A 144179-nucleotide genomic window follows, 5' to 3' on the forward strand; every position below is an offset into this window, starting at 1 on the left:
GAGGTTGCAGTGAGCTGAGATCGCACCATTGCACTCCAGCCTGGGTGACATAGTGAAACTCCATCTCAAAAAAAAAAAAAAAAAAAAGAAATAAAACACTTACACTTACCATTTTATTCAATCTTCACAAAACTCTTAACTGCAGTAAGAACTCAGGTCAACACTTAGGTCTTGCATCTCTCCAGAGGGTGTACTCTGTGTTGGGGAGTGGTAAGGAGGATGGATGCTCTGTGGCTGTGGGAACTCTGCAGCAATCATCCACCTGCACACAGCCAACCACTCCACAGTACAGAATAGTCCCTTGGTCACAAAACGCACTTCAACTCCTGCAAGAACTCTTGAGTCCCAAGAGGCAACTTAGGTCACAGGGAGCATCCTAAGGCAGGGTCAGCAAACTTTCCTATCAAGGACCAGAAGTAAATACTTTGGCTTTGTGCACCATATGGAATCTATCACAACTGCTAGATTCTGTGGTGCAAAAGCTGCCACAGCTATCTGTAAACAAATGGGCATAGCTGTGTTCCAACAAAACTTTTATCTAAAACAGGTCAGGGCTAGGTTTTCCATGAAACTGTGTCCTGACAGCCCCAGACCTGCTAGCCAGCAGGGAGGGGCCTCTCAGCATCCGGGCTTTCTCCTTGCTCAGGGAACAGGAGTACAGCTCTGAGAACTAAGGATGGGGGTGAGTGAGCTGGGCCCTCAAGGCAGGGCACTTACTAGGTGGAAAAAACAGCCTGGAAGCTCATGGGCATGAATTTGAGGTGCATGGAGACAGCTTCCTCTGTGGCCCAGAAACTACAAGCTGGAACAGCCATGTGGAACTGTGCAGCAGCCCAGAACAGGATATGGGGGCCTAAGTCACAGCAGACAAGTGAGAGGAGAAAGCTGACCTCAGATTGCAGATCTGTATAAAGAAAAGTAGGGTGGCGGGGGAGCCTTGGGTTCAAGTTTTGGAACAGGAGGGACAAAGAAGGGCAGGGAATTGGTGGTGATGAGTAGGTGCCACTTCTGAGGAAGATGACAGAGCAACTGGACCTGAAAAACTCTCAACTTACCCAAAATATCAATTACAGCCAGTGACAAAGAATTCACCCCACACAACTCATTACCAATCAAAAAAACTACTATGGTTATCTCAAACCAAATGTCACTTTACTTTTTTGGTAACTTTTGATTACAATAAAAAACTATTTATGAATATGCAGCCTCCATAATCTTCTCCCTTGTAACAAACATGCAGTCCGTTCGCAAGCTGTAAAAACAAGCCCAAACCCAAGACATCACAAGAGGCAAGAGTAGTGGCAGTGAGAAGGGAGCCTGTAAAGGATGTTTCAAAGGAGGGTCCCAGGCTATGTGGCCACTGGATGTAGGCAGTGAGCTGAGTCCAGGCTTTCGGTCTGGGAAGTGGCAGAGGCTGAGACAACAGCCAAAGAGGAGTTGGAGAGGAAACTATGCTCAGTTTCACTCCTGCCAGCCCAACAGGCTATTCCCTGGTGTGAATCAACTGGTGTTTGATCAACTTTGATCGCTGGCTGAAGGCTTTCCCACAAGCAGCACAGTCGTAGGGCTTCACCCCAGTGTGAATCCTCTGGTGCTGGATGAGGACGGAACGCTGACTGAAGGCTTTCCCACACTCACTGCATTTGTAGGGGCGCTCACCAGTGTGGATTATCTGATGCTGAATGAGGTGTGAGCTCTGGCTGAAGCCCTTACCACATTCAATACAGGTGTAGGGTTTTTCCCCAGTATGAACTTTCTGGTGGTGAATGAGATTTGAGCTTCGGTTGAAGGCTTTACCACACTGGTTACATTCATGGGGCTTCAGCCCATTATGAATCCTCTGATGCTGAATGAGGGTTGAGCTCTGGCTGAAGGTTTTTCCACATTCAGTACATTCATAGGGCTTCTCTCCAGTGTGGACTCGCTGGTGAAGGATGAGGTTGGAGCTGCGACCAAAGGTCTTCCCACACTCATGGCACGCATAGGGCTTGTCGCCTGTGTGCACGCCCTGGTGCTGAATGAGGGCTGAGCTGTGGCTGAAGGCCTTCCCACAGACACTGCATCTGTATGGCTTCTCTCCCGTGTGGATGATCTGGTGCTTTCGGAGCACTGAGCTATAACTAAATGCTTTTCCACATACATTACACACGTGAGGCTTTTCTCCAGTGTGAATTCTCCGATGCTGAATAAGGCTGGAGCTCTGACTAAATGCTTTCTCACAGTCGCTGCACTTATAGGGTTTCTCTCCAGTGTGAACCCTGTGGTGCTTAATGAGGTTGGAGACCCGACTGAAGGGCTTGCCACAATCATTACACTCATAAGGCTTCTCTCCAGTGTGGACCCTCTGGTGCTTCCTCAGGTGTGCACTCTGGCTGAAGGCTTTCCCACACTCACCACACTCAAAAGGCTTCTCTCCTGTGTGAGTCCTGTGGTGTTTGATGAGGTTTGAGCTTCGCCTGAAGGCCTTCCCACACTCACTGCACACATACGGCTTCTCCCCAGAATGGATTCTTTGATGTTGGATGAGGTTTGAGCTCCGCCTAAAAGCCTTCCCACATTCATTGCATTCATAGGGCTTCTCACTCATGTGAGACTTTTGGTGCTTTTTAAGGCTCGAGTTCTGGCTGAAGGCTTTTCCACATTCATTACACATATAAGGCCTCTCACTGCTGTGGTGACTCTGATGCCTAGAAAAGTCTGAGTGCCCTCGGAAGGCTTTCCCACATTCGCTGCACTGGTAGGCTTTCTCACTCATGTGAGATCGATGACGGTTTTTAAGAACTGAGTTCTGGCTGAAGGTTTTCCCACAATCATCACACATAAAGGAAGCCTCCCCAGTGCGGACTATTTGACGCTGAATAAGGTCAGGATTTCCTTGGAAGGTTTTCCCACACTCATTACATATGAGTGGACTATCAGCTGTGGGAACCCCCTCAAGACCAGTTAGGTCCATGCTGTGCTGGAAACTCTGGCCCCCCATATCATACAGATGTGGTCTCTCTTCTGTAGGGATTTCCTGACATGCCATCAGGTTTGGGCTCAGACTGAAGTGACTGTCGAAACCATTACAGTCCAGATCTTTCTCCTCTAAGGGGCCCATAAGGAGCCCCATGGCAGCTGGTGTGAAGTCCCCCTCTTGGGAGAGGGATTGTGGCAGCCTCCTGCCTTCAGGAACTCCCCAGTCTCTTTCTGATACATCATCACACAGATCTCCAAGCTCGGGTACCTGGGAAACATCACCAGCATAGTTTTCTGATATTTCTGCCTGTGATTCCAAATCTTCATGAATGTCTTCCTTGTGAAGAAACTCCTTGTCTTCAGTCCTGGTGTCACAATCTGAAACAATAAATAGAATATCACTTGGAAGGCAGTGCTGCAGCAGGAGCAGGAACACAGACAGTCACAGTTGCACCCACTAACTGTGGAGGAGGCAAGAGGAGCAGGGGACCCTCTGGGGTGGCAGTCCAGATCAGAGGGCATCAGGGAGGGGTGGGAGGAGTGCTGGGCAACTAGGCTGCATGGGGCTGCAGATGAGTGAGAGCTCTTGATGACCACTGACCCACCCTCCCTGGGACTCCACATCTCAGCAAATATTACTGCAGTCTGCCTTCTGGCTCAGGCCAAAATCCTGGGTGTCCCTTGACTCCCCTCTTCCTTGACACCCACACCAAATCACTGGCAAGTCCTGTCAGCTCTACCTCAGAGTGCAGCCCAAATCCAGGTGCTTCTCACCTCTCCCACCTGTACCAGAAAAACATCTCACACCACTCCTTACACTGTTACATATTTCACCCTTTTTCTCTCCACACTGCCAGGTGTGAGCCTTACCAGCCTATCTCCAGTTCTCTTAGTGCATGCTAATGGCACTGAGCTTGGTCTTAGGAGTCACCAGTGTGGAGAGAGACCCCGTTGTACACAGAGAAGAAACCCAGCTGGCTCTCAGGGCCTGGCAAGTTGAGTTGCATGGAGGCATCATTCAACCACTCCTGTGCAGCAGGGACCTGTGTGGAACATCAGATTCCATCCTGTTCAACAGAGGACCCTTTAGAGACTGCTGTGTCCTGTCAAAGCCACCTGTACCTCCAAAAAACTGCAATTCTGACTGGTGTTTGCTGATGACTTCTGGCCTAGTAACAATGTGCATCATCTTTCTGCAGACAGAAATGCACACAAAGCTCCGTGTCTGCCAGAAAAGGCTTCAGCATCTCCCTCTCCCCTTTCATACCTGCAGAACAAAGAAACCCTCATGTCTCTGTGTCCCTTACTCAAATGAAGATGTCGAGAGTCTTTCATTCAAACTGACATCCCAGGCCACACTGCCACCTGGATGCTGAGCAGCCTTCCTGGCCCCCAACCTCCCCTCCTGCCCACAGCCTGGTGACATCAGACCTAGCACCATCACACACTCAAAACCTCCTCTCAGTGCCTCCTGGGCCTGTGTAGCCCAGGCCCTCCTAGACCCCACCTCTACCTCTGCTCCTGCTATACTCTGAGCAGGACAGATGTGTCCACCTTTGGGTCTGCCTTGCCCAGAGCACTCTCCACATGGCCCTTATGCTACCCGCTTCCCTTGCACAGGCCTCGCTGGGAGCCTTTCCCTGATCATAAATGCCAGCACCCCACCTACTTTCGTTGCCCCCACCCTGGCTGTCACCCACAGCCTGGATCACTCCCTGACACAGGACTGCATCCCCCAAAGTGGAAGACCTCTGGTCTAGCTGTAGTTGGTAGTGCTGAGTGGGTGTGAAGGATGCCCCTCCAATGCCCCTCCCACCTTGCGGCGTCCACCCTGCTCCCTCCCTGCCTCTCCCTGTCTGGGACTTTCAGGATCTGCCATAACAGCATTCCATTTCCACCTCCAGTTTGGAATTGTCTGTTCTCAAGGAGCTGTGGTGTGAATGCAGATCCAAACTGGCCCAGCCCTCACCATGACCCTCCTGGGACTTGCCACTCTACCCACTGCACCCACGTGTCTCTTGGTGACACTTCATGTCAGGTCACTTGACACCTGTGGTGCAGACACATCGTGCTGTGCCACTTTCAGCCAGAACACCCTCTTGCAGCTCCCTGTTTCCTGGAGTCTGGGATCAGGCCTCTCCTCTCCCACAGAGCTGCCATACGTGCCAGCACACAGATGTGGGTGCCTTTCTTTACCACCCTGCTGCCCTTTGGCAGGCCTGCTGTTATACACTCCACATGGGCTGCAGGGGCTTCCCCAATGTCCCCCATGAGCTTCAGCTCTCCATGTCCGAAGCCCCAGCCCTGGCTCCAGGGGGTGTCTGGGAAATGTGGCATCTACATGCTGCTGGGCTCCCAGGAGCAATGAGGAATGGGGGCTGCTGGGACAGGTGAGGTCTGGACAGAAGTCTTCAGCCCTGACAGGGATGTCCTGGGACTTGCCGCCCCCCATCCTCCACCCCTGCCAAGACCCTGACTTGGGAGACCCTTGCTGTCTTCTGGCTGTGTGGAGAAGTGACCCAAGGAAGGATGTAGAAGGCTGTGGCAACAACACAGACAGGAATCAGGAAGGTACTTCTGTGAAGGGTCAGAGAGGAGCTGTGTTAGGTGTTACAGCTGTATGATCTCTGTCATATGGTCTTTGTTGTTTTTAAAACCCTTAAAAACACCTCAAAACCATTCTTAGCTTGCAGGACATAAAAACCAGCCCACTAGCTGGATTTGGTGGCCTCTGGCTGAGATGAGATGTCACTGGTGTGGACGAGGAGATGGCGACCATGAGGAACGGGTTGTCTAGCCCGAGCCACTGTTTAGATAGATCGAAGTCTTTTATTGAGACAGGAACTAAAGGTGAATTCTGTAGGTGAGAATGGTGAGAGATCACTTTTTGGACTGACTAAATTCAATGTAATTCTTCTCTGTAATATAAGAACTGTGGGGAAAAAATGAGTTCCTCTATAGAAAGGAAATATAAAATGAAAAATTTTATTTTCCTTTAAGAAATTTTTTTTTTTGGGAGACAGAGTTTGGCTCTTATAGCCCAGGCTCGAGTGCAATGGTGCCATCTCAGCTCAACACAACCTCTGCCTCCTGGGTTCAAGTGATTCTCCTGCCTCAGCCTCCCGAGTAGCTGGGATTACAGGGACGTGCCACCATTCCCTGCTAAAATTTCTTGTATTTTTGGTAGAGACAGGGTTTCTCCATGTTGGTCAGGCTGCTCTCGAATTCCTGACCTCAGGTGATCCACCTGCCTCAGCCTCCCAGACTGCTGGGATTACAGGTGTGAGCCACCACACTCGGCCAAAGAAAATCTTTTTAAAAAGTCAGTAAAATTTGGGCTTAAAGGTGAAGAAAAAGATTTGAAAGCAAATACAGTTGCTTGCACTGTACTCTGACACCCAATTGGAAAAAAGGACAAGGGCTCTGAACCTTTCCAGAACAAAACACACCTTTTGTGAAGAGGAAACATCTTTATGATTAAAGACTTTTATGATGAGTGACCTACAGGTTTGTGGAACAGCTTGGATAATTACCCAAGTCATAAACCATGCCTGTGTGAATGCTGCGTGTGGCTGTGATGCATCAGTGGTTGCGCCACGACCTCCCTCAGTGCCCCAGCTGGGCTGTGTGTTGAACAAACCCCAGAGGCACCTCACACTCAGATGGGGCACTCCTTACTTCTTCATCTCCTGCAGCAAGTTGTTTTCATTTGATTTAAAAATTTACTGAGGTGAAATTAACATAACATAAAATCATTCTAAAATGAGCAGTGGCATTTAGTACATCTATAATGTTATGCGACCACCACCTCTATTTTCAAAACATTCCCATCATTCCAAAGTAAAACCTCTTACCCATTAAGCAGTTTATCCCCATCTTCCTCTCCCTCCAGGCCCTGGCAACCACTAATCTGTATTCTGTGTCTATGAATTTACCTATTCTGGATATTTCATACAAAAGGAATTATATAGTATGTGACCTTTTGTGTCTGGCTTCTTTTCCTTGGCATGTCTCAGAGGTTCATCTGCGTGTAGCAGGTACCGTGCTTCCTTTTCATGGCTAAATTATATTCATTTGTATGTAGACACCACAATTAATCATTCATCCATTGACAGACATCTGGGCTGTTTGTACCTTCTGGCTACCATGAATACTACTGCTGTGAACATGATATGTATGTACTTGTTTGAGTATGTGTCTTCAATTCTTTTGAGTATATATCTAGGAGTAGTACTATGTTCAAACTTCTGAGGACTCACCAAATTATTTTTCAGAGTAGTTGTGCCATTTTACATTCTGGCCAGCGATGTATGAGGATACCAGTTTCTCCACATCCTCTTTTATCTTTTGGTTTTTTGATTATAGACATCCTAAAGAATGTGAAATAGTAATCTCATTATGGTTTTGATCTGCATTTCTCTAATGACTAATGATGTTAAGCATCTTTTCTTTTGCTTGTTAGCCATTCATATGTTTTCTTTGGAGAAATGTTTATTCAAGTTCTTTGCCCTTTATTTATTTATTTATGAGACAGAGTCTTGCTCTGTCACCCAGGCTGGAGTGCAGTGGCATGATCTCAGCTCACTGCAACCTCTGCCTCCCGAGTAGCTGGGATTACAGGTGCATGCCACCACTCCGGGCTAAGTTTTGTATTTTTAATAGAGACAGGGTTTCACCACATTGGCCAGGATGGTCTTGAACTCCTGACCTCAAGTGATCCACCTGCCTCGACCTCCCAAAGTGCTGGGATTGCAGGTGTGAGCCACCGTGCCCAGCCTTTGCCCATTTTTAAATTGGGTTGCTTGTGTTTTGTTGATGAGAAGTAAGACTTCTTTATATATTCTACATAATACACCCTTATCAAAAATATGATTTGCAGATTTCTCCCCATTCTGCAGGATGCTTTTTTCACTTTTTGTCTTTTTTTTTTTTTTTTTGAGACAGAATCTTGCTCTGTCACCCAGGCTGGAGTACACTGGTGTGATCTTGGCTCACTGCAACCTCTGCCTCCTGGGTTCAAGCAAAAGCCTCCAGAGTAGCTGGAACTATGGGCACATGCCACCATGCCCAGGTAATTTTTGTATTTTTAGTAGAGAAGGGGTTTTGCCATATTGGCCAGGCTGGTCTCAAACTCCTGACATCAGGTGATCTGCCTGCCTTGGCCTCCCAAAATGCTGGGATAACAGGCTGAGCCACCACATCTGGCTTCTTTTCACTTTCTTGATAATATATTTTGATAGTCAAGTTTTAAATTTTGATGAAGTCCAATTTATTTATTTTTTTCTTTTGTTGCTCATGCTTTGGTGCCATATCTAGGAATCCATTGCCAAATCCAAGATTGGGAAGATTTACCCCTACACTTTCTTCTAAGAATTTTAGAGTTGTTAGCTCTTATATTTAGGTTGTTGATCTATTTGGAGTTAATTTTTGCATATGGCATAAGGTAGGGGTTCAACTTCGCTCATTTTTTGGGACAGGGTCTTGCTTTGCTGTTCAAGCTGGAGTGCAGTGGTGATCACAGCTGACTGTAGCCTTGAGCTGTTGGACTCAAGTGATCCTCCTGCCTCAGCACCCCTGGAGTAGGCACCAACACTCCTGGCTATTTTTTTTTTTTGTATTTTTTTGTAGAGACAGAGTCTTGCTATGTTGCCCACGCTGGTCTCAAACTCCTGGCCTCAAGCGATCCTGTCACCTTGGACTCCCAAAGTGCTGGGATTACAGGCATGAGCCACCACATCTGGCCCCAACTTCATTCTTTTACGTTTAGATATCTACTTGTCCCAGCATCATTTGCAGAAGGGCTATCTTTTCTCATTGATTGAAAGGACTTGGTACCCTTGTTGAAAATCCCCCTGCCACATATGTATGGGTTTATTTCTGGACTCTCAATTTGATTCCACTAGTCTGTACATCTTTGTGCCAGTACCACATTGTTTTGATTACTGCAGCTTTGTAGCAAGTTTTGAAAGTGGAAAGTCTAAGTCCTCTGACTTTGTTATTTTTCATGATTGTTTTGGCTACCCAGGGCTCTTTGTAACTTCATATGAATTTGAGGATCGTCTTTTGTTTCTGCAAAAAAAGGCCATTGTAATTTTGATAGGAATTGCATTGAATCTGTAGAACACTCTAGGTAGTTTTGACAATTAATATTGTCTTCCAATTCATGAACACATGATGCCTTCTATTTATTTGTGATTTCTTTAATTCCTTTCCACAATATTTTGCAGTTTTCAGTGAATAAGTCTTAAATCTCCTTGGTCAAATTTAGTCCTAGGTTTTAATTTTTCCTATTGATGCTATTGTATATGGAATTCCTTCCTTAATTTCCTTTTCACACTGTTCATGGCTGGTATACAGAAACAACTGATTTTGTGTGTTGATCAGTTGCTGCAACTTTGCTGAATTTGTTTATTAGCTCTAGTAGCTTTTTTGTGGATTCTCTGGGATTTCATATATACGGAGTCATATCTTATGGAAAAAGAATTTTACTTCATTTCCCAACTGGTTGTCTTTTATTTCTTTTTCTTGACTAACTGCTCTGATTAGAACTTGCAATACAAGGCTGCAGAGTGGCATGTTTGTCTTGTTCCCGACCTTAGGGGAAAAGTTTTGTTCTTCACTACTGCGTATGATGTCAGCTTGAGGGTTTTCACAAATGTCCTTTATCATGTTCAGGACGTCCCCTTCTATTACAAGTTTTATGAATTTTTTTTTTAACTGTGAAAGTGTTAGATTTTGTCAAATGTTTTATTTGCATAAATTGAGATGATCATAGTTTTTCTCCTTCGTTCTATTAATATGATGAATTACAACACTAGGTTTTCTTATGTTGAACCACCCTTCTATTAATGTGATGAATTACAGCACTAGGTTTTCTTACATTGAACCACCCTTATATCCTGGGTTAAATCCCACTTGGTCATATGCTATTGGATTCAGTTTTCTATTTCTTTGTTGGGAGTTTATATCTCTAGCCATAAAGGATATTGGTTTGTAATTTTCTTTTCTTGTCTTCAAGCCATATCTTCATCTGGCTTTGGAATCAGTGTAATGTTGACCTTATAGAATTAGGAAGTGTTCTCTCCTCCTTTGGAAGAGTTTGAGAAGGTTTGGTATCAATTCATTAAATTCACCTTTAAATCCATCGTGGGCCAGGCGTGGTTGCTCAGTCTGTAATCCTAGCACTCTGGGAGGCCGAAGCGGGTGTATTGCCTGAGCTTAGGAGTTTGAGACCAGCCTGGGGAACATGGTCTCTACTAAAAATACAAAAAATTAGCTGGGCATAGTGGCACATGCCGTAGTCCCAGCTACTCAGGAGGCTGAGACAGGAGAATTGCTTGAACCCAGGAGGCAGAGGTCACAGTGAACTGAGATCGTGCCACTGCACTCCAGCCTGAGGAACAGAGTGAGACTCCATCCCCCCCCCCCCAAAAAAAAAAAAAGCCACTGTGGTCCTGGACTTTATTTTATTGAGAGTTTTTATTACTAACTCAATCTCTGTTAGAGGTCTATTCTGATTTTCTACCTATGCTTGAGTCAGTTTTAGGAATTTGTGTGTTTCTATTGATTCGTCCCTTTCATCTGGGTTATCTAATTTGTTAGTGTATAATTAGTCACAATATTCTCTTTTTATTTTGGTAAGGTCACTAGTAATGTCCCCACTTCCACTTCTGATTTTAGTTATTTGTGTCTTTTTATTTAATCAATCTAAGTAAAGGTTTATCAACTTTATCTTTTCACAAAAGCAACATTTGATTTTGTTGATTCCATTTTCTACTCTGTTTCATTTAACACTGTTCTAATCCTTCTTTTTTCTTCCTGCTGCTAGATTTGGATTTTATTTGCTCTTCTTTTATAGTCCTTTAAAAGATTTATACTTTTAAATCTGACTTATATCTTTCTTTCCTTTTTTTTTTTTTTTGAGACAGGGTCTCACTCCCATTGCTCAGGCTGGAATGCAGTGGCATGATCTCAGCTCACTGCAGCCTCAACTTCCTAAGCTTAGGTGATCCTCCTACCTCAGCCTCCCAAGTAACTAGGACTACAGGCACAAGCAAACACGCCCAGCTAATTTTCTGTATTCTTAGTAGAGATGGGGTCTCAACCATGTTGCCCAGGCTGGTCTTGAACTCCTGGGCTTAAGTGATCCACCCACCTCAGCCTCCCAATCACACCTGGCCTCTCTCTTCCTTGTTAACAAAGGTGTTTACTGCTGTAAATTTCCGTTTTGACATTGCCTTCACTGCATCCCATAAGTTTTGGTATGTTGTATTGTCATTCATTTGTCTGCAGGTATTGTCTAACTGTCTGATTTCATCTTTGATCCATTGGTTGTTTTATTTCTATACATTTGTAAACTTTCCAGTTTCCCCACCATTGCTGGTCAGAGAAGGTACTTTGTGTAATTTCAATCTTTTTAAATTTATTGAGACTTGTTTTGTGGTCTAACATATGGTTTGTGTTACATGTACACTTGAGAAGAATGTATATCTTCTTTTCTGAATGCAGTATTTTATATACTTCTGTCTTAGCCCATTTGGGCCACTGTAACAAGGTACATTAGACTGGGTAATTTATAAACAACAGAAATTTATTGCTCACAGTTCTGGAGGCTGGGAAGTTCAAGATCAAGGTGCCAGTGGATTCACTGCCTGATGAGAGCTGGTTCCTCCTAGGTATTGCCTTCTATGTGTATTCACATGGTAGAAGGGCAAGAAAAGAAGCTAACAAGCTCCCTCAGGCCTCTTATAAGGGGATAATCCCATTCACAGGGCTCTGCTCTCATGACCCAGTCACCTCCCAAAGTCCCCACCTCTTAATAACGTCACACTGCAGATTAGATTTCAAGATATGAATGCAGAGGGGAGGGGTTGGGGGAGGGGCACATTTAGACCACAGCGAAGTCCATTAGGTCTAGTTGGTTTATAGCACTATTCAAATCCCCTATTTCCTTAATGATCTTCTGTCTAGATGTTCTATCCATTTTTCAAAGTGGAGTACTGAAGTTTCTATTACTATAGAGCTATTTCTCCCTTCCAATCTCTCTATGTCTGTTTCAGATAGTTTGGAGATTTTTTTCTGATGTGCATCTGCTTATAATTGCCGTATCTTCTTGATGACTCTGCCCTTTTATAAATATATACTGTCCTTATTTGTCATCTATTTTGTCTAATATTGGTATAGTCACCCCAACTTTCTTTCGGTTATTCTCTGCATGGAATATTTTTCCACCTTTCACTTTAAACTTATTGTGTCTTTGAATCTAAAGCCTCTTGTGGCATATAGTTGGACCATGGTTTCTTACACATTCTGTCAATATTTGCCTTTTGACTGGAGACTTCACATGTAATTACTGAAAAGGAAGGACTTCTGCCATTTTATTTATTTTTGATATATCTTTTACCTTTTTGTTCCTCAGTTCCTCTACTGCTGTATTCTTATGTATTGCCTTTTTTGTAGTGTACCATTTTAATTCTTGCCTTACTTCTTGTGTCCATTTTTTTTTTTTTTTTTGAGAGAGTCTAATTTTTTGTATTTTTAGTAGAGATGGGGTTTCACTGTGTTAGCCAGGATGGTCTCAATCTCCTGACCTTGTGATCTGCCCACCTCAGCCCCCCAAAGTGCTGGGATTACAGGTGTGAGCCACCGTGCCTGGCCTCTTGTGTCCATTTTTAAGATTTTTTTTTTTTTTTTGAGACAGAGTCTCACTCTGTCACCCAGGCTGGAGTGCAGTGGCGCAATCTCAGCTTACTGCAAGCTCCACCTCCCAGGTTCACGCCATTCTGCTGCCTCAGCCTCCCGAGTAGCTGGGACTACCAGTGCCTACCACCATGCCTGGCTAATTTTTTTGTATTTTTAGTAGAGACGGGGTTTCACTGTGTTAGCCAGGATGGTCTTGATCTCCTGATCTCGTGATCTGCCCGCCTTGGCCTCTCAAAGTGCTGGGATTACAGGCATGAGCCACCATGCCCGGCCCATTTTTAAGATTTTTTTTTGAGGTGGAGTTTTGCTCTGTCACTCAGGCTGGAGTGAGTGGCACAATCTCATGCCTCTGCCTGAGTTCAACTTCTGCCTCCTGGGTTCAAGCAATTCTCCTGCTTCAGCCTCCTGAGTAGCTGGGATTACAGGTGCCCACCACCATGCCCAGATAATTTTTGTATTTTTAGTAGAGAGGGTTCCGGCATGTTGGCCAGGCTGGTCTCGAACTCCTGACCTCAGGTGATCTGCCTGCCTTGGCCTCCCAAAGTGCTGCTATTACAAGTATGAGCCACTGCATCAAGCCCTTTTTTAAGATATTTTCTTAGTGATTACCATGATGATTGCAATGAACGTTCTAACATCCTAAAACAACTTATACCAGTTTAGTCTCAGTAACATACAAAATCTCTGCTTCTCTACAGATGTTACTCCCCTTATGTTGTTGTCATCACAGATTACATCTTTATACATAGTGGGGTAAAAAACATAGACTTATAATGCAGACCTTTTATGCATTTGTCCTTTAGATCATTTAGGAAATATGTAATGGCAAAAACCACAATTAATTTTGCACCAACCTAATACAAAGTGTACTTAGAAACCAAAATACAGGGATACTAACTTTTATACTTACCTATGTAGTTACTTTTACTGGAGGTCTTTATTTTTGTATGGCTTTGAGTCCCTGTCTAGTGTTCTTTCATTTCAACCTTTAGGACTCCCTTTAAAAGCATTTCTTGTGGGGCAGTCTATTTGTAACAAGCTTCCTCAGCATTTATCTATCTGGATATGTTTTAATTTCTCCTTCATTTTGAAGAATAATTTTGCCAGATAACAGAATTCTTAGTTAACAGGTTTCTTTCCTCCTCTTAGCAGTTTAACTAAGCTGTCCCACTGCCTTCTGACCTCCATGGGTTCTGATGAAAAACTGGTTAGAAATCTTACCCAGAACCCCTTGTTCAGGGATAGGTCTCCTCTCTTGCTGCTTTCAAGATTCCTTGTATTTCAACAATTTGATTAGAAAGAGGCCTGGTGTGGATCTCTTTAAATAGAACTCTACTCAGTTTGTTGAACTGCTTGCATGTGTACACGTCTTTCATCACATTTGGGATACTCTCACCCATTATTTCTTCAAATATTTTTTCCATCCCCTTCTCTAGTCTTTTCCTTCTTGAACATCCCTACTATGCATGTTGGTCTACTTGATGGTGTCTCATGGTCCATTAAGTTCACTTTTCTTTTTTCTTTTTTTTGAGACAGAGTCTCACTCCATCACCCAGGCTGGAGTACAGGGGCATGACTTCGGCTTAATGCAACCTCCGCCTCCCAGGTTCAAGCGATTCTCCTGCCTCAGCCTCCAGAGTAGCTGGGACTACAGGCATGCACCACCACGCCTAGCTGATTTTTGCATTTTTATTAGAGACAGGGTTTCACCATGTTGGCCAAGATGCTCTCGATCTCCTGACCTCAAGTAATCTGCTTGCCTCGGCCTCCCACAGTGCTGGGATGACAGGCATGAGCCACCATGCCCAGCCATTAAGTTCACTTTTCTTAGATCTTTTTTCTCCTCAGACTGAATGATTTCAATTGTCTTATCTTCAAGTTTGCCGATTTTTCTGCCTGCTCAAATCTACTGCTGAAACCCTCTAGCAAAATTTCCACTTCATTTTTTAGTTCCAGACTTTCTATGTTTCTTTTACAATTTATATTTCTTATTGATATTTTTATTTTGTTCACACATCATTTTCCTGGTTCTTTTAGTTCTCTATGGTTTTTTTTTCTTTTTTTCTTTTTTTTTTTTCTTGAGACAGAGTCCCACTCTGTCACCTACGCTGGAGTGCAGTGGTGTGATCTCGGCTCACTGCAAGCTCCGCCTTCCGGGTTCATGCCATTCTCCTGCCTCAGTCTTCAGAGTAGCTGGGACTACAGGTGCCTGCCACCATGCCCAGCTAATTTTTTGTATTTTTAGTAGAGATGGGGTTTCACCGTGTTAGCCAGGATGGTCTCGATCTCCTGACCTCGTGATCCACCCGCCTCGGCCTCCCAACGTGCTGGGATGACAGGCATGAGCCACTGTGGTGCCGGGTTACAGGCATGAGCCACCACACCCAGCCTAGTTCTCTATGGTTTCTTTCACCTCTCTGAGCATATTTGAGGCAGATGATTTAAAGTTTTTGTCTACTTAAGTCCAATGTCTGTGCTTTCTCCAGGACACTTTCTGTCAGTTTACTTTTTTCCTCTGAGTGGGACATATTTTTTTGCTTTGTTATATGCTTCATGATTTTTGCTTTGTTAAAAACTGCACAACTGAATATTAAAATGTGGTATCCCCCTCCCAGGCTTTGCTGTTTTTGATTGTTGAAGACTAGAGTCGCATGTTCATTTAGTGACTTTTCCAAACTATTTTTGGAAAGATGATTCTTTGTCGAGTACAGTCACTGAAGTCTTTTTCTTTAGTTTGTGTTCAACTAGTGTTTTGATGAGATTTTATCAAGAGAAAAACAAAAACAAAACACTTCTCCCAGTCTTTGTGGATTGACTTTGTGTTGGGGGTACTTTTTAAACACTGTTTACAACTCTTTCTGAGTTGACTGCCTTCAATGAGCCTAGAGATGAGACAGAGTTCTTGAGAAAGCTTATGGTCTTAACAGGTCTTTTCTGAGCACACATCCAGTCCTGGGCATGCATGTGACTTCCTGGATTCCCCAAAATATATAGGTGCTTTTTTTTCCCCAAATTTATTTATTTTTTTCTGAGACAGAGCCTCACTCCAATTGCCCAGGCTAGAGTGCAGTGGCATGATCTTAGCTCACTGCAACCCCTGCCTATGAGGTTCAAGCAATTCCTGTGCTTCAGCCTCCCAAGTAGCTGGGATTACAGGTATGTGCCATCACACCTGGCTAGTTTTTGTACTTTTAGTAGAGACAGGGTTTTACCATGTTGGCCATGCTTGTCTTGAACTCCTGGCCTCAAGCAATCCACCCACCTTGGCCTCCCAAAGTGCTGGGATTACAGGCAAGAGTCATCACACCCAACCTTTCTTAATTTTTTAGTAGAGATAGGGTCCTGCCATGTTATACTGGCTGGTCCTGAACTCCTGGCCTCATACAATCCTTCTGCCTTGGCCTCTCAAAGTGCTCAGATTATAGGTATAAGCCACCACACCCAGTCCAAGGGTGCTTTTGAATGCCTTTATTTCCCCACAAGAAACTCCTCAGCTTTTCTTCCTAGGCTTTAGATGGCCAACTGTATGGGTAACCACAGTACAAAGGCCTGGACCAGAGTAGAGTCCTGAGGGGAGAGGGCTGCCACCAGCTTGGTTGTTGAATTGGGAAGGGGTCAAGAGTATAGGGCAAGTCAAAGGACGCTGGTGGCCTTCATGTCATACCTCTTTGTGTCAAGTGGGGAAATCACAGTTCTGCTCAAGGTGCCAGGGGCCAGGCCAGGTCAACTTCCTTGCTGACATCCAGCCTTGGCTCCTTGAGTCAGAGTACCCTCCTCACCCTCCCCACCTGTGATGACACAGAACACAGATGCCTCCTAGGGGTAAGCACAGGGTTCCATGGACATCACTTCCCCAGAATAAGGGCACCAGCGGAGAACTGTTCTTAAAGTACCTGGCTGCTGATAGTGAGGGCAGACGGCTTCCAGCTCAGTATCACTACAGCAGGGGGTACCACAGGCTGCAGATCCAGGGTGGGTCACAGCAGGAGCATCATTCACACGGGCCTGGGCTGCAGGGGTCCAAGGGGATGGTCCTGGAGCTGAGAGTTCCATCTCTGCCTCCTCACGGCGAGTTCTGAGGCTGGGCATGACTAGGACCTGAAGACCGGCAAGAACACAGGTGAGTATACAGACAGGCTAGCTTTAGGGATTCATCCTCCCATCAGGCCAGGGTCTCTTCCTCCACCCCTGCAGCCCAAGACCTGAAGAGGGCCTGGTGCTGCCAGGTCTCAGGGGCTGTTCCCTGATCTTGGATCCAAAAAGAGGGAGTCAGCCATGGAGACACAGACTCAAAAGCCAGGGCCACAGGTACAAAGGGGCAAGATCCTGACCCTAAGGCAAAGTGGGGTCACGGTGCCCAGACCTGCCATGATAGGAGGGCAGCCCCCACAGGGTCTGTATCCTGCTGTGGGGCCTGTGTACTGCTGTGGGGCCTGTGTCCTGCTGTTGGGCCTGTGTCCTGCTGTGGGCCTGTGTCCTGCTGTTGGGCCTGTGTCCTGCTGTTGGGCCTGTGTCCTGCTATTGGGCCTGTATCCTGCTTTGGGCCTGTGTCCTGCTATTGGGCCTGTATCCTGCTGTTGGGCCTGTGTCCTGCTTTGGGCCTGTGTCCTGCTTTGGGCCTGTACCCTGCTGTGGGCTGTATCCTGCTGTGGGCCTGTATTCTGCTGTGGGCTATACCCTGCTGTGGGCCTGTGTCCTGCTGTGGGGCCTGTGTCCTACTGTGGGGCCTGTACCCTGCTGTGGGCCTGTATCCTTCTGTGGGCCTTTGTCCTGCTGTGGGGCCTGTGTCCTGCTGTGGGCCTGTACCCTGCTGTGGGCCTGTATCCTGCTGTGGGCCTTTGTCCTGCTGTGGGGCCTGTGTCCTGCTGTGGGCCTGTACCCTGCTGTGGGCCGTAGCCTGCTGTGGGCCTGTATCCTGCTGTGACCACTCTTCTCACTCCTTGTTGCTGACATTCACAATGCTCTGAAGCTGGGCATGCCAGACCCACCTAGAGTGGGAGAACAGCAGCTCCAAAGGGTGAGCAGCCAGGGGCAGCCTGTGCTGCAGCCCCACATGTCATTGTTATGTGTCAATGCCTACCAATCCTAGTGGTCAGTTCTGTCTGAGTTGCACCATCCTGGCAGCATTCACAGCAGGTGTTCCTGTCTTTACTTGCACCAGCTACTCCCTCCTAGCCTCTCATCCCCCATTTCATGTTGGCACTCCAGTGTGCACTTCTGCACTGCCACCAACTTCCTTGGTGATTATGTCCAGGCTTAAGGCACCAACACCCTTGTTAAGACTCACAAACTTGGGCTCATCTCCAGTCCTAACTACTCCCTGTGAGCAGGAGAGAGGACACTCCCATGTGGAGGCATGATGGGCTCCTCACATGGACCATGTTACTGATTCCCCCTACCTCCTCACTGTGTAAATGCACCACACCCTGCCCGGGTGCCCACTGGGGGCACTGACATACCTCAGCCCTTCACTCACATTGTACTGACATTGACTCTTCTGTCCTTCACGAGCACCAGCTGAGAATGAGGGTGTGGTCAAGGGGATCTGCAAAGGGGATGTGAAAAAAGGTGGCAGAAGGATGGTGCAGGGAGTCAATTTGATGGTAGTTGTCACCCATAGGCTATGTGGGGAAGAAAGAAGGGCTGGGTGGTACTCCTGGACTCAGATCACCATCAAGGAGGAATGCACAACTAGTGGTCTGGGTGAAAAGGTCAGAGGAGAAGTGTAGGGAAAAGCTAGAGGGAGAAGGCAAGGAGATATGAACAGAGCTTACAAGGATGGTCACTATGGGCCAATGATAAGGGGCCTTGGCTGCCAGATGAAGGTGAAGCACTGGCCACATTTCTGTGTCAGGAGAGACAAAACTAATATCTCAAGATTAACTTGGCAGGGTGCTCAGAGGAATGGTGGGAGATGAGATTCAAAGCAGGTACAGCAGTAAGGTGCCTACCATGTGGCAGCAGAAATGGAGGAGACATGGGCGATGGGGGTGACAAGGCCCTCAGTGACTGCATCTGCCTGCCCTTACAGTGCAGATGCCCAGTTTCCTCGAGGGAAACCTCTCCCCATCCAAGGGGTGATGTAATAATCTGCAATATTTATTTAGTTCATTTTATTTAAAAATACTTTAAATTCTCATTGTTTCTGAATAGGGGCATAGTCACCTCAAAATTTAAAAGGTAAAAAGGATTTATGGTGAAAAATTCCCCAAACATCCACTCAGTTTCCCTTGTTTCTAGTGTACCATTCCAGATTAATCTAGGTTTACACAGCAAATATATAAACATACATTTGCCTTTTAATGATAAATTACACCCAACTATGCTATGGCTTCACACCTTATTTTTCTCACTTCATTATGTGTGGGATCTTGCTTACCAGGACACAGAATAAATGCCCCCTCCCCCCCAGGTCCATATCCTAATCCCTGGAACTTGTGCTTATGTTACACTACATACCAAAAGGGACTTTGCAGAGGGAATTAAAGTTATGGACATGAATTACCCTGGTGGACCCAATCTAATCAAATGAGCCCTTAAAAGCCTCAAAAGGATCTGAGGGCCACGTGGAAGGACCTCGGAGAGCTAAGGGCCACTCAGGCTGGCAGCCAGCACTTCTGAGGACCAACCCCAAGAAAAACAGATTTGGCCAACAGCCTGAACAAGCTTGGAAGTGGAGTCTCCTGACTAAAGGCTAAGCCCACTCTTTAGGAGTCACACAACTGGAAGAGCCAGCCACCACCCTCCCATAGCAAGCAGCCACAGGATGGGCCCTGGCCGATCCCTCAGCACCTTCCCCCTTGGGGGAGAACTGGACCAAACTCTCTTCCCTTCCTAGAGTACCTCCTCCACATGCAGAGTGACTCCACTACTGACTGGGCCTCCCAGGCAGGACATCTGAGGCTGAGTGAAACCTCCTTTCTCCCCCAGCTCTGCTCTGTGCATCTCTGACTTCTCATGGAACACCAGGAATCGCAAACCCACCCTGTCTCCCACGCGCCGGGAACCACCCCATCACACTGCTGCCCCACATAGGGAAAAGAAAGAAAGATCAGACTGTCACTGTGTCTATGTAGAAAGGGAAGACATAAGAAATTCCATTTTGACCTGTACCTTGAACAATTGCTTTGCTGAGATGCTGTTAATTTGTAACTTTGCCCCAGCCACTTTGCCCCAAATTTGAGCTCACAAAAACGTGTTGTATGGAATCAAGGTTTAAGGAATTTAGGACTGTGCAGGCTGTGCCTTGTTAACAAAATGTTTACAAGCAGATGCTTGGTAAAAGTCATCGCCGTTCTCTAGTCTCAATAAACCAGGGGCACAATGCTCTGCGATAAGCTGCAGACCTCTGCCTTGGAAAGCCGGGTATTGTCCAAGGATTCTCCCCATGTGATAGTCTGAAATATGGCCTCGTGGGATGAGAAAGACCTGACTGTCCCCCAGCCCGACACCCATAAAGGTTCTGTGTTGAGGTGGATTAGTAAAAGAGGAAGGCCTCTTGCAGTTGAGATAGAGGAATGCCACTGTCTCCTGCCTGCCCCTGGGAGCTGAATGTCTCAGTATAAAACCCGATTGTACATTTGTTCAATTCTGAGATAGGAGAAAAACCGCCCTATGGCAGGAGGTGAGACATGTTGGCAGCAATGCTGCCTTGTTATTCTTTACTCCACTGAGATGTTTGGGTGGAGAGAAATGTAAATCTGGCCTACGTGCACATCCAGGTATAGTACCTCCCCTTAAACTTAATTATGACAGATTCTTTTGCTCCCATGTTTTTTTGCTGACCTTCTCCCTATTATCACTCTGCTCTCCTACTGCACTCCTCTTGCTGAGATAATGAAAATAATAATCAATGAAAACTGAGGGAACTCAGAGACCCGTGCCAGTGCAGGTCCTTGGTGTGCTGAATACCAGTCTCTTGGGCCCACTGTTGTTTCTCTATATTTTGTCTCTGTGTCTTATTTCTCTTCTCAGTCTCTCATCCCACCTGATGAGATATCCCACAGGTGTGGAGGGGTAGGCCACCCCTTCACCCCGTCGCTCCGCCCAAGCTCCAATGGTGGCACTGACAGGCATGAATGCCACCAACCTGTGGGCAGAGTCCTGGCTCAGCCCCTTGCGGTGACCTTACCCCAGGCTCCCCCCGGAGACCCCCTCCCAGAGGCAGCCCCCAGAGGATCTGACCTCCAGCCCAGGCCAAGCTGCCCCCGCCCCGCCCCCCGCCCCCGGCGCTCCCACAACCCCCCGCGCGACTCCGCCCCCGCCCGGGGTCCCCCTCTGGCTGCCCGCCCTGTCTGAGCCCTGAGAGGCCCCTGGGATCCCCAACCACGGGGGGCATCGGGGACAACCGGACGCGGGGTCCGAGGCGTGGAGCTTCGCGGAACTAACCTCAACGGGTCGCGCTTGGAAGGGAAGCAGCACCACCGCACCAAGGCGTCTCAGCCAATGCCGGCTGACCCCCGGAAGTCCCGCCCCAAATTCCGGCCTGCCGCTGGTTCTGTCTGGGCCAGCGTAGCCTCTCTAGATGGTGGGAGGCCGGGGCGACTCTGTGGTTCAGCCCCAGATCTGGTCCCGCTAACCCTGAGGCCAGAGACCCTTCTGTTCCCCTTTTTTTCAGAATTGACCCCTGCACTGAACAAGGCGGCAACTGAAGAAAAGGGGACATTATTAGAAATGCAGAGTTAATGAGATATACTGTTGTAGTGGGAGATTTTAATACACAGGCCCCCAGAATCGGAACAGACTGTAGTTTGATAAAAACCTAAGGATACGTTTTTTGGAAGAACTGAATCATTCAATCAGTAAGTGATTAGATAGATACATGGAAGAATTCAAATTCCTTCAGTAGATAATATGTTTTCGTGAGATTGTGCATGGATCATTTCTAATACGGAAATGAGTTGTACACTTGGACATAAAGAATACAAATAAGGCTGGGTGCGGTGGCCCATGCCACTTGGGAGGCCGAGGCGGGCAGATGGCTTGAGGCCAGGAGTTTGAGACCAGCCTGGGCAATATAGGGAGACTCCATCTCTACAAAAAATACAAAAGTTAGCCAGGTGTGATGGTATGCGCCTGTAGTCCCAGCTACTCAGGAGGCTGAGGTGTGCGGATTGCTTGAGCCGGGGAATGTGTGCCTGCAGTGAGCCAGGATCACACGTTGCACTGATGAGAGAGTGAGACCCTGTCTCAAAAAAAAGAAACAAACAAAAACAACCAAAAAAACCCCATAAATATTTTAACGTTCATTTTGCAGGCAGATTAAACTATCAAAATCAGGAATTCATAATAAAAAATACATGACAAACTCTATTGGAATTTAAGAAACACTGTCTAGATAACCTCCCCCCCCCCCCATTTTTTTGAAGTTCAGGCTGAGGTGCTCTCAGTTGGAGTTGAGGAACTTATTGGAAGCTGGAGTAAAGGTCACTCTTGCTATGCTTTAGCAAAGAGATTGGTGGCATTTTGGCCCTGCCCTAGAGATCTGTGGAACTTTGAGCTTGAGAGAGATGATTTAGAGCATCTGGCAGAAGAAATTTCTAAGCAGCAAAGCATTCAGGATGTGACATACCTTTTTCTGAAAGCGTACAGTCATATGCATTCACAAAGAGATGGCCTGAAATTGGAACTTATGTTTATTTTTTATTTATTTTTAATTTTTTTATTTCCATAGGTTTTTACATTTTTTATTTCCATAGGTGGTGGTGTTTGGTTACATGAATAAGTTCTTTAGTGGTGATTTGTGAGATTTTGGTGCACCCATCACCTGGGCAGTATGCCTTGAACCCAATTTGTAGTCTTTTATCCCTCACGCCCTTCCCGCCCTTTCCCCCTGAGTCCCAGTCCCCAAAGTCCATTGTATCCTTCTTAGGCCTTTGCATCCTCCTAGCTTAGATACCTCTCATGAGTGAGGACATACGATGTTTGGTTTTCCACTCCTGAGTTACTTCTCTTGGAATAATAGTCTCCAATCCCATCCAGGTTGCTGTGAATGCTGTTAATTCACTCCTTTTTATGGCTGAGTAGTATTCCATCATATATATGATATATGTATGATGGAATACTACCCTATATATATGTATAGATATATACATATATAAACACACATACACACACACACACACACACACACACACACATATATATATATGCTACAGTTTGTTTATCCACTCGTTGATTGATGGGCATTTGGGCTGCTTCCACATTTTTGCAGTTGCGAATTGTGTTGCCATAAACATGCATATACAAGTATCTTTTTCTTATAATGACTTCTTTTCCTCTGGGTAGATACCCTGCAGTGGGATTGCTGGACGAAATGGTATTTCTTGGTAGTTCTACTTTTAGTTCTTTAAGGATTTTCCACATTGTTTTCCATAGTGGTTGTACTAGTTTACATTCCCACAAGCAGCATGGAAGTATTCCCTTTTCACCACATTCATGCCAACATCTATTATTTTTTGATTTTTGATTATGGCCATTCTTGTGGGAGTAAGGTGGTATTGTTCTGTGGTTTTGATTTGCATTTCCCTGATCATTAGTGATGTTGAGCATTTTTTCATGTTTGTTGGCCATTTGTATATCTTGTTTTGAGAATTGTCTGTTCATGTCCTTAGCGCACCCCCCACTTTTTTTTTTTGAGACGGAGTTTTGCTCTTGTTGCCCAGGTTGGAGTGTAATGGTGTGATCTTGGCTCACTGCAACCTCTGCCTCCTCGGTTCAAGTGATTCTCCTGCCTCAGCCTCCTGAGTAGTTGGGATTACAGGCATGAGCCACCATGCCAGGCTAATTTTGTATTTTTAGTAGAGATGGGGTTTCTCCATGTTGATCAGGCTGGTTTCAAACTCCCAACTTCAGGTGATCCACCTGCCTCAGCCTCCCAAAGTGCTGGGATTACAGGAGTGAGCCACCGTGCCCGGCCGTTAGCCTCCTAATAATGGGATTATTTTTTCGTGCTAATTTGTTTGAGTTCCTTGTAGATTCTGCATATTAGTCCTTTGTTGGATGTATAGATTGCGAAGATTTTCTCCCACTCTGTGGGTTGTCTATTTACTCTGCTTACTCTTCCTTTTGCTGTGCAAAAGGTCTTTAGTTTAGTTAAGTCCCACCTATTTATCTTTGTTTTTGTTGCATTTGCTTTTGGGTTCTTGGTCATGAAATCTTTGCCTAGGCCAATGTCTAGAAGGGTTTTTCTGATGTTATCTTGTAGAATTTTTATATTTTCAGGTCTTAGATTTAAGTCCTTGATCCATCTTGAGTTGATTTTTATAATGTGAAAGATGAGGATCCAGGTTTATTCTCCTACATGTGGCTTGCCAACTATCCCAGCAGTATTTGTTGAATAGGGTGTTCTTTCCCCAATTTATGTTTTTGTGTGATTTGTTGAAGGTCAGTTGGCTGTAAGTATTTGAGTTTATTTCTGGGTTCTCTATTCTGTTCTGTTGGTCTATGTGCCTATTTTTATAGCAGTACCATGCTGTTCTGGTGACTATGGCCTTATAGTATAGTTTGTTTCATGTGTGTCTGTGTGAAGAGACCACCAAACAGGATTTGTGTGAGCAACACGGCTGTTTATTTCACCTGGGTGCAGGTGGGCTGAGTCCGAAAAGAGAGTCAGTGAAGGGAGATGGGGTGGGGCCATTTTATAAGATTTGGGTAGGTAAAGGAAAATTACAGTCAAAGGGGGTTGTTCTCTGGCGGGCAGGAGTGGGGGGTCACAAGGTACTCAGTGGGGGAGCTTTTGAGCCAGGATGAGCCAGAAGAAGGAATTTCACAAGACAATGTCATCAGTTAAGGCAGGAACAGGCCATTTTCACTTCTTTTGTGGTGGAATGTCATCAGTTAAGGCAGGAACTGGCCATCTGGATGTGTACGTGCAGGTCACAGGGGATAGGATGGCTTAGCTTGGGCTCAGAGGCCTGACAGTTTGAAATCAGGTACTGTGATGCCTCCAGGTTTGTTCTTTTTGCTTAGTCTTGTTTTGGCAATGTAGGCTCATTTTTGGTTCCATATGAATTTTAGGATTGTTTTTTCTAGTTCTGTGAAGAATGATGGTGGTATTTTGATGGGAATTGCATTGAATTTGTAGATCGCTTTTGGAAGTATGGTCATTTTCTCAATATTGATTCTACCCATCCATGAGCATGGGATGTGTTTCCATTTGTTTGTGTCATCTATGATTTCTTTCAGCAGAGTTTTGTAGTTTTCCTTGTAGAGGTCTTTCACCTCCTTGGTTAGGAATATTCTGAAGTATTTCATTTTTTGCAGCTATTGTAAAAGGGGTTGAGTTCTTGATTTGATTCTCAGCTTCGTTGCTGTTGGTGTATAGCAGAGCTACTGATTTGTGTACATTAACTTTTTATCCTGAAATTTGCTAATTCACTTATCATTTATCATTTGTAGGAGCTTTTTGGAGGTGTCTTTAGGGTTTTCTAGGTATATGATCCTATCATCAACAAACAGCGACAGTTTGACTTGCTCTTTACCGGTTTGAATGTCCTTTGTTTTTTCTCTTTTCTAATTATTCTGGCTAGGACTTCCAGTACTATGTTGAATAGAAGTGGTGAGAGTGGGCATCTTTGTCTTGTTCCAGTTCTCAGAAGGAATGCTTTCAACTTTGATGCATTCAGTATTATGTTGGCTGTGGGTTTATCATAGATAGCTTTTATTACATTGAGGTATGTCCCTTGTATGCCAATTTTGCTGAAGGTTTTAATCATAAAGGGATACTGGATTTTGTAGGGTATAGCCCTACAGGGCTTAGTGGGTGTTCTCTCCGTATGTGGAGATGAGAGGTTGTAATAAATAAAGACACAAGACAAAGAGATAAAGAGAAACAGTTCAGCCTGGGGACCACTGCCATCAAGATGTGGAGACCGGTAGTGGCCCCGAATGGCTGGGTACACTGATATTTATTGCATACAATACAAAGGGGGCAGGATAAGAAGGGTGAAACTTCTAAGTGATTGACAAGGTGAAGCAAGTCACATGATCATAGGACAGGGGGCCCTTCCCTTTTAGGTAGCCAAGCAGAGAGAGAAAGCAGCATACGTCAGCATTTTCTTCTATGCACTTATAAGAAAGATCAAAGACTTTAAGACTTTCACTATTTCTTCTACCGCTATCTACTACAAACTTCAAAGAGGAATCAGGAGTACAGGAGGAACACGAAAGTGGACAAGGAGCATGAACATTGAAGCACAGCACCACAGGGAGGGGTTTAGGCCTCCAGATGACTGTGGGCAGGCCTGGATAATATCCAGCCTTCCACAAGAAGCTGGCGGAGCAGACTGTTCCCTGACTTCTCCAAGGAAAGGAGACTCCCTTTCACGATCTGCTAAGTAATGAGGATCTTCCCAGACACGCGTTACCACTTGACCAAGGAGCCCTCAAGCAGCCCTTATGTGGGCATGACAGAGGGCTCACCTCTTGCCTTCTAGGTCACTTCTCACAATGTCCCTTCAGCACCTGACCCTATACCCACTGGTTATTCCTAGGTTATATTAGTAGTGCAACAAAGAGTAATATTAAAAGCTAATGATTAATGTTTATAATGATAGATAATTGTCCATGATCATCTCTATATCTAATTTGTATTATGACTATTCTTATTCTAACTATTTTCTTTATTATACTGAAACAGTTTGTGCCTTCTGTCTCTTGCCTTGGCACCTAGGTAATCTTTCACCCACAGGATTTTGCCAAATGCTTTTTCTGTGTCTGTTGAGATGATCATGTGATTTTTGTTTTTAATTCTTGTTTATGTGGTGTGTCACATTTATTGACTTGCATATGTTGAACCATCCCTGCATCCCTGGTATGAAACCCACTTGATCATGGTGGATTATCTTTTTGATATGTGTTGGATTCAGTTAGTTAGCATTTTCTTAAGGATTTTTGCATCTATGTTCATCAGGGATATTGGCCTGTAGTTTTCTTTTTTTTTTGTTATGTTCTTTCCTGGTTTTGGTATTAGGGTGATACTGGCTTCATACAGTGATTTAGGGAGGATTCCTAAATTTGTATCATCCATCTCCTCTAGGTTTTCTAGTTTATGCACATAAAGGTTTTCATAATAGCCTTGAATGATCTTTTGTGTTTCTGTGGTGTTGGTTGTAATATCTCCTGTTTCTTTTCTAATTCAGCTTATTTGGAGCTTCTTTCTTTCTTTTCTTTTGAAACGGAGTTTTGCTCTTTTTGCTCAGGCTGGGGTGTGATGGTGTGATCTTGGCTTACTGCAACCTCTGCCTCCTGGGTTCAAGCAATTCTCCTGCCTCAGCCTCCCAAGTAGCTGGGATTACAGGCGCCTGCCACCACACCCAGCTAATTTTTTGTATTTTTAGTAGAGATGGGGTTTCACCATGTTGGCCAGGATGGTCTCAATCTCTTGACATTGTGATCCGCCCACTCAGCTTCCCAAAGTGCTGGGATTACTGGACCTTCTTTCTTGTTTTCTTGGTTAATCTTCCTAACGGTCTATCAATTTTATTTATCTTTTCAAAGAGCCAGCTTTTTATTTCATTCATCTTTTGTATTTTGTTGTTGTTGTTTCAATTTCATTTAGTTCTGCTCTGATCTTGGTTATTTCCTTTCTTCTGCTGGATTTGGGTTTGGTTTGTCTTGTTTCTCTAGTTCCTTGAGTGTGACCTTAGATTGTCTATTTGTGTTCTTTCAGACTTTTTGATGAAGATATTTAAGGCTATGAGCTTTCCTCTTACCACCATTTTTGCTGTATCCCAGAGGTTTTCATAGGTTGTGTCACTATTGTTGTTCAGTTCAAATAATTTTTTTAACTTCTATCTTGATTTCATTGTTGACCCAATGATAATTCAGGAGCAGGTTATTTAATTTCCATGTATTTGCATGGTTTTGAAGGTTTCCTTTGGAGTTGATTTGCAGCTTATTCCACTGTGGTCTAAGAGAGTACTTGATATAATTTCAATTTTCTTAAATTTATTGAGACTTGTTTTGTGGCCTATTATATATGTTCTATCTTGGAGAAAATTCCATGCATTGATGAATAGAATGTATATTCTGCAGTTATTGGATAGAATGTTCTGTAAATATCTATTAAGTCTATTTGTTCCAGAATATAGTGTAAATCCATTGTTTCTTTATTAACTTTCTGTCTTGATGACCTATCTAGTGCTGTTGGTGGAGTACTGAAGTCCCCCACTGTTATTGTGTTACTGTCTATCTCATTACTTATGTCTAGTGGTAATTGTTTTATAAATTTGAAAGCTCAAATGTTAGGTGCATATATATTTAGGATTGTGATATTTTCCTGTTGGACAAGGCCCTTTATCATTATATGTTTCTCTTTGTCTTTTTTAACTGCTGTTGCTTTAAAGTCTGTTTTGTCTGATATAAGAATAGCTACTCCTGCTTGCTTTTGGTGTCCATTTGCATGGAATGTGTTTTTCCTTAAGACATTCCGTGCAAATGGACATTAAGTTTATGTGAGTCCTTATGTGTTTACCTTAAGTTTATGTGAGTCCTTATGGGTTAGGTGAGGAGTCTCTTGAAGGCAGCAGATACTTGGTTGGTGAATTCTTACCAATTCTGCAATTCTGTATCTTTTAAGTGGAACATTTAGGCTATTTACATCCAATATTAGTATTGAGATATGAGGTACTATTCCGTTCGTCATGGTATTTGTTGCAGGTATACCTTGGTTTTTTTTTTTTTTTTTTGAGACGGAGTCTCACTTTGTCGCCCAGGCTGGAGTCCAGTGGCATGATCTTGGCTCACTGCAAGCTCTGCCTCCTGGGTTAATGCCATTCTCCTGCCTCAGCCTCCTGAGTAGCTGGGACTACAGGTGCCCGCCACCATGCCTGGCTAATTTTTTTGTATTTTTAGTAGAGATGGGGTTTCACTGTGTTAGCCAGGATGGTCTTGATCTCCTGACCTCGTGATCTGCCCACCTCGGCCTCCCAAAGTGCTGGGATTACAGGCATGAGCCACTGCACCCTGCCACCTTGGTTTTTTTAAATTGTATTTTTGTTTTATAGGTCCTGTGAGATTTATGCTTTAAGGAGGTTCTGTTTTGATGTGTATCCAGGATTTGTTTCAAGATTTAGAGCGCTTTTAGCAGTTTTGTAGTGCTGGCTTGGTAGTGGTGAATTATCTCAACATTAGTCTGAAAAAGACTGTGTCTTTCCTTCATTTATGAAGCTTAGTTTCACTGGGTACAAAATTCTTGGCTGATAATCTTTTTGTTTAAGGAGGCTGAAGATAGGGCCCTAATCCCTTCTATTTTGCAGAGTTTCTGCTGAGAAATCTGTTGTTAATCTGATAGGCTTATCTTTATAGATTACCTGGTGCTTTTGCCTCACAGCTCTTAAGATTCTTTCCTTCGTCTTGACTTTAGATAACCTGATGACAATGTGCCTAGGTGATGATCTTTTTGTGATGAATTTCCCAGGTGTTTTTTCAGCTTCTTGTATTTGGATGTCTAGGTCTCTAGCAAGGCTGGGGAAGTTTTCCTTGATTATTCCCCCAGATATGTTCCCCAAACTTTTAGATTTCTCTTCTTCTTCAGGAATGCCAATTATTCTTAGGTTTGGTTGTTTAACATAATTCCAAACTTCTTGGAGGCTATGTTCATTTTGTTAATTTTTTTTCTGTATTGGTTTGGGTTAATTCAAAAACCTTGTCTTCAAGCTCTGAAGTTCTTTCTTCTGTTTGTTTGTTCAATTCTATTGCTGACACTTTCCAGAAAATTTTGCATTTCTCTAAGTGTGTCCTTTATTTCCTGAAGTTGTGATTGTTTTTTATTTATGCTATCTATTTCACTAAAGATTCCCCTCATTTCTTGTATCATTTTTTTGGATTTCCTTAAATTGGACTTCACTTTTTTTTAGTGCCTCTTTAATTAGCTTAATAACTGACCTTCTGAATTCTTTATCAGGTAAGTCAGTGATTTCTTCTTGGTTTGGATCTGTTGCTGGTGAGCTAGCGTGATTTTTGGGGGGTGCTAAATAACCTCATTTTGTCATGTTACCAGAATTGTTTTTCTGGTTCCTTCTCATTTGGGTAGGCTATATCAGGGGAAGATCTGCTGCTCAAGGCTACTGTTCAGATTCTTTTGTCCCATGTGATATTCTTTTGATGTAGTACTTCCTGGGAGCTGAGCTGTAGTGATTGCTATTTTTCTCCTAGACCTAACCACCCAGCAGGGCTACCAGGCTCTGGGCTGGTATCGGGGGTTGTCTGCACAGACTCATGTGATGTGGATCATCTTCAGGTCTCACAGGCATGGATACCAGCACCTGCTCCAGTGGAGGTGGCAGGGGAGTGAAATGGACTTTGTGAAGGTCCATAGTTGTGGTTGTTTAATGCACTATTTTTGTGCTGGTTGGCCTCTTGCCAGAAGGTGGTGCTTCCAAGAGAGCATCACCTGTGGTAGTATAGGAAGCATCAGGCAGTGGGCAGGGCCCTAGAACTCCCAAGAGAATATGACTTTTGTCCTCAGCTACCAGGGTGGGTAGGGAAGGCCCAACATGTGTGAGGAGGGTTAGGCATGTCTGAGCTCAGACTCTCCTTGGGTAGCACTTGCTGCTGCTGCTGTGGGGTTGGGAGTATGGTTCCTAGGTCAATGGAGTTGTTCCCAGGAGGATTATGGCTGCCTCTGCTGTGTCATGCAGGTTGTCAGGGAAGTGGAGGAAAGCTGGCAGTTACATTACAGGCCTCACCCAGCTCCCATGCAATCCTAAAGGCCAGTCTCACTTTCACTGTGCACCCCCCCCCCACCCAGTGGCACTGAGTTTGTTTCTAAGCAGTGGGTGAGCAGGCCTGGAACTTTCAACAGGTTACCAGCCACCCAGCTAAGAAAGCAAGGAGGGCATTCGTGCCTCCCCACCTGCCAAGTCTGCACACTGAATTCACACACTCCTGTGAGTTCTGGCCAGGAGACTTCATGTTTGGTTGGAATTGCTACAAAGTTCAGCTGGAGGTTTCCTTCTCCCTTTGGTCTTTTCCCAGTTCCTCTGGCAGCCCTCCCCAAAGACCCCTGTGAGACAAGGTAGAAATGGCTTCCCAGGGCTTTTCCCACTGCTTCCTCTAACCCTGTATTTTGCTTGGCTCTCTAATTTGGTGCAGCTCCAGGTAAGGTCAGATCCTTCTCCTGTGATCTAGACCTTCAGGTTCCTCAGTGAGGATGTGTGTTTGGGGTCGAATGATCCCCATTTCCCACTTTCACAGCTTGGGCACTCACAGTATTTTGGGTGTCTCCTGGGCCCTGCAGGAGCAATCCACTCCCTTTGCTTTTTGTATGAGAAAAAAGTCTGTATGGTGAATTTTGTCTTAAAGTAATAGTCCCAGCTACTCAGGAGACTGAGGCAAGAGAATGGCGTGAATCCGGGAGGTGGAGCTTGCAGTGAGCCAAGATCGTGCCACTGCACTCCAGCCTGGGCGACAGAGTGAGACTCCATCTCAAAAAAAAAAAAAAGTAACATAACCAGTTGGGCTGGGCATGGGGGCTCATGCCTGTTATCCCAGCACTTTGGGAGGCTTAGGTGGCAGATCACAAGGTCAGGAGATCGAGACCATCCTGGCTAACATGGTGAAACCCTGTCTCTAGTAAAAATACAAAAAATTAGCTGGGTGTAGTGGCAGGTGCCTGTAGTCCCAGCTACTGCAGAGGCTGAGGAAGGAGAATGGTGTGAACCCAGGAGGCAGAGCTTGCAGTGAGCCGGGATTGTGCCACTGCACTCCAGCCTGGATGACAGAGCTAAGGGAGACCACCCCTCATATTGTCTTATGCCCAATTTCTGCCTCCAAAGAAAGAAGTAAAAACTGAAAGGCAGAAATGAAATTCACAGGCAGACAGCCCGGCGCCATGCCCTGGGCCTGGTTAAAGAACAAACCCTGACCTAACTGGTTATCTATAGATTTCAGACATTGTATGGAAAAGCATTGTGAAAATCCCTGTCCTGTTCTGTTCCATTATGATTATTGGTGCATGCAGCCCCCAGTCACATACCCACTGCTTGCTCAATCAATCACAACCCTCTCGTATGGACCCCCTTAGAGTTGTAAGCCCTTAAAAGGGAAAGGAATTGTTCACTCGGGGAGGTCAGTTTTTGGAGATGTGAGTCTTGCCAAAGCTCCTGGCCAAGTAAAGCCCTTCCTTAACTCGGTGTCTGAGGGGTTTTGTCTATGGCTTGTCCTGCTACAGAGCAAGACTCCGTCTCAAAAAACAAAAAAAACATGGGGACTTGAGAGAAAAAAATTTCAGAAAAAAAACTATAGTATACCTGTTATGGGATTCTATACCTGACCACTGTTTTTGAGCTCTTATTATTTTCCTACAACTTGGACTAAATCCTAAATGATGTCCTTGCTACAAGTCTCTAAAAATAGACTGGGTTTTAATTTTCATGTTTTTAGTTGACCTCCCAATGGAATAGGGTTTTAAAAAAATTCTGGCATATAAATTTTTAAAAATTCTTATGTACATTATATTTCTACTACATATCTCTCATTGTTATGCTTGTTCTGAGAAAACTAATTCCGTGGTACTCCAAAGGCTAGAGATGATTCCACAAGTAATAACAGCTACAGATCAATGTCTTTGACAGGACTATTGGAAATGTACATTCCCAGTGACAAGGGACACCTTGACACTCATATTTTGATCATCAAAGCTTTCTAGAAGAAAGACTTTTTATCAAGAGAGGGAGATGAGAGAAAACTTTTATGTGAGGAATGTGAGTGTTTTTAATTATTAGGCCCAGAGCAGCATTAAAAGAAAACAGTAATGACATCCTACTCCCCCACTTTTTAGCTATGTATTCATCTCCTGAAACTGCTTGCTATCGCCACAAGTAGCTACAAATTAACCTAAACATGCCATGCTGAGCACTAAAACCCACACCCCATAGTTTAACAATGTAAAGCCAATCAATAGCTTATTTTAATGTAAATTCTTGGTAAATAACTCAGGAACAGCCTCTTTTTTCCCTTTAAAAATCAATTTATAGGCTGGAAGTGGTGGCTTATGCCTGTAATCCCAGTACTTTGGGAGGCTGAGGTGTGAGGATCACTTGAGGCTGGGAGTTTGAGACCAGCCTAAGCAACAGAGCAAGACTCTGTCTCTACAAAAGACTTTCAAAAAATGAGCTGCGCATGGTAGTGTATGTCTGTAGTCCTAGCTACTGATGGGGCCAAGGTGGGAGGATTGCTTGAGCCCAGGAATTCAAGGTTATACAGAGCTATGATTGTGCCACTGCACTCCAGCCTGCACAACAGAGCAAGACCCTGTCTCTGTTAAAAAATGAAAAAAAAAATCCACTATAACTGCTGCTAACTGGAGTGTATTTTCAGGGCAAATTAAATCTTTGATCCTGGGTTACAATTCTCAAGTTTGGCCTAAATAAACTGTCTACTTACATAAATTTTGCCTCAGCTTCTTCCTTTTAGGTCATGTGGAATAAGGACAGTGAGAAATGTGTCTTGATATATGTCTTTCCTTGACTGTCTTTCTCTTTCAGCTGAATGCCAAGGCAGGAAGAAATGAAGAGTGGGAGCTTTTGAGGGTAGCACTTTGCTATTCAAGCCTGGGCTGTCACAGTTGTAAATGTCACCTCTCCTACCCATAGGCCTTGGGTGCACAACCATTGAGGTCCTTGGTTCCTAGAGCCAGGTCTTCTCAGACATGGGGTTCTGAGAAAGAACTTGTGGAAGGGAATGAAAATGTGGACCCTTCTTCTCACTCTGCTCTGCTCTCCTGGGGATGACCCATGGATGGAGCTAGTTAGGGGTTATAAGTCAAAATTAAAATTCTAAGCCCACCACAACCAATGAACCCCTCCTCTCAGACAAGGGCATTCCAAAGTTAACCTGAAAAACTAGTTCAGGCCATAACAAGAAGAAGGGGCCAGGCATGCTTCATTGTACTCTCCTCCCTTTGGAACTCAGGTACAACTGACCAGCATTAACATTAAAACAGAGATCTGAAGATTTTTTATAACAATAAGACACCAAATTCCAGCCTGACTTGAATATAGCATCATATGTCAGAGTGCAGGCCTTGAATGAAATGAAAGCATTTTACCCTAAAATGTATTTCTTTGACATATTTTGAAATGTCCTGCAAAGCTGTTGTGGAGAAAATCTGCATTCTATAGAGAATCCCTTTTCTTTTTCAGGTCTTTTCCCTGATCCAGGAGAGAATAAACTAAGAGTCTGGCACCTTTTAAAGTCAGATAAGAAACATTTACAATCTGTTTTCTCTGAAGCCTGCTACCTGGAGGCTTCATCTACATAATAAGAACCTTTGTCTCAACAACCCTTTATTTTAACCCATACACTCCCTTCTACAGATTCTAGGTCTTTAGATAAACTCTTTACACCAAATGCCAATCAGAAAATCTTTGAATCTGCCTATAAATTGGAAGCCCCTGCTTCCAGTTGTCCCGCCCTTCTGGATCAAACCAATGTACATCTTATATGTATTGATTGATGTCTTATGTCTCCCTAAAATGTATAAAACCAAGCTGTAGCCTGACCACCTTGGGCACATGTTCTCAAGATCTTCTGGGGCTGTGTCAAGGGCCATTGGTCACTTGTATTTGGCCCAGAATAAATCTCTTCAAATATTTTACAGTTTCACTCTTTGTTGACAGGGTCCTACTCACTTAGGATAGAGACATGGTGGGAGAATCACTGGACCTTGGAGGCAAAATATTGAGGTCCTGACTTTGGACACATTGTTGTAATCTCTAAATATCAGGCCCCTTCTGTGAGAGAGTATGTGGCCTCCCAGCAGGACCTGGTACTATGACAGTCACCTGGTGACTTGCAACACCTCTGTGTAAAGGACACAGCACTGCACATGTTCAGCTTTGCTGTTATGGTCACTGACCTCACAGCTTGAATATGAATTCCTGGAGCTCCAAGGATCTAATTTTGAAGTAGTCAGTGCCTAAAGAAAGATTCCACTCAGCCTCCAACCAGGACCCTTTGCTCCTACCTTCAACTACTATATGCCACACTCTTATCTCCAGCTCACAAAATCACCTGAGAGGCCTCACAGTGATAACGGGCCAACTCTCACCTGAGAAAAGTGGTTCATCTCTTCTCTTGTTCCAGATACCCCATCCTCATTTCCCACGGAATTTCAGGGCCCCAGGGAGCATGGAATTGAGCTGGGAAGGAGAAACTTAGGGAATGAATTGACAGGACATGTTAGTAAGAGGGATGAAAGCAGCATCAGAACCAGGGATGTGGGGTCCCTGTCAGGATACCTGGCTGTCTGTCCTTTCTTTTCCTGGATGCACAGTTTGCTTCTTGCTCTTACAGTCACCTGCACAAGCTCCAACTTGAGGACAGAAAGGGATATTATGTATTCTATGTCTGATAAATAACCATGGGGTAGGTTCAGGGACTCTACAACTTCATTACTTGGCTCCATAAGCTCCTACCCTGGAGAACAACAGTAATATATTGGTTCCCAGGTTTTAACATCAATTCAGAGCCAAAGTCCAGTAATCCCTGTCCTAGCCCAATCAGCCTCAGACTACAAGGAATAAACCTGCACTCCAACAAAATCAGAGTTATTGACCCATTACAATGAGGGTGATAACACCCCAGAACTGTGGGGTGTCTCACCAACTAAAGAAAACATAAGTTATTATAAGAGTTTGGGGAAGGGTGGAGTTTAAGTGAAATTTAAATAAAGCAGTGTTTTAATGGGCATGCAGCCAAGCAGGGTTGTGAGTAATGGGTCATCAGGTCTGGCCTATGAAATACACCCCGGCTCATTTCCTTGGGAACCACAAAATTAAGATAGGTGTAGAATATGGTGTCCAAAAACTTCTTACATGAATTGGGTTGTAAATTGAGGCTGCTTCTCTATGTCAAAGTGACAGATGTGCCAGGAAGAGTAGAGTGTTCCATTCTTACTGATATAACTTCTAACATGTTTCTGTTAGTCTATAAGAGAACAAAGTTTCTCAGTAAGAAAGCAGAGGTGAAATTTTATGACATTCTACAGCTGCATATATCTGTGGCAGAAATAGTTTCTTATTAACTTTACAGCTGATTTTATCTGTTATTCCAGTCTGATTAATAGCTTAACAGATTTTTCTTTTTATTTTTATTTATTTTTTATTATTATACTTTAAGTTTTAGGGTACATGTGCACAATGTGCAGGTTAGTTACATATGTATATATGTGTCATGCTGGTGTGCTGCACCCATTAAGTTGTCATTTAGCATTAGGTATATCTCCTAATGCTATCCCTCCCCACTCCCCTCACCCCAAAACAGTCCCCAGAGTGTGATGTTCCCCTTCCTGTGTCCATGTGTTCTCATTGTTCAATTCCCATCTATGAGTGAGAACATGCAGTGTTTGGTTTTTTGTCCTTGTGATAGTTTACTGAGAATGATGATTTCCAATTTCATCCATGTCCCTACAAATGACATGAACTCATCATTTTTTATGGCTGCATAGTATTCCATGGTGTATATATGCCACATTTTCTTAATCCAGTCTATCATTGTTGGACATTTGGGGTGGTTCCAAGTATTTGCTATTGTGAATAATGCCACAATAAACATACGTGTGCATGTGTCTTTATAGCAGTATGATTTATAGTCCTTTGGGTATATACCCAGTAATGGGATGGCTGGGTCAAATGGTATTTCTAGTTCTAGATCCCTGAGGAATCGCCACACTGACTTCCACTATGGTTGAACTAGTTTACAGTTCCACCAACAGTGTAAAAGTGTTCCTATTTCTCCACATCCTCTCCAGCACCTGTTGTTTCCTGACTTTTTAATGATCGCCATTCTAACTGGTGTGAGATGGTATCTCATTGTGGTTTTGATTTGCATTTCTCTGATGGCCAGTGATGATGAGCATTTTTTCATGTGTCTTTTGGCTGCATAAATGTCTTCTTTTGAGAAGTGTCTGTTCATATCCTTCACCCACTTTTTGATGGGGTTGTTTTTTTCTTGTAAATTTGTTTGAGTTCACTGTAGATTCTGGATATTAGCCCTTTGTCAGATGAGTAGGTTGGGAAAATTTTCTCCCATTTTGTAGGTTGCCTGTTCACTCTGATGGTAGTTTCATTTGCTGTGCAGAAGCTCTTTAGTTTAATTAGATCCCATTTGTTAATTTTGGTTTTTGTTGCCATTGCTTTTGGTGTTTTAGACATGAAGTCCTTGCCCATGCCTATGTCCTGAATGGTAATGCCTAGGTTTTCTTCTAGGGTTTTTATGGTTTTAGGTCTAACGTTTAAGTCTTTAATCCATGTTGAATTAATTTTTGTATAAGGTGTAAGGAAGGGATCCAGTTTCAGCTTTCTACATATGGCTAGCCAGTTTTCCCAGCACCATTTATTAAATAGGGAATCCTTTCCCTATTGCTTGTTTTTCTCAGGTTTGCCAAAGATCAGATAGTTGTGGATATGTGGTGTTATTTCTGAGGGCTCTGTTCTGTTCCATTGATCTATATCTCTGTTTTGGTACCAGTACCATGCTGTTTTGGTTACTGTAGCCTTGTAGTATAGTTTGAAGTCAGGTAGCATGATAGTTTAACAGATTTTTCTTTCTCCATCCAAGATGTTACTTCCTTATCCCTAAAAAAGTGGGTATTCTTCTCCTCTGATATATAGTTACCCTGGTAAATGTTCACATTCCCTTTGGCAAAGGGAATAAGATTTATAGCATAAAATTTGGAAAGTGTAGCAAGACCTTTCAAGGGAAATCTAGCCTCCTCTTGTTTCATGAGGTTCTGGGTCTGAACTGGCTCAAGCCTAGGAAGTAAGTGAAAGGCGATGACTGTTGTGCTGATCCAAGTCAGGTGTCTGTAAAGGCTTAATGACTCACTGATACTGATAAAGACTTTAGTAGGTGGTCTACCTATTTCAGTCCATAGTCACCATCATCATTACTCAGGGTCAAAACCTCTATGGTCAAACCATTCTCATTACTGTTGTGGCCCTGGGTCTGTTACAGTGACAACTTCCCTGTCTATGACAGGGTTATATGCTGCCATCTGGTCCTGACCATTCCCACTGAGTTAAATCCTCTTTTATTTTCTTTCTCTTCTTTCTTTCCTTTCCTTCTCTTTTCTTTCCTTCCTTTTTCTTTCCTTTCCCCTTCCTTCCTTCCTTTTTTCTTCCTTCCTTCCCTTTCCTTTCCTTTTTCTTTCTTCTTTTCTCTCTCTCTCTCCCCCTCCCTCCCTTCCTCTTTTTTTTTTTTTTTTTTTTTTTGAGGGGAGTCTTGCTGTGTCACTGAGGCTGGAGTGCAGTGGCATGATCTTGGTTCACTACAACCTCCATCTCCTGGGTTCAAGTGATTCTCCTGCCTCAGCCTCCCGAGTAGCTAGGATTACATGCACCTGCCACCATGTCTGGCTAATTTTTGTATTTTTAGTACAGACGGCATTTCACCATGTTGTCCAGGCTGGTTTCAAACTCCTGACCTCAAGTGATCCACCTGCCTTGGCCTCTAAAGTGCTGGGATTACAGACGTGAGCCACTGCACCCAGCCTAAATCCATTTTCATAACAGTCTCTCCTACTTCCTTTGATAGACTATATAAAGCAGCCACTACAGAGTCTTTCCTGGATGTTACTATTCCCTTACCAATGCACTTCTCTAAGCCTGGGTGAAAGGAGTGCCCTCTTGCACCTCCTGAACCTTTGAATCCATTCTCTGTTGTAAAATCAGGCTATTCTGCATGTCAGCCTCACTCATTGGAGGCCATGACCAAATATAGACTTCCATTAACAAGCTGCTACTGCAACTAGCACAGTGAATCCACAGCCTGCCATGTGTGCACTCATATAACAAATCCAGTCCAATCCAACATTACATTATCTCTAGTTGAACAGCCTTAGAATCTGCTCCCTTTCATATCACCCACACTTCTGCTAACAGTAAGCTGGAAAAATCTTCCAATTATTTGGCACTCTCTCTCAGGTCACAGTTTTCTCTCATTTCCCAGGTCTCCTGGAGTTTCACTACAGGAAGCAATCAAAGTTGGTCGGTATTGGGAACAATCCACACTCCCCTGCAAAGTGACAGCTTTAAGAATAATGTGTGTAGCTGCAGGTAATTGATTTTGACATAGTTTTCTGCTATATTATACTTATAATCAAACTTCTTTTCTCTCCCTCTCGATGAACACTGGACTTGTTTTTCCTTTTTTTTTTTTTTTTTTTTTTGCTATTACAGGAACAGCTGCTATTAAACATTTTGGGACACATCTTCTAGTTCTCATGCAAGCACATCCCTAACATGTATATGCAGGAGTGGAACTGAGTTGTGGGTTACATAATTTTTTTTTTTTGAGACTAAGTCTCGCTTTGTTGCCCAGGCTGGAGTGCAGGGGCGCTATCTCAGCTCACTATAACCCCCGCCTCCCAGGTTCAAGCGATTCTCCTGCCTCAGCCTCCTGAGTAGCTGGGATTACAGGCTCCCGCCACACCACCTGGCTAATTACTTTAGTAGAGACAGGGTTTCACCGTGTTGGCCAGGCTGGCCTCAAACTCCTGATCTCAGGTGATCCACCTGCCTTGGCCTCCCAAAGTGCTGGGATTACAAGTGTGAGCCAGTGCATCTGGCTAGGGCTAATTTTTAACTGTATTAATAATGCCAACATATTTCCCAATGTGTCATACCAATTTCCACGCCTATCAGCCATGTATGAGAGTAATTGTTGCTAAATATATTTGGTGTCATTCTCTGTCAGATCTTTAATTTTTGCCAACCTAGTGAGGGTAAAATGACATCTTGTAATATCATTTTGCATGTCTGTGATTAATAATGACCTTTGCCCCTCTTTTCATACAGGTTGGTCATGGGAGGGTTTTGGGTGATGAAGAAGCCTTGGCAGGTTTCGTGGCAGAGAAAAATCCAACTCAGTCATGCTGCCTGGAGAGTCAGGGCCTCATAAATTGGGATTAGAGACAGGAGTTTTAGTCCTAAAGATCTTACAGATTCCCAACCATACAAAGTGTCTCCCACCTTACATGAAAATGGGCAATAATGGAATCCACTGATTACATTATAATGTTTGTGAATACACACATAAAACACAAATTAACCTTAACAATTGGTGGGGAGGATTGGCAGCACAGGACTATGCACAACAAATTAGCAGGCACTAAGGCAGAATATCTTTTACAGCAGAAAGACCAAATCTGTCCCTTTCTGATGCACATCTTCAGTTTTGGGTCAAGAGTTAGTGGTGGAGGTCAAGGCCAAGGTCAACCTAAGAAGTCTACAATAGCATGCATCAATGGAAATGCTACAGAACAGACATGGAGGAAAAAGTAAAAATGCTCTTGTGACCATCAGCACCTGCAAATATGCCACTTATTCCTTTTCTCTTGTGAGTACAGTGAGCATGACTAAACACAGTAGCTCTCTGGGAAGAGCAAGAATAAAGGAGTCTTCAGAATGAATTGTAAGATATGTATGATGCTTACAAAGTGGAGTTCACAATTGTCCTGTTTAATGTCAGTCTCCTTAAGAATGTTTCAGGTGACAAAGGCCTGTGTCAGCAGTATGAATCATGATGAGATTCCTGGAAGGCTGAAACTCTGCTGGTACAGGCATAAAACTCCTCCAGAAATGGCTTCTTTTTATTAACTAAAGAAACTGAAAATGCCTTTCTCCTCTCAATTTTAATGTAGTTGTTTAAGAAGCCAGGAGAGGCCGGTGTGGTGGTACACACCTGCAGTCCTTTCTACTCATGAAGTTGAGGCAGGGGAATCGCTTGAGCCCAGGAGTTCAAGGTTACAGTGAGCTATGACTGCACCACTGCCCACCACCCTGGGCAACACAGCATGACACTGTCTCAAAAAAAAAAAAAATGCTAGGAAGTACGAAGTGTGTGATTGCTCTATGCCAATCATCAAATAGAGCAGAGACCATCTAGCTCCCAACCAATATTAATGCCATCACCAAGCCAAGTAGTTAGGAAACAGAAATTTCTGACTTGAGTAGAGAACTTTAAAGGCCATGATAAATAAAATTCAGTATAATTTGGATGAAATATTTAATGGAAAATAAAAACATATTCCAAACTGATAAGGTTAATCTGGAGAAATGTTTTAGCCATAAAACTCAAAACTGGATTTGAGTAAATACCGAGGTTCTTAGTTAAGTAAACACCTCCATTTTATGTAAGTAGGTTTAAAACAAAAAAATTATTATTTTCTGATTTGGTTCTGTAATCATGGGCCTCAGAGAAAAAGCTTCCTAACCCTTTTGTCATATATATATTTTTTCAGAGTCTTGCTTTGTGGCCAGGCTGGAATGCAGTGGTGCAATCTTGGCTCACTGCTACCTCCACCTCCTGGGCTCAAGAGATTCTCCTGCCTCAGCCTCCCAAGTAGCTGGGACTGCAGGAGTGCGCCACCATGCCCAGCTAATTTTTGAATTTTGTAGAAATGGGGTTTCACTATGTTCATCAGGATGGTCTTGATCTCTTGACCTCATGATCTGCCTGCTTCAGCCTCCCAAAGTACTGGGATTACAGGTGTGAGACACCACACCCAGCCCCCTTTTGTCATCTCTTGACGGAACCTCAAAGAAGAGATCCTTGGGGAAAACTGAATTTCTTTTTGCTTCCTTCTTAAAATTTCTTCTCTAGAAGAAGTTGTAACTGGGTAACAAGTTCTAAGTCCCTGGATCAGCCTGCAGGCAAGAGAGCTGGGTGAGTTGACATTTGAGTTTTGACTTAACTTCAGGAGATTAAGCTTTCCAGCCACCTCAGGAAAAGACATGAACTCTGTTCTTGCAGTGGAACATAGCTATCTGTGATGGGTAAGTGAAGACATAAGCCACAGGCTCCCACCCTTGGACATTTTCCTGATTTTTCTTCATGACAACATATCTAGAAGACCCATCTACCAAATCCTGTTTAAGTAAAATGTACAATTTCCCATTTTGAATTAGTGGGATATATTGGGCCAGCTACAAGACTGCAAGCTCCTTGCTGGCAGCATCTTAACTCTTGGAAACCTGGAGGTGGATTACAGTGTTATTTGACTTTTTAGCAAGGTCTCAACTATTTTAATCTACACAAAGACTCACCTTATTCCTTGACAAATTTTGCTTATAATCATGTTTCTTTTCCCTGTGAATTGAAGCTTAAGGTTCCGTATTCCTTATAACAGAATAAAAACGTTTTGAAGAGGCCCAAACAAACAAAGAAAACCCTAGCCTGGTTCCATCACGCTTGGAAGTGCAAGGATCTCAACTACTTTCTTTGAAGCTGAAATAAATCTACAAAAAAAAAAAAAAAAAAAAAAAAAGCAAAGCAAAGCAAAGCAAGTGGTCTCAAGTGAAATACCTAACTGTACCTTAAGGTCTGGCGCTATGAAATGCATCTAAATAATTAAGTTTCACATATATACAGGGCTCAAGAAGGGGGCTCATCCTGAATCTGAAGCAAGGTGTGCTATTGTGGGATCATTGCTATATACTTCAGCAGCCTGCCTTTAGTTAGCAGCTCACTGGGAGAGTGAAATCCCTTAAGAGTTGAATCTCCAAAAGGAAAACCATAAAGTGACTCATTTCTCACCAGTGTGACTCTCATATAATGTATAACTGTGAAGAATTTATAGACTAATCAGTTACTCTTCACTGTGAACTGTACAATGTTGAATGAAAGATGACTGTGTGCTAGAGTTCCCCACACTTACTACATTCATAGACTTGCTCCCTAATGTGAATTGTATGGATTTTCTCATGACTACTAAGAGTTATTCTCTGACTGAAGGTTTTTCTACATTGATTACATGTATAAGGTTGCTCCCCACTGTGAATTCTCTGATGTCGAATAAGGTGAGAGCTTTGTTGGAAGGATTTTCCACATTTGGTGCATACATAGGGTTTCTCTCCAGTGTGAATTCTCTTGTGTTGGATAAGGGATAAGCATGCACTGAAGGATTTCTCACACTCATTGCATATGTAGGGTTTCTCTCCAGTGTGAATTCTCTGATGTTGGATAAATTGTGAATGCTGACTGAATGCCTTGCCACAGTCACTACATTCATAAAGTTTCTCACCAGTATGAATTCTGTGATGCTGAATGAGAGAGGAACGAACATTGAAGGCCTTCCCACAGTCACTGCACTCATAGGGATTCTCTCCAGTGTGAATTCTTTGATGGCGGATAAGGTGTGCACTCTGGCTGAAGGCCTTCCCACAGTCACTGCACTCATAGGGCTTCTCTCCATTGTGTGTTCTCTCATGCTTAATTAGGGTGGATATCTGCCCAAAGGTTTTCCCACACTCATTACACTCATAGGGTTTCTCATCAGTGTGACCCCTCTGATGCTGAATAAGGTGTGACCCCTGGCTAAAGGCCTTCCCACATTTGTGACACTCATAGGGTTTCTCTCCGTTATGTATTCTTTGATGTTGAACAAGGGAAGAAAGCACACTGAAGGCTTTATCACATTCATTACATTCATAGGGCTTCTCACCATTGTGTGTTCTTTGATGGTGAATAAGATTAAAACTCTGGCTGAAAGCTTTTCCACACTCACTACATTCATAGGGTTTCTCTCCTGTGTGAATTTGCTGATGCTGAATAAGATGTCCCTTTTGACTAAAGGTTTTCCCACACACAGTACAACCATAAGGTTTCTCTCCAGTGTGAATTCTCTGATGCTGGATAAGGGATAGGCGAGCACCAAATGATTTTCCACACTCATTGCAGATATAAGGTTTCTCTCCAGTGTGAATTCTCTTATGTTGAATAACTTGTGAACATTGACTAAAGGATTTCCCACATTCATTACACCTATAAGGTTTCTCTCCAGTATGAATTCTGTGATGGACAGTCAGAGTTCAGTTCAGGCTAAAGGATTTTCCACATTCATTACATTCGTAGGGCTTTTCTCCTGTATGAATTCTCTGAGGCTGAATGAGAGATAATTGTGTACTGAAGGCTTTGCCACACTCCTTACAGTCATAAGGTTTCTCTCCAGAATGAATTCTCTGATGCTGAATAAGGTGTGATTGTCTGTTGAAGGCTTTCTCACATTCTTTGCACTTGTAAGGTTTCTCTCCACTATGAATTCTCTGATGATGAATTAGATTAGAGGTATGACTAAAGGCTTTCCCACACTGATTACACTCATGAGGTTTCTCTCCTGTATGAATTTTTAGGTGTTGAACATAAGATGAATGTGTACTAAAAGCTTTCCCACATTTAATACACTCATAGGGTTTTTCTCTAGTGTGAATTTTACAATGCTGAATAAAGTATGAGTGAGCACTGAACGATTTGCCACAATCCTCACATGTGTAGGGTTTCTTACCAGTGTGGATTCTCTGATGTTTACTGAGGATAGAGGGCTGATTGAAAGCTTTTCCACATTCATTGCACTCACAGGGCTTCTCTCCACTAAGAATTCTCTGGTGCTGGTTAAAAGCTCTGTTCTGATTGTAAGTTTTTCCATGCCCAGTACACTCAAACGGTCTCTCTGGATTATTCATCCTCTGATTCTCACTAAGAACTGAACTCTGTCTGGGCACTTTCACTAACACATCTGTCTGACAGGCTCTTTCTCCTAATTGGAAACTCCAGAGGTTAATGAGGTCCTCATGTTGTTGCAAGTTTTCTACACTTGACACACTTGGATGGAGACTCTCCTCTCTAGACCCTTTAAGATGTTTGGCAGGATTTGAGTCTGTGATGCAGTTTTCTCCAACAGTATTGAACTTCTGGCCATTCTCTCTAGAGAGTTTTCACATACCTCATGGTAATTTCTCTGAAATTGTGCTTCTGGGAGAATGAGTTCTTAACTCCTTCTACTGCATATTTTCTCCAGCAATTCTCTAACGTTCCCTCAGTTTTACTCATCTCTTCAGTTTCCTTAAAAATATTCCTTACATGATCTTCTGATTTTGCTCTCTGGGATTCCAATTCTTTGGAAATGTCCTGCTTTGGAATCAGTTCCTCTTTTTCAATCCTAGAATCATAGCCTGAAAGAATGAAAAAGAAAAAAAAGTGAATCGCTTGCATTTTACTATGGAAGAAAGAATTAGAGAATAAGCAGAAATATTTATATCAAACAAATATCTTCTAGGATAATACTGATATTCAGAATGCAAATAAAAAAAGCAACAAATATGACCCGATTGGGAAGAGGAAAAAGAGAAGCATGCTGGTAAAGCAATGAACACTGGTGTGGGAAGGAAGAAGGAAGGTAATATGCCCAAGGTCAAAAGCTTAAGTCTGCAACTAGGCTGACCTTTCCTGGAGTAGGAAAGGCAAGATCTGAGAAAGGATTTGAGGAGAGTTACCAGGAGGGAGGAATTGGAGGCTGCCTCCACTATTCATGTCATTGCTATATACTTTGCAAACAAGGTATCTTCTTATGGCTTACACATAGCATACTCAAATATTTGTTGAAAATAAATGATAAATGACTCATAATGAATAAGGTGTACATCAGTGCAATAGATGATGAAAAAAACTATTTGATCTGGACAACTTGGTTTCACAGAAGCAAATCAGGAAAAACAGAAAAAAGCAGCAACCTACTCAGGAAACAACTTGGGCAGCACAAGGCAAAAAGGCCAAGTATAAACAACAGTCCCAAATCACACATTTCCAGTGAACAAAAGTGTCCAAAAATTTGTGAAAATTATAAAACAATTCTGAGACCCAATGAAAGGAAGCTTATTAAAAAGAAAAATCTAAAACCAACCAACAAAACAAAAAAAAACCAAGCACCAAGTCACATAGATACAAAGACTGTGGGAAGGATAACTGAAGTCAGAACAGTAAGAGGGCAGCCCTGTGTTGAGACACCACAAAAGAACAATGGAATCTTCCTTTTGCAAATGGTGGTTATCATTAGTTATAATGGGATGCTCCTTGAGACTGCACTGCTTGAACAGGGAGACTGAGCTAAAAATACTAACTAGCTGAGAGCAAAAATTGAGCTAAGTATGGCTGGGCGTGGTGGATCACGCTTGTAATCCCAGCACTTTGGGAGGCCAAAGTGGGTGGATCACCTGAGGTCAGGAGTTTTAGACCAGCATGGCCAACATGGCAAAACCACATCTCTACTAAAAATACAAAATTTAGCTGGGCATGGTGGCGGGTGCTTCTAATCCCAGCTACTTGGGAGGCTGAGGCAGGAGAATTGCTCGAACTCAGGAGGTGGGGGTTGCAGTAAGTCAAGATTGTGCCACTGCAGTCCAGCTTGGGTGACAGAGCAAGACTCTGTCTCAAAAAATAAAATAAAATAAAAAAATAAAAATAAAATAAAATAAAATAATAAAATAAAATAAAATAAAATATAAAATAAAATAAAACAAAAAGCTAAGTAATCACAATAGATTTCTGTGAACTACTCATGGTACTACAGAGGGATTGATTTTGCCATTCAGAGAGGAAAAAAGCAAACTTCATAATTTACTCTAGAAACCTACAAACAGTGTCCTAGAAGATAAACATCCTGAATGTAGGGAGAAAAATTTCTGAGGTGTCTGAGGAGTTGAGTCCTCAAGGTAGTCTCAGGACTAAAGTCTAACAGATGATTCTATTAGGTGTTATTTTGCTGGGAGGAGACAAAATAAATGTGAACAAAATGAGAAACCACAAGAGAGAGTCATCCATAAGACAAGAACAAACATCTCACACTAAAGTTCATACTGCCATTTCCCTCAGATATCTGGTGATCCTTGGTTGGTGGTGTTTATTTTCTTTCTTTTTTTTTTTTTGAGACAGAGTTTTTTTGCTCTTGTTGCCCAGGCTGGAGTGCAATGGCACAATCTTGGCTCACCACAACCTCTGCCTCCTGGGTTCAAGTGATCCTCTTGCCTCAGCCTCCTGAGTAGCTGGGATTACAGGCACATGCCACCATGCCTGGCTAATTTTTATATTTTTAGTACAGACAGGTTTCACCATGTTGGCCAGGATGGTCTTGATCTCTTGACCTCATGATCTGCCCACCTTGGCCTCCCAAAGTGTTGGGATTACAGGTGTGAGCCACCACACCCAGCCAATATCAGAATCTTGAAGATAGGTTTGCACTCCCATGTTCACTGCAGCATTATTCACAATAGCCAAGAGGTGGAAACAACCTAGATGTCCGTCAACAGATGGATGTATAAAGAAAATCTGGTATATCCATATGATGAAATATTCAGCCATAAAATATTGTAGAAGAAAATCCTGTCCTATGCAACTACATAAATGAACTCTGAGGACATTATGCTAAGTGAAATAAGACAGTCATAGAAGGATGAATACTGCATAGTTCCACTTATATGAGGTATCTAAAATAGTCAAACTGATAGAAACAAAAAGTGCAATGGTGGTTGCCAGGGGTTGGGGAGAGGGAGAAATGGGGAGTTGCTATTCAGTGGGTACAGGGTTTCAGTCATGCAAGGTTTTGAGAAAGTTCTAGAGACCTGCTGTACAGGATTTTGCTATTGTATTGTACACTTAAAAATGTTTAAGAATGTAGACTGATCCTCATGTTATATAATTTTACCACAACTTAAGAAATACTTGAATAATGGTGGAAAACTTCTGATATTCCCTGGAAAACATTAAACTGCACATCCAAGAGACCCAAAGAACTCCAAATAGGATAAACACAAAGATACCAGCACTCAGAAACATCATGGTAAAAATGTTAAATGTTAATGACAAGAGAAAATCTTGAAAGCAAGAGAAAAACAACTTATCATGTGCAAGGGTACCCCAATAAGAGAAACAGCAGACTTCTTATCAGAACTAATGGAAGTCAGAAGACAGTGGATAACATATTCAAAGTTCTGAAAGAAAAAGACTCTCAACCAAGAATTTTCTACCCTGGCCAGGTATGGTGGCTCACACCTATAATCCCAGCAATTCAGGAGGCTGAAGTGGAAGGATTACCTGAGGTCAGGAGTTCGAGACCAATGTGGCAAACATGGTGAAACCCCATCTTTATTAAAAAAAAAAAAGCTGGGTATGGTGGTGCATGCCTGTAATCCCAGCTACTCAGGAGGCTGAGGCAGGAGAATCACTTGAACCCAGGAGGTGGAGGCTGCAGTGAACTGAGATCATGCCACTGTACTCCAGCCTGGGCAACACAGTGAGACTGTCTGTAAAGAAGAAGAAGAAGAAAAAAGAAGTTTCTATCCAGCAAATTATCTTTCAAAAGTGAAGATGAAATAAAAGCATTACCAGATAAATATAAACATAACTTATTGCTACTAGACCCACCTTAAAAAAAATGCCAAAGAAAATTCTTCAGGTTGGAAGCAAGTAAATCCAGATAGAAATGAGAACCCACCCAGAACACAAAGAACAAAGATGAAGGTAATTCTTTAATTATATGACAGTATAAATGTATGTTTTTCATCTCTCTTAATTAATTTAAAAAGCAATTTATAAATCGATTTTATATAATTATATTGTTTAGGCTTTAAGATATAAAAATGTATTATATATGACAACAGCACAAAGGAGGTGGATGAGAGCAGAGTTGTACTGTACAAAGGAAATGACAGCAGATGGTAACCTGAATGTACAGGAACATATGAAGAAAACCATAAGTGGTAAATAAGAAAGTAAACATTAAAAACTTTACCAATATATACTTGCTCTTATTTCTTTTCTGTTTCCACAATTGACATAAAATTATGTAAAGTAAAAATTATAAAAATGTATTGGTGGGTTTATAACAAACATATAATTGTAAAACAATAGTATATAAAGGAGGAAGATTAAATAGAGCTATATATGAGTAACAATTCTATATCTCATTGAATTTTGTTAGTATAAGTTAGAAGCAAATTCTGATAAAATGTATGTGGTAAGCTCTAGAGTAGTAATTAAGAGAATAACTTTCAAAAAGTGAAAAATCAGTTAAGAAATTAAAATGTTATAATAGAAAAATTGTACTCAATGAGCTGGGCATGGTGGCTCACATCTATAATCCCAGTCACTTGGGAGGCTGAGGCAGGAAGATCACTTGAGGCCAGGAGTTTGAGATTAGCCTAGGCAACATAAAAGCAAGACCCAGTTTCTAAAAATAAAATTGAAAAAAAAAAAGCAAAACAAAACAAAAAAACACACACTTAGCCAGGCATGGTGGCACACACCTGTAGTCCCAGCTACTGGAGGCTGGGGAGGAAGGATCCCTTCAGCCCAGGAGTTCAAGGCTACAGTGAGCCATGATCAGGCCACTGCACTCCAGCCTGAGAAACAGGGCAAGACCTGATTCTAAAAATAAAAATAAAATAAAATCTACTCAATGCAAAAGAAAAAAATTAAGGACTGGTAAAACAGAAAACACACAAGATATACAAAATACAAAGAGCAAAATGTCAGATGTAAACCCAACTACACAAAAAATAACAATAAATGTGACTGAACAATTCAAAGAAAAGGCAGAAAGAAAAAAAGGAGAAAAAGACAGACTCACAGTGGATTAAAAAACAATATCCAACTATATACTGTCTATAGGAAATATACTTTAGATTCAAAGATATAAACAGATTGGAAGTAAAAGAATGGAAAAAGATACACAGATGCTCCTCAACTTACAATGGGGTTATGTCCTGAAAAACCCATCGTATGTTGAAAATATAGAAGTTGATATGGTTTGGATCTATGTCCCCACCCAAATCTCATGCTGAAATGCAATCCCCAATGCTGGAGGTAGGGCCTGGTAGGAAGTGATTGGATCATGGGGGCAGTTTCTCATGAATGGCTTAGCACCATCCCCCTGGTGCTGTTCTTGTGATAGAGTTCTTGTGAGATCTGGTTGTTTAAAAGTGTGTGGCACCTCCTCCCTTTATCTCTTTGTCCTGCTCCAGCCACGTAAGATGTGCCTGCTTCCCCTTCACCTGCTGCTATGATTGTAAGTTTCCTGAAGCCTCCCTAGAAGTGGAAGCTGGTATGCTTCCAATAGAGCCTGAAGAACTGTGAGCCAATTAAACCTCTTTTCCTTACAAATTACCCAGTATTAGGTATTTCTTTATAGTAGTGTGAGAACGGACTAATAAGTCAAAAATGCATTTAATACATCTAACCTATCAAACATAGCTTAGCCTAGCCCACCTTAAACATGCTCAGAACACTTATATTAGCCTACAATTGGGCAAAATAATCTAATACAAAGCCTATTTTATAGTAAAGTGTTGAATATCATGCAGTTTATTGACCACTGTACTGAAAGTGAAAAACAGAATGATTTTCACCATTGTGAAGTTGAAAAATCAGAAATCAAATAAGATATGCTGTGTTATGCAAATAGGAACCATAAGAAAGCTGGAGTGGTTATACTAATAATGACAAAATAGACTTTAAAACATAACATGCTATCAGAGATAAAGATAGACATTTTACAATGATAAAAAGTCAACTCATAAGTTTTAACATTTGTAAACATATACACAGCTAAAAACAGAGCTTCAAAGTATGTGCAATGAAAGGTTGAAAGAATTGGGGGGAAATACATAGTTCAACAACAGTTGTCAGAGACTTCAAACCCCACTTTCAATTTGTATAGAACATCTAACCAGAAAATCAACAAGGAAATACAGTTGGCCCTCTGTATCTAGGTGATATAGTTTGGCTCTGTGTCCCCACCCAAATATCTTCTCAAATTGTAATACCAACATGTTGAGGGAGGGACCTGGTGGGAGGTGATTGGATCATGGGAGTGGTTTCCCCCATGCTGTTCTCATAATAGTGAGTTCTCACAAGACCAGATGGTTTAAACGTGCTTGGCAGTCGACCCTCCCCCTCCAAATGCTGCTGCTATGTAAGACGTGCCTTGCTTCCCCTTCACCTTCTTCCATGATTGTAAGTTTCCTGAGGCCTCCCCAGCTGTGTGGAACTGTGAGTCAATTAAACCTCTTTCCTTTATAAATTACTGAGTCTCAGGTAGTTCTTCACAGCAGTGTGAAAACAGACTAATAACACTAGGGATTCTGCATCAATGGATTCAAGTGACCACAGATACAAAAAAAAATTGGAAATTAAACAAAAAGCATGATGGCATCTGTATTGAACATATACAGATTTGTGATTATTCTCTAGAAAATACAGTATAACAACTATTTACATAGCATTTACATTGTATTAAAGTATATAGGAGGAGAATGTACACAGGTTATATGAAAATATTACACCATTTTACATAAGGGACTTGTGGAGTTCGGTATTTGAAGGGGTTCCCGGAACCAATCCCCCATGGATACTGAGCGACAAGAGTAGAAGATTTAGAATACTATATACAAACTAAACTTAACAAACATATAAGTTATTAGAGAATACTCCACCCAACAACAGCAGAATACACATTTTTCTCAAGCACACATGGAATATTTTCCAGGATAGATCATAGGCTAGGCCATAAAACAAGCCTGGATCAGTTTAAAAAGACTGAAATTGTATGTTTCCTTGTCATTATGTTTTCTAAACATAATGGAATGAAACTGAAACTAATAATAGAAAATAATTTGCTAAATTCACAAAAATGTAAAAATTAAGCAACACAGTACTAAAGAACCAATGGGTCAAACAAGAAATACCAAGCAAAATTAGAAAACACTTCGAGTTGAATGAAAAGGAAGACACAACATATCAAAACCTGTGGGATGCAGCTAAATCCGTGCTTAGAGGGAAATTTGTAGCTGTCAATGCCTACATTATTTAAAGTTAAAAAAATTTAAAAAAATTTTTTAGAAATTTTACTTTAAGTTCTGGGATACATGTGCAGAACCTGCAGGTTTGTTACATAGGTATACATGTGCCATGGTAATCTACCTATCAACCTGTCATCTAGGTTTTTAGCCCACATGCGTTAGGTATTTGTTCTAATGTTTTCCCTCCCCTTGCCCCTCATCCCTTGACAGGCCCTGGTGTGTGATGTTCTCTTCCCTGTTTTGATGTGTTCTCACTGTTCAACTCCCACTTATGAGTGAGAACATAAAGTTTTTGGTTTTCTGTTCCTGTGTTAATTTGCTGAGGATGATGGCTTCCAGCTTTATCCATGTCCCTGTAAAGGACATGAACTCATTCTTTTTTATGGCTGCATAGTATTCCATGGTGTATACATGCCGTATTTTCTTTATCCAGTCTATCTGTGATGGGCATTTTGGTTGGTTCCAAGTCTTTGCTATTGTAAATAGTGCTGCAAGAAACATATGTGTGCATTTATCTTTATAGTAGAATGATTTACAATCCTTTGATTATATACCCAGTAATGGGATTGCTGGTTCAACTGGTATTTCTGGTTCTAGATCCTTGAGAAATCACCACACTGTCTTCCACAATGATTGAACTTATTCACACTCTCACCAACAGTGTAAAAGCATTCCTATTTCTCCATGGCCTCACCAGCATCTGTTGTTTCCTGACTTTTTTTTTTTGAGATGGAGTCTTGCTGTTTCACCCAGGCTGGAGTCCAGTGGCACAATCTTGGCTCATGCCTGGCTAATTTTTTTGTATTTTTAGTAGAGATGGGGTTTCACTGCGTTAGCCATGATGGTCTCAATCTTCTGACCTCGTGATGTGCCTGCCTCAGCCTCCCAAAGTGCTGGGATTACAAGTGTGAGCCACTGCACCTGGCTGACAATGGGGTTTTCTAAATACACAATCATGTAATCTACAAATAGACACAATTTGACTGCCTCTTTTCCTATTTGAATACTCTTTATTTCTTTCTCTTGCCTGATTGCCCTGGCCAGAACTTCCAATACTATGTTGAATAGGAGTGGTGAGAGAGGGTATCCTTGTCTTGTGCTGGTTTTCAAAGGGATTGTTTCCAGCTTCTGCCTATTCAGTATGATATTGGCTATGGGTTTGTCATAAATAGCTCTTATATGTTCCATCAATACCTAGCTGATCGAGAGTTTTTAACATGAAGCGATGTTGAGTTTTATCAAAGGTCTTTTCTGCATCTATTGAGATAATCATGTGGTTTTTGTCATAGGTTCTGTTTATGTGATGGATTACATTTATTGATTTGCATATGATGAACCAGCCTTGCATCCCAGGGATGATGCTGACTTGATCGTGATGAATAAGCTTTTTGATATGCTGCTGGATTCAGTTTGCCAGTATTTTATTGAGCATTTTCGCGTCAATGTTCATCAGGGATATTGACCAGAAATTTTCTTTTTTTTATGGTGTCTCTGTCAGGTTTTGGTATCAGGATGATGCTGGCCTCATAAAATGAGTTAGGGAGGAGTCCCTCTTTTTCTATTGTTTGGAATAGTTTCAGAAGGAATAGTACCAGCTCCTTTTTATACCTCTGGTAGAATTTGGCTGTAAATCCATCTGGTCCTGGTCTTTTTTTTGGTTGGTAGGCTATGAATTACTGCCTCAATTTCAGAACTTGTTATTGGTCTATTCAGGGATTTGACATCTTCCTGGTTTAGTCTTCTAGAAGACTAAACTAAATTTATCCATTTCTTCTAGATTTTCTGATTTGTGTAGAGGTGTTTATAGTATTCTCTGATCATAGTTTGTATTTCTGTGGGATCAGTGGTAATATCCCCTTTATCATTATTTATTGTGTCTATTTGATTCTTCTCTCTTTTCTTCATTAGTCTAGCTAGCAGTCTATCTATTTTGTTAATTTTTTCAAAAAACCAGCTCCTGGATTCATTGATTTTTGAAGGGTTTTTCCTGTCTGTATCTCCTTCAGTTTTTCTCTGATCTTAGTTATTTCTTGTCTTCTGCTAGCTTTTGAATTTCTTTGCCCTTGCTTCTCTAGTTAATTGTGATGTTAGGGTGCTGATTTCAGATCTTTCCAGCTTTCTGATGTGGGCATTTAGTGCTATAAATTTCCCTCTTAACACAGATTTAGTTGTGTCCCAGAAAGTCTGGTACATTGTCTCTTTGTTCTCATTGGCTTCAAAGAACTTATTTCATTCTTAATTTCATTATTTACCCAGGAGTCATTCAGGAGTAGGCTGTTCAATTTCCATGTAGTTGTGTGGTTTTGAGTGAGTTTCTTAATCCTGAGTTCTAATTTGATTGCACTGTGGTCTGAGAGACTGTTATGAATTCTGTTCTTTTGCATTTGCAGAGGAGTGTTTTACTTCCAATTATGTGGTTGATTTTAGAATAAGTGCCATGTGGCACTGACAAGAATGAGAAGAATTCAAGTCCTGAATATCCTTTAATTTTAAAGGATGCTGGCTGGGTGTGGTGGATCACACCTGTAATCCTAGCACTTTGGGAGGCCAAGGTGGGCAGATCATGAGGTCAGGAGATCAACACCATCCTGGCTAACATGGTGAAACCCCGTCTCTACTAAAAATACAAATAAATTAGCTGGGCATGGTGGCAGGCACCTGTAGTCCCAGCTTCTGAGGAGGCTGAGGCAGGAGAATGGCGTGAACCCAGGAGGCAGAGATTGCAGTGAGCTGAGATTGCACCACTGCACTCCAGCCAGGGCGACAGAGTGAAACTCTGTGTCAAAAAAAAAAAATAATAAGTTAAAAAATTAAATAAATAAAGGATGCTAATTTTCTGTCTTGTTAATCTAATATTGACTGTGGGGTGTTAAAGTCTCACACTACTATTGTGTGGAAGTCTAAATCTCTTTGTAGGTCTCCAAGAACTTGCTTTATGAATCTGGGTGCTCTTATATTGGGTGCATATATATTTATGATAGTTAGCTCCTCTTATTGCATTGATCCTTTAACCATTACATAATGCCCTTCTTTGTCTTTTTTGATCTTCATTGGTTTAAAGTCTGTTTTATCAGAACAGTACTGCAACCCCTGCTTTTTTTGTTTTTATTTTTGTTTTTTTTGCTTTCCATTTGCTTGGTAAATATTCCTCCATTCCTTTATTTTGAGCCTATGTGTGTCTTTGCATGTGAGACGGATCTCTTGAATACAGCACACGGATGGGTCTTGACTCTTTATCCAATTGGCCAGTCTGCATCTTTTAATTGGGGCATTTAGCCCATTTACATTTAAGATTAATATTTTTATGTGTGAATGTGATCCTGGCATCATGATGCTAGCTGGTTATTTTGCATATTAGTTGATGAAGTTTCTTCATAGTGTCATTGGTCTCTGTATTTTGGTGTGTTTTTGCAGTGGCTGGTACCAGTTTTTCCTTTCCATATTTAGTGCTTCCTTCAGGAGCTCTTGTAAAGCAGGCCTGCTGGTGACAAAATCCCTCATCATTTGCTTGTCTGGAAAGGGTTTTATTTCTCTTTTGCTTATGAAACTTAGTTTGGCTGGATATGAAATTTTGTGTTGAAAATTCTTTTTTTTTTTTTTTTGAGTTGGAGTTTTGCTCTTATTGCCCAGCCTGGAGTGCAATGGCACAATCTCAGCTCACTGCAACCTGTGCCTCCCAGGCATGTGCCCATGTGGCTAATTTTTGTATTTTTGTATTTTTAAGTAGAGACAGTGTTTCTCCATGCTGGTCAGGCTGGTCTCAAACTCCTGACCTCAGGTAATCTGCTCACCTCAGCCCCCCAAAGTGCTGGGATTACAGGTGTGAGCCACCACACCCAGCCCAATTCTTTGCTTTAAGAATGTTGAATATTGGCCCCCATTCTCGTCTGGCTTATAGGGTTTCTGCAGAGAGATCAACTGTTAGTCTAATGGGCTTACCTTTGTAGGTGACCTGACCTTTCTCTCTGGCTGCCCTTAGCATTTTTTCCTTCATTTCAATCTTGGAGATTCTGATGATTATGTACCTTGGGTTTGATCTTCTTGTGGAGTATCTTAGTGGTGTTCTGTGTATTTCCTGAATTTGAATGTTGGCATATCTTGCTAGATTGGGGAAGCTCTCCTGGATAATATCCTAAAGTGTGATTTCCAACTTGGTTCCATTTTCCCCATTGCTTTCAGATACACCAATCAATCGTAGGTTTGGTCTTTTCACATAGACTCATATTTCTTGGAGGCTTTGTTCATTCTTTTTAATTCTTTTCTATCTAATCTTGTCTTCATGCCTTATTTCAGCAAGGTGATCTTCAATCTCTAATATCCTTTCTTCTACTTGATCAGTTTGGCTACTGATACTTGTATATGTTTCACAAAGTTCTTGTGCTGTACTTTTCAGCTCCATCAGGTCATTTGTGTTCCTCTCTAAACTGGCTATTCTAGTTAGCAGTTCCTGTAACCTTTTATCTTAGCTTCCTTGCATTGGGTTACAACAAGGTTTTTTTTTTTTAGCTCAGAGGAGTTTGTTATTACCCACCTTCTGAAGCCTACTTCTGTCAATTCATCAGTCTCATTCTCCATCCAGTTTTGTGCCCTTGCTGGAGAGGAGTTGTGAGCATTTGGAAGAGAAGAGACATTCTGGTTTTTGGAATTTTCAGTGTTTTTGCACTGGTTTTTCCTCATCTTCGTGGATTTATCTACCTTTGATCTTTGAGGCTGATGACCTTTGGATGGGGTTTTTGTGTGTGTGGGGGTCTTTTTTGTTGATGTTGTTATTGTTGCTTTGTGTTTGTTAGTTTTTCTTCTAACAGTCAGACCCCTCTTCTGCCGGTCTGCTGCAGTTTGAAGGAGGTCCACTCCAGACCCTGTTGACTTGGTTATCACCAGTGGAGGCTGCAGAACAGCAAAGATCGCCACCTGCTCCTTCCTCTAGAATCTTCATCCCAGAGCAGCACTGACCCAATGCCATCCAGAGCTCTCCTGTATGAGGTGTCTCTTGAGCCATTAAGAGGTGTCTCCCAGTCAGGAGGCATGGGGTTCAGGGACCCACTTGGGGAGACAGTCTGTCCCTCAGCAGAACTGGTATGCTATGCTGGGAGAATCCCCTTTGTCAGGATCAGCTGCTCTCTTCACAGCCAGGCAGGAAAGATTAAGTCTGCTGAAGCTGCACCCACAGCTGCCCCTCCCTCCTAGTGCTCTGCCCCAGGGAGGTAAGAGTTTTATCTGTAAGCTCCTGACTGGGGCTGCTGCATTTCCCTTAGAGATGCCCTGCCCAGTGAGGAGAAATCTAGAGAAGCAGTTTGGCCACAGCTGCTTTGCTGCACTGTAGTGTTCCACCCAGTCCAAACCTCCTGGTCTCCTTAGCACTGCCAGGGGAAAACTGCCTACTAAAGCCTCAGTAATGTCAGAAAATGCTCCTTCCCCCTCCAAGCTCAAACATCCCAGGTTGACTCCAGACTGCTGTGCTGGCAGTGAGAATTTCAAGCCAGTGGTTCTTAGCTTGCTGGGATCCATGGGAGTGGGACTAACTGACTGAGACCACTTGGCTCCCTGGCTTCAGCCCCCTTTCCAGGGGAGTGAATAGATCTGTCTCACTGGGATTCCAGGTGCCACCAGGGTATGAAAAAAACTCCTGCACCTAGCTCGGTGCCTGCCTAAACAGCCACCCAGTTTTGTGCTTGAAACCCAGGACCCTGGTGGTGTAGGCTCATGAGGGAATCTCCTGATCTGCAGATTGTAAAAACCATGGGAAAAGTGTAGTATCCAGGCCGGGTAGCACAGTCCTTCATGGCTTCCCTTAGCTGGGGGAGGGAGGTCCCCCAGCTCCTTGCACTTCCTGGGTGAAGCGATGTTCCTCCCTGCTTCTGCTCCCTCTCCATGGGTTGCACCTGCTACCTAACCAGTCCCAATGAGATGAACTGGGTACCTCAGTTGGAAATGCAGAAATCACCCATCTTCTGTGTTGATCTCAGTGGGAGCTGCAGACCGGAGCTGTTTGTATTTGACCATCTTGGCCCTTTCCTCAATGCCTACTTTTTTTTTTAAAAGGGAGCAAATCAACAACCTAATCTTCTACCTTAAAACACTGGGGAAAACAAACAAACAAACAAAAACTAAACCCAAATCAAGCAGAAGGTAGAAAATAAGGAATATAACAGAAACTAATGAACTAGAGAATAGAAAAAAAGCTTAATACCAATTCTTCACAAACTCTTCCAAAAAAACAAAAGAGAACACTTCCCAATTCATTCAATGAAAACATACATAAAAATTATACACCATTACTGAGTGGGATTTATCCCAGAAATGCAAGGTTTGTTTAGCGTCCAAAAATCAATTAATACATCATATCCATAGAATAAAGGAAAAAATCAAGAAAGGAAAATAAAGACATTTTCAGACAAACAAAAGCTCACAGAATAATGCTAACTTAAGTACAAGAAATACTAAAGGAAATTTTTCAAACTGAAAATAATGATCTTAGACAAAAGCACAGAACTGCAGAAAGGAATGAAAAACACTAGAAAGGGTAACTCTAAATGTATATTTACAGTCAAAAATAGCAACAGAATAAACTCTCTGGTGAGGTTTCAAAGTAGGTAGTACAAAATAAGTGACAATAATAATGAAAGGCAGGAGAGGGACAAAAGGAAACGTAAGGATCTTGCATTTTTCAAGGAGTGGTAAAAATATTAAGGTAGACCATAGTAAGTCAAAGAGACATATTTAATCATTAGAGTCATCACTTAAAAAAGAATGTACAACTAAAAAGCTAATGGAGAAGAAACATAAAATTACATAAAGTTTGATTTATTCAAAAGAATATAAAAGGCCGGGTGCGGTGCTTCATGCCTGCAATCCCAGCACTTCAGGAGGTCGAGGTGGGCAGATCATGAGGTCAGGAGATCGAGACCATCCTGGCTAACACTATGAAACCCCGTCTCAACTAAAAATACAAAAAAGCCGGGCGTGGTGGCGGGCTCCTGTAGTCCCAGCTACACAGGAGACTGAGGCAGGAGAATGGTGTTAACCCAGGAGGCGGAGCTTGCAGTGAGCCGAGATCGTGCCACTGCACTCCAGCCTGGGCGACAGGATGAGACTCCGTCTCAAAAAAAAAAAAAAAATATATATATATTTATATATAGACATATATATATAATTTATAGTGACAGAAAGGAGATCAGTAATTGCTTCAGGATAGAGGTGGGAAGGAGTGAAAGATGATGAAGGAGGAGAAAACTTTTGGGAGTGATGGATATGTCTGCCCTAGATTGTAGCAACGGTTTCACATGTGTATACATATGTCAAAAGATATAAAATCATATACTTTAAATACATGTTAACATATTATATGTTAATTACACCTCAATAAAGCTGGTTCTTTAAAGAAAATATATAAGAGTACGAGGCTGAGACCAATCTGCCAGGGACCCAACGTTGTTCTGTCCCTGGTTGGCTGTGTGATCTGGGGCCAAGAATTTAACCTCTCTGTGCCTCAGTTTCCTGGACACCGATTGTGCAGAGATATTGGTAAATTCCATAAATTCATTCTGACAGCACAGTGCCGGGCCTGCATCAAGCACAAATGACCAAGGTTAGCTGTGTGGTAGTGCGGAGCCCTGGGACTCTGCTCTGCTTACTGTTTACATGCCCAGGTCCCCCACTACACAGGAAGAAACGCTTTCTAGCTCACCTGTTTCCCTAAGACCCAGAATCAGCCTGGGATGCTCTAAGTGAATAACAGCAGGAATGAGAGACTTGGAAGAGAACGTCTCTCTAAGTGGTGTTTCCAAGCAGCCAAAACAGAGCTGGCCAGCAAACCCTCTGGGATAGTGTGAAATATATATTTGGTCTTCATCCCCATGGCCTGGCATACAACTTCTAAATTCCTTGTAATCTCCAAAGTGCTGTCTTTTCATAGGCTTATGTTGACTGACAGCTTTAGGATGAAGCTGGTCACTGGAAAGGCCAAGGCATGATTACAGGGTTGGGATTCTCAGCCCCAATGTCCCAAACTCAGAGAGGGGAAAGGAGCTAAAGCTTAAATTTATCACCAATGGCCAATGGTTTAATCAATCATACCTACATAATAAAGCCTCTATAAAAACCTAGGAGGGCAGGGTTCAGAGACGAGAGCTGCTGGATAGCTAAGTGGATAGGATCCTAGAGGGTGATGCACCCAGGGAGGGCATGAAAACTCTGCACCCCTTCCCCCATACCTCAGCCTACACATTTCTTCATCTTTATTCTTTATAATAAATTGGTAAATCTTTTTTTTTCTTTTCTGAGACAGAGTCTCACTCTGCCACCCAGGCTGGAGTGCAGTGGCATGATCTCAGCTCACTGCAACCTCTGCCTCCTGGGTTCAAGTGATTCTCATGCCTCATTTTCCCAAGTAACTGAGACTACAGATGCACACCACCATGCCTGGCTAATTTTTGTATCTTTTGTAGAGACGGGGTTTCACTATATTGGCCACGTTGGTATCGAACTTCTGACCTCAAGTGATCTGCCCACCTCGGCCTCCCAAATTGCTGGGATTACAAGCATGAGCCACTGCACCCAGCCTGAACTGGTAAACCTAAGTGTTTCCCTGAGTTCTGTGAGATGCCCCAGCAAATTAATAGAACCCAAAGTGAGGGTCATGGGAACCCCAACTTGAATCCTGTTGGTCTGAAGTTTGGAAACCCTGAACTTACAACTAGTGCCTTGAGGGGACAGTCTCAGAGACTGAGCCCTCAGCCTGTGGGATCTGAGGCTATCTCCAAGAGAGCACCAGAATTGAATTGAATTAGGGCTGCTTGGAGCATGGGAAAAACCCTCCATACATTTGGTCATGAAATCTTTGTTGATTGTTGCTGTGGTGTCAGAGCAGAGAAAAAATGTAATTAGCATTTTTCTCAAACAGCCTAAGGAGTGGATGACATGGAAGTGAGGGGACTGGGAGCCAGCTGCCAGGGAAAGACACTTGAACTATTTTTTTTTTGGCTGAAAGAGCATTTTCTAGGGTAAATAAAACACAAACCTACTTAATGGACAGATAACAGGGGCAAATAACAGCAAGGAAAGAGGACAAGATAGAAAAAGGAGGAGGAAAGCAAAGGCCTGAGGGTAACAAGAGATTTGTCTGTAGCTTGTAGAGAAGGGATTCGTGAGTGAAGCTGCAGCACCTACCACAGAAGTAGAGAGTGGGGGCAGACGCATCTTCTCTCTTGTGCCTCCAGCTCCAGCTCCCCCAAGTTCTCAGGATGTGAGGGGTCCATGGTTCGTCCCCCAGCTCCAGCCTGGAGATTACATCAGGTTTGGAAGCTTGAAGTCCTGCTCCAGAGAAAGGAAGCAAGACCTGAAAATTCATCCCAGGTAGAGGGCAGGATGGACCCGTGGTCTGAGTCTTTGTGCTGGTTGTGTCCTTCCCTGCCACCTGGTCTCTAACCATGGAGAAAGACACAGCCCTCTGCCTAAGCTGAAGAAAGGTCAAAACTAGCTTTTCAGGGGGATGGGGGGCATAGATAGGACAGTGTTGGGGCCTGAACACACCATGGTAGAGGACTCATAGTAGGGGATGTTGATCCCCAGCAGAAGGGCTAAAGGGGGAATGAGTCTCCAGCACCATGTCTGGTTTGTCTGGCCCACCAGCCCGGCATGGCCCTTGTCTGTCGGCGTTGCTGCTTTTGTTCCTGCTGGGCCCCAGCTTGGTCCTCGCCATCTCCTTCCATCTGCCCATTAACTCTCACAAGTGCCTCTGTGAGGAGATCCACAAGGACCTACTGGTGACTGGCACATATGAGATCTCTGACCAGTCTGGCAGCACTGGCAGCCTGTGCAGCCACCTCAAGATCACAGATTCTGCTGGCCATATTTTCTACTACAAAGAGAATGCAACCAAGGGGAAATTTGCCTTTACCACTGAAGATTATGACATGTTTGAAGTGTGTTTTGAGAGCAAGGGAACAGGGCGGATACCTGACCAACTCGTGATCCTAGACATGAAGCATGGAGTGGAGGTGAAAAATTACAAAGAGATTGCAAAAGTTGAGAAGCTCAAACAATTAGAGGTGAAGCTGCGACACCTAGAAGACCTTTCAGAATATATTGTTAATGGTTTTGCCTACATGAAGAAGAGAGAAGAGGAGATGGTGATACCAGTGAGTCAACAAACCCTTGGGTCCTATACTTCAGCATCTTTTCAATGTTCTGCCTCATTGGACTAGCCACCTGGCAGGTCTTCTACCTGTGATGCTTCTTCAAGGCTACGAAGTTGATTGAGTAATGAATAAGGCATATTCTCCTCCCACCTTTTACCTCAGCCAACAGAACATCGCTGGGATGTGCCTGGCCTAAGTTATCCTACCAGCAGCACCATCAAGGCATGTTGGAGCTTTCTTGCCAGAAATTATCTCTTTTGGTGTGCAAGGACATGGGGTACCACCTACACCCAACAAGTCAATGAGGGACTTCTTTTTAATTTGGTAGGATTTTGACTGGTTTTGCAACAATAGGTCTATTATCAGAGTCACCTATGACAAAAAAAAAAGGGTTACTTAGATAATGCCAAAGTCAGCATTTGTCCTGGGTTCCCTTGTGTGATCTGTTTGTACCAAGTCTTCTTTTCTTCTCCCACTTGCTCAGCAGTTTGGGCTTCTATTCTAGTTCTTTTACCAAGATTTTTGTGTGACCATGTTGAGTTCATTCAGATTGCCTTCTTTCAATTTCCTTGTGAAAACACCCTTAACTTTCTCTTTACCCTTAGCTGAAATGTTTACGTAGCTTCTGGTGATATCTTTTCATGATTTTATGTCTCTTAAAATGGTGATGGATGTGACACTTCATAAAAGTGAGCTTTAAACTGTAGATAACTCTTAAAGAAAATGTCATTTTAGACAATTAAAATATTTGTGCTCGATTGCTTGAACTTTTCATGTATGTGTATTTAATTCTATGCAGTATTATCACATGTGTAGATTCATGTGACCACCATCACAAGAGACAGAAGAGTTCTATCACATGGATCCCTTGTGCTGCCCTTTTACAGCCACAGCCACATCCCTTTCTTATCCCCTCACCCCAACCTGTGGCTACCACTGTTCTGTCCTCCATCTCTGTAATTTTGTCATTTCAAGAATGTTGTATGAATGGAATAATACAGAATGTAATCTTATGAGGTTGACTTTTTTTCATTCAGCATAACTCCCTTGAAATCCATCCAAGTTGTTGCATGTATCAAGTTTCTTCCTTTTTTTCTTTTAAAAATGTTTTATATATTCAGGGGGTATAAGTGCAGATTTCTTACATGCATATATTGCATCGTGGTGAAGTCTGGGCAGTTCCTTTTGATTGTTGAGTAGTATTCCATGGTATGGATGTACCACAGTTTGCTTAACCATTCACCTACTAAAGGACATAAGAGTTGTTTTCAGTTTTTTGCCCTTACTAACAAAGCTGCTGTGAACATTCATGTACAGGTTTTTATGTGAACATACATTTTCATTTTCTCGGATAAATGCTCAAAAGGGCAATTGTTGGGTTGTGTGGTAAACACATATATTTTTGTAAGAAACTACCTTACTCTTTTTTCCAGAGTGGCTGTACCTTTCACATACAGCCACTCATACAATTCATACAGCAATGTATGACTGATCCAGTTTCTTCACATCCTCACCAGCATTTGATATTACTACTATTTTTTATCTTAACCATTCATATAGATGTGTGTAATGATACCATGTGTGGTTTTAATTTGCATTTTCCAATGGCTAATGATGTTGAGTATCTTTTCATGTGCTAATTTGCCATCTATACATCCTCTTCAGTGAAATGTCTGTTCATGTCTTTTGTCTATTTTCTATTTAGGTCATTTGTTCTTTTTACTATTGAGTTTTCAGAGTTTTTTTATACATCCTAGATAAAACTCTTCTGTTAGATATGTGGTTGCTTGAATTTTTAACATAATTTCTACCAAGGAAAAATAAGTAAAATTTCCAACTCTTCTTGCATGGCCAGTCACTTACTTTATTCCTGTCCTTCAGTGTTCCATCTAGAGAATTAAGAAATATGATGTATAAAATAGATATCTAGGAGGGCCATTAAGAGAGTAAATGCTTAAAAATACAAAGCCAATGAAAGCAAAGCCAATAATCACTGTAGGAGTATGAGGTGCCTAAGGGCCAAAACTAATGTAAATAAGAGAAAATGTGGATATAAATGACCATATTTATAAACAGTTATGAAAAACGCTGTCACTTGAAATCTTTCCCACATCTCTCAAGAAAGTAGGTAGGAGTTTATCCTTTCTGTAATCTCTTTTTAACCCTGCTATCACAGGGCTTATTTAATCACAGTGGCAAGAATTACATGTATCTTACAGTAAAGAAGCAGAATACTGGAATTGTTAGAGAACCCTGATGTGTTGACCTGGATAAAGTACAAAGGCGGAAGAGAGAATGAGTTATGTTGTTAAAATCTCAGGCTATTCTGTTAATATTCCTGCTACTATGAACCCCAAACTGTTTTTTTCCCCCTTTTGACTCCTTGTATCTTCCTCTCACGTGGCATAAAATAGTTCTGTCATTAACTTGTAAAACATTGCCACCTGCTGTTAAGAATTGGTAGGTACTGCTTCTGAGAACCTAGCTGCAGATCCTTACCATAGGCAGCAGATGTTGAGAAAGTCTATATGTAGTATTACATATACTAAGTTACAGAGGGTGCATCCAAGTAGAGAAAATAATATGTGGGTTAAGATCCATTCTTAAACTTTTTTTTTTTTTGGGACAGAGTCTTGTTGTGACACCCAGGCTGAAGTGCAATGGTGCTATCTCAGCTTGCTGCAACCTCACCTTCTGGGTTTGGGTAGTTCTTCCGCCTCGGCCTCCAGAGTGGCTGGGAGTGCAGGCGCATGCCACCATGCCTGGCTGGTTTTTGTATTTTTGGTAGAGATGGAGTTTCACCATGTTAGCCGGGCTGGTCTTGAACTCCTGACCTCAAGTGATCCGCTGAACTCAGCCTCCCAAAGTGCTGGGATTACACGTGTAAGCCACTACACTCATCCTCCATCATTAAACTTTTTAATGTGAAATTCTATCATGTACCATTAACCTAACAAGATTTTCTTTCCTATTTCTGACTGCTGCCTTTCCCCTTTTTAGGAGCAATGAAAGCTACTCTGTTAGTTATGTTCTTCTGATGTGACAAAATGTCAAGAAGACAGGAGAAGAGAATATTTTGTTTTGTTGATGCTTTTGTTCCCAAGTGTGACCCTAAACTTAAGCTTTGTAGGAGTTGACATTCTCTCATCTCCTTTCCCTTTACTCATGCCAAAACTATCAACTGGGACATTTTGTGCTTTTGGTTTAAAAGTTAATTGATATTATACCTTGGTTTTATCCAAGAAGTAAAAGTATTTGCCTTTGACAAAAGACTGATACAAGAGCAAATAATCTTTAAAAACAGGGGTGTTATGTGCTTTCCTCCATTTTTGAGCATATTATCCAAAATGGTCTGTAAAATATAAATGAGAATGATGCAGTTTAAGTATTATTATAGCATTGTCATGGACCCCTGTCATAAAGCCATTTTCCAGTTTGGGAAAGAGGCATACGGGATTTATACAGATTCACTTGTAAAAGTTGCATTGGGGATTTTTGTGTAAATTTTCTCAAATAAAGGCTAGCAGAAACCAAAAAAAAAAAAAAAAAAAAAAAAAAAAAAAAAAAAAAAAAAAAAAAAAGGCTAAAGGGAAGAGCACATTCCAGTGAAAGGAAATCAGGGCTCTGAAACTGAACAGATCCATATCCCAGATCTGCCACCAATAGGCTGTGTAAACTTAAGAAAAGTGACAGTATTTGTTAGCCTCAGGTTCATTTATAAACTGTGTATCCTACCACTGATCATCAATATGCAGAAAGATTAATTCAGGGGATAGTGATGTACTAGGTGTGCAATGAATAATATTCTCCTTCTATAAATCAGGGAGGGTTGGAAAGGCATGGGAGGCCAAGGTGGGAGATTCCTTGAGGCTAGGAGTTTGAGACCAACCTGGGCAATATAGAGGCTCTGTCTCTAAAAAAATAAAATAAGACAGGCATGGTGGCCCATGCCTGTAGTCCCAGGTACTTGGGAGGCTGAGGTAGGAGGATCTCTTCAACCAAAGATGTCAAGGTTACAGTGAGCTATGGTCTCACCACTGCACTCCAGGATGGGCAACAGAGTGAGACATTTCCTATTAAAAAAAAAATCAAGGAGGGTCCCAGTACCACCTGTCCCCCTCTCTGTGCAAACCAGACCTGCATGGTACCAGGGTCAAAAGGTCTGGTCTTTGGGCCCAGGGAGTGAGGAGCCTCTGAGCCCCAAGCTTGATCCTAAAGGTTAAGAAGCAGGAAGCCCAGGAGCTGAGCCCCAGGGAGGGAACTTACCTAGTGAGACTAGGTTCCCATAGGTCTCCATCATCACATCCTTGTAGAGGCCCCTCTGAGCAGGGATCAGACAGTCCCACTCCTCCTGGGACAGGGGTACAGCCACGTCCTCAAAGGAAACCATGATGTGGAATGACAAGATCTTGATGCAGCCCCCATGTCAGGACCTGGAGGGAGAAGACATTAGGCTCAGGACTGGTAAAATCCCTCAGGGAACATGTACCTGTCTTCCCCACTAATGTGAACTCTTTAAGGCAGACACTATATTGGCTCATCTTGGTGTGCCCCAACCCTGACCTCTACTGTACCTGGTCCAGGGACAGTAAAACAGTGAGAAGTACATTTCAGGGACTTGAACTCAGGAAATAAGGACCTCGGTGGAGAGAGGGAGCTGTCCACCCTCTGGGACCAGCCCTTTATAGACAGACTCCTGCCGAGAAAAGGCTGAGGTCACATGGAGAGTCTCCATAAGGACCACTCACTTGGAGCCCACCAAGAAGGAGCTGCATGACAGCCATCACTAGGTCTCTGAGCTTGTCCTGAGGTGTGGACAGAGCTGTAGGGAGAGGAGGGTGATGGAGCCTGACCAACCTTCTGCTCCCCACAGGTGCTCTGAGACTTCTAAGCCTAGACATTTTGTGGTAGCAGAGACCCAATTATGAGCTGCCTGAACACCCCAGGAAAGGTGGATGAACTAAGTAGCCAGTGCTCTCTGAGACCATATCCCCTCCCCACTTTCCTGCCATACCTCTCCATGTCTCAAGAGAGGCCTTCCTGAGGCCCCTGGGATGACAGCATCCTGAGGCCACCATGTGAAAGCCAGGACCGTGGCGGTGCACTTGGCCAGGAGAGACAATGGACTGCATTTCCCAGGCCCACCTATGAGGTCCTGCGCAGAGGGCAAACAGCCCAGAACAGCGGACCAGGCTCTTGTGCTAAGGCAGTGAATAAGCAAATGGAGAAGTTGACACATATGCGTGACACACAAACACAACGCCAGGTGGTGTCACGTGATGACAAAGGATACAAAAAATTAATGACTCAGCATGAGGGCAGCGACTGGTGGTAGGAGATATTTTACACAGGATGGCCAGGAAAGACACCTCCGATAAAGTGACAACAAATCAGATCTGGATGGAGCGAGGGTAGGCACCATGTGGTTATCAGTGAGGTACATCCCAGGCAGAAGGAGGGCACAAGTGCAAAGGCTCTGAGATGCAAGCACACCTGTGTTCAAGGATGGGCAAGGAAGCCAGAGGGGCTCAAACAGACTAGGGGAGGGTAAAAGAGGTGGGTACCCTCTGGGGTGGGTACCTTGCAGGCCTTAGGGCTATGGGTTTTATTCTGAATGTTTGGGACGTGCCTGGAAGGTCTGGGAAGAGTCATATGACCTCAGATGTGGTCTCTACAGCTGCTGCTTTGAGGGTGCTTTGAATAGACTATGGGGTGGGGGTAAGGAACAAAAATAGGAAACCAATCAGAAGGTTCTAGCAACAATCCAGCTAGAAATGAATGTCTTGGACCAGACTGGTGGTGGCAGAAGCGACAAGAAGCAGCCTGATTATGGATACATTTCAAAGGTACCATCAATAGGATTTGCAGATGAATTTCATGTAGGACGAGACACCAAGATTTTTGGCCTGAGCAACTGAAATTATGAAATTTCCATATACTCAAAAGAGTAAGACTGCAGAAGGATTAAATGTAAAAGTTGTCTTGTATACAGTAATGTTTAAGATACCTATTAGATTTATAAATGGAAAATTAGGGCATTTGGATATACAAGTTGAAAATTCACGAGTGAGGTTGGGCTGGCTGGGTATATACTGAAAACTGTCAGTACACAGATGACATCTAAAACCACAAATCTGGTTTTATTTTAGCAGTGACATGTGTCACTCCCATAAAGGCCTTCCCAATTGGCCTCAGCATACACAGCAAGTCACCTCCCCACAGCCCTCTACACATAAACAAATTCCTTAGTTTAGTTCAGGAGGAAATGCGCCCTTTTCCTTCGGCTCTAGGTGACCGCAAGGCCCAGTTCTCGTCACCAAGATGCTAAGGGAAGTTTGCTAAGAGGCATCTGAAAGGAAATAAGGGGAATGGAGTGACCACAAAGGAAAGCCAAGAGAACCTTGGAGACACATTCTAGAGCCCTGGCATTTCACAACAAACTCTGGAACAAACTGTCTCATCTTCATTATTTAAGCCTCTGTTGGACAGACTTTCTAACTGGCTGCTGAACACAAGCTCATTGATGTCTTCACAGTCTCCAGCTGAGGCACACCTTGGTCAGAGGGAATCTTCCAGTCCTCAGACAGGGCTTGCCTTTGACTGGCCCCTGCTGCTTATGCCCTTTGTGAATCACTAGCGGTACCTCTTAATGTACTCTGCCTTCACTCCTAAACGCATGTGGCAGGCATGTAATGCTGCTGTTAGGCGCATGGGCTCTGGACTCGAATAGGACTGAGTCCTAACCTTGGATCCACCACTTACTAATGCAGAGGTCTCAGGTAAGTGACTTGAGTTTTTCCACAGACCATAAAATGAGATTGACACTACTCCTTAAGTGACTATATTGAGTTAAATGAGAATATGTATAAAATGCTCAGCACAGTATTAGCAAACCGCAAACAATACTAAGTCTCAATTGTCCTAATCAGTAAGTCAGCATTTACCGAGTGCCTACTAAATGAATGAGTGTTGAGCTTGTTCCAGCGCATCTGTGAGATATCATCTCCTGCCTGTTCCTTTCCTTCCCCACAACAAAAGCTCCTTCACACCACAGCTCTCTCACAGCTTTACCCTTTCAATAAATACATTCCTGCTAAATGAAATGCACTTTTCTCTCTTCTGAAAAAAAAAAAAAAAAAAAGCACAATTCAGCTCATCCCCGGACATTGCCCAAACTCCCTTCCTCTGCGAGACCTTTTTATCCATCTGGCTTCCCTGCCTCAGTGTTGCTCGGGAGCGTGGACGACAGCCCGTAGACCTGCACGCCCCGCTGCCTCCACTCGTGCCTCACACCACCCTCGCCCTGCCCGCCCGTCGGTCAACACAAAGCGGGCGCTCAGCACCCCGCAGCCGCCCTCGGCGCGTCCTCTACGGGTCACTGAGGCCGCGGGGCCCGTCCTTAGGCCTCTCAGAACCCCAGCACCGTCCCTGCCCGCCCCAGCGCCACTCCGACACCTCCGCACCAGGCGCCCTAGCTCGGGACTCACTCAGCTCCACCACGGGAAGGGAAGGAGCGCGAACGCTAAATCCCGTGCCGCGGGGAGCCAAACCCCCTGGACCGGAAATGCCTAATCTGAACTTCCGCCCTGCCCTTCAGCTCACCAACCAATTGAATTCCAGGTTTCGTGGGTCCGCTCTAGGCGGCTGATAGTACTCAATGCTCCGGCAGTCCTGTTCCTTCCTGGTTACGTCCGTACAAGCCCTTGGCGGAATCTGCGGGTGAGAGGGCGCAGGTGCAGAGGTGCCGCCGGCGGCGTGCGGCTGCGAAGGAGGGGACCTCAACACCCAGCGTTCCTGCGGACGCTCCTCAGCCGGGGGTTGTTCTACGTGCTCTGGACCCCGCCCTTCCTGACCTAGGATGTCTCGCCGCGCACTGTCCCCCTCTCTCGGGCGACTTTTCCCCCACCTCTGAGTAGTGACCAAGCTCAGAATCCAGCTCGCGCCTGCTGTGCACCTAGCACTTCCCACCTGTAGTCTTTTGACCTCATCGCCCCCTCGAGAAGGCTGCTGGCATCGCTTAAATGAGGAAGCCGAGGCGCAGAGAGGTTTCAGACCTATTCCGGTGGAGCTGGAATTCGAGAACAAACCGCTCGGTGCTGAGACGCGCGTGCTGAACGGGCGGCGGGCGGGGGTGAAACGGAGTGAGGGGAGAGGCCAGATGCGACCCGGGAAGGTGAGGAGCACGGGCCCGGAGGGAGGACTTACGAGAATGGAAAGGAAAGCAGTCTGTCTTCAGTGGGACAGTGGGAGCATTAAGATGTCAGAGAATGAGCAGTTGTGGGAAGAGCCATAGAGTATTTTATCTTTTAGAGACAGGGTTTTGCTCTGTCGTCCAGGCTGCAACCTCGACCTCCCGGGCTCAAGCGATCTTCCTGCCTCAGCCTCCTGAGTAACCGGGACTACAAGCAAAGCGCCACCACACTAAATCTTCTTTAATTTTTTGGGGGGGAGGTTGAAGGTGGGGTCGGGACAGGGTCTCTCTCCGTCTCCCAGGCTAGAGTGCAGTGGCGCAATTACGGCTGGACTCCTGGCCTCAAGCGATCCTCCCACCTCAGCCTCCGGAGTAGCTGGGACCACAGGCGCCCACCACGTTGCCCAGCTAGTTTTTGTATTTTTTTGTAGAGGTGGTGTTTTGCCATGTTTCCCAGGCTGGTCTTGAACTCCTGAGCTGAAGCGATCCACCCGTCTAAGCCTTCCAAAGTGCTGGGATTACAGGTGTCAGCCACCATGCCCGGCCCTAAATATTTTTTTAAAAGTTGGATTTTTCATGGTGCCCAAGGGAAGAGACACTCCTTTCCCTTTACTAAGACCATTTCTTTTAGAAAACTTTGTAATAGGAAAATCTTTCTTTGCCCTCTTGAAACGTATGTAAATTTTTTAAAAAGCTGCATAAGCCTCTTGCCAGTTTTATAAACCAGGAATGTCTTTCTTAAGGACCTTGGAGTGATTTCTTTGAAATATAAAGGCCAAGGAAGATAGCTTCCCTCCTTGTCTCTGTGGGAGTTTAGCAGATGGCTGGCTCCAAGTTGTAATTACCTGCTTGTCATAGAGACATGAGGTTTATTTTAACTTTGGATAAAGGCAGTTAGCTAACACAGATGGCCGCCCCAAGTACCACGTACCTGCCTTCTCCTTTAGAAACACTGTGGGCATTAGGGGCAACTCGTGCAGAAGACCTAGGAATCTTCCAGGTATACTCCATGGGATGACTGTTCCACTCTGGCCCATTGGCACAAGCCGGCCTTTTGTTTTAAGGATAGTGGGGTCCGTTCTGAGAGCGGCCTTTGCAACATCTCTCACTTCCCCTGTTGATTGCTATTTCTTTTCTTCCTGCTTTCCTACTCCCTTGATCCCAAACTCACTAGGGGTATTTAGTGAGCACTTACTGTTGCAGTAAGACTTTAGCCAAGGAAGACAAAGAGACAGTTGGAGACCAAAGAGAACTTTAATTTGGGCACCTGAGCCTACAGCAGGCTCGTGCCCAAAATGGCTACCGACCCAGACAAAGAAAGCAGGCTTGCTTATATGTCGTTTGAAGCGTGAAAAACAAGGCAGGATACAAGTTTCAGACAAAGACAGTAAATTATTCAACCTGTGACAATTCTGAGAAAACTTACATTTAGTTATCTTGACCAGTCAACCTTGAAGCTGGACCGAGCTGGGGTAAGGGAAAACAGGAATTACAGAAGTATGCGGGAGTCGCGAGGCCAGAGATAAGCTTGAAAGGTTGAGATAAGCTCGCAGCTGCAACTTCTTAGCAATGCTGGGAGGTGCTGCTTAAATTTCTTAGCCTATGTATAACTTCTAAATAGCCTACACTAAATGGTAACTATTACCTAGATTCACATATTTTTAACATTTTCTCCATTTTTGTGGCCACTTAATAGCTTGTGCACTGTCACTCGCTTGTGTTCTTTTTTTTTATTATTATACTTTAAGTCTTAAGGTGCATGTGCACAATGTGCAGGTTAGTTACATATGTATACATGTGCCATGTTGGTGTGCTGCACCGATTAACTCGTCATTTAGCATTAGGTATATCTCCTAATGCTATCCCTCCCCCCTTCCCCCACCACACAACAGTCCCCAGAGTGTGATGTTTCCCTTCCTGTGTCCATGTGTTCTCATTGTTCAATTCCCATCTATGAGTGAGAACATGCGGTGTTTGGTTTTTTGTCCTTGCGATAGTTTACTGAGAATGATGATTTCCAATTTCATCCATGTCCCTACAAAGGACATGAACTCATCATTCTTTATGGCTGCATAGTATTCCATGGTGTATATATGCAACGTTTTCTTAATCCAGTCTATCATTGTTGGACATTTGGGGTGCTTCCAAGTCTTTGCTATTGTGAATAGTGCTGCAGTAAACATATGTGTGCATATGTCTTTATAGCAGCATGATTTATAGTCCTTTGGGTATATACCCAGTAATGGGATGGCTGGGTCAAATGGTATTTCTAGTTCTAGATCCCTGAGGAATTGCCACACTGTCTTCCACAATGGTTAAACTAGTTTACAGTTCCACCAACAGTGTAAAAGTGTTCCTATTTCTCCACATCCTCTCCAGCACCTGTTGTTTCCTAACTTTTTAATGATCGCCATTCTAACTGGTGTGAGATGGTATCTCACTGTGGTTTTGATTTGCATTTCTCTGATGGCCAGTGATGATGAGGATTTTTTCATGTGTCTTTTGGCTGCATAAATGTCTTCTTTTGAGAAATGTCTGTTCATATCCTTTGCCCACTTTTTGATGGGGTTGTTTTTTTCTTGTAAATTTGTTTGAGTTCATTGTAGATTCTGGATATTAGCCCTTTCTCAGATGAGTAGGTTGCGAAGATTTTCTCCCATTTTGTAGGTTGCCTGTTCACTCTGATGGTAGTTTCTTTTGCTGTGCAGAAGCTCTTTAGTTTAATTAGATCCCATTTGTCAATTTTGGCTTTTGTTGCCATTGCTTTTGGTGTTTTAGACATGAAGTCCTTGCCCATGCCTATGTCCTGAATGGTAATGCCTAGGTTTTCTTCTAGGGTTTTTATGGTTTTAGGTCTAACGTTTAAGTCTTTAATCCATGTTGAATTAATTTTTGTATAAGGTGTAAGGAAGGGATCCAGGTTCAGCTTTTTACATATGGCTAGCCAGTTTTCCCAGCACCATTTATTAAATAGGGAATCCTTTCCCCATTGCTTGTTTTTGTCAGGTTTGTCAAAGATCAGATAGTTGTAGATATGTGGTGTTATTTCTGAGGGCACTGTTCTGTTCCATTGATCTATATCTCTGTTTTGGTACCGGTACCATGCTGTTTTGTTTACTGTAGCCTTGTAGTATAGTTTGAAAAAAAAAAACTCAAATAGAGACTTGACAACATGTGACCAGACACTTGTCTCAGGTGCCTTCAAGTATCATGCTGCAATCTATAAAATAGCTTTAAGAAATACATCAAGCAAGTATTTGGAATGAAAGTTGATGATTCATTCTCTTGCAGATGTGGAAATTGAGAATAAAATAAGTTCTAGAGGCAAGTACAGTTTATTTTGTCTGCATAATCAATATACTTAATTAAAGAAAAGGTGATTTGTTTTCTTGAAGTTAATTGATTTGATTGTCATTTTATGCATTGAATGTCTATTGTCAAACATGATTCAGAGCTAAACATGGAATGTAGTTACATATATAACTACATAACTAAATATATATAGTTAAAATTGTAAAACATGACATGTATAAGGAAAAGTATACAAAATAGAAATGTACAGCTCAATGATTTGTTACAGGAGTTGGCAAATTTTTGTGTATAAGGCTGGATGGTAAATATATTAGAATTCATGGGCTATATGGTGTCTGTTAGGACTATTCAAGTCTCCTATTAATAAAAAGACAGATACAGACAATGTGTAAACTAAAAAAAAAAAAGTAACTATTACCTATGTTATGTTTGTTACTTTAAACTTCAATGTTACTTATTTTATTTCATTTTCCTTCCACATTACCTCTGCTGTTAGCAGCTTTGAGAAATGCTGCTATAAGATGTGGGAAGTCATTAAAGGATTTAAGCAGGGAGAGGCAAGATCAGATTAATGTTTCATAAAAATATTTACTGTTTTCCAGCTGAAAGTAGTACAGTACAATTTACTTTCTGGTCACAGCACACAATGGTCACATCCTGGAGGAACTGTACTTCTCTAAGATCTAGTCTGTCCTGTGGTTTAAATGACCTTTAGCAAATTGTCTTTATTACTTTGTACAATGCTTTCACCAGTCTGCTCTTCCATGGCGAAGGGGGCAGAAGTGTAATTTAGGGTTTTCCACATCCAGTATGTTCATAAGATTTCTACCCTGTGTGAACTCCAGATGTTGAATAAAGGCTGGATGCTGACCAAAGACCTTTCCACATTTTTTACATGTGTGTAGGGTTGCTCACCAGTAGTATTCTCCTGATGCTTCATAATGGTTGATCCCAGAGAGAATGCCCTTTCACACTCATTACATTCATAGGGTTTCTCTCCAATGTGAGTTGTGTGATGGGAAATTAGGTTAGAACTTTGAACAAAGGCCTTTCCACATTTGTTACACTGATAGGGCTTATTTCCAGTGTGGATTCTTTGGTGTTACACAAGATTAGAGCTGTAGTTGAAGGTCTTCCCACACTCTGCCTTCATAGAACTTGTCTTTGTAGTGAAATCTCTGGTGTTTTCTAAATTGTGTTAGTCCTTCTTAAGGCTTACCATGTTCACTACACTACACAATTCTTCTCCACAGTAACTATTTGAGTGCTCATTAAAGGCTGTACTCTGATGTTCTGCATGTTTTTGAGATTTCATTAGGATGTGGGCTTTCTGGTGGTTGTTAAAATGTGAGTTATCTGAAGCTGTGTCCAGATGAATTACATTGATAGGTTTTCTCTTTTGTGGGAACATTCAGATATGCTACAGGGTTTGAGGTCAAGTCTAGGATGCTGTCAATCTTGTTATACTGGCTTTTCTCCCATGGAATGTTTTTATGGATCACTGTGTTTTATCTTGACATTTACTTGACTAGTACTTTCTTAAACATTTTCTTAGTTTTCCTCTACAAAGATTTCCCTGATATTTCTCTAGTAGACTTACAACTCTGTAGGCTTTGAAAAAGTTGGGTGCTTAGTCAATATCTCCTTTTTAACACTTATACCACTCACTGTGGTTTCATGCTTTGGGGGTTCCTTTTGGAGAGGCAACTCTTTGTTATCTGCCTCACAACCTGAAACAATACAGCAAGCAGGAAACATGGCATAATAAAAAGACCACAGCCTTTTAATTCTAAAGACCAAGATTCTACATTTCCTCTTCTCCTTTCCAGATAACTTAGTCCCAAAGGTATAAATAAAGTAAAACTGAGCAAGGTAGCATCCATACCAGGGCTGGGGGAACCAAAGCAGGAAAGAGCAGCAGGGTGGAGGCCATCCCTATAGCAAGACTGGCACAGTGTGTCCAGCCTGAGCAGGCTGAAGATGTCTTCATGGAAGGGCAGAGGCAGAAGGGCAAGAGGCAGGGGTTGCAGTGAGCCAAGATTGCACCATTGCACTCCAGCCTGGGCAACAGAGTGAAACTCTGTCTCAGAAAAGAAAAAAAAAAAAAAAGATGAAACCCCTATTTGTAAGACTAAAACTATAAAACTCTTAGAAAAAAAAGGTATAAATTTTTGTGACCTAGAGTTAGGCAATAGTTTCTTATAAGTGACACCACAAACACAAGCAACCAAATAAAATATAAGTTGGACTTCAAAATGAAAAACTTTTGTGCTTCAAGAAATACCATCAAGAAAGTGAAAAGACAACCTATAGAATGGGAGAAAATACTTGCAAATCACATATCTGATAAGCACACAATATCCAGAATATATAAATAACTCTTATGACTTGTCTAAACAGACTACCATAGGCTAAATGGCTTTGACAACAATTTATTTCTCAAGTTCTGGAGGCTGAAGTCCAAGATCAGGGTGCCAGCTGGCCGTTCTTGGTGAAGGTGGCTCCCTGGTTTGCAGACTGTTGTTTTCACACAGCACCTTTGCCTAGCAGAAATGGGGAGCCTGGGGCCCTTCATCCTAATCTTGTTTTGGGCCTCCACCCTCATTACCGCATCTGAACCATCTCAGTGGGGATTGGGTTTCAACACAGGCATTTTGTGGTGGACACAAACATTCTCCTATAGCGCAACTCGACAATAAAAACATCCCAATTGTAAAGGAGCTGGAAAGGCAGAAAACTAAGGTCAGTGGGGGATGCTCTGAGCGTCTGAAGACAGTGCAGCTATCCATAAGGATCACATGCAGCTTCCCTCATGTCCAGCTGCGCAAGGGCAGGTGCGGGCAAAGAAGTCCCACTGGGGCTTTTGGGGACCCAGCACAGCTCAGGCGAGTGGGTGAGTGTAGAGAGGATGCCTCAGTGCGTCTGGACACCACTGAGACCGTAGTCCTCCACGGGCCCCTAGAGTGGATTCAGCTGTGTTCAAGTCCAGAAGCTGCCTCAGGACTTCTCAGGACCACACTTCCCGCCCACGTTGTTTCCTCCCTTTGGGAGCAGGAAAGGAGATGAATCGTGGGGTGTACGTGGGACTCCTGGCCTGGTGCTGCTGTCAGCTCTGAACCCTACCCCGCTGTCTCCAGGAATGCACAGTTAGGCTTTTCGTGCTAGTCCCCCTGGTAGGGCTGGCCGTCTGGGACACTCGGGCTTCCTTCCCTGACCAGCTGCAGGGTCTTTTGTGGCGTTTCTGTCTCCTTCGCTGCAGTGTGATCTATTGTTAACGGTGGCAAATCCACATGGGTCTGCTGCAGCCTCAATTCTTGCCTCCTCAGAAGAAAGAATTTGACGGAGAGACATGAAGCATAAGGCAGAGGGAAAGATGGAGGCAAGTTTTAGAGTGGGAGTGAACATTTATTAAAAAGCTTTAGAGCAGGAACAAAAGGAAGTAAAGTATACTTGGAAGAGGGCCAAGTGGGCCACTCAAGAGATTAAGTGCACGGTTTGACCCTTGACTTGGGGTTTTATGCATTGGCAAAATTGTGGCAGTCGGGGATTGGGGAGCATCCCTTCTCCTCTGATTCCTCCGTTGGGGTGGGCTGTCCACATGTGCAGGGTGGAGGTGGGGGCAAATGCCCAGGGTGTTTACTGGAGTTGTGTGTATGCTCACTTAAGGTGTTTCCTTCCTTACCAGTTGAGTCTTCTAACAAGGTATCAACCAGTTAAACTCTGCCACTTCACTGCCCTGTGTGCATGCTCAAGCCCACTTGCCCACCTCCTAAGATCTCATTGGGAAGCTGCTGATCACCAGCTTCAGATTTTTTCTATCTGTTGGGAGACTGCCTTTCCCTGGTGCTGGCAGCAACCAATTCTTATTTGAGAGAGACAACTAACAACTACCTGACCATCCCCTGATGGTCGCCTGGTGTTCGTGGTGGGTGGGGGGCTCTCCTGACTGCCTGACTACCTATTGTAACACTATCACCCCCACTGAAGCTCCAGAGCTCTTGGGGAAGATGTTATCCACTGAGCCTGTTCCCAAGAAGCAAGATTTTGACTTTACTAAACCCTCCACTATCTGTCAGATACAGGGCTGCATGGATAAATTGCTGTGGATGACTGACCCAGGAAGGTGCTGAGGTGAGTGGGCTCCTGAGAGACAAACATGGTCATGAGAGAGAACTTTCTATTCAGTCAGCCTTTGAACAAGTGCTTCTGTTAAATACAGCAGGCATGGTGTATTAGTCTTGTCTTAGGCCGGGCAAAGTGGCTCATGCCTGTAATCCCAGCACTTTGGGAGGCTGAGGTGGGCAGATCACAAGGTCAGGAGATCGAGAACATCCTGGCTAACACGGTGGAACCCCATCTCTACTAAAAATACAAAAAATTAGCCAGGCAAGGTGGTGGGTGCCTGTAGTCCCAGCTACTCAGGAGGCTGAGGCAGGAGAATGGTGGGAACCCGGGAGGCAGAGCTTGCAGTGAGCTGAGATTGTGCCACTGCACTCCAGCCTGGGTGACAGAGTGAGACTCCATCTCAAAAAAATAAAAAGAAAAAAGAGAAAAGAAAGTCTTTTCTTTCATTGCTATATTCTCTCATTGCTGAGACTGGGCAATTTATATTTTTTAAAAAAAGATTTAATTGACTGACAGTTCCACAGGCTGTACAGGAAGCATGGCTTGGGAGGCCTGAAGAAACTTACAATCATGGCAGAAGGCCAATGGGAGGCAGACACATCTTACATGGCTGGAGAAGGAGGAAGAGAGAGCAAAGCGGGAGGTGCTACACACTTTTAAACAACCAGATGTTGTGAGAACTCACTATCATGAGAGCAGCAAGGGGGAAATCCACCATCATGATCCAATCACCTCCCACCAGGCCCCTCCTCCAACACTGGGGATTACAACTAGACATGAGATTTGGCTGGGACACAAATCCAAACCATATCACATGGATAGGCTGGGGTTGCCATAAAGACTCTATGGTGAAGGACTAAGAACAATATAGTGCAGCCACCAGCGCAGGCCTTCCCAGATAGAGGTGGGGGCTGGGAGGTGAGGAGGAAGGAAGAGAGGGTGAAGGCAATGGGGTGTGTGTGTGTGTGTGCGCACGCATGTATGTGTGTGTGTGTGTCTGTGTGTGTGTCCTGGGGGGCCTGGGAAGATTTCAAGGGAGAGGAGTAAGGGAGCTGGCATTCCGGGGAGTTCTGATGATGCTCTGTCAGTACTTTCCCTGACAACAATAATGATATCATTTAGCATTTATTGAGTGCTTATCCTGTGCCATTTATTCCCCAGAACAACCTCTTGAGGTGGCATATTAATCATGCTTCTCTGGAGAAGCAGAACCAGCAGAAGCTAGATAGGTAGGTTGATATGGAATGGCTCACACAGTTACAGAGGCTGAGGAGTTCCATGATCTGCTGTCTATATTCTGGAGACCCAGGAAAGGCAGTGGTGTAACTCAGTCTGAGCCAGAATCCAAAGGCCTAAGAACCAGGGGAGCTGATGGCACAAACCTCTGTCCCAGGGCTGGAGAAAATGAAATTAGATGTCTCGGTTCAAGGTGAGACAGGAATAAAGGGGCAAATTCCTCCTTGCTCCACTTTTTGTATTTCACGTCTTCAACAGATTGGATGATGTGCACCCATGTTGGGAAGGGGAATCTACCTTGCTGATTCAAATGCTAATCTCATCCAGAAGTGCCCTTGCCCAGAAATAATGTTTAATCTAGGCACCCCATGGCTAGTCAAGTTGACAGGTAAAGTTAACCATCCCGGTAATTACTGTTGTTTTTTCCTACTTCACAGATAAGGGACCTAAATCATACAGAAGATGAGTAATTTGGCCAAGGTCACACTTCTAATAATTGACCAAACTAGAACCCAGGTAGACTGGTGCCCATGCACTATGATGTACTGACCAGCTGAAAAGTCTGACTTTGACCCAAGCTTAGAGATCTTGGGCAAGTCCCTTAAGCTCTCTGAGAATCCATTTCCTTCATTTATAAAATGGAGATAATAACAAAATATACCTCATCTACCTCATTAATTAGTTGTAAGATCAAGTGAACTGTTAATAACTGGACATGAACTAATTGTTGTTAGTGTTCTCAGAGCCATATTTGACAGCAAATGTGCTTTTGATAGCTTAGGACAATCTTTAACTGTTTATGAAAGAAGCATATGCTAAAACCTTGCAAAATCCAGTCTAAGTAAATGTGACTGTTATAGGAAGGCAATCTCTGGGGTTGGGCCCTTTATAAAGAAGATTCCAAGGCTCCGATACCTGCCTTCTCTTCAGGACATGCACATTCCTGTCCTGCATTTTCACTGATTTTTGTGAGATGCTTACAGTCAGGAAAATTTACAGCAGTACCCTTTCCTAAGCATTCTCTTTAACTATGGAAATATATGGTTATTTTTTTCCTTAATTGATATCATATTCTTTTTTTTCATCTTCCTTCTTGATATATATTTTCTCATAATTTTTCCTAACTTAAAAATTAGGTGATAAGTTTTTTGGCTTTTAATTTCTTGTGTGGTGGTATCTTTAATGACTTTGTGCCTTTCATTTATTTACTGACATCCATTCTCCTATATTTTATTTTATTTTTTGAGACAGGGTCTCTATCTTCTAGGCTGGAGTGCAGGGTGGTGCAGTCATGGCTTACTGCAACCTTGAATTTCTGGGCTCAAGTGATCCTCTTGTCTGAGCCTCCTGATTAGCTGGGACTACAGGTACACACCACTATGCCCAGCTAATTTTTAAAAAATTACCTTTTGTAGAGACAGGGTCTCACTGTATTGCTGAGGCTGTTCTCAAACTCCTGGCCTCAAGGAACCCTCCCAACTCAGCCTCCCAAAGTGCTGGGATTACAGGCATGAGCCACTGCACCTAGTCTATTCTTCTATATTAAAAAAAATCTCTTATACATTCATTATTCTTAAGATTTCAAATATTCTTTGAGGAAGCAATACTTTAATCAGTAATCTTCACCTTTAGCTCATTTTTTTAAACAATTTTTTTTCTTTTTTTTTTTTTAGAGGCAGAGTCTCCCTGTGTTGCCCAGGCCGCAGCCTCAAACTCCTGGCTCAAGTGATCCTCTTGCATCTGCCTCCCGAGTAGCTGGGGTTACAAGCACACACCATTGTATCCAGCTTTCTCTTCTATTTAAAAGAGAAAACTCAGGATGAAATCACTTCCTCCTCTGAAAGCCATCCTCTCTAGCTGTTCTTGATTTAGCCCCTTCCTCTACACTCCCAGCACAATTGTAATCTTCCACCACCAAGTATCCTCTTTTAACTTTACAGTCTCCCTGTCAAGTTCCTCTGCCTACAAATACCTGTAAAGAACTTTCACCCTAGTAAAACTCTTCTTGGTCCTTTGTCTCCTTCTAGCTATTGCACTACCTTTCAAGTTTACTGAAGGTTGTCTGTGAGTACAATCTTTGCTTTCTCACCTGTTTCACATCTTAACCATTGCCTTCTCATTTATGCGCCTTTCTCTTTGCCAGAAACGTGGTGACAGAGATCACTGGTGACTGCTTTATTGCCAGATCCAGTGCATGCCTCAGTCCTTAATTCCCTGGACCTCTGTTGAATTGTCATTGTGGTTACTTAGTCCCTCTTAAAAGTTCGTGCTATCTGCCCCATAAGATGTTGGTCTCTTCAAGTTTTTTTTTTTTTTGGCTTTTGCTATTGTTACCACTTGTCACTGTCTCCATGTTAAAATGCCAAAAATGATCTAGTTGTTTTTGCTTTTTCCCCTATTTTCCACCCAGTCACTCCTTACCATGACTCCTTCCCTCGGAGGGCACATAGCAGTGTCTGTCCCACCAGTCCCAAGGCCCTGTGGGAGGAGACTGGCCTGCATCTCTCTAAGACTTAGTCTGATGCCATGCATATCTCTTGTTCTGTGTTCAATCAGAAGTCCAGGGGAGAAGCTTCTGCCACTTCAGAGCTTTGCTAAACTATCCTAATTTGTCTAAATCTCCCCAAAATCACCATCTCTGACCCAAGCTTCCATGCGACAGCCTAATCCATTTCCCTGGACAGGTCTCTTTCCTGGAATGCATCCCAGACACCTATGCTCCTGGCACCCTTGAGGTCTCTCCTTTGAGTCGTGGTCACCAAGAGGGTTGAGGAAGCATCACCCAAGGTCCCAGTCTTTACAGGAGCTGCCCTGGGTGGAGCTGGACTTAGATCTTCTGGTGGCCTCAAGTAAAGCCAGCAGTCAGCCTCTTCTAGAACCCTAGCCAGGGACTGAAGCAGGAAAGGGACCTTTGAAATGAAGACTGCCTTCTCCTGCACCTCCTTTTGGCTTAGATTGAAAAATGAACTTCCTAATGGGTTAAATCCTTTAAAACAAGGAGTTAGGGGTAAGGGCATCGTGCACTCCTAGAAAAAGGTACACAGTCGCCTGGCTGGGAACATGCTTGGCGCCAACTCCGGGGCATCTGACTGGGTCTTCCATCTCAGGAAAAAGAATTTGAAAGAGGCTTAGCATGAAGGAGAATCAAAGAGGAGGTTGTGATTCGGTCGAAGGTGACTGGTTTAGTGCTGTAATTGTCTTTTATATATATATATTTCTTGGAGTAAACATTTTAAATAAACAACAGCATTGTCAAAAAAAAAAAAAAAAGAAAGAAAGGAAGAAAGTAAGTTCGTGCTCTTCCGCTGTGAATATTTTTTCCTTGTGCCCCTACCTTCCTGGTAGTTCATTCTTGGTATTCTTCAGGGGCCTCCTTCCTGTCAAAGGTCTTAACAGTGTCAGTGTCTCTCAGGATTCTGTCCTTGCCTTCTGCTCTTCTCTGGCTATACAGTCTTATTAGGAAATCTCTTTTCTTTCATGGCTTCAGCTACTACCTGAACTCCACACCTCATATCTACTTGTGTATAAGAGGAAATTTCCACCCAGAATTCCCAAAGGTCTTACAACTAAAAGTGTACAAATTCAATTCCTTGTGTTCTCCCACCAAATCCCCCAGAACCAAGTGTCTTGTTTCCTTTTTCTTGGCCTTAGTTATAGGAACTGTAATCTGGACATCATCTTGGGACGCTTCCTCACAGTTATCTCTCACAGCCAATCAATACCAAGTCCTAGTGATGCCACCTATATATTTCTTGATTCCACTTCCTTCTTTCCATCATTAGCATTACTTCCTTAGCCCACATCTTCCTTCTTTCCTCAATAGGCTACTGCAGTAACCTAACTATTCTCTTGACATATATTCTTGCTTTTGATCTACTGATCAAAGCCAGGACTCAAAAATCCATCACTGCTCCTAAGATAAACTTCAAATTCCTCACTCTTGTGTATAAGGTCTGCATTATCTGGCCTTAGTTATAGGAACTGTAATCTGGAATCAACATTCAACAGCCTGATTTCAAATCACCTTCCACCTGTCACTTCTACCATGCTGGCCTTGCTTTGTGTTCTCAAATACACACCACTCCTTCCTCAGAATCTTTGCCATAAGTTGTTCCCTCTGCTACAGCACTCTTCTCCCACTCTGTTTCCCTGATGAATTTCTACTCACTCTTCAAGTTTTATTTATTTTTAAAATATATTTTTTGATACTGCACTCTGTTTCCCTCACTCTGTTTCCCTGATGAATTTCTACTCACTCTTCAAGTTTTATTTATTTTTAAAATATATTTTTTGATACTGCCATGCTCTGTTGCCCAGGCTGGAGTGCAGTGGTGCTATCATAGCTCACTGCAGCCTCGAGCTCCTAGGCTCAAGTAATCATTCCAATTCAGCCTCCTGAGTAGCTAGGACCACAGGCATGACCCACTGCACCCAGCCACTCTTCAAGTTTTAGTTTAAACTTCATTTACCTACCCTTCCCTGAGCATCCAGGTGAGAGATTAGCAGTTCCTGAGGCATTTTTGTTTCACCCATGGCAACCACACTTATAATCCCTTGTTTGGTGTCTGTACCAATAAGCTGTTTGCTTCTTGGACTCCTTTGAGGATTAAATGACTTGCTGTATGCAGAGCTTTTGAAGTTTCTTGCACTAATGTAAACAAAATGAATTTTTTTATTATTATACTTTAAGTTCTAGGATACACGTGCACAATGTGCAGATTTGTTACATACGTATACATGTGCCATGTTGGTGTGCTGCACCTATTAACTCATCAATTACATTAGGTATATCTCCTAATGCTTTCCCTCCCCCTTCCCCCCACCCCACAACAGGTCCTGGTGTGTGATGTTCCCCATCCTGTGTCCAAGTGTTCTCATTGTTCAATTCTCACCTATGAGTGAGAACATGCGGCGTTTGGTTTTCTGTCCTTGCGACAGTTAGCTCAGAATGATGGTTTCCAGCTTCATCCATGATCCTACAAAGGACATGAACTCACCCTTTTTTACAGCTGCATAGTATCCCATGGTGTATATGTGCCACATTTTTTTAATCCAGTCTATCATTGATGGACTTTGGGTTGGCTTCAAGTCTTTGCTATCATGAATAGTGCCACAGTAAACATATGTGTGCATGTGTCTTTATAGCAGCATGATTTATAACTCTTTGAGTATATACCCAGTAATGGGATGGCTGGGTCAAATGGTATTTCTAGTTCTAGATCCCTGAGGAATCGCCACACTGACTTCCACAATGGTTGAACTAATTTACAGTCCCACCAACAGTGTAAAAGTGTTCCTATTTCTCCACATCCTCTCCAGCACCTGTTGTTTCCTGACTTTTTAATGATTGCCATTCTAACTGGTGTGAGATGGTATCTCATTGTGGTTTTGATTTACCTTTCTCTGATGGCCAGTGATGATGAGCATTTTTTTCATGTGTCTGTTGTCTGCATAAATGTCTTCTTTTGAGAAGTGTCTGTTCATATCCTTCACCCACTTTTTGATGGGGTTGTTTGATTTTTTCTTGTAAATTTGTTTAAGTTCTTTGTAGATTCTGGACATTAGCACTTTGTCAGGTGGATAGATTGCAAAAATTTTCTCCCATTCTGTAGGATGCCTGTTCACTCTGATGGAAGTTTCCTTTGCTGTGCAGAAGTTCTTTAGTTTAATTAGATCCCATTTGTCAATTTTGGCTTTTGTTGCCATTGCTTTTGGTGTTTTAGTCATGAAGTCCTTGCCCATGCCTATATCCTGAATGGTAATGCCTAGGTTTTCTTCTAGGGTTTTTATGGTTTTAGGTCTGACATTTAAGTCTTTAATCCATCTTGAATTAATTTTTGTATAAGGTGTAAGGAAGGGAACCAGTTTCAGCTTTTTACATATGGCTAGCCAGTTTTCCCATCACCATTTATTAAATAGGAAATCCTTTCCCCATTTCTTGTTTTTGTCAGGTTTGTCAAAGATCAGATGATTGTAGATGTGTGGTATTATTTCTGAGGGCTCTGTTCTGTTCCATTGGTCTATATCTCTGTTTTGGTACCAGTACCATGCTGTTTGTTACTGTAGCCTTGTTGTATAGTTTGAAGTCAGGTAGCATGATGCCTCCAGCTTTGTTCTTTTGGCTTAGGATTGTCTAGGCAATGCGGGCTCTGTTTTTGTTCCATATGAACTTTAAAGTAGTTTTTTCCAATTCTGTGAGGAAAATCATTGGTAGCTTGATGGGGATGGCATTGAATCTATAAATTACCTTGGGAAGTATGGCCATTTTCATGATATTGATTCTTCCTACCCATGAGCATGGAATGTTCTTCCATTTGTTTGTGTCCTCTTTTATTTCATTGAGCAGTGGTTTGTAGTTCTCCTTGAAGAGGTCCTTCACATCCCTTGTAAGTTGGATTCCTAGGTATTTTATTCTCTTTGAAGCAATTGTGAATGGGAGTTCACTCATGATTTGGCTCTCTGTTTGTCTGTTATTGGTGTATAGGAATGCTTGTGATTTTTGCACATTGATTTTGTATCCTGAGACTTTGCTGAAGTTGCTTATCAGCTTAAGGAGATTTCGGGCTGAGACAATGGGGTTTTCTAAATATACAATCATGTCATATGCAAACAGGGACAATTTGACTTCCTCTTTTCCTAACTGAATACTCTTTATTTCTTTCTCTTGCCTGATTGCCCTGGCCAGCACTTCCAACACTATGTTGAATAGGAGTGGTGAGAGAGGGCATCCCTGTCTTGTGCCAGTTTTCAAAGAGAATGCTTCCAGTTTTTGCCCATTCAGTATGATATTGGCTGTAGGTTTGTCATAAATAGCTCTTATTATTTTGAGATACATCCCATCAATACTAATTCATTGAGAGTTTTTAGCATGAAGCACTGTTGAATGTTGTCGAAGGCCTTTTCTGCATCTATTGAGATGATCATGTGGTTTTTGTCTTTGGTTCTGTTTATATGATGGATTACGTTTATTGATTTGCATATGTTGAATCAGCCTTTCATCCCAGGGATGAAGCCCACTTGATCATGGTGGATAAGCTTTTTGATGTGCTGCTGGATTCGGTTTGCCAGTATTTTATTGAGGATTTTTGCATTGCTGTTCATCAGGGATATTGGTCTAAAACTCTCTTTTTTTGTTGTGTCTCTGCCAGGCTTTGGTATCAGGATGATGCTGGCCTCCTAAAATGAGTTAGGGAGGATTCCCTCTTTTTCTATTGATTGGAATAGTTTCAGAAGGAATGGTACCAGATCCTCCTTATACCTTTGGTAGAATTTGACTGTGAATCCATTTGGTCCTAGACTTTTTTTGGTTGGTAGGCTATTATTGCCTCAATTTCACAGCCTGTTATTGGTCTATTCAGAGATTCAACTTCTTCCTGGTTTAGTCTTGGTAGGGTGTACGTGTCGAGCAATTTATCCATTTCTTCTAGATTTTCTAGTTTATTTGCATAGAGGTGTTTATAGTATTCTCTGATGGTAGTTTGTATTTCTGTGGGATTGGTGGTGATAACCCCTTTATCATTATTTACTGCATCTATTTGATTCTTCTCTCTTTTCTTCTTTATTAGTCTTGCTAGCAGTCTATAAATTTTGTTGATCTCTTCAAAAAACCAGCTCCTGGATTCATTGATTTTTTGAAGGGTTTTTTGTGTCTCTATCTCCTTCAGTTCTGCTCTGATCTTAGTTATTTCTTTCCTTCTGCTAGCTTTTGAATGTGTTTGCTCTTGCTTCTCTAGTTCTTCTAATTGTGATGTTAGGGTATCAATTTTAGATCTTTCCTGCTTTCTCTTGTGGGCATTTAGTGCTATAAATTTCCCTCTGCACACTGCTTTAATTGTGTCCCAGAGATTCTGGTATGTTGTGTCTTTGTTCTCATTGGTTTCAAAGAACATCTTTATTTCTGCCTTCATTTAGTTATGTACCCAGTAGTCATCCAGGAGCAGGTTGTTCAGTTTCCATGTAGTTGAGTGGTTTTGAGTGAGTTTCTTAATCCTGAGTTCTAGTTTGATTGCACTGTGGTCTGAGAGACAGTTTGTTATAATTTCTGTTCTTTTACATTTGCTGAGAAGTGCTTTACTTCCAACTATGTGGTTAATTTTGGAATAAGTGTGATGTGGTGCTGAGAAGAATGTATATTCTGTTGATTTGGGGTGGAGAGTTCTGTAGATGTCTATTAGGTCTGCTTGGTGCAGAGCTGAGTTCAATTCCTGGATATCCTTGTTAACTTTCTGTCCTGTGGATCTGTCTAATGTTGACAGTGGGGTGTTAAAATCTCTCATTTTTATTGTGTGGGAGTCCAAGTCTCTTTGTATGTCTCTAAGGACTTGCTTTATGAATCTGGGTGCTCCTGTATTGGGTGCATATATATTTAGGATACTTAGCTCTTCTTGTTGAATTGATCCCTTTACCATTATGTAATGGCTTTCTTTGCCTCTTTTGATCTTTGTTGGTTTAAAGCCTGTTTTATCAGAGACTAGGATTGCAACTCCTGCTTTTTTTTGTTTTCCATTTGCTTGGTAGATCTTCCTCCATTCCTTTATTTTGAGCCTATGTGTGTCTCTGCACATGAGATGGGTCTCCTGAATACAGCATCCTGATGGGTCTTGACTCTTATCCAATTTGCCAGTCTGTGTCTTTTAATTGTAGCATTTAGCCCATTTACATTTAAGGTTAATATTGTTATGTGTGAATTTGATCCTGTCATTATGAGTTAGCTGGTTATTTTGCTCATTAGTTGATGCAGTTTCTTCCTAGCATCGATGGTCTTTACAATTTGGCATGTTTTTGCAGTGGCTGATACTGGTTGTTCATTTTCATGTTTAGCACTTCCTTCAGGAGCTCTTGTAAGGCAGACCTGGTGGTGACAAAATCTCTCAGCATTTGCTTGCCTGTAAAGTATTTTATTTCTCCACTTATGAAGCTTAGTTTGGCTGGATATGAAACTCTGGGTTGAAAATTCTTTTCTTTAAGAATGTTGAATATTGGCCCCCACTCTCTTCTGGCTTGTAGAGATTCTGCCAAGAGATCCGCTGTTAGTCTGATGGGCTTCCCTTTGTGGGTAACCCGACCTTTCTGTCTGACTGCCCTTAACATTTTTTCCTTCATTTCAACTTTGGTGAATCTGACAATTATGTGTCTTGGAGTTGCTCTTCTCGGGGAGTATCTTTGTGGTATTCTCTGTATTTCCTGAATTTGAATGTTGGCCTGCCTCGCTAGGTTGGGGAAGTTCTCCTGAAAAGTGTTTTCCAACTTTGTTCCATTCTCCCCGTCACGTTCAGGTATACCAATCAGACATATATTTGGTCTTTTCACATAGTCCCATATTTCTTGGAGGCTTTGTTCCATTTCTTTTTACTCTTTTTTCTCTAAACTTCTCTTCTCTCATCATTTCATTCATTTGATCTTCAATCACTGATACCCTTTCTTCCAGTTGATTGAATCAGCTACTGAAGCCTGCACATGCGTCACGTAGTTCTCATGCCATGGTTTTCAGCTCCATCAGGTCACTTAAGGTCTTCTCTACAGAGGTTATTCAGTTAGCCATTCTTTTAATCTTTTTTCAAGGTTTTTAGCTTCTTTGTGATGAGCTCGAACATCCTCCTTTAGCTCAGAGAAGTTTGATCATCTGAAGCCTTCTTCTCTCAACTCATCAAAGTCACTCTCCATCCAGCTTTGTTCTGTTGCTGGTGAGGAGCTGCATTCCTTTGGAGGAGAAGAGGCCCTCTGATTTTTAGAATTTTCAGCTTTTCTGCTCTGGTTTCTCCCCGTCTTTGTGTTTTTATCTACCTTTTGTCTTTGATGATGGTGACGTATAGATGGGGTTTTGGTGTGGATGTACTTTCTGTTTGTTAGTTTTCCTTCTAACAGTCAGAACCCTCAGCTGCATGTCTGTTGGAGTTTGCTGGAGGTCCACTGTAGACCCTGTTTGCCTGGATATCACCAGCGGAGGCTGTAGAACAGCGAATATTGCAGAACAGCAAATGTTGCTACCTGATCATTCCTCTGGAAGCTTAATCTCAGAGGAGTACCTGGCCATGTGAGGTGTCAGTCAGCCCCTACTGGGAGGTGCCTCCCAGTTAGGGTACTCAGGGGTCAGGGACCCACTTGAGGAGGCAGTCTCTTTGTTCTCAGATATCAAACTCCATGCTGGGAGAACCACTACTGTCTTCAAAGCTGTCAGACAGGGACATTTAAGTCTGCAGAAGTTTCTGCTGCCTTTTGTTCAGCTATGCCCTACCCCCAGAGGTGGAGTCTAAAGAGGCAGGTAGGCCTTCTTGAGCTGCAGTGGGCTCCATCCAGTTCAAGCTTCCCAGCCACTTTGTTTATCTACTGAAGCCTCAGCAATGGTGGTTGCCCCTCCCCCAGCCTTGCTGCCACCTTGCAGTTTGATCTCAGACTGCTGTGCTAGCAATAAGCAAGGCTCCATGGGTGTGGGACCCTCCAAGCCAGGTGTAGGATATAATCTCCTGGTGTGCCATTTGCTAAGACCATTGGAAAAGCACAGTATTAGGGTGGGAGTGACCCGATTTTCCAGGTGCCATCTGTCACAGCTTCCCTTGGCTAGGAATGGGAATTCCCTGACCCCTTGCACCTCCCAGGTGAGGCGGTGCCTTGCCCTGCTTCGGGTCTCACTTGGTGGGCTGCACCCACTGTCCTGCACCCACTGTCTGACAAGCTCCAGTGAGATGAACCTGGTACCTCAGTTGGAAATGCAGAAATCACCTGTCTTCTGCATTGCTCATGCTGGGAGCTGTAGACTGGAGCTGTTCCTTTTTGGCCATCTTGGAACCTCCCATGTAGATTACCATTTTTAGGGGTGGTCACTGTTGAGCCTCCAAGTCCTATTCCCTTAAAATGGAAGACCCAAAATCCTGTTTGGGTCGAGCTGTGGCTGCTTACTCAGGAAAAATTGGGGGCCTTACAGGAATTATTCAAAGAGCAATTAAACAAAGGAAACATTGAGCCCACATTTTCTCCATAGAATTTGATGGTGTTTGTAATAAAGAAAAAATCCGGCAGATGGCGCATGCTAACCGACTTACGAGTGGTGAACACATTCATCAAGCTGGTGGGGGCCCTCCAGCTGGGGCTTCCATCCCCCACCATGATTCCTAGAGATTGGCCATTAGTAATTATAGATTTGAAGGATTGTTTTTTAAATATTCTTCTAGCAGAGTCTGATTTCGTGAAATTTGCTTTTACTATTCCTGCTATGAACAACAAGGAACAAGCAGCCAGATATCATTGGAAAGTCCTGCCGCAGGGTATGTTGAATAGTCCTACTATTTGTCAAACTTTTGTGGGGAAGGCTGTTCCACCTGTGAGAGATCAGTTTCCTGATTCATATATCATTCATTATATGGATGACATATTGGGTGCAGTCAAAAATTAAGACTGACTTATCCAGTGCTATTCATATTTACAGGAGGTGGTAGCCAATGCTGGATTGCTCATAGCACCAGATAAAATTCAAACATCCACTCCTTTCCAATATTTGGGAATGCAGGTTCAGGAAAGGGCAATTAAACCCCAAGAGGTTCAAATTCGAAAAGACTCTGAAAACTTTAAATGATTTTCAAAAATTATTAGGGGATATCAATTGGATTTGACCTCCTTTGGGAATCCCTACCTATGCTATGTCTAATCTGTTCTCTATTTCAAGAGGAGACCCTGCCCTCAATAGTAAATGAGAACTGACTCCTGAGGCTGCCAAAGAATTACAAATGATTGAAGAAAAAATACAACAGGCCCAGGTTAATAGAATAGACTCAAGTTTACCATTACTGTTCATTGTGTTCCCTACTCTCCATTCTCCTACGGGGGTTATAGTTCAGAGTGAGGGCTTAGTTGAATGGTCTTTTCTGCCTCACAATACTGTTAGAACATTCACAGTATACTTGGATCAGATGGCAATATTGATTGGGGAAGCTCATCTTAGAGTTGTAAAACTTCATGGCTCAGATCCAGATAAGATTATAGTTCCAATGAATAAAAATCAGATTTGGCAAGCCTTTCTTAATTCAGTCAATTGGCAAATAGATTTAGCTGGCTTCATTGGAGTTCTTAACAATCTGAAGGGGTGGCCTACCCCTCCGCACCTGTGGATATTTCTAGTTGGGTGGGGTGAGAGACTGGGAAAAGAAATAAGACAGACAAAGTATAGAGAAATGACAGTGGGCCCAGGAGAGTGGCACTTAGCACACCAAGGACCTGCACTGGCACTGGTCTCTGAGTTCCCTCAGTTTTTATTGATTATTATTTTCATTATTTCAGCAGAAAGGAATGCAGTAGGAGAGCAGGGTGATAATAAGGAGAAGGTCAGCAAAAAACATGTGAGCAAAAGAATCTATGTCATAATTAAGTTCAAGGGAAGGTACTATGCCTGGATGAGCACATAGGCCAGATGTATGTTTCTCTCCACCCAAATATCTCAGTAGAGTAAAGAATAACAAGACAGCATTGCTGCAAACATGCCTCACCTCCCACCATAGGGTGGTTTTTCTCCCATCTCAGAATTGAACAAATGTACAGTCAGGTTTTATACCAAGACATTCAGTTCCCAGGGGCAGGCAGGAGACAGTGGCCTTCCTCTATCTCAACTGCAAGAGGCTTTCCTCTTTTACTAATCTACCTCAGCACAGACACTTTATGGGTGTCGGGCTGGGGGATGGTCAGGTCTTTCTCATCCCATGAGGCCATATTTCAGACTATCACATGGGGAGAAACCTTGGACCATACCCAACTTCCAAGGGCAGAGGTCTCTGGCTTTCTGCAATGGATTATGTCCCTGGTTTCTTGAGACTAGAGAATGGCGATGACTTTTACCAAGTATACTGCTTGTAAACATTTTGTTAACAAGGCATGTCCTGTGCAGCCCTAGATCCCTTAAACCTTGATTTCATACAACACATGTTTTTATGAGCTCCATGTTGGGTCAAAGTGGCTGGGGAAAAGTGGCTGGGGCAAAACTACAAATTAACAACATCTCAGCAAAGCAATTGTTCAAAGTACAGGTCTTTTTCAAAATGGAGTCGCATGTCTTCCGTTTCTACATAGACACAGTAACAGTCTGATCTCTCTTTCTTTTGCCTACAACAGTCATTATCCAAAAAACAAGATTTATCAGTTTTTAAAGCTAACAACATGGGTCCTTCCAAAAATTACCCATAGTGCTCCATTGGAAGGAGGAGTGACTGTGTTTACAGATGGCTCTAGCTATGGAAAAGCAGTTTATGTAGGACCTAAAAACAAAATTATTCAAACTGACTTTCAATTGGCACAAAGGGCTAAATTACAGACAGTTATAGCTGTGTTGGAAGACTTTAAGCAACTTGTAAATATTGTCTCTGATTCACCTTATGTTGTTCAAGCCACTCAATACATAGAAACTGCACTCATTAAATATCTTATGGGTGAACAACTCTATCAGCTGTTTTCTTCTTTACAAAAGACAGTGCATGATTGCTGTTTTCCTTTCTATATTACACACATTGGAGCACACACTAATCTTCCTGGGCCCCTTGTAAGGGCTAATGATCAAGCTGATTTACTACTTTCCACTGTGCTTACTAATGCCTGAGATTTTCACTCCTTGTGAAACACATGTTAATACAGCAGGACTTAAACAAAAACATCAGATTACTTGGAGACAGGCAAAGGACACTGCACAACATTGCCCTCAGTGCCAGGTACTATAACTGTCACTTGAAGGGACTCATGTTAACCCACAGGGATTAATCCCTAATATGTTGTGGCAAATGAATGTAACCCACGTACCTTCATTTGGGAAATTTCATATGTCCATGTTACTATAGATACCTTTTCTCATTTTGTATGGGCAACTTGCCAAACAGAGGAGGTGGCTGCTCATATTAAAAGACATTTACTTTCCTGTTTTGCTGCCATGGGCATCCCATAAAAGATTAAAACAGACAATGGCCCAGGCTACTGTAGTAAATCTTTACAAGTGTTCCTTCAACAATGGTACATTGAGCACAGTACTGGAATACCCTATAATTCTCAAGGCCAAGCCATTGTTGAATGGGCTAATCAAGCCTTAAAATCTCAATTACAAAAACAAAAGACAGAGTGGGGAACCAGAGAATACTCTACTCCCCATATGCAGCTACAATTTGCTCTTATCACTTCAAATTTTTTGAATTTGTCTAAAGATCAGGTTACAACAACAGCAGAACAGCATTTGTCAGGGCAAAAATAAATCCTCATGAAGGAAAACGTGTGGTGGAAGGAAGTCAGAATCAAAACCTGGGAAAAGGGCAAAATCATAACATGGGATCGAGGGTTTTCTTGTGTCTCACCGGGAGAAAATCAGCTTCCTGTCTGGGTACACAAAAGTCATCTTAAGCTGTGCCATGAGCCAGGATCCAAGGAAGAGGTAAAGACCTTGGAATATCCCTTCACCCCCAGTTCATCAGATGGCGCAGATGAACATCTCTGTTGAGCAGATGGAAACCAGTAAAACCCACCAAGTAACTCCACCGACCTGGGGGCAGATGAAGAGACTAGCTCACATTGCAGAAGAGAACCTGAGGTCTCAGAATAAGCCACTGACCACCAGTAATCTAGTGGTAGCTATGGTGGCAGTAATCACCCTGGTGGTGAGTCTCCCCATAGCTGAGGCAGATCAAAATTACACTTATTGGGCCTACATTCCATTCCCACCACTGATTAGTCCTGTTACATGGTTAGACCTCCTGGTGGAGGTTTATGTTAATGATAGTGTCTGGATGCCTGGACCAACAGACAACCGAGGTCCTACCCATCCAGAGGAGGAAGGAATGTTAATGATTGTTTCCATTGGTTATCGCTTTCCTCCCATCTGCCTGGGGCCGGCAGGAGGATGTTTAAATTATGATAAATAAAGTTGGATGGTTTATGTCCCTGCACATAGTGGATCAAAAGCCTGTATTCATGTAATCAGTGGAAGAACATTTCAATCTTTGGACACTATTAAATACCTTGTGCATGGCTATGTTATGACACATCACTAGATTAATAAATTTAAACCTAATAAGAAGCCCTGCCCCAGGCAGGCCACTAAATGGTCTGGAAAGCTAGAGGCGCTAACCTGGGAAGATTGTACTGCAAACAGCGATGCTGTACTGCAAAATAATTCCTATGGAATCATCATTGATTTGGCCCATAGGGGACGCTTTGCAGTAAATTGTACTGGACAGCGTGAAGATTGTAGAGAGACTCCTTCTGCAAACGACTACCCAGATAATGCACCAAAATTATATAGAAGAATGGAAACAAATTACTCTATTAAGTGAGAGGAGAACGGTATGGCTCCTTCAAGCCCCAAAATAATTGATCCAATTATAAGTCCAGAATATCCAGAATTGTGGAAATTGATGATGGCCCAAACCCAATTCGGATTTGGAAAGGAGAATATAAAAGAGACCCATAGTAAAAAACTTCAATTTGTTGTAGCCATGACTTCTAATCAGATGGTCCCATTGCAGAGCTGTGTTAAACCTCCTTTTATGTTGGCAGTGGGAAAAATTAATATCCTACCTGACTCTCAAACCATATCATTCCTCAACTGTCATCTTTTTACCTGTATTAATTCTACCTTTAATAAAGATAATAGCATTTTACTGGTTAGGGCCCGAGAAGGAGTTTGGATACCTGTTTCCCTCAATAGACCTTGGGAGTCCTCTCCCTCCATACATATTATCACTGAATTACTAAAAGGAATACTTAATAAATCAAGGAGATTCATATTTACTTTAATAGCTGTGATCATGGGCCTTATAGCTGTCACAGCAGCTGCTGCTGGTGTTGCTTTGCACTCTTCTATTCAAACTGTGGGCTTTGTGGATATTTGGCAGAAAAATTCTTCTAAGCTTTGGAATTCCCAAAGCCAAATAGATCAAAAATTGGCAAATCAAATTAATGTTCTCCATCAAACAGTAATTTGGATGGGAGATTGGATTATGAGCTTGGAGCATAGAATTCAAATGCAATGTGATTGGAATACTTCTGATTTTTGTATTACTCCTAGCTCTTACAATGCCACTGAAAACCATTGGGAGATGATTAGATGTCACCTACAAGGAAAAGAAGATAATTTAACATTAGATATTGCTAAACTGGAAAAACATGCTTTTGAGACATCTAAGGCTCATCTCACCCTGTTGCCTGGAGCTGATATTCTTGCTGGAGCTGCTGATGGCCTTTCTAATACCAATCCTTTAAAGTGGATTAAAACCATAGATGGATCAACAGTTGCAAATTTTATTTTGGTTTGTGTCTGTTTATGCTGTTTGTTTTTAGTCTACAGAGGTGGATGATGCCTTGGGAGAGAAGCCAGACACCATGAATGAGCCATGATATCAATGGCAGTTATTAATCAAAAAAATTAATAAAGACAAAAAAGGGGGGCATGTGGAAAAGAGAGTTTCTAGGGTGTCAGCTGAGTTGGTCTCTCCTGTGTGAGACACCCATGGGAAGCCATGGGCAGCCTCTGGGGAGAAAAGTCTCCTTATTGCCTTCATGTCTTTATGCCCTGAGAGCATAGCTGCTCAGCAGCATTCCACAGGTTGCTCAGGGAGATAACACTCCCTTGAAGCAGTGGAGTATAATCAAACATCTTGGCTCCTCCTGAAACCTGCTCCCACCTGTTTCAGTCCCGATAAGTTAAAGATCTTAAGTAGTTTAGACACACGCCTTTGCTCAAGGAAATTCACAGAAACCACCACTGCTATACATCTTATCGAATGACTCACAAGTTCTCCTTCACTGATTAATCCTTTTTCTCATCCCTTCCTCACTCTCCCATCTGCCTTAAGAACAAAGAGCTTGTAAACCAATAAATTGGGCAGAGCTCTTGGGCCATGAGCAGGCCTCCGGCACTCTTGTCCCCCGGACCTGCCTTTTAAATGCTTATTCTGTCTCTTTCTGACTCCTTTGTCTCTGCTGGACTTGGGGTACCTTCTGGGTGTTGTGGGGCTGGTTTCCCCAACAGCGGAAGAAAGGCTGACCTCACTGTTTATGGGTAGTTGTGGCAGTGGCCATCTCAGTATCAGAGGCTATGAAAATAATAGAAGGAAAGGATCTCACATCTGGACTACTCATGATGTAAATGGCATACTCGGTGCTAAAGGTAGTTTATGGTTATCAGACAACTGCCTGCTTAGATACCAGCTGCTACTCCTTGAGGGACTGGTGATTCACATATGCACATGTGCAGCCCTCAACCCTGTCACCTTTCTCCCAGAGGATGGATAACCAATTGAGCACGACTGCCAACAAATTATAGTCCAGACTTATGCCGCTGAGAGGATCTCTTAGAAATCCCCTTAGCTAATCCTGACCCTAACCTATATACCAATGGAAGTTCATTTGTGGAGAATCAGATATGAAGGGCAGGTTTTGCCATAGTTAGCGATGTAATGGTAATTGAAAATAAGCCTCTTTCCCCAGGGGCCAGTGCCCAGTTAGCAGAACTAGTGGCACTTATCCGAGCCTTAGAACTGGGAAAGGGAAAAAGAATAAATGTGTATACAGATAGCAATCATGCTTATGTAATCCTACATGCCCATGCTGCAATATGGAAAGAAAGGGAGTTCCTAACCTCTGGGGGAACCCCCGTTAAATACCACAAGGAAATCATGGAGTTATTGCACACAGAGCAAAAACCCAAGGAGGTGGCAGTCTTACACTGTGAAGCCATCAAAAAGAAGAAGGAGAGCAGAGAACAGCAGCGTAAGTGGCTGGCAGGGGCAGGGAAAGACAAAGAGAAGGAAAGAGAGAGAGAGGGAGAGAGAGGAAAGACAGAAAGTCAAAGAGAGAAGGAAAGAGAGAGGAAGAGAGAGAGGGGGAAAGACAGAAAAAGAGATAAGGAAAGAGAGGAAGAGACAGACAAAGAGGGAGTCAGAAAGAGAGAGAGACAGAAAGTCAAAGAGAAGGAGAGGAAGAGAGAGAGAGACAAAGAGGGAGCCAGAGAGAAAGAAAGAGACAAAGCCAAAGACAGAAAGGAAGAGAGAGACAGAAAGTCAAAGAAAGAGAGAGGTATTAAAGAAAAAACAGTGTACCCTATTCCTTTAAAAGACAGGGCAAATTTAAAACCTATAATTGATAATTGAAGGTCTTCTCCAATACCACCTTGTTGTCAGTGTAAACAAGGGTATAGCCCGAAAGCACTGAGGCCACTGACAACCCATAGCCTTCCTATCAAAAATCCTTAACCCAGCAGGTTTCCTAACAGGGGATCTAAATTAATTACCATACAAAGGTCCAAACAGACCTAGGAGGAACTCCCTTCAGAACAGGATGATAGATGGTTCCTTCCAGGTGATTAAGGGAAAAAGACACAATGGATATTCAGTAAGTGATAAGGAAACTCTTGTAGAAGCAGAGTTAGGAAAATTGCCTAATCATTGGTCTGCTCAAATGTGTGAGTTGTTTGCACTCAGCTAAACCTTAAAGTACTTACAGAATCAGGAAGGAGCCATCTATACCAATTCTAAGTTAATATGGACTGAATGAAGTCTTAATAGCAAAGAATAATTGAAATTCCAAACTTACAAGGTTTTCAACAAAAGTAAAGTTTGCTAAAAGTTAACAGTGTAACATGTATTATCCTAACTTCTAATCTTGTGGAAATCAGACCGCATCAGTGCCCCTCAAAGCTCAAGTCCAGCAGTGCAGAGCCATACAACTACTACCCCTACTTATAGGGTTAGAAATGGCCACTGCTACCAGAACTGGAATAGCAGGTTTATCAACTTCATTATCCTACTACCACACACTCTCAAAGGATTTCTCAGTTTGCAAGAAATAACAAAATCGATCCTTACTCTACAATCCCAAATAAACTCTTTGGCAGCAGTGACTGTCCAAAACTGCCAAGGCCTAAGCCTCCTCACTGCTGAGAAAGGAGGACTTTGCACCTTCTTAGGGGAAGAGTATTGCTTTTACACTAACCAGTCAGGGATAGTATGAGATGCCACCTGGTGTTTACAGGAAAAGGCTTCTGAAATCAGACAATGCCTCTCAAACTTTTATACCAACCTCTGGAGTTGGGTGACATGGCTTCTCCCCTTTCTAGGTCCTGTGACAGCCATCTTGCTATAGTCACTTTTGGGCCCTGTATTTTTAACCTCCTTGTCAAATTTGTTTCCTCCAGGATTGAGGCCATCAAGCTACAGATGGTCTTACAAATGAAACCCCAAATGAGTTCAACTCAAAACTGCTACTGAGGACCCCTGGATTGACCCACTGGCCCTTTGGCTGGCCTAGAGAGTTCCTTTCTGAGGACACTACCACTGGAGGGCCCCATATTCATCCCTATCCAGCAGGAAGTAGCTAGAGTGGTCATTGGCCATTTCCCAACAGCAGTTGGGGTGTCCTGTTTAGACGGGGGATTGAGAGGTGAAGCCAGCTTGACTTCCTGGTTCGAGTGGGGACTTGGAGAACTTTTCTGTCTTACAAGAGGTTTGTAAAATGCACCAATCAGTGCTTTGTAAAAACGCACCAATCAGCACTCTGTAGCTAGCTAGAGGTTTGTAAAATAGACCAATTAGCACTCTGTAAAATGGACCAATCAGCACTCTGTAAAATGCACAAATCAGCAGGACATGGGCAGGCACAAACAAGGGAATAAAAGCTGGCCCCCCCAGCCAGCAGTGGCAACCTGCTCAGGTCCCTTTCCACACAGTGGAAGCTTTGTTCTTTCGCTCTTCACAATAAATCTTGCTGCCGCCCACTCTCTGGGTCTGTGCCACCTTTAAGAGCTGTAACACTCACCACAACAGTCTGTGGCTTCATTCTTGAAGTCAGCAAGACCACAAACCCACCGGAAGGAATAACTCCAGACACAGAAGGATTGCTTGAGTCCAGGAGTTTGAGACCAGCATGGGCAATGTAGTGAGACCCTGTCTCTAAAGTAAAAAAATCCATTGAGCATGATGGCACATGCCTTTAGTCCCAGCTACTCAGGAGGCTGAGGTGAGAGGATTGCTTCAGCCTAGGAGTTCAAGGCTGTAGGGAGCTAAGATTGTGTCACTGTGCTCCAGCCTGGGTGACAAAGTGAGATTATGTCTCAGGAAAAGAAAAAAAAAAGAAGGAAGGAAAGCAAATGATTTTTGATTATGTGTGGACCTGCCATGTTCAGAGACTCCATAGCCATAAATCATTGCTACTCTATTCTTGTATGCTTCATAAACAAGGCTCTAGGTTTTGTAACTCTCCAGATATAGGTATATCTGGAGATATATATAACCCCTCCCCAAAGTCTGAGAAGTCATCTTCATTAAAATATTTGCAACATGTATGACATTTATTTCCTTTGGATGCTATTCTGTGAATCATCAACCTGGCTAATTATCTTATCAGGTTTTATCCCCCTTAAAACAGTATATTAGTCTGATTGGGCTGCCATAAGAAAATACCACATGTTGTATGGCTTAAACAACATAAATTTATTTTTTCACAGTTCTGGAGGCTGGAAGTCCAACATTAAGGTGCCAGCAGTGTTGGTTTCTGGTGAGGACTTTCTCCTCAGCTTACAGATGGTGCCTTTTCACTGTGTCTTCATATGCCTTTTCTTTTCGGGTATGCACAGAGACAGATCTCTAATCTCTTCATCGTTTTGTAAGGGCACCAGTCCTATCTAATTAGGGCCCACAACTTGAGACCTCATTTAACCTTAATTAACTCCAAATACAGTCACACTGGGGTTAGGGCTTCAACATATTAACTTGGTGGGGGGAACACAATTCATCATAACGCATAGTCTATGGCCATTTTAATGTCATAGTTATTTTTAAAGTCTGAGTAAGTACCAGTAAAGAACAAACAAGTAGATACTGAAAACATATTTTTAAACCTTGAGTGATTGCCTGTGATGAAAAGCCCCTTCCATTTGATTTTCTTTTGCCTTTAGGAAGAATGTCACTGAGTATCTGTTCTGTGTCCGTCCTACTTTGTGAGAAGTGATAGGAAGGATTCAAGTGCTGAGATGAAAAAGCATAGCTAGGTGAAATAAAAACACAAAAGAAACCAGGTGTCCTGGTTCCATTTTGTTTCTGCTCTCAAGTCTAAGGCAGAGCCTTTTCCTAGTTCCCTTCCCATATACCTTGAAGGTTTATCATCTCACAACTTGCTTACTTACTCTCATATTTGGATTTACCCTTTTGCCTATCCTTGTCAACCCTGACACACAATGAACTGTAATTACTCTGTGGCCACCATATCTCCTACTGTTTTGACTTTCCTTACTTCTTTCTTTGTTTCTCTTTTCCATTCTCTAGCCATGGCACATAGGGATGAGTTAGCACAGATCCCTTTATTTCCGAAGAAATAACTATTTCATTTAATTTTCCTTTTGAATGTAACAATATTTCCTTTTCCTGTAGGATTAAAGAACAGATGATACTTACAACTTGTGTTTATTTCAGAATTGGAGGCCAAGCCTGAGGAGAAAGATTTATATTTAAACCAGAAAATTTGTGAAGAAATGGAAGCACAAGAAATGGTTACAGCAGGATCAAAGCTTAATGAAATATGGGAAGATGAGGTGAATTTATGCAAACTTGACAGAAGTATGAATTTGAAACAATCTCATTCTGAGAATACTAGTTTTGGGCCCATGACACATATCCAGGAGGAAATCCCTACAAAAGAGTAAAGGCAGGAATGCAACACAGAGCAGATTTGGAATCAGAGCTCAGAGGTTGTATCATTTCGGAGTTTTCTGCAAGAGATATCCCAGTAATGTGATATATGTGATGGAGACCTCAATCAGGATTCACATAACAATGACTATCAAGGAATCCAGATATTAGAAAAAAACTTGTATATTCACTGAATTCCAAGGATTCTTCAATTACAGTAATACTCTTAATGAAAAGCAGAACATTCAAAAGAGAGGGAAGCTTTATGAATGTAATAAATGTGGGAAAATCTTTAAATAGAGTATTGACTTCATTAGACCTCAGAGGTACCATAGTGGAGAGAAATCCTATCAGCTTACTAAATGTGAAAAAGCTTTGATTCAAATCTCTAATCTTATTCAACATCAGAGAATTCACACTGGAGAGAAGTCTTTTGAGTGTAACAATTGTGCAAGAGTATTCAGATCTCTAATCTTATTCAGCATCAGATAATTCATACTGGAGAAAAGCCTTATGAATGTAATGATTGTAAGAAATATTTTAGTGATTTCACAATCCTCAGTGAATATGACAGAATTCACACTAGAGAGAACCTTGCATGTGTGACGAATGTGGGAAAGCCTTTGTTCAGAGCTCAAATCTTAGCATCGGAGAATCCACACTGGAGAAAAACCCTATGTATGTAATTAATGTGGAAAGGCCTTCAGGCAAAGCACTGGTCTCATTCAGCATTAGAGAAACCATAATAGAGATAAACCCTATGAGTGCAGTGAATGTGGGAAAATCTTAAGACACAATTCACACTTTTGTCAGCACCAGAGGACATATGATATTCAACTGACAGTGGGTAAAAAAGGGAAGCTTTGTTTATGTAATAAACATGGTAAAGCCTTTAACTAAAATGCACATCTTATCTAATATCATAGAACTCATACTGGTGAGGAATCCTATGAGTGTAATGAATGTGGGAAGGCTTTTGGTGCGTATCCAACTCTTACCCAGCATTGAAGAATTCACACAGGAGAGAAATGCTATGATTGTAATCTGTGTGGAAAAGCCTTTATGCAGAGGGCCCAACTTACTGAACACCAGAGAATTCACTCTTGAGAGAAGCCTTAAGAATGCAGCAAGTGTGGAAAAGCCTTCAATCATAGTTCCAATTTTATTCAACATCAGAGAATTCACAGGAAAAAAGTATCTTAAGTAGGACTTCTCCCCCCATATCTCATGAGCTACATTATTCCTGTGGCTCAAATACCACTTTCACAGTTCTGACATTGTGTCTGGTTCCCACTATACTAATGGGGTAAGAATAAGCAAATATCAGCTCTAACTAGATGGCCTTATGAACATGACTATAGAAAGGGGAGAGGCAAGGACTAGCCAAGTGGCCACAGGCAAGTCTGAGTCTGGTTTTGTAGCTCCCCATTTCATTCCTAAGCAGCCTGGTGAGCCCAAGAGAACTCGGATTATATTGAGTAATCATCATTAGCCAACAAAAGGCTCATTTCTGTTTTGTTACATATAAGGATGGAAAGGAGATACAGGTTGGAGGAGTGTAAAGAAAAGGATTTATGAAATAATTTAAAGTTTAGTTCAAACAAAAAACCCTTCATTTTTCCAAAAAACTTTCCTGATATCCAATTTTTTTAAGTCACCACTATGATTTTTTCCCTAGCCCTAGTTGTGAACAAAGTCCACTATGATTTAAAACCTTGGAAACCTTCAAACTATTCAGAAGTGTTTACTGAACACACAAGCAAATGCTATTGAGCAGGTGTTGCTACTCACAGCCTACTGTATGCCAAGCATTGCACAAGGCACCACACTGGAGAGATGGAGAAGAAAGGTGAGACACCTCTGTTATTGGGCTTAGAGTCTATCGGTGAGAGAAGAATGCTAAAAATGATATAACTTATTTGAATTGTAAATACTATAAGGTCTCTGAAGGAGGAATGCAATGGTGCTGAGTGAACCTATAATAGGTGCCCTGTTTAGTGGATTCATGACAGAGTAACTTCTATGGGCTAATGGCAGCATACTCCAGGCAGCCTCGTCCTGTCTTTTTTACCTCTTCTGCTTGGTTCCATATAATTCAGCATTTTTTTTTTTTTTTGAGATGGAGTCTCACTCTGTTGCCCAGGCTGGAGTGCAGTGGTGTGATCTCGGCTCACTGCAACCTCCATCTCCCGGACTCAAGCAATTCTCCTGCCTCAGACTCCCAAGTGGCTGGTACTGCAGGTGCATGCCACCACGCCTGGCTAATTTTTGTAATTTTAGTAGAGATGGGGTTTCACCATATTGGTCAGGCTGGTCTGGAACTCCTGACCTCAGGTGATCCACCCACCTCGGCCTCCCAAAGAGTATTTCAGCACTCTTCAATTATACATATTGAAATATGCATTCAGAAAAGTACTTAAATCATAAATATGTACAACTAAATTTTGAGTATGTGAACAAGAAAGTAACCGCTATCCACATAAAAATGCAGAGCAGATTAGCCCCTGAAGCCTCCTTTGTGCCCAGTCCTGGCTATTACCTTCAAAATGCTACCTAATGAGAGGACTCAGAGTGCCATATAAAACTATAAAGGTGACAACTGGAACAGAAATTAAAATCTTGCTAAATATTGGAAACTTAACAATAAAAAGGATTGAAAGGGAAAGAAGAGCTAATATTGCTATGGTTTGGATGTGTGTCCCCTGTGAATTTCATGTTGAAATGTGATCCCCAAAGTTGGAGGTGGGACCTAGTGGAAGGTGTTTGGGGATGGATCCCTCATGAATGGCTTGATGCCTTCCTGGAGGTAATGAGTGAGTTCTCACTTTGTTACTTCATAGAGAGCTGGTTGTTTAAAAGAGGCTGGCTCCTCTCTCTTGCTCCCTTTCTTGCCATGTGACATGCCTGTTTCCTCTTGGCCTTCTTCCATGAGTAAAAGCTTTCTGAGTCCTCACCAAAAGCTGAGCAAATGCCAGCACCATACTTCCTGTGTAACCTGAAGAACCATGAGCCAAATAAACCACTTTTCTTTGTAAATTACCCAGCTTCAGGTGTTCCTTCATAACAAAGTGTAATGGATTAACACAATTATATAATCAAAATATAATATGACAATTAAAACAAGAACAACTATCTTAACAAATGGGATTAACTCACCTGTTTTAAAAAAAATATAGATTTGAGCTGGGCGTGGTGGCTCACGCCTGTAATCCCAGCACTTTGGGAGGCTGAAACAGGTGGATCACGAGGTCAGGAGTTCAAGACCAGCCTGACCAATATGGTGAAATGCTGTCTCTACTCAAAATACAAAAATTAGCCAGCCATGGTGGCATGCACCTGTCATCCCAGATACTCGGGAGGCTGAGACAGGAGACATGCTTGAACCCAGGAGGTGGAGGTTGTGTGAGCCGAGATCAAGCCACTGTACTCCAAACTGGGTGATAGAGCAAGACTCTGTCTCAAAAATAAATAAATAAAAATTAAAAATATATCGTTTCAAATTGGAATGAATTAATGGCATTCACAGCAACCTGGATGGGACAGAAAACTATTATTCTAAGTGAAGTAACTTAGGAATGGAAAACCAAACAGTGTATGTTCTCAGTCATAAGTGGGAGCTAAGCTATGAGGATGCAAAGGCAAAAGAATGATATGATGGACTTTTTGGACTCATAGAGAAAGGGTGGGAAGGGGGTGAGGGATAAAAGACTACAAATTGCGTTCAGTGTGTACTGCTTGGGTGATGGGTGCACCAAAATCTCACAAATCACCAGTAAAGAACTTATGTAACTGCCGAATTCTACCAGAGGTACAAGGAGGAACTGGTACCCTTCCTTCTGAAACTATTCCAATCAATAGAAAAAGAGGGAATCCTCCCTAACTCATTTTAGGAGGCCAGCATCATCCTGATACCAAAGCTGGGCAGAGACACAACCAAAAAAGAGAATTTCAGACCAATATCCTTGATGAACATTGATGCAAAAATCCCCAATAAAATACTGGCAAACCAAATCCAGCAGCACATCAAAAAGCTTATCCACCATGATCAAGTGGGCTTCATTCCTGGGATGCAAGGCTGGTTCAATACACACAAATCAATAAATGTAATCCAGCATATAAACAGAACCAAAGACAAAAACCACATGATTATCTCAATAGATGCAGAAAAGGCCTTTGACAAAATTCAACAATGCTTCATGCTAAAAACTCTCAATAAATTAGGTATTGATGGGACGTATCTCAAAATAATAAGAGATATCTATGACAAACCCACAGCCAATATCATACTGAATAGGCAAAAACTGGAAGCATTCCCTTTGAAAACTGGCACAAGACAGGGATGCCCTCTCTCACCACTCCTATTCAACATAGTGTTGGAAGTCCTGGCCAGGGCAATTAGGCAGGAGAAGGAAATAAACGGTATTCAATTAGGAAAAGAGGAAATCAAATTGTCCCTGTTTGCAGATGACATGATTGTATATTTAGAAAACCCCATTGTCTCAGCCCAAAATCTCCTTAAGCTGATAAGCAACTTCAGCAAAGTCTCAGGATACAAAATCAATGTACAAAAATCACAAGCATTCTTATACACCAATAACAGACAAACAGAGAGCCAAATCATGAGTGAACTCCCATTCACAATTGCTTCAAAGAGAATAAAATACTTAGGAATCCAACTTACAAGGGACGTGAAGGACCTCTTCAAGGAGAACTATAAACCACTGCTCAATGAAATAAAAGAGGATACAAAGAAATGGAAGAACATTCCATGCTCATGGGTAGGAAGAATAAATATCATGAAAATGGCCATACTGCCCAAGGTAATTTATAGATTCAATGCCATCCCCATCAAGCTACCAATGACTTTCTTCACAGAATTGGAAAAAACTACTTTAAAATTCAGATGGAATCAAAAAAGAGCCCACATCACCAAGTCAATCCTAAGCCAAAAGAACAAAGCTGGAGGCATCATGCTACCTGATTTCAAACTATACTACAAGGCTACAGTAACCAAAACAGTATGGTACTGGTACCAAAACAGAGATATAGATCAATGGAACAGAACAGTGCCCTCAGAAATAACACCACATATCTACAACTATCTGATCTTTGACAAACCTGACAAAAACAAGCAATGGGGAAAGGATTCCCTATTTAATAAATGGTGCTGGGAAAACTGGCTAGCCATATGTAGAAAGCTGAAACTGGATCCCTTCCTTACACCTTATACAAAAATTAATTCAACATGGATTAAAGACTTAAACGTTAGACCTAAAACCATAAAAACCCTAGAAGAAAACCTAGGCATTACCATTCAGGACATAGGCATGGGCAAGGACTTCATGTCTAAAACACCAAAAGCAATGGCAACAAAAGCCAAAATTGACAAATGGGATCTAATTAAACTAAAGAGCTTCTGCACAGCAAAGGAAACTACCATCAGAGTGAACAGGCAACCTACAAAATGGGAGAAAATTTTCGCAACCTACTCATCTGACAAAGGGCTAATATCCAGAATCTACAATGAACTCAAACAAGTTTACAAGAAAAAAACAACCCCATCAAAAAGTGGGCAAAGGATATGAACAGACACTTCTCAAAAGAAGACATTTATGCAGCCAAAAGACACATGAAAAAATGCTCATCATCACTGGCCATCAGAGAAATGCGAATCAAAACCACAATGAGATACCATCTCACACCAGTTAGAATGGCGATCATTAAAAAGTCAGGAAACAACAGGTGCTGGAGAGGATGTGGAGAAATAGGAACACTTTTACACTGTTGGTGAAACTGTAAACTAGTTTAACCATTGTGGAAGACAGTGTGGCAATTCCTCAGGGATCTAGAACTAGAAATACCATTTGACCCAGCCATCCCATTACTGGGTATATACCCAAAGGACTATAACTCATGCTGCTATAAAAACACATGCACACGTATGTTTATTGCAGCACTATTCACAATTGCAAAGACTTGGAACCAAGCCAAATGTCCAACAATGATAGAATGGATTAAGAAAATGTGGCACATATACACCATGGAATACTATGCAGCCATAAAAAATGATGAGTTCATGTCCTTTGTAGGGACATGGATGAAATTGGAAATCATCATTCTCAGTAAACTATCACAAGGACAAAAAACCAAACACCGCATGTTCTCCCTCATAGATGGGAATTGAAGAATGAGAACACATGGACACAGGAAGGGGAACATCACACTCTGGGGACTGTTGTGTGGTGGGGGAAGGGGGGAGGGATAGCATTAGGAGATATACCTAATGCTAAATGACGAGTTAATCGGTGCAGCACACCAGCATGGCACATGTATACATATGTAACTAACCTGCACATTGTGCACATGTACCCTAAAACTTTAATAATAATAATTAAAAAGAAAAGAAAAAAAAACTTATGTAACCAAATACCACCTGTTCCACAAAAACCTATGGAAATAAATTTAAAAAGTATATATATATATATACAGTTTCAAATTGGATCAGAAAACAAAGTCCAACTCTTAAAATACAGTGATTCTGAAAGGTTAAAAATAAAAGAATAAGCAAGGTATACCAGGGAAATCTAAACAAGAAGAAAGCATGATATTAAGATGGTAATCTTAATATCAGACAAGGTGGAATTCAGGTTAAAATGCATCAAGTAATACACAGAAATTTGCAATGATAAAGGCTATGATTCCCAATGCAAATTTAGCAGTTATGAATATTTATGCACCAAGGAGCACCGAGCTGCTCTTGTGGATTGTCACAGTAATGGCCACAATGGAGCGTGCTTCCTGGTGTCCGTGCCCTTCTCACACCAACCGTGGACTTCAGCTAGTGTGAAATAAGCAAATGTCACAAGCAGAGAGTTGATAAGAACTGTCTAGCTGAGCCCAGTCTAAATTTTAGAATTGTGAGCAAATAAATGGTTGTTTGTAATGTGAATGCCTATAGAAGAGGAAAAATTTAATAGGATGGATGAAACTTATAAAAAATGTTAGTAAGGTAGTAGATTTTGAAGTATTGATAAAACTCTAGATATGAGCAAGCAACTAGTGTGTGAGCTATAGGCAGGACTAGTAAGATATGTTACATGTAGATAGGAAGTTAGTATCCTGTAGGACATGCTAAAGATGGAACAAATGGAATGTATAATGCAATCAAGAGTATTCCTTTAGATAAAAAGAGATGGGAAGATCAAGTCATAAGGTGTGATCAGGCCAGTTCTGGGCTCTGTGGTATGTCATCATTTCATCAGGTACCCATTTGTGACACCCATTATAGTCCCATTCAGGCTCCACATGTGCTCTGACCAAGAAATGCAGATAAAAGTTAGGGTTTTGTTTTTGTTTTTGTTTTTTCAGCAAGCTAATTGGTAGACTATGCTGTAGCCAGGAGTACTTGGTCTTGCATCCCTCTGCTAGCACAAGCATAATTGGCCCCAGGTAACGTCCATCTGTGGGCAAGCTGGCTCCAACGCAGCTCTGGTCCTTGTAACTACACTGCTAGCAGGGAACGCTGATGAGTCCCCATTCTCCTGGGTGCTGGGCCCTTGGCAGCTACTTTTCTACTTCCTGAGCTGAGATAGCGCCACTGCACTGCAGCCTGGGTGAAAGAGAAAGACTCTGTCTCAAAAAAAAAAAAAAAAAGAAAAAAGAAAAAAGAAAAAAAAGAGGAAGATTTATTTGATCAATGTATTTATTGTGTGTCTACTAAGAAGTGTGCATGCCAGACAGTATCGTCGGCCACATCAGCAGGCACAGAGTACAATGGCAAACAAAGCACAGGCCTGTTCCCAGGAACCTACAGCTTAGTAAAGGGGCACTTGGTGTGTAGGATAAATGGCCTCTGTAAGCAGGAGGCGGACTCATGGGAAGGGCATTTAAGCAGGATGGAGGAAGTGCCAAAGGCAGAAGGGACTTATAAAGCAAAAGCAGGGGACAAGTGGGAGCCAGCCCCTTGGAGAGTGAGGACAGAGGGGCAGAGCATCCATGCCCACGAAAGAGATGTGCAACAGTGGTGGCAAGACTTCCCAGGGTTGCTGGAGACTTTGCTGAGAGGTACAGCAGTGGAGTATTGGATCTTGATGTCAGACTGAGGTAGAAGGTTGGACTCAACTCCAGAGGCAGGGCTCAGACACCAGACCAAATTGAGAACTAGCTAAAACAGGTCTGGGGCAGAAGCAGCATTCCATAAGACATGCCTACCAGTGTGCCATGACAGTTTATCATTGCCATGGCAACACATGGAAGGTACCATTCTCATCCTAGAAATTTCTGTATAAACTGCTCCCTAAATTGCATATAATTAAAAGTAGGTATAGATATGACTGCAGAACCACCTTTAAGCTGTTACTCTGGGCTCACTGCCTATGGGGTAGCCCTGCTCTGCAAGAAGCAGTCCCTCTGCTGCTGCTTCATTGAAAATTGCTGTCTAAAGGCCAGGCACAGTGGCTCACACCTGTAATCTCAGCACTTTGGGAGGCCGACACGGGCAGATCACTTGAGGCCAGGAGTTGGAGACTAGCCTTGCCAACATGGCAAAACCCTGTCTCTACTAAAAATACAAAATTAGCTGGTGTGGTTGCACACACCTGTAGTCCCAGCTACTCTGGAGGCTGAGGCATGAAAATCACTTGAACCTGGGAGGTGGAGGTTGCAGTAAGCCAAGATCATGCCACTGTACTCCAGCCTGGTTGACAGAATGAGACTGTCTTGAAAAAAAAATGCTGTCTAACACCATGTCTCACCCTTGAATTCTTTCCTGGGTGAAGCCAAGAACCTTCCTGGGCTAATCTCCAATATTGGGGCTTGCTTGTCCTGCATGAAGACCACAAAAGGCTGAGGAATGTGTTGAGGGGAGGGTCAGTGAACAGAGTAACTGTTGTTAGATGTTTGGCTGTGAATAAGAGTAAAACATAAGAGTAAAGCTTGAGATGGATGTGGGCTTGAAGGAGAGTATGCTATGAACTGAGGATTATGATTGATTTCTTTTTAAATGAAGGGATGTTTGCTGGCTTTTGGTTTTGTTATTTAATTGAGAGAGAATTAAATCTGCCAAATGATGTTAGGGATTTTTGGAAGGGGGAAGATTTGATGCCTCAGGCTTCATCTTCTTTGACCTGTTCCATGTTTGACACTGTTGATTATTCTCTCCTTGAAGCATTTCACTTTGGCATCTCAGACCATACCTGTCTCTTGGCTTTCTTTCTACCTTTGGTCACTTGTTTTTAGACTGCTTTGCTCATTCCTCATTTCTCTGACCTCTAAGTGTGGCTTCCAAGACTTACTTAGGTCCTTCCTTCCTTCCTTCCTTCCTTCCTTCATTCTTTCCTTCCTTCCTTCCTTCCATTCCTTCCCTCCTTCCCTCCCTCCTTCCTCTCTCTGTCTCTCTGTTTCTTTGCAGCACTCACTCCCTGGGTGATCTTATTTTATGTTTCACTTATTTTAAAAATTTTAATAGACTATTTTTATATTATTAATAATCCAGCCCAAAATGTCAATTTTAAAAAATTTTTGAAATAGGTTATCACTCTGTGACTGGAGTGCAGTGGCACAATCATAGCTCACTGCAGCCTCCATCTCCTAGGCTCAAGGGATCCTCCTGCCTCAGCGTCTTGGGTAGCTGAGACTAAAGGTGTGAGTCACCACGTCTGGTCCTAGACTTTATTTTATAGATCAATTTTATGTTGATAGCAAAACTGAGTGAGAAGTACAGAATTCTCATATACATACTCCCCCTGCCACCGACAGCCTCCTCCATCAACATCCCATGCCACAGCAGTATATTTGCTACTATCGGAAAACTAACATTGACACATAATTTTCACCCATAGTCCATGGTTTACAATAGGATTCACTCTTGGTGTTGTACATTTTATGGGTTTTTACAATGACATGTAAAATGACATGTATCCACGATTGTACTACTTACAGAGTAGTTTCACTGTCCTAAAAATCCCCCATGCTCCACCTATTCATCCTTCCCTTCCCCCAGCCCCATGCCAACCACTGATCTTTTACTGTCTCCTTAGTTTTACTTTTTTCCAGAATGTCATGTAAGTCGTTGGAATCATACAGTGTATTTCTGATTGGATTCTTTCCCTTAGCAATATACATTTAAGGCCCCTCTTTGTCCTTTTGTGGCTTGATAGCTCATTAACTGCTGAATAATACTTCATTGTAGTGATGTACCACAGTTTGTTTATCCATGCACTTATTAAAGGACAACTGAGTTGCTTTCAAGTTTCAGCAATTATGAATAAAGCTACTACAAACATTTGTGTGCAGGGATTTTTTTTTTTTTTTGACAGGAACTTGCTCTGTCATCCAGGCTGGACTATAGTACCATGAACATGGCTTACAGCAACCTTTGACCTCCTGGGCTCAAACAATCTTCCTGCCTCATTCTCCCAAGTAGCTGGGACCATAGACATGTGCCAGCATGCTCCGCTAATTATTTTTTATTTTTTCTAGAGACAGGGTCTGACTATGTTGCCTAAGTTGATCTCGAACTCCTGGGCTCAAGTGATCCTCCTGCCTCAGACTCCCAAAGTGGCTGGGATTATAGGTGTGAGCCACTGCACCCCACAATTCAATTTCTTTAATAGATATAGGCCTATTCTGGTTATCTATTTCTCTTGCATGAGTTTTCATAGATCGTATTGTTCAAATAAATCGGTCCATTTAATTTAGGTTATCAAATGTGTGGGCATAGAGTTGTTCATAATATTTCTTTATTATCCTTTCATTACCCATGGATTGATAGTGATGGCCCCCCTTTATTTCTTGTATTAGAAATTTGTGTCCTCTCTTTTTTATTATTAAATAGTTAACTTGGCTAAAGTTCTATCAATTTGATTGACCTTTCAAAAAGTCAATTTCTGGTTTCATGGATTTTCTCTGCTGGTTTCCCATTTTCAATGTCATTGATTTCTGCTCAAATTTTTATTATTGATGTTGGGAAATGCAGTCTTGTGCATGTAGTTTTTCAGCCTCCACCCAACCATATAAGAATGGGCCTTGGGTCCAGAACACTTCCTTATGAGAGAGATAAAGAGCCCTCACAGCATTTGCTGGGCTTATTACTTTGTATGGGGACATTATTCCCTGTTTTAGACTCATATGTAGTCCTTTGTTCTGCTTGAGTGCATGCATTGATGGATCTCAGGCATGCCCATAGCTGTCTGTTTCAGACCCCATGGGAGAGGAGTTGGGGTTCTTCTACTGCAGCAGGAATTGGGGTGTGGGGTGTGCAGCTACACTGCCCACATTGGCTGTTGATATAGTTCATATATTTGTCCCTGCCCAAATCTCATGTTGAATTGTAATCCACAGTAGTGAAGATGGGGCCTGGTGGGAGGTGATTGGATCATGAGGGTTGATTTCTCATGAATGGTTTAGCATCATTCTCTCCATGCTATCCTCACCATAGTAAGTGAGTTCTCTTGAGACCTGGCTGTTTAAAAGTGTGTGGCACCTCCCTCTCTTTTACTTGCTCCTGATTTTGCCATGTGATGTGCCTGCTCCCCCCCTTGCCTTCTGCCATGATTGCAAGCTTCGTGAGGCCTCCCCAGAAGCTGAGCAGATGTAGAACTATGAGCTAATTAAACCTCTTTTCTTTATAAATGACCTGGTTGTAGGCATTTCTTTATAGCAATGTAAGAATGGCCTAACACACCTGTGAGGTGAAACTGTGCATTGCAAAGGGCTGGATCCTGTGCACTCCTTCTCCTCTTGTTGTAAGAAAATGACATACCACTTGAGCCTGTTGTGTGTGCCATTTGTTTTAATGACCCAAAGTCATGCACAGGCCTTCCCTCAGTGGCACTTATCTATCTTATAACCTTGACTGCACAACCTGGTCACCCAGTGAGTGGTGAAACAATTTATTCTGCTTACTTTGATTTGATTTATTCTTTTTTCCCTGGTTTCCTAAGGTGGAAGCTTAGATTATTGATTGTATCTTTCTTCTAGTATATGAATTCAGTACTATAAATTTATCTCTAAGTACTGCTTTCACATCTCACAACTTTGTGAGATAAATAAGTTGTATTTTCATTTTCATTTAGTTTGAAATATTTTTAAATTTAACTTGAGAATTCTTCTTTGACCCAGCTGTTATTCAGAAGTGTGTTGTTTAATCTCCAAGTATTTTGGAGTTTTCCAGTGATCTTTCTGCCATTGATTTCCAGGTTAACTCCTTTGCCATCTGAGACCACAGATTGTATGATTATATACTTTATGTATTTTTTTCAGGCAGGGTCTCACTCTGTCCCCCAGGCTGGACTCTAGTGGTGTGACCACAGCTCACTAAAACCTCTGCCTCCTGGGTTCAAGTGATTCTTCCATCTCAGTCTCCTGAGTAACTGGAACTAAATGCACATGCCACCACACCTGGCTAATTTTGTATTTTTTGTAGAGATGGGGTTTCACCATGTTGCCCATGCTGGTCTTGAATTCCTGGGCTCAAGCAATCTGCCCGCTTTAGCCTCCTAAACTGCTGAGATTACAGGTTTGAGCCACCATGCCTGGCACTATTCTTTTAAATTGATAAAGGTGTGTTTTATGGCTCAGAATGTGGTCTCTCTTGGTGATTGTTCTGTGTGTTTGAGAATAATGTATATTGTGCTATTATTGGATAAAGTGTTCTATAGCTGCCAATTAGAGCTAACTGATTGATGGTTCTGTTCAGTTCAACCATGTTCTTACTGTTTTTCTGCCTGCTGAATCTGTCATTTACTGATAGAGAGTGTTGAATTCTCCAGCTATAATAGTGGACTCATTTATTTCTCCTTAAAGTGCTATCAGTTTTTCCTTCACATTTTTTGACCCTCTATTGTTAGGTGCAAACAGCTTAAGGATTTCTATGTCCTGTTGGAAAACTGATCCCTTTATGATCATGTAATTCCCTTCTTTATCCCTGATAATTTTTCTTTCTATGAAGTCAGTTTTGTCTGAAATTATGACGATTTTTTTTTTTGAGACAGAGACTTGCTGTGTCACCCAGGCTGGAGTGCAGTGGCAATCATAGTAAAACTGGCCCAACTGTCCATAGAACTGATGTTTACTGTTTTTTTGGATAAACAAAGAAATTGACCCTCCCAGGTCGGGTGCAGTGGCTCACATCTGCATCCCAGCATTTTTGGAGGCTGAGGTGGGTGGATCACTTGAGGCCAGGAGTTGGAGACCAGCCTGGCCAAAATGACAAAACCCTGTCTCTACTAAAAATAAAAATTAGCCAGGCATGGTGGTGCATGCCTGTAATCTCAGCTACTCAGGAGACTGAGACATAACAATTGCTTGAACCCAGGAGACACAAGTTGCAGTGAGCTGAGATCATGCCACTGCACTACAGCCTTGGCAACACAGCAAGACTTTGTCTAAAAAAAAAAAAAAAAAAAGAAGAAGAAGAAGAAAAGAAATTGATCCTCCCAGTCTTAAAGTTTGAAACTTGTGTTTGTCTTATCTGAGTTCCTTCCTCTGGAAACTGACCCTTGGGCCTCCCAGATATCAAGGAACTGAATCTTACCAGATCACTGCACCCAGACAATGAGATGCCAGACCCCACCATCCATCAGGATTGCCTAACCAACCATCTCCTTCCTGTTGACCAAATCCTCTTCCTTACTGCTCCCTAATTCCTGTTTTCCCACATGTAGTTACGTTTCTTCCCTGCAATATAAACCCCTAAATTTAGCCAATTGAGGAGACAGATTTGAGACTAACCTCCCATTCTCCTCAGCTACAGTACCTGAATAAAGCCTTCTTTTCTGGCGATATTAGTTTGAGTGATTGGTTTTCTTTGATACAAGCAGCAGGACCTAGACAGAACCCCTGGTGTTTTGGTAACAATAGCTCACTACAGCCTTGAACTGCTGTGCTCAAGTGATCCTCCTGCCTCAGCCTCCCAAGTGGTTGGGACTATAAGAGTACACTATCCTGCCTGGATAATTATTTTAAAAATTTATAGAGATGGGGTTTCATTATGTTGCCCAGGCTGGTCTTAAATTCCTGGACTCAAGTGATCCCTCTGCCTCAGCCTCCTAAAGTTCTAGGATTACAGGCATAAGCCACCACACCTGGCCTGTCCAAAATACAGCTACTCTGCCTTTCTTCTGGTTCATGTTAGCATAGTTTGTCTTTCTCTGTCCTTTGAATCTATTTGTACCTTTATATTTAAGATTGGTTTCTTATAGACAACATATGTCTGGGTCTGGTTTTTTATCCACTCTAACAGTCTTTGTCTTTGAATTTGTGTATTTAGACAATTGATCGTTAAAGTGATTATTGATATAGTTAGATCAATATCTAACATAGTTATTACTGCTTTTTAATAATTTGCCATTGTTCTTTGTGTGTTTTTTGTCTTCAATTCTCTTTCTGCCTTCTCTTTTGTTTGTTTGTTTGTTTTGTTTGTTTTGGTTTTTAAGAGACAGGGTCTTGCTTTTTGACCCAGGCTGGAGTGCTAGGATCATAGCTCACTGCAGCCTTGAACTCCTGGGCTCAAGTGATCCTCCCCACTCAGCCTCCCAAGGAGCTGGGACTACAAGTGTTCATCATCATGGCCAGATAATTTATTTCTTTTCTTTTTTTATCCTTCACTTTAGAGAATTTTAAAATATTTTATAGGGATGGGGTCTTGCTATATTGCCCAGGCTGGTCTAGAACCCCTGGGCTCAAACAGCCCTCCCACCTCAGCCTCCTAAATTGCTCAGATTATTGACATGAGCCACTGTGCCTGGGCCTTCTTTGGTTTAAATTGAGCATTTCATATGATTCTAGTTTTTCTCCTTTCATCACAGCAAGTATACCTTTTTTTACTTATTTTGTATTATTAGTAGCCCTTGAGTTTGCAGTGTACATTTATGACTAATCTGAGTCTTCTTTCAAATAGTGCTATACTACTTCCCAGATAGTACAATTACCTTATAACAGAGTATTCCCAATTCCTCTGTCTCATCCCTTATAACATTGCTATCAGCTAGGTGCAGTGGCTTACACCTGTAATCCCAACACTTTGGGAGGTCCAGGCAGTTGTTTGAGCCCAGGAGTTCAAGAGCAGCCTGGGCAACAAAATTAGCCAAGTATGTTGGTGCATGCCTGTAGTCCCAGCTACTCAGGAAGCTGAGGCAGGAGGATCACTTGAGCTTGGGAGGTGGAGGTTGCAGAGAGTCATGATCATGCCACTGCTCTCCAGCCTGGGCAACAGAGTGGGACTCTGTCTCAAACAACAAACAAAAAACTCCACTTTTCTATCATTCATTTCACTACAATCACCAAAGACATTGCTATTATTAATTTGAACAAACTGTTATCCGTTAGACAATTGAGAATAAGAAAACTAAAATTTTTTTTTACATTTATTGATTTTGCCTCTAATGCTCTTCCTTTCTTTATGTAGATACTAGTTTCTGATTTATCATTTCCCCCTCTCTGAAGAAGTTATTTTAATATTTCTTGCAAGGTTAGATCTACGGGCAACAAATTCCCTCAATTTTTGTCTGAGAGAGTTTTTATTTCTCCTTCATTTTTGAAAGATAATGTCACTTTATACAGAATCTGGGCTGGTGTTACTTTTAACATTTTCTGGAAGATAAAACTGATATAATGCTTACCCTTGCTTAGTTTTTTTCTTTCTGGCTTTTTTTTTTAAATTTTTTTGATGGAGTTTTCCTCTTGTTGGCCAGGCTGGAGTGCAATGGTGTGGTCTCAGGTCACTGCAACCTCTGCCTCCCAGGCTCAAGCAATTCTCCTGCCTCAGGCCTCCCAAGTAGCTGGGGATACAGGCATGCATCACTACACCCGGCTAATTTTTGTATTTTTAGTAGAGACGGGTTTTCACCTTGTTGGTCAGGCTGGTCTCGAACTCCTGACCTCAGGTGATCCACCCACCTCGGCTTCCCAAAGCACTGGGATTGCAGACATGAGCCACCGTTCCTGGCCCTCTGGCTTCTTTGAAGATTTTTTTTGTTCTTCATTTTCTGCAGTTTGAATATGGTATGTTTGGGTATAGAATTTTGGTATTTATCTTGCTGGTGTTGTCTGTACTTTCTGGAACTGTGGTTTGATGCATGTTATTAATTTAGCAAAATTCTGTTACAATTGGCTCATATATTTCTTCTGTTCCTTTCCTTCATTCTTCTTCTGGTATTCCCAATATGCGTATGTTACACCTTTTGTAGTTGTCGCACGGTTCTTCGATGTTCTGTTTATTCTTTCTCTCTCTTAGCATTTCTATTTTGAAAGTTTCTACTGACATGTCTTCAGGATCATTGATTTTTTCTTCAGTTGTGTCCAGTCCTTTTGTTGTTGTTGTTTTGAGATGGAGTCTTGTTCTGTCACCCAGGCTGGCTCACTGTAACCTCTGCCTCCCGGGTTCAAATGATTCTCCTACCTCAGACTCCTGAGTAGCTGGGACTACAGGTGTGCACCACCATGCCCGGCTAATTTTTGAATTTTTAGTAGAGATGGTGTTTCACCATTTTGGCCAGATTGGTCTCAAACTCCTGACCTCCGGTGATCCACCCACCTTGGCTTCCCAAAGTGCTGGGATTACAGGTGACAGTCTTTATTTCTGTCATGATATTTTTGATTTCTAGCATTTTCTTTTGATTCTTTCTTAGTGTTTCCATTTCTCTCCTTATATTACCTATCTGTTCTTGCATGTTGTTCTCACTTTCCATTAAAACCCTTTACATATTAATCATAGTCTTAAAAATTCAAGGTCTGATATTTCCAACATCTCTGCCATAAGCTCAGTTTGGTTCTTATGCTTGCTTTTTCTTTTCAAACTGTATTTTTTTTGTGTGTCTAGAATGTGTGGTAATTTTTTATTGAAAGTGAGATATGATGTACTGGTTAAAAGGAACTGATAATTAGGCCTTTAGTGTGAGATTTTTTTATCTGGCCCGTGGTTAGGCTGTATTTTCTGTTTGCTGTAGCTGTCAGTATCAGAGGCTAAAATGTCTCTGGTGTCCTTGTTTTTGTCTCCCTTGTTGCCTTTGGGTTATCCTAGAGACTTCTTAAAGTTTGAGACACACAGTTCTTTCAGTTATATTCTCTCCTAACTATTCAGGATCTCTAGTGCTGGGGTAAGATATGAAGGGAGGGGAAACATCACATAATCTTATGATTAGGTCTCAGTCTTTCAGTGAAATTGTGACCGTCACAAGTGCTTCTGAGTTTTGTGTTAGTTTACCCCCCTTAGATGAGACAGAAAGGCTACAGCAGGTTGGAGTTGGGTATTTCCCTTTCCCCAGGTCAGTTTGTCTCTGGTAAAACCTCAGCAGATTAGGCTCTGGTAAAATAGTTTCTCCTGAGGTTGGGCTTTATTAAGAACACTATGCTCTGGGCATATTTCAGAATGGCTACTTTCCCCCTCCCACTGCTGGAAGTATGAAGGGATTTTTTCTTAGATCTTCACTGTGAGAACCTGTTATGGCTTCAGGAGGTAATGCTCATGAAAGTGTGGGGGTTCCCTTAAAACTGGGCCATACTGGCATTTTTACTGTCAGTGTGCATGAGCACTCAGCAGGCACTAGGCTCAGTGACAGGGTCAGTTCTCTGCCTTAGCCTCCTCCTGTGTGTTCTTTCCTAAGCAGTCCCATGGGGCTGAGACAGAGAGTCCATAACCCTGATGAAGTGTCATCATTGACCATCTACAAACACTGTGCCCTGAATGGAGCTTAGTTAAACAGCTTTCATCTACTATCTAGCTGTACCAGGGACCACTATTTAAGAGACATGAAAAGAAATCCAGAATCCCCAAGTGTCTGTATTGCCTGGGGGTGATCATGGACTGTTATTGATCTCTTGGTGTTTGGAAGGCTGCTTTTAGATGCTCCCAAATCTGTTTGCCACATAACTAAATGTATTACATATTTCATTTGATTACTTTCTTAGTTATGGTTTTCTTTTCTCCTTTTTGGAGATGGAGTTTTGCTCTTGTTGCCCAGGCTGGAGTACAATGGTGCAATCTCAGCTTACTGCAATCTCCACCTCCTGGGCTCAAGTGATTCTCCTGCCTCAGCCTCCCAAGTGGTGGGGATTACAGATGTGCCACCACACCTGGCTAATTTTGTATTTTTAGTAGAGACAGGGTTTCACCATGTTGGCCAGGCTGGTCTTGATCTCCTGACCTCAGGTGATCCACCCGCCGTGGCCTCCCAAAGTGCTGAGATTACAGGTGTGAGCCACCACGCCTGGCTTGTTATGGTTTTCTATGCTTTTTTCTTGATTGTTTCAGATTCTGAGACCCAGCTAACTACAAACATGGAAGTTTTTAAATAAATAGAGCCACTTGAGGCCCTACATGGTGGCTTATGCCTGTAATCCCAGCACTTTGGGAGGCCAAGGCAGGCAGATCACGAGGTCAGGAGATTGAGACCATCCTGGCTAACATGGTGAAACCCTGTCTCTACTAAAAGTACAAAAAAAGTAGCCAGGTGTGGCAGTGTGTGCCTGTAGTCCCAGCTGCTGGGGAGGCTGAGGCAGGAGAATGGCATGAACCTGGGAGGCGGAGCTTGCAGTGAGCTGAAATCGTGCCACTGCACTCCAGTCTGGGAGACAGAGCAAGACTCCATCTCAAAAAAAAAAAAAAAAACAATAGAGCCACTTGAGGTGGGAGGTGGATATTGGAAAGATTTATATGTAACATACTGCAGGAAGCCAAGCTTTTATATGTAACATTCTGCAAGAAGCCAAGCGTGAAGAAACTTATAAAAATTAGGGAGACTGGGGGCCAGGTGTGGTGGCCCATGCCTGTAACCCCAGCAGTTTGGGAGGCCAAGGCAGGTGGATCATGAGGTCAGGAGTTCGAGACCAGCCTGGACAATATGGTGAAACCCTGTCTCTACTAAAAATACAAAAAGTAGCTGGGCACAGTGGCGGGCACCTGTGATCCCAGCTACTCAGGAGGCTGAGGCAGGAGAATCACTTGAACCCGGGAGGTGGAGGTTGCAGTGAGATGAGACTGCCCCACAGCAGTCTAGCCTGGGCAACAGAGAAAGACTCTGTCTCAAAAAAAAAAAAAAAAAAAAAAATAGAGAGAGACTGAGAAAATCATTACAAACGTCTTGCAGATGACAGATCAAATAATTTCCTTTCTTTACAAAAGAGAGATTTCCAGGCAGTGATACTGATCCATCCAGACAGTCATGCAATGGAGAGAGGTCTTAAATGTAACAAATACAAGAGCTGCATGAGTCTGTGCTCAAATGCTATTACATATACTAGTGTTCCTACAGAAGAAGTGTCAGAAATGACAGGTGTGTGACCAAAATTTCAAGTTAAATTCAGACTTAACGAGACATCAGAAAAGCCTCATGAAAGAGAAACCCTGTGAATGTATGTGGAAAAGCCATTATGCAGAAATTATTCCTTATTGAACATTAGAGAATTCATTTGATAAGAAACTCTGTCAATGTAATGAACGAGAAAAAGCCTTCAGCCAGAGCTCAGTTCTAATTCACCATTAAAAAGTTCTAGGGTCGGGCGTGGTGGCTTATGCCTGTAATCCCAGCACTTTGGGAGGCCAAGGCGGGCAGATCATCTGAGGGCAGGAGGTTGAGACCAGCCCGGCCAGCATGGTGAAACTCTGTCTCTACCAAAAATACAAAAATCAGCCAGGCATGGTGGTGGGTGCCTGTAATCCCAGCTACTCAGGAGGCTGAGGCAGGAGAATCACTTGACCTCAGAGGGAGGAGGCTGCAGTGAGCCGAGATTGTGCCACTGCACTCCATCCTGCACTACAGAGTAATACTGTGTCAAAAAAATAAATAAATGAAAGTTCTTACTGGAGAGAAACCTTATGAATATTATGAATGTGGGAAAGCTTTTATCAAGAAATTTATTAGGTACCAAAGATTTAATATCTCATGAATATAGGAAGTATGAGAAAACCTTTACACATAGCTCACACTTAATTCAGCATAAAAAAATTCAGTGGAAAGAAGTCATAAGTATGTAATTACTGTGGAAGAGCTTTCCATTCAAAATCACACCTTATTCAATATCAGATAATTCACAGTAGAGAAAAACCCCATGAATGCAATCAATGTGGAAAAGCCTTCAATTGGAGCTCAGCACTTGCTAAAAATCAGATAATTAACACTGGAGTGGAACCTAATGGATGTAATGAATGTGGGAAAAGTTTCATCCAGAGTTTAAATCTTATTCTGTCAGAGTTCACGCTGAGAGAAACCATATGAATGTAAATGAATGTGGAAGAGCCTTTAGTTACAGGTCACATCTATTTCATATCATAGGATCCACACAAGAAATAAGTCATATGAATGCAAGCAATGTAGCAAAAATTCCCATCCAAATTTGTACCTTATTTGACATCAGGATATTCATCGCAGAGAGAAATCGCAGGAGTGTAATGAATGTGGGAAGGTGTTTGGTCAGAGTCCAACACTCGCTATACATCAGCAGATTCACATTAGAATGAAATCTGATAACTACAGTAAATGTACGAAAGTTTTTTGTAGATTCATAGACCCTGCAGAACCTAAGGCAGTTCCAGGTAAAGAGACAACCTATGGGTACGGTGAATACGGGAAGACCATACAGAATTCATACCACTTTCTGGATCAAAAAGAATAAAAGAAGAGACAAAGCCTATGAATCTCATGCATGTGCAAAAAGCTTATGTGTCAGAACTTATTAAGTATCAAGGTATGTAGTCTTTAATAGTTTAGAGCCTGTTCAGTAGCAGCAAATCCACTCTATCGATAAACTTTATGAACATAAATACTGTGACAAAGTCTTTAAGCTAATTTTAAGTTTAAAAAATCAGGTTTTATCATAGAAAAAAATGAGAAAAAAATAAAACTAAAATGTGATCCAAACTTGTAATTATGTTAATGGAGAGAGAGTATATATAAACATATTTAGATACATGTTTTCTTTCTTTCTTTTTTCTTTTTTTTTTTTTTGAGACTAGGTCTTTCTCTGTCACCCAGGCTGGAGGGTGGTGGTGGAATCTTGGCTCACCACAACATCTGCCCCTGCACCATCCCCCTTCCCACTGCTGCCCAAAGCAATCCTCCTGCCTCAGCCTCCCAAGTAGTTGGGACCACAACGGGCTAATTTTTCAAATTTTTTGTAGAGACCATGTTGCCCAGGCTGGTCTCAAACTCCTGGGCTTAGGCAATCTGTCTGCTTTGGTCTCTCAAAGTGCTGGGATTACATGTGGAGCCACTGTGCCCAGCCTGGATATCTGTTTTCTTAAACTGTGTCCTTCAAGGTCGGGGTACTTCTCTTGTTCTTTCACCATACCCATCCCATTGCCTTATTCATTCAGCCCCTTAATAAATATTTTGGTGTGATTTGTTAAATATGGAAAAATCTTTTCTGAAGGCTCATATTTCCTGCCACAAGAGGAACCATAGAAAATATAGCACTGGAAAGGCAAGAGTTCAAATCCAAGGTTATTCATGATTACATCAACCTACAATTACTGTGCAGCTCCTATGTGCCTGGTGGTGTGCCTGACAATGGCAAATCAGAGATGCAGAAACAGTTGGCCTCTTTTCCTCAGATCTGTCAGTCTAGTTGGGATACAAAGGTACATACAGACAGATAACCAAATCAGTACAGTAATAGAGGTAAGAATACAGGGTTGAGTGGGGTCCCAGAGGTGGGAGAGGTCTACAGAGATAGCCCATTTTCAAAATTCTGAGTGACAATAACTGTTAACCTCAAATTGTGTTTCTATCCAAACTAGCTTCCAGGAATTAGAATAAAAATAGGCATTTTCAGATGAGCAAAACCCAAAACACCATAACAGATTTCATTAAAGGAGCTTTAAAAGGATATACATTTAAAGAAATGATATCAGAACTGAGATATAAGGAATGATGCCAGGCATGGGAGGCTGAGGTGGGAAGATTGCTTGAGCCCAGGAGCTCAAGACCAGCCTGGGCATCCTGGTGAGACCCCATCTCTACAAAAAATTACAAAATTAGCCGGTATGATGGTGCATGCCTGTGGTCCCAGCTACTTGGGAGGCTGAGGCAGGAGGGAGGATCAGTTGAGCCCTGGACAGCCTAGGTGACAGAGTGAGACACGGACTCTAAGAAAAAAGTTGTATATTTGAAAACTCTGACTGTAAATAGAATTAAGTCTAATATGGGGGATTTAAAAACAAAGACAGAAATGAAGTCAAGACAAAAATAGCATATGAGTCTGGAAGGTAGTGGATAAAATCAGAGCATTGAAAGTGAGGCAGGATAGGTAGTCAAGGAGTTAGCCATGTCCTCGGGATGCAGCAACTGTGGTGGCTGTACAATCAACACAATAAGCCTCTGTATTCACATTGTAGTTAAGCTCTTCCAAGCAAACCTATCTTCAGTAGGGAATTTCCCCTGCAAAGAGCATGTACATTTTGATTTTACCTGTCCTCAGACTGACCTTTCGCTCATTATAATAGTAAGAAACAGAGCCCTGGTTGGAGATTTAAGATGCTAATAAGACATGTGACATGTATGAACAATCATATACAAGCATGTAGAACAAGCATTGTATGACAACAAGCATTGTATGAACAAGCATGTAAGAACATTCAGCTACCGCACATGTGCACTCAGAGGACCATCCAGAACATACGCACTAGTAGCACCTCTTCCCACTTCCTTATGAATAATCATGTAAGACCCCCATAAAGGGAGTCTCCCTCATGCGTCTTTGCTGTCTTAACCTTATGAGCAGCTGGCCCAGAATCCTCTCTCTCTCAGGGTGTACTGTTTATTGTGCACTTAACTTTCCAAATATTCTTTCTCCTTTGTAATAAATTACTCTATGCTGCATCTCCTTTACCGCGTGTCCACTTTAAATTCTGCTTTTTTTGTTTTTTGTTTTTTTTTTTGAGATGGAGTCTCTCTCTGTCACCCAGGCTGGAGTGCACGGGTGCGCTCTTGGCTCACTGCAAGCTCCACCTCCCGGGTTCATGCCATTCTCCTGCCTCAGCCTCCCCAGCAGCTGGGACTACAAGTGCCCGCCACTATGCCTGGCTAATTTTTTTTGTATTTTTTAGTAGAGACGGGGTTTCACTGTGTTAGCCAGGATGGTCTCGATCTCCTGATCCGCCCGCCTCGGCCTCCCGAAGTGTTGGGATTACAGGCGTGAGACATCGCGCCTGGACAATCCGCTGAATTTTGGGGGTAATCTGTCACACTGCAGTAAATAACTATCAGTGATGACCAAACTTTTACCCTTCGAGACCTTGCAGACCAGGCAGCTAACACTTCCCAAGCCACTGTCTCAGGAAACACCACTTTCCACTCCTGTGTCCCCGAAAGGAATCATCAGACATCTCGGACTCTTACCTTATGAAGCAACACAACCCACCCTCCTGGCATAGCCCGTTGCCCTCCTGAAGCCTTACTCTGCCTCACCTCGGCCCCTACGCAATTCCTCTCGGTTGTCATGCCTCCATCTGCGGGGGTCGAATGTTGTGTGTGACCCCAGGTCTCTAGCAAAGTAGAGTGGGAGGGAAGCATCCAGGGGAAGAGAGGTGGTGGGATGGGGCTCTCCCTCTTCCCCATACCGCCACCCTCCCTCATGTCCATATCCTGTCCAAGGCTCTTCCCGCTTCTGCTTCTGAAACCCCTTCACATCCCTCCACCCCATGTGCCCCACTCGTTACACAAGAGCAGAGAGATCCGCAGAACACACGTCTACATCTTGCAGCGACTTCCCACCGCGTTAGAACGGAAGTAAACCCATGACGGGGGCCCTCCCAACTCTCAGACCTCACCCGAGCCTCCACGTCCCGAGACGCCGGCCTCTCAACCGACCGCGCCCTGACCCTCGCTCTTCCCCATTTCCCAGGGGTCTTTGCCGACCACCCTCCTGCGCCACAGCTGCTCATGTGCTGTTTACTTGCTTTTCCCTCCCCACCAGAAGGTGAGCCTTGAGAGGACACACCCTTGTGGAGAGCTTTGAACTTTTATCCAGAAAGGTGCCGGGCACGTAGTCAGTGCCCGCGAGCACTCGCTTACAAGGGTCCTTCCGAGACCCCCCTTCAGCCTTTTCCCGGAACCCCTAGGCCCCGCCCCAGCCCCGTCTCAGCTTCGCCCCAGCCCCGTCCCAGCCCGGTCCCAGCTTCGCCTCGCCCCAGCTTCATCCCGCCCCAGCCGCGCCCCGCCCGCGCCCCGCCCGCGCCCCGCCCGCGCCCCGCCCGCGCCCCGCCCGCGCCCCGCCCGCGCCCCGCCCGCGCCCCGCCCGCGCCCCACGGAACCTAGAGTCGCAGGCGCGTTCCTGGAGGACGGAATTCGGCGTCGGACTCTGCGCCCCGCATAGTTCCGGTGGCGACTGCGGCCCATGGCGGTGAGCGGTGTGGAGAAGACGCGCGGGTGGCAGGGCCTTGCATTGTTGGCGGCTCTCGGTGACCCTCGTGCTACCCCCCTTTCTCCAGGCCCTAGGACATCTTGCTGGGGAAGCAGCGGCGGTCCCAGGCCTGGGTACTCCCTGCGCGTCCCGCAGACACCGGCTTTCCGGCCCGGTTTCCAGCGCCGGGAATCCTTCCACTGTCTGTCTCTGCCCAGGGCAACCTACGTGCAGTAACGCTGACTCCAGAGCTCACCCGTTAGGCGATGAAGGCGGCACAGCATCGAAAAAACAAAATAAGAAGAAGAAAACCCGGAACAGGGCCTCTGTGGCAAATGGAGGCGAGAAGGCCTCAGAGAAACTCGCCCCAGAAGAAGTTCCCCTAAGCGCTGAGGCCCAGGCAAGGGCGGGCTTCAGTCGGGAAGGGTGGAATCCACGGGTGCGAATCCACGGGCACGTGTGATCTGGGGTCCTCGGAATTAAGGCGGGGAGGGGGATGGGATGGGGCCAGGGGCTATGGTTTCCCAGTGCCCTCTCACAGCCACTTCCCCGAATCCATCACAGGCACAACAGTTGGCCCAGGAATTGGCTTGGTGTGTGGAGCAACTGGAGCTGGGCCTCAAGAGGCAGAAACCCACCCCGAAGCAGAGTAAGGAACCCTTCTATAGAGTTGGGGGATGTGAACAGTAGCACTGCCTGGCCTACAGGTGCTGGCAGACTATGGAGTTGTTGCCTTTGCGGTGGGGTGGTAGGAGGTCAGTAATAGAGGTGTTCACTAGTCCTTTATTTTTATTCGCAGAAGAGCAGGCTATTGGAGCAATCCGAACCCTGCGCAGCAAAAGAACGCCCCTGCCCCGGAAGAGGCAGCTGATGCACTCCTTGTTTGGAGACTATAGGGCTCAGATGGAAGCCGAATGGCGTGAGGCCCTGCGGGCTCTCAGAGCTGGTGAGGAGCTAGCCACTGGTTGATTCAGGAAGGCCTAATTTAAGGAGGAAGTGTCTAGGGGGTGAAAGGAAGAAGGCCCAGAGCAACAAGCCTGGTGGGGAAAGGAGATGGCCTCAGGGAAGCCTGAGGGAGCAGGGAAACAGAAAGTGTGGACCTCTCTCTCCTTTTCCCAGGACTGAACCTGGGAAGCAGCAGGGAGGTCCTGGGAGGAGTGGGAAAGAGCATGGTCCTATGTTGGTCCTGTACCTGGGTTGGGGAAAGCTGCCTCATGTCTTTGTGTCTTGGCTTTCTCTACTAGCAATGAAGCCATATCCCATAACAGTTTGAGTGCAATTCCTGGGGCCATATCAGCTAGGTTCAAATCCTGGATCTACCACACAGTAGTACTAACACCTTTTGCAAACTACTGAACCTCTGTAAATGGGAGATGATAGTAATATCAACCTTACAAATTTGAGGAATTAATCAGTTAATTTATGCAAAGTGGTTAGAATTGTATGGGCAAACATAACTGTACAGGTAATGTTAGCTGTTATTATTCAGTTCTGACATATGCTGCTTCTCTCCCCCTGACAGCTGCTTATTCAGCCCAGGTGCAGCCTGTAGATGGAGCCACCAGAAAGAAGAGCCAAAGGGTCTGCAGGCCTCGCCCTATATGGAGAGCCAAAGCCACTCTGGACATGCCTGATGAAGAGTTTAAGTTCAATTTCTTTTAGCTTCTCCCCCAACCTGAAACAATCCCTCTCCCTTGGGGTGGTGTAGGGGTTTGTTTTGAGTGCAGAGCATTTCCAGGACTTCTGTTGTCAGAGAACCCTGGAGTTGGTCTGTCCCTGGCTGGTCCAAGGATTTGTAGCTGTTGTGAAGGTGTGAGACCATCAGATAGGCAAAACACCCCATTCGTTTTCTGATGAAATATTCTCTCTTTCAGAAGAGAGAGTGGTACATTTAGAAAATATGCAATAAATTGAAGTGAGTGTTCAAAGTATTGTAGAAAGAATATTGTACTCAGTCTTTAGGATTAGATTAAATGACTATTGGTAACAAAGATTAGTGGAGAAGCTATATAATCATACACTGATTTTCACTTTTGAAAGGAATCCCTGTCAAATGGTTTAGTGCTTAATGCTGTTGTGTCACATTGCCCTAATCTCTATTTTTGATAAAATTGGTTAAGGAATGAAAGAGTGTGCTGACCACCTGTGTTAGAGGAAGTAGAGAAGATGCAGGGGTCTGGTATCCCTGGGTCCAGTCCCTCACCTGGTACCTTTGTCCATGTTGCCTTCATTCCTGAGCAGGTGTCATCCTCAGGGAACCATCACAGCACCTACCAGGCCAGGCTCTGTTCTCTTAGGAGCAAGGAGCTTCTTGCCCTAACAGTTCTGGCCTGAGACCTGGATTGAGCCTCGGGAGACTTCTTGTCTAAATGTTGGCCATGTCAGTCTCAGTCCCTCTGTTGCATGGAATTGGGAATCTCCAGGTGACCTAATCCTCATTGATGGCTTGATGTTTGCTGGTGTCTTCCAAACTCAGTTCCCAGACTAGATTGATACCTGGAGCCCAGCTGCGTACTCAACATTTCCACTTGGGTGCTTCATAGGCATTTCAAACCTGACATGTTTAAAACACTTGATTAGGCTCTGGTTTCCCTTTTGCTTCTGCTTTTCAGTGAATGGCATGACTGCCTGTGTGGGTGGCAAGCCACCCAGGTGCTGAGGCAAGAGACCGAGGGCACGAGCTGTTCCAGTATAATAAAATATATAAAATAAGAGTTATTTTAGATTTAGGTCATAGACATGATTATATGTGAGTATCGTTAATCATTAGTTTGTAGCAATTACTCTTTATTCCAATATTTTAATAATCCTCACTTTACAATCATAACCTAGGAAAAACCAGGCCATCCAGAGATAGGAGCTGAGGGGACAGAGTGAGAAGTGGCCAGAAGACAAGAGTGTGAGCCTTCTCTTATGCCCAGACAGGGCCACCAGAGGGCTTCTTTGTCTAGCAGTAACACCAGTGTCTGGGAAGATGCCTGTTGCCAAGTGGACCATGGTCTAGCAGTAGCGTCAGTGTCAAGGAAAAACACCCACTACTTAGCAGACTGGGAAAAGGAGTCTCCCTTTCCCTGGGGGAGTTTAGAGAAGACTACTCCTCCACCTCTTGTGGAGGGCCTGGCATCAGTCAGGCCCGCCCGCAGTTATCTGGAGGCCTAACTGTCTCCTTGTGATGCTGTGCTTCAGTGATCACACTCCTAGTCTGCTTTCATGTTCCATCCTGTATACCTGGCTCTGCCTTTTAGATAGCAGGAGCAAATTAGTGAAAGTACTAAAAGACTGATATGCAGAAATAATGGCATAAGCTGTCTCCTCTCTCCTTCTGCCTCAGCTGCCAGGCAGGGAAGGGCCCCCTGTCCAGTGGACACATGACCCATGTGACCTTACCTATCACTGGAGATGGTTCATACTCCTTACCCTGCCCCTTTGTCTTATATTCAATAAATATCAGTGCAGCCTGGCATTTGGGGCCACTAGTGGTCTCCACGTCTTTGTGGTAGTGGTCCCCCGGGCCCAGTTGTCTTTTCTTTTATCTCTTTATCTTGTGTCTTTATTTCTACAATCTCTCATCTCCACACATGGGGAGAAAACCCAGCAACCCTGTGGGGCTGGACCCTACATCTGGCGCTCTGATATGGGGCTCTCCCTCGCTGTGTGAAGTTGCACCCTGAGTGCAGGATTCAGTGGAGGATTTCGACTAGAGATTCCTGAGGATTGCTGTTAGTAAGCTTGGTGGTAAGCATGAGCACTCAGAGTATTCTGGGGACACCATGGTACAAGCCAGTACTAAGTACTCGGCTTATTTAAATTTTATAAAAACTCTTCTTAAAGAAGGAGGGGTTTAAGTTTCTACTGAAAAGTTAATTGAACTATTTGGGGTTGTAAATCTCCTTTGCCCTTGGTTTCTGACTGAGGGAACTTTAGAACTTAAAGATTGGGATGAGATAGGCCAACAATTCAAAATTGCTCATAAAGGGGGACATTTTTTCCACCCACCATTTGGTCAATCTCGGCTTCAATTCGCTCTGTCCTAGACTCCTTACAGACTCAGGAGGACAACAGGGAGACTGATCCCTCTTTCCTCTCCCTGAGGAGGTCGAAGATTTGTCAGTTCTCTTTCCCCTGAGGATACTGCACAAATTGAGACCATAATTTCACAGGCGGACTTCCACTCTGACATGCCTGTGCCACCACCACCTATGCAAGAGGCTACCGCACCCCCATTGTTGCTTTATGATGATCTTTTAACTGACCTGAATGAACTTATTTCCCCCAACCAGCAAAACTCAGCTGAAATATACCAACAGCCATTGCGGCTGGACCCTCCTGCCTCTCCTCACTCTCTCAACGCTGCCGCCCTGCAGACAGAGGATGAGATCAGGCAGCCTGAAAACAAGGCTATAAATTGTTTCCATGCAGCCCGGTACAGAGGCACTGATATCTGAACAGCCCGGAGAGGAGGCTTTCAATTCTCCACCTGGTAATGAGGCCCCCAACGCTATTCCTCCACGGCCTGGTTTTCTCATACCTGGTCATTTTCTCCCTAATCAGTCTCCACTAGAGTCATAGGCTCCCTTGAGGCCTGGATAATTTCCTCCTAATTAGACTCAGTTAGAGTCACAGGCTCCCTTGAGGCCTGGGTCCTTTCCTCCTAATCAGACTTCGCTAGACTCACAGGCTCCCTTGAAGCCAGGTTCTTTTCCTCCTAACCAGACTCGGCTAGAGTCACAGGCTCCCTTGAAGCCTGGTTGCTTGCCTCCTAATCAGACTCGGTTGGAGTCACATGCTCCCTTGAGGCACAGTCCCTTTCCTACTGCTCAGACTCGGCTACATTCACAGGCTCCCTTGAAGCCTGTTTACTTTCCTCCTAATCAGAATCGGTTAATGTCACAGGCTCCCTTGATGCCTGTTTCCTTTCCTGCTAATCATACTCGGTTAGAGTCACAGGCTGCCTTGAGGCCTGGTTCCTTTCCTCCTACTCAGACTGGGCTAGAGTCACAGGCTCTGTTGAGGCCTGTTTCCTTTTCTCCTAATGAGGCTCAGCTGGAGTCACAGGTTCCCTTGAGACCTGGTTCCTTTCCTCCTACTTGGACTCAGCTTGGGTCACAGGCTCCCTTGAAGCCTGGTCCATAGTTGCCGTGGTAGCCTGGCTTTTAGGCTTGTGAAAGACCTGCTCAGCCGGTAGTCTGTTCTCATCCTGGCTTTCAGGTTCTCAACTCTCCCTCTATTCAAAATTCCCACTTTTTTTTCTGCTCCTGCTCCAGTCGCTATTGCTGTTGCCGGTAGTACCATTGCCTTGCAGAAGCAACAAGTTACATACATCCTTGAAAATGACACTCCGCTTATGAGGGCTATATCTCAGGCAAGGGAAGACGGGGATCCCGAAGCCTGGCAATTTCCTGTAATTTTACAACGTCCACTACCCGCCACCTCAGCAGCACAAAATCACCCACAGCCCATTGTTTATCCTGCTCAGCAGGCGGCTGACCCCGCTGCTCATCCAGATCAAGAAGCTGATAATGAAGCCCCTCAGCCCGACAGGCTGCTCAGGGCAATAATGAGGCTCCGCAATTGCCTGCTGCTGAGGCACAGCCTGTACCTGGCATTCCAGCTGTTCAGGCGGTAGTTCAACCTGACCCCATACATCCAGGTCAGGTTCAGCTATGCTCTGCTACTTGGGAAAGCTTTTCTTTTAAATTTCTCAAAGATTTCGAGGAATCAGTAAAACAATATGGCCCCAACTCTACTTTTGTCCTTTCCACATTAAGAGCCCTGGCAGAAGATGAACGTTTGGTGGGCTATGACTGGGAAATTTTAGCAAAGTCAGTCTTATCTAAATCCGAGTATTTACAATTCAGGACTTGGTGGGTTGATGCTGTCCAGTAATGCATTTGTCTTAATCAGGGCTCCAATCCTCCTGTTAACATTACGGCTGACCAGTTACTGGGAATGGGTCCGTGGGCTGGAATTCGACAACAAACTATACTAAATGATGAGGTTATTGAACAATTGCAGAAATGTTGCTTAAATGCTTAGGACAAGATTCAAGATGATGGTAAAGTATGCCCATCTTTCACGGCCGTCAGACCGGGACAAGATGAACCCTACTCAGACTTTGTTGCTCATCTCCAGGACTCAGCAGAAGAGGCTAACCCTGATGGCCATGGCCAAGGACTTGTATAACTCATTGCTTATGAACGAGCAAATCCAGATTGTCAGGCAGCTTTTCAGCCCGTCAAAGGCAAAATTCCACCGGTGGTGAAATACTCACCTCCTACATTAAAACCTGTGAAGGGATGGGAGGAACTCTGCATACAGCAATGATCATGGCATGAGCTATGGCCTCTATTAGAATGCCTGAACAATTCTCTGGCCAGTGCTTTATATGCGGCCAGAAAGACATACAAAAAATTGCCCCCAGCGTACAGGTCTCCATTCTTTATAACACCAACAATAACAACAAAAAATTTTTCAGCAAACAAAAGTCCCAACTTCTACTTTATGCCCATCAGGCTGAAAGGGAGTTCACTGGGCTATTCACTGTCATTCAATATTTGATATTGATGGTAATCCTTTACAGCCTCTTAACATCCAGAGAAACAGCATGAAGGGCCGGCCTCAGGCCCCTCTAAACAATGGGGCATTCCTCAACTCCCAGCCCCCGGCATCCAGCCAGACGGGAGCCTTCCCAGTTCAATCCATTCAACCTCCACCCCAATTCCCACTTCAGCAATTTGTGCCACAGGATCTAACAGCTCAGCCCCAGCACAAATCTCAGTACAACGCTTGTCCCCCACCACCACAGGATCAGCGGCAGTAGATCTCTGTTGTACCAGAGATATTTCTCTGTTGCCTGGAGAGCCACCTATTGCTGTTCCTACAGGTGTTTTTGGTCCCTTGCCTACTGGCAGTGTCGGTTTGCTACTGGGTCACTCAAGTCTAAACTTGAAATGTGTTCAAGTACATACTGGTGTAATGGATTCTGAATATTCAGGTGAAATTCGTATTGTCATTAGCTCTACAGTCCCTTGGAATGTGGCAGCTGGGGACTGCATTGCTCATCTTCTGATACTTCCTTACATTCCTTTAGGATCCAGTTCTTGTATGAGAAAAAGAGGTTTGGTAGCACAGATTATCAAGGTAAAGCGGCTTATTGGGCCAGCAAAATTTCTGACACTCCTCCTGTGTGCTCTGTGCATAGTCAGGGGAGAAAGTTTGAGGGAATCATTGATACGGGCGCTGATGTTTCTATTATCACTTTACATCAATGGCCCCAACATTGGCCAGAGGAGCATGCGTCCACTGCATTAGTTGGTGTTGGTCAGGCTTCAGAAGTATATGAAAGTTCCACAATTTTACATTGCACGAGCCCTGAAGGACCCCGCCACCACAGGATCAGTGGCAGTAGATCTCTGTTGTACCAGAGATATTTCTATTGGAAATATTGGAACTATTTGCCCCCTCATTACACGCATTCCTGTTAACCTATGGCGAAGAGATCTTTTATATCAGTGGGGTGCACAGATTTCTTTTCCTGAAGGCAATTTCAGCCAGCAGAGTAAAGACATTATGACCAAAATGGGATTTGTGCAAGGTATGGCATTAGGAAAATTAGCACAAGGCATCACTGAGCCTATTATACCTACTCATGAATCAGACTGCAGGACTTGATTATTCTTTTTAGAAGCGGTCACTATCAAGCCTCCAGATCCCATCCCTTTGACTTGGAAAACTCAGAAACCGGTCTGGGTAGATCAGTGGCCACTCCCAAAAAATAAGCTGGAGGCAGTTCATATTTTGGTTCTTGAACTGTTAAAATTGGGACACATCGAACCCTCTTTTTCTCCCTACAATCACCTGTCTTTGTTATCCAAAAGAAATCTGGTAAGTGGAGAATGCTTACTGATCTTAAGGTGGTAAATGCTGTTCTTCAGCCTATGGGGACATTACAACCCAGTTTGCCCTCCCCCACTATGATTCCTGAGTATTGGCCACTTATCAGCATTGACCTTAAAGATTGCTTCTTTACAATTCCTCTGGCCCCTGAGGACTTTGAAAAATTTGCTTTCACTGTTCCAGCCCATAACAACATCACTCCTGCAGCACGTTACCATTGGAAAGTCCTACCTCAAGGTATGCTTAATAGCCCTACTATTTGTCAATATTATGTGGGATGCATATTAAAGCCAGTAAGAGATTAATTTCCCCAATGTTATGTTATTCATTACACAGACGATATTCTTTGTGCAGCACCTTCACACTCTGTATTAATATCTTGTTTTTTTTTTTTTGCATTACAACAAGCAGTTACAGCAGCTGGCTTGGTTATCTCTCCAAAAAAATTCAGATTTCTTCCCCTTATCAATATTTAGGAATGTAGCTAGAGGACAAGATCATTAAGCCTCAAAAAGTTCAACTCAGATGAGACTCCTTAAAAACTCTAAATGATTTCCAAAAATTACTAGGAGACATTAATTGGATTCCTCCTTCCTTAGGCATTCCTACTTATACTATGTCTAATCTGTTTTCAACGTTGTGGGGCAATCCTGATTTACACAGCAAAAGGTCCTTGACTCCTGAGGCGGATTCTGAATTACGACTTATAGAAAAATGCATTCAACAGTCTCAGATTACCAGAGTGAATCCACATTTACCTTTTGAAATACTAACCATTCCTACTTAACATTCACCAACAGGACTCATTATTCAGGGACATAATTTAATTGAATGGTGTTTTCTTCCACACAGCTCTTTACAGACACTAACTATTTACCTAGATCAAATTTCTATCTTAATTGGTCAGGCTCATTCTTGTCTCCTTCGTCTTTTGGGTACAGAGCCCCAAAAAATCATTGTTCCCCTCACCCAATTACAAGTTCAACAGGCTTTTGCTACTTGCATCCCTTGGCAAGTACATTTGGCAGGTTTCCTGGGTATAATTGACAGTCATTATCCTAATGTAAAATTATTTCAGTTCCTTAAACTCATTTCTTGGATTTTACCTAACATTACTAGAAACACCCCATTAGCTGAAGCTGTCACTGTTTTTACTGATGCTTCCTGTAATGGCCGAGCAGCATATACAGGGCCAAGAGAACATGTTCTTAGCACAGGAGCTATTTCAGCACAACAAGCTGAGCTGCTTGCTGTTATGGCTGTCCTTGAAGATTTCCCTAAATCAGTTAACATTGTCTCTGACTCAGCGTATGTAGTACATGTTGCTTGCAACATTGAAACTGCCTTGATCAAATTTCTGCCTGAAGATAACCTACTCTTTCTTTTTCAAAGGTCTCAGTCTGTGATCAGAGCAAGGTCTTCTCCTTTCTACCTTACTCACATTTGGGCCCACACACCCCTCCCCGGATCTATCTCGGCAGCAAATGCCTGAGCTGATACTCCCGTTTTTACAGATGCAGAAAATTTTCATGCCTTAACTCATGTCAATGCTGTGGGACTCTGAAAAAAGTTCCCCCTCACATGGAAACACTCTAAAACCATTGTACGTCACTGTTCTACTTGTAAAGTGTTAATTTCACAGCCACTTTCCTCAGGAGTTAACCCTAGAAGACTTTCACAGAATCCTCTCTGGCAAATGGATGTGACTCATTATCCTGCTTTTGGCAAGCTCTCTTTTATACATGTAACTGTTGACACCTTTTCTTATTTTATCTGGGCCATTTGTCAAACAGGGGAAAGTACAGCTCATGTTAAACGACATATGCTTTCATGTTTCTTGGTTATGGGCTGTCCTGAGAAACTGAAAACTGATAATGGCCCCGGCTACACTAGTGCTGCTTTTAAAAAGTTCACTCAAACATGGGCAATTACTCACACAATTGGCATCCCCTATAACTCTCAAGGACAGGCCTTGGTGGAACGAGCCAATAAAACACTCAAAAATCAACTTCGAAAACAGGACACTAAAACAAAGAGGGATGCTGCTACTCCTCATGCTCAATTAAATCTGGCTCTTTTTACCCTAAATTTCTTAAACATAGCAAGAAGTCAACCTTTTACCGCGGCAGAACATTTCACTGGAAATAAATTTGATCCTCAAAAAGGAATGCAGGTGTGGTGAAAAGATTTAAAAACTAACAATGGGACTTAGTTACAGTCACAACATGGGGTAGGGGTTTTGCTTGTGTTTCCCCAGGAAAAGGACTACCGCCCGTGTGGGTCCCCTCCCAACAATTAAAATTGCACCATAACTCCAAAGATGAAAGGCTCCCAGAAACAAAAGGCAAAGACCCCTCTGAAACCAAAGAGCAACTTTTGCCGCCTGACACGTAAACTTCATGACCTTGACATTGAGACAAGATCTCGCCGTGTGACCTGCAACACCTCTCGTTCAACTCCACCAACACGGGGTCAAATAAATGTTTTGTCTCATCAAACAGAAAATTTATTAAAAGAAAAAGGAATCCTAGAAACGATGGGTAATATAATTCTGGCTGCCTTTATGGTAGTCAGTGCAGCCATAAGTATACCAACAGGTTGGGGCAACTCAAAATTATACTTACTGGGCATATGTTCCTTTTCTCCCTTTAATTCTGTCTGTCTCCTGGATGGACTCCCCAGTAGAAGTTTGCACTAATAATAGTGAATTCATGCCGGTCCCTAATGATGATAGGTTTCCAGCTCAGCCGGGAGAAGGTACGCACTTTAATCTGTCAATTGGCTATAAGTATCCACCACTATGCTTTGGGATGTCTTCTGGCTGTTTAGCTTATTACCAGAATTTGATGTGGACCATACCGTCCTTTACAAATGATTCTTATCGAGTACATAATGTGTTCAGTACCAATTCTTTTCAACTTCTCACTGTCAAACTTAATCCACATGAGGAATGGAGAGTTCCTGTCAGTACTAAAATTAATAAAAGGACTGCCAGACTGACCAAAGAAACCTACAAAGTGACCTTTTATAGTGACTTCAATTTTATGGAATAATTGCAATGCTCCCAAGGCCGTTGTGCTCCAAAGTCTAGCCATGGGTATTGTTATTGATTGGGCTCCAAAAGGGCATTATTGGCAAGATTGCTCTGGCAAAAATACCTCATGCTCAGAGTTTAATTATTTGTTAGATTATATAGATGATGGATTGGCAGTCATACAGGTTGAGACAATGGGTGTCTCCTTACCCATGTAAATGGATGGATGCAGGCATTGTTCTTCCTAGACCAAAAATGATTCATCCCTTTGTTACCCCAGAACATCCTGAATTATGGAAATTAGCTGCAGCTATGACAGGAATAAGGATGTGGAACACTACCTATCAACTCCTTCACACAAATACCAAAACACCCACATTCAACATCACCTTGATATCTGAACAGATGATACCCATCAGGAGCTGTGTCAAACCCCCTTACATGCTGTTGGTTGAAAATATAATTATCATTCCCAATACACAAACTACAGAATGTGATAAGTGTAAGCTGTTCACATGCATTGATGCTACTTTTAATCCCACAAGTATTCTCTTGGTAAGGGCTAGGGAGGGGGTATGGATACCAGTTTCTTTACATCGTCCTTGGGAGTCTTCCCCCTCTATAAACATAGTCAATGAAGTTCTTAAAGGTATCCTAAAAAGAACAAAGAGATTTATTTTTACTCATTGCAGTCCTTGCAGGTCCAACTGCGGTTACTGCAACAGTGGCAACCACTGGAGTTGCCATCCACAATTCTGTTCAAACCGCTCACTATGTGAGCATGGCAGAAAAACTCCTCCAGACTCTGGAATTCTCAGACTCAAGTTGATCAAAAATTATCCAATCAAATTAATGATCTTCGCCAGAGTGTAATCTGGCTGGGAGATAGAGTTATGAATGTGGAACATTATATGCAATTACAGTGTGATTGGAATACTTCTGATTATTGCATAATGCCTTATGCTTGTAATAAAGATCAGCATAGCTGGGAAAAGGTCTCAAGACATTTAAAAGCCTGGGATGATAACTTAACCTTGGATATTTCAAAACTTAAAGAGCAAATTTTCAAGGCTTCACAAGCTCATTTATCCACTGTTCCTGGCTCATTTTTGAAGGAATAACTAAAGAATTATCTGATCTTAATCCCTTTAAATGGATCAAACCCGTCGGAGGATCATTGTTGTCACTGGCGTTATTAATATTGGTATGCTTATGTTGTCTCCTTTTAGTCAGCAGATGCCTCCAAGGAGTCCAAAAACAAGTCTGAAGTCAACGATGAGCAATGATGGCAATGGTGATCCTAGTCTCTTGCCAAGGCAAGACTAAAAGTCTCTTGCCAAGGCAAGACTAAAAGTCTCTTGCCAAGGCAAGACTAAAAGTCTCTGATATGCAGAAATAATGGCGTAAGCTGTCTCTCTCCTCTCTCTCTCTGCCTCAGCTGCCAGGCAGGAAAGGGCCCCCTGTCCGGTGGACACGTGAGCCACATGACCTTACCTATCATTGGAGATGGCTCACACTCCTTACTCTGCCCGTTTGTCTTGTATCCAATAAATATCAGTGCAGCCTGGCATTCGGGGCCACTACCGGTCTCCGAGTCTTGGTGGTAGTGGTACCCCGGGCCCAGCTGTCTTTTCTTTTATCTCTTTGTCTTGTGTCTTTCTTTCTACAATCTCTTGTCTCTGCACATGGGGAGAAAACCCACCGACCCTGTGGGGCTGGACCCTACATGCCTGTCTAGTTGATTTGGCAGCAAGCCTGTGTCATCCTCGATTGCTGTCTCTCCAGCACTGTATTTTTTTTTCTTTTTTTTGAGAAGGAGCTTTGCTCTTGTTGCCCAGGCTGGAGTGCAATGGCGTGATCTTGGCTAGCCAGTTTTCCCAACATGATTTATTAAATAAGAAATCCTTTCCCCATTGCTTGTGTTTGTCAGGTTTGTCAAAGATCAGATGGTTGTATATGTATGGTCTTATTTCAGAATTTTCTATTCTGTTTCATTGGTCTATGTGTCTGTTTTTGTACCAGTACCATGCTGTTTTGGTTACTGTAGCCTTATAGTATAGTTTGAAGTTGGGTAGTGTGATGCCTCCAGCTTTGTTCTTTTTGCTTAGAATTGTCTTGGCTATTTGGGCTATTTTTTGCTTCATGAGAATTGTAAAATAGTTTCTTCTAATTCTGTGAAGAATGTCATAGGTACTTTAATGGGAATAGCATTGAATTCTTTTATAAATTACTTTGGGCAGTATGGCCATTTTCGTGAATTAATTCTTCCCTATCCATGAGCATGGAATGCTTCTCCATTTTTTTGTGTCCTATCTGATTTTTCTGGGGAGTGGTTTGTAGTCCTCCTTGAAGAGGTTCTTCACTTCACTTGTTAGCTGTATTTCTGTGTATTTTATTCTCTTTGTAGCAATTGTGAATGAAGTTCATTCATGATTTGGCTCTCTACTTGCCTGTTGTTGGTGTATAGGAATACTAGCAATTTTTGCACATTGATTTTGTATCCTGAGATTCTGTTGATGTGGTTCATCAGCTCAAGAAGCTTTTGGGTTGAGATGATTGGGTTTTCTAAATACAGGATCATGTCATGTGCAAACAAAGATAATTTGACTTCCTCTCTTCCTATTTAAATACCTTTATTTCTTTCTTCTGCCTGATTGCCCTGGCCAGAAATTCCAGTACTATGTTGAATAGGAGTGGCGAGAGAGGCCATCCTTGTTTTGTGCCAGTTTTCAAGGGGTATGCTTCCAGCTTTTGCTCATTCAGTATGATATTGGCTGTGGGTTTGTTATATATGGCTCTTATTATTTTGAGGCGTGATCCTTCAGTAGCTAGTTTATTGACAGTTTTTGACATGAAGGGATGTTGAATTTTATTGAAGGCCTTTTCTGCACCTGTGAGATAATTGTGTTGTTTTTGTGTTTAGTTCTGTTTATGTGAGGAATTACATTTATATATTTGCCTGTGTTGAACCAACCTTGTATCCCAGGGATGAAGCCATCTTGATCATGATGGGTCAAGATACCCTTATCAGCCTTAGGTTCCATCTTTTTACATAATCCCATATTTCTTGAAGGTTTTGTTCATTCTTTTTTGGTCTTTTTTCTCTATTCTTCTCTTCCTGTCTTAGACAGATGGTTTTGAAGCTCTGAGATTCTTTCCTACACTTGGCCTATTCTGCTAGTGATACTTGTGGTTGCATCGTGAAGTTCTCGTGTTGTGTTTCTTACCTCCATCAGGTCAGTTATGTTCCTCTCTAAACTGAATATTCTGGTTATCAGCCTCTGTAATTTCTTTTATGATTTTTGCTTCCTTGCGTTAAGTTAGAATGTGCTCCTTTAGCTCAGTGAGGTTTGTTATTATCCACCTCCTAAAGCCTGCTTTTGTCAATTCAGCCATCTCAGCCTGGGGTCTGTTCTGTGCCTTTGCTGGGGAGGTGTTGTCATTTATAGGAGAAGAGGCATTCTGCCTTTTTGAGTTTTCAGCGTTTTTGTGTTGATGCTTTCTCATCTTTGTGGGCTTATCTACCTTTGATCTTTGACATTGCTGACCTTTGAATGGGGTTTTTATGGGGTCTTTTTTGTTGATATTGTTGTTGTTGCTTTCTGTTTGTTTTTAACAGTCAGACCACTCTTCCCTAGGGCTGCTGTGGTTTTCTGGGGGTCCACTCTGGACCCTCATCACCTCAGTCTCTCCTGCACCTGGAGGTATCACCAGTGAAGGCTGTGAAACAGCAAAGATGGCAGCCTGATCCTTCCTCTGGGAGCACCAGTCCAAGGGGGTACCGACTTGATGCCAGCTGGAATGCTCCTGTAGGAGGTATCTGGAGACCCCTTTTGGGAGGTCTTGCCCAGTCAGGAGGAACAGGATCAGGGACTGCTTAAAGAAGCAGTCTGGCTGCCCTTTGGCAGAGCAGGTGTGCTGTGCTGATCCCCGGGAGTCTCCAGAGCCAGCAGGCTGGAAAGGCTGAGTCGGCTGAACTGGGGAGACAGCAGCTACCCCTCTCCCTGGGGACTTCATCCCAGGGAGAAATCGGAGTTCTGTCCATAGAACTCTGTCTGGAGTTGCTAAAATTCCGATGGGGAGGCCCTGTCCAATGAGGAGGGATGGATTTTGGTCTCACTTAAAGAAGCAGCCTGGCCACGATCAGGCTCAGCAGCTGTGCTGTGTTATGGGGAACTCCTCCTGGTCCCTGGTGCCAGCAGGCTGGAGCGGCCAACTCAAACCACAGATAGAGCGGCTGCCCTCCCCCGGGAACTCGGCCCATTTCCGGCTGTCTCCAGCCTGCTGCCGCTGGCCAGCTGGAATTCCAAGCCAATGGGTCTTGTGAGGTGCTGTGGGAGTGGGGCCTCAGAATGATGTCTGTCACTTGGCTCCCTGGATTCAGCCTCCTTCCTATGGAAATGCATGGATTTATCTCCTGCTTTGCTGGAATTCTCGGGGCAGAGGATGCAAAACTCCTGGGTTTCCACGCATGCCCCAGTGAGCCAGCGAGCACTCCGCCGAGACTCCACACAGCTCTGTGCTTCAGACCCAAGGCCATGGCTGAGCTCACCAGGGGACCTCCTGATCTGCAGGTTGCAAAGATCCGTGGGAGAAGCATGGTTTCCCGGGCAGAGTCGCACAATCCCTCACAGCCTCCCTTGGCTGCGAGTGGGGGCTCCCCTAGCTCCGTGCCACACCTGGGTGGGCCATCGCCCCACTTGCGTTTCCTCACTCTCTGTGGGTCGAGCTGTCTGCCTAGTCAGTCGCAGTGCAAGAACCTGGATACCTCAGTTGAAGGTGCAGAATTCACTCGCAGTTTTCACTGCTCCCCGTGAGAGCCACAGGCCACAGCTGCTTCTAATCGGCCAGCTTGGCCCCATCTAAGGTATGATTTCTTAATACATGAGATGTTTTGAATACATAACAATATTTATCACAAATATTTTGTCTCAATGTGATATAAAAATTGCTAATAAATCAATTCTTTTTTGGTTACCACAAAGCTATCTGGAAATGTAACATCTGCCGTTTATAAAAGTTTTTTGTAGAGTTAATAGAACTTTACCTGAAGGGAGGCTGGCACTATGCGTCATGATTTCAAGTATTGTATTAATTGTTTTCGAATTTTGTGTTTTTTAAAACTAAACTTATTAAATTGGTTGTATATTACTTTAGGTAACACTATTTGATGATGAGAGAATAATAATTTGTGAAATATAAGTTCCTTATTATAAAAATGTCCTCTGTTTTATATTACTACCGTTTCCTCTGAAAGTTTAAAATTGTAATTTTCTAATTAAAATATATATTCACAAATGTGACTTGTAAATGTTAATATTTATAATTTTAGGGTTTTTTTTTTGCATATGGTAGGGATAGGGTTTTCTGGTGTCTATTCAAAATGTAGAGAGAATGGAATCAGGAAAGGTTAAAACACAAAGGAACACATGATGATGATAGAGATTATTCATTTGCGGGTGGCCGCCAGGGCCTAAAAATATCAAGGAGAAACATGATCAATAGAAAACCCGCATGTCCTTGAACATTATAGAATTGTTAATTTCTCTTAAAATTATTCATGATAAAAATCTCTGTACTTTGCACATGTAAGAGAGAGAAAATCAGAGGGCAGGGACCTCCCTGATCCTGATAGGAGCACCCAAAGCTCAATGGATGTGTCTTTATCTCCTCCCAACTCCACGGTGGAAACAGTTGCTCTGGTTATCTTATCGCAGTGATGCACAGAGACATGATGGTCAAAGAGCTTGCACACTTTTAAAAAAGAAATGTTGGCTGGGCGCGGTGGCTTACATCTGTAATCCCAGTACTTTGGGAGGCCGAGGCCAGTGGATCACGAGGTCAGGAGTTTAAGACCAGCCTAGTCAAGATGAAACCCCATCTCTACTAAAAATACAAAAGTTAGCCAGGCACGGTGGCAGGAACCTGTAATCCCAGTTACTCGGGAGGCTGAGGCAGAGGAGGAATCGCTTGAACCAGGGTGGTGGAGGTTGCAGTGAGCCGAGATCTAGCCACTGCACTTCAGCCTGGGCGGCAGAGTAAGACACTATCTCAAAAAAAAAAAAAAAAAAGTTACATTATGTTGAGATTAAAAAAATAAATGACATGATTTGTCTACAGATCTTCATTACTATACCTCATTTACATTAAATTTATGAACAACTTAATAAAATAACACACAGGGATTTTATTATTGTGATAATTTCTTTGTCAAGATCATTTTTACCATATTGTATAAAGAGCATTGTAAGACCTGTGACTGGTCATTGACAATATATACAATATGTGTATATTTGTACACAGGATCTAGCTCTGTCATTCTTGCTGGAGTGCAGTGGCACAATCACAGATCACTCCAGATTCAAACACCTAAGCTCAAGCCATTCTCCCACCTCAGCCTCCCTAGTGGCTGGGACTACAGTCATATGCCGCCACAGTCGGCTAGTTTAAAAAGAAATTGTAGAGACACGGTCTTGCTATGTTGCCCAGGCTAGTCTTGAGCTCCTGGCCTCAAGTGATCCTCCAACATTGGCCTCCCAAAGTGCTGGGATTACAGGTTTGAGCCACCATGCCCTGCCTGCTCATATATTCTTCAATAATTAGATAAGAAAAACCTATCACCAGGCAGGATTTTTAGAGGTTTCCAAAAATTGTAACATATGACTTGTGATCAAGCCCTTCCACTGTTTTCTGTCTTTTATCTCTGCAATAACAGTTTTGTACTACGTTTTTCCTCAACGAGCTAAGAATTAAATGTCTCAAGATCATAAATGTCTATGTTAGTAAACATTGTGATTCTGGCTACACCCTGCATTAAGTTAAATTGTCAGAGAAATTGAGATGTATTTTAGTTATTTGGTTATTGTCTTATAATTATTCTTTTGGCATTCCTGCATTTCACAAAGTTCTTTTCATGGAAACATCTAGTGAGAAAGAATAATACTTTTCTAAATTTGTGAGCTCAGTTTCTCAGGTTGCCAACTATTGCCACTGCACTAACCAACCTTCCTTCATCTGTCACATGAAACTCTCATAATCACTTTATGTTGTTGATAACCAGTGATAGGTCTCACAGTGCCGTTTATAGAATATGATCAAAGTAGCGTTGACCAAGAAATCAATATAATAATAAAACAGCCCAGTATTTTATTATATAAGTTGTATATACATTTAATTTAAGCCAGACAAAGTACAAAGATCTGTAGACAAATCTTGCCATTTAAAAAAAACTCAACAAATTTGACATTATTATGAAGATGAAGAAACAGATTTATCAAGCTCTATTTTCTTTAAATTATTTTTTATTACTCTTTCTTTGCTTCAGACATCTGATCTAAACATCTGCAGTATTTGTGATCAGTCTTTTGTTTTGGTACATTTAATGATGTTATTTTCCCCATAACTACTCATGATTATGTATATGCTTAGGGACTTACACAATTTTGAAGGTTAAGCAAGCACAGTGAGAATGAACTTGATTTGCATTGTCTGTCTCTGAGAGTGCTCAGGGACTTCACCCTCAGCCCAAGGACAATCTGGTTGCCACGTCTCCTGGTGAGAGCTGAGATGTACATCGTGATTTATGTTTTTCATGTATCATATGGGACTCAGTTTTCTTTTATACTCTTACCAACCCATATGACCTCTAAGGATTTTTATTTTATTCTTTTTTCTTCACATCTGTACAATGTTATTGTAAATCCTATGATACTTCTAAAATGAATGTGTCAGATTTACTGAAAGAAAATATAAGGAACACAGTGAAGTTTAAAATTGGGATGAGCAATGAATAACATTTTAGTATAGCTAAGCAATATTTGCATATTTGTGTGTAATGTGTTTAAGCAAGTATTGGAAGGTATTTATACAAATAACATTACCTACCCAAAATTCAAATTGAGTCAAGTGTCATAATTTAATTTTTAATTTTTGTGGGTACATAGGTGTATATATTTATAACATAAACAAGATGTTTTGATACAGACATACAGAGTTAAATAATCACATCACAAAGAATGGGACATCCATCCCCTCAAGCATTTATTTTTTGAGTTGTGAATAATCTAATTACACCCTTTAAGTTATTTTAAAATGTACAATTACATTATTATTGACCATTGTCACTCTATTGTGCTATCATAGTGACTCTCATTCATTCTAATTATTTTTTGTACCCATGAACAATGACCACCTCACCCTAGCTCCCCACTATCCTTCCCAGCCTCTGGTAATCATCCTTCTATGTTCATGAGTTCAAGTGGATTGATTTTGAGATCCCACAAATAAGTGAGAACATGTGATGTTTGTCTTTCTGTGCCTGGCTATTTCACTTGACACAATGATTTCCAGTTCCATCCATGGTCTTGCAGATGACTGGTTCTCATTCTTTTTTAGGGCTGAATAGTACTCCATTGTGTATATGTACCACATTTTTTAATCCATTCTTGATGGACACTCAGGTTGCTTCCAAATCTTAGCTATTGTAAATAGTGCTGCAACAAACACAGGAGTACAGATATCTCAACATACTGATTTCCTTTCTTTTGGGTACATACCCAACAGTAGGATTGTTGGATAATGTGGTAGCTCAATTTTTAGTTTCTTGAGGAACCTCCAAACTGTTCTTTATAGTGGTTGTACTAATTTACATTCCCACCAACAGTAAATGAGGGTTCCCTTTTCTCCAAATTCTTGCTAGCATTTGTTATTTCCTGTATTTTGAATATAAGCCATTTTAATTCCAGTGAGATGATATCGCACTGCAGTGTCAACTTGCATTTCTCTATCAATGATGTTGAGCACCTTTTCATATGCCTGTTTGCCATGTGTATGTCTTCTTTTGCAAAATAAATATTCAAATCTTTTTGGCCATTTTTGACCAGGTTATTAGATTTTTTCTTGTAGAGTTGTTTGAGCTTCTTATATATTGCAGTTATTAATCCTTTGTCAGATGGATAGTTTGCAATCATTTTTTTCCCA

At 42.8% G+C, this 144179-nt stretch overlaps 3 protein-coding genes and 2 pseudogenes across 4 annotated transcripts; 3 read left to right on the forward strand and 2 right to left on the reverse strand.

Moving 5' to 3' along the window:
* Positions 1-1130: 1130 nt before the first annotated feature.
* ZNF16 (zinc finger protein 16) lies at positions 1131-21136 on the reverse strand. Of its 2 annotated transcripts, XM_009244230.4 has the most exons (4): positions 21049-21136; positions 18137-18205; positions 16554-16758; positions 1131-3336 (listed from the first exon to the last, which is right to left on the reverse strand). In XM_009244230.4, the coding sequence occupies exons 3-4, from the start codon at positions 16747-16749 to the stop codon at positions 1484-1486; spliced, it is 2049 nt and encodes a 682-aa protein (XP_009242505.2). In that variant the 5' UTR covers positions 16750-16758; positions 18137-18205; positions 21049-21136; the 3' UTR covers positions 1131-1483. The 2 variants fall into 2 exon arrangements, with proteins under 2 accessions (XP_009242505.2, XP_009242504.2); XM_009244229.3 differs by lacking the exon at positions 18137-18205.
* Positions 21137-38801: 17665 nt separating this feature from the next.
* Positions 38802-69009, reverse strand: LOC103891419 (zinc finger protein 252-like). Its single transcript, XM_024250781.3, is given in 6 exon segments — positions 38802-42305; positions 42307-44373; positions 44375-44615; positions 60462-60605; positions 65699-65865; positions 68920-69009. Coding segments are annotated over 5 exon segments (2628 nt in total). The 5' UTR covers positions 65823-65865; positions 68920-69009; the 3' UTR covers positions 38802-42253.
* On the forward strand, positions 60887-61557 carry LOC103891418 (transmembrane emp24 domain-containing protein 10-like; annotated as a pseudogene).
* Positions 69010-69089: 80 nt separating the features above from the next.
* On the forward strand, positions 69090-69857 carry LOC100433786 (putative uncharacterized protein ZNF252P-AS1; annotated as a pseudogene).
* A 54351-nt stretch (positions 69858-124208) lies between these two features.
* C7H8orf33 (chromosome 7 C8orf33 homolog) lies at positions 124209-127799 on the forward strand. The gene is given in 5 exon segments (NM_001133765.1): positions 124209-124270; positions 124359-124670; positions 124835-124919; positions 125070-125216; positions 125793-127799. Coding segments are annotated over 5 exon segments (690 nt in total). The 5' UTR covers positions 124209-124264; the 3' UTR covers positions 125933-127799.
* Positions 127800-144179: the final 16380 nt, after the last annotated feature.

The sequence above is a fragment of the Pongo abelii genome, chromosome 7, assembly GCF_028885655.2.
Source record: "Pongo abelii isolate AG06213 chromosome 7, NHGRI_mPonAbe1-v2.0_pri, whole genome shotgun sequence".
Taxonomy (NCBI): Eukaryota; Metazoa; Chordata; class Mammalia; order Primates; family Hominidae; genus Pongo; species Pongo abelii.

Bases quoted from the DNA above. Each gene is read 5' to 3' on its own strand.
- ZNF16 (XM_009244229.3), bottom strand. From the start codon at position 16,749: ATGCCCAGCCTCAGAACTCGCCGTGAGGAGGCAGAGATGGAACTCTCA. The intron at 3,337-16,553 runs GTACTTTAAGAA...TTATTGTTTCAG, and splicing joins CCCTCACTATCAGCAGCCAG to ATTGTGACACCAGGACTGAA.